The following is a 144,179-nucleotide window of genomic DNA, read 5'->3' as shown; positions in this document are numbered from 1 at the left end:
TTGAACCTTTATGAGAAGTTCTGGAGTGCAAAGTAATGCATCTCATGGTTTGAATGCATCTACACATCTTAAAAATGATCCTGAGGCAGTTTGATTCATGATCGATTATGAAAATCAATTTTAAATAATTGGTCATAATAGTGGAAATGCCAGTATTAATGGTTTACTTGTTTAATGTAGTTATGGAGCACATCCTACGGCAAGTCCTTGTTACAGAATGCAATAAATTATATGGTAAAATTAGGAGTAAACTGGCAGCCGCATAAGTTGAAAGATTAGTGCAGAGGGGAGTAATATATATATATATATATATATATATATATATATATATATATATATATATATATATATATGCAAACAAATAAGATCTTGTTTCCTTTTAATTGTTACTGGGAGATGTACTGCTGATTGTTCAGCTTTCAGGAAATGAGGGCGAGGGCAGGAAGCAAGCTTCAGCCTCACAGTTAGTCAAACCATGAAAAAAGATTCAGAAATGGCCAATTTATCAGCCATTACATTTTAAAGGCATATTGTAAACCTCCCAGCTTCCTGCTTGCATTTCCTATGCAATATGCATTTATTTATGTATTTATTTATTTTTATTCTCTACTTTACTGGGTTTGTCTCTTGAGATTGATGATCTCATTTTTGAGAGAGACCTGACCAAAGATAAATAAATAAATATATCACATGCAAACCCCCTTATTTTAGTTCTTACTTAGTTTATTAAGGCACGCATTGCATTACACTGAGGTTGTGTTTACTCCAGGTGTCTAAAGTTTTTCCTCTATTTGTGTGCATTTGGGTAGGTGCATTTCTTTTCAGCTTATTTTTGCTGTCGAAGCTTGCAGTTTCCCAATGATTGCCCGGATATAAGACATTTCTTTTAGGCTCGGGACACCATAAGAAAGAACATTCCTTGCATTTTCTGGTCGCATTATAACAATAGATATCTCTAATTGATAGACAGTTTAATTGAGAGTAGGAAATGTAGGACATTATGCTGGCAAAGCAGTTGCAAAGAAAAAATGACATAATTTTAATGCTGATTACAAAGTTGCCTGTAAAAATATAATGGGCAAAATGTGTAAAGAGCTTGTCTGAGTGACTCATAATAGTTATTGATTTTTGAGAGATAATTAGAAGCTTCAAAACTCTGCATCTTCAGAAATCACAAATTTTCATAAATGAAAATTCTCAAAAATGCCAAAGCATCAAAGAAACATATACGCTGCTTTAATGTTACTCAAAGTATGCTTTCTTTCTTTAGGCCATGAACCCCTGAATGCCATTTATCTTCCATTGCAAAGCCAGCAGGTAGAAACATTAAATATAAAATATAAATAAAAAATCCTTCATCCCACACAAAACCTGTCTGGGCCAAACAAAAGCCCTACATATAATATCAAATGTGTATATCATATGTGTACATCAATAAATAAATATATACATAAATAAATAAAATTAAGAGGCCATTACAATTTTCAGATTTTTGTTTTAATCTATCTTCCATGCATATGGTGTGGTCCAGAAATTTTGATTCCTTTGGTCTGGCATGCATGCTACAGGCAGTTCTGGAAGAAATGAAAAACAGGTAAACAAGGAAGAGTCCTATATCCCGAGACATATTTCATAAAAAAATTCCTTGTATTCTAAATCTTGACATTAGAAACACCTTCAATTTGTTCTTATTGCTGGGATCAGATATAGCTTTCTCCAGCTTTAATTCAAGATTACAAACTTTGAAAACTTTTTAATGATAAGAGGAGAAAAGCAAACTTCAACAACTAATCATGAAAGTAAACTTCATCTCATCTCCCTGGTTTCATTGTTGCACTCATTGTCATTTGCAAGCCCCTTGTTAATAGTAAAGTAATACAAATCCACTATGTTACAGAATGTCTTATTCTCACAAAACAGAAAACAAAAAGTCTGCTTGATGAGTGACCACTCTTCAAAATAGCATTTATTTTATACTGACTGGCATTAATAGTACAGTAGTATTAATAGTTATGATTTTCTTTTGTTTTATACTTAATGAAAACCGTCTTAATTTTATTTCTGTCATATATCCCTCAACTAACCTACAAGATAGATTAAGAAGTATATTTTTGTTAACTGAATCTAATATTACAAAAACAAGGATATTAGGACACCTTTGCTCAGTTGGCAAGGACACTACCATGAGCACTGGCTGGGCCCTTTAGTTTAGACAGTTATAAGCCATAATTATATCATTAGCTGATTATATAAAAGAATATGTAACAACAGAACTCACCTGGATTTGCCCAAGTAGATGTAGGTTTACATAGGCTATTGTAGTAAGCGGAATCACCATGAACAGTCAGCACAAACTCTCATGTAGTCCTGTATAGAAAGTGGTGTGGGAAAACAAAAAAAATATCTAAATTATTGCGCTCAGATTTAAAGATTGGAGTGCAAATGCCAAAAAAGTAATGAATAAAAGAAGAAATAAGGCTTCGCACACCAAAAGATGCCTTAAACACGCTTGAAGCGTAAAGTTTTAATAGAAGACGAAGAAAAACGTCTCAGCGTTAGCTTTCTTTGGTGTAAATGGGGTGTAGTGAGGAAAACATTTTCGGGCAAACCTGTTAGTAAGTCACAGGGGTGCATATTTTTCAACCGCAATACTCCTTGTTTTCAACAGTGACTCAAAAGGCACCATTTAGCTATTACAAACAACAGAGCAAAGGAAAACAATTATATAATGTTTTTATACGTTAATATATGTAATTATACGTTTATAAGTTTACATGATTATATGGTCACATGACTATAATGAAGGAAAGTGAATCTGTTGCTCTTTTACTGAGCTATCAAGGTGCATGGAATGGAACAGTAGCAACAAGGGGAAAAAATCCAGAAAAGGGAATTTCTTTTATAATTTAAAACCAACTATTGCAGAAAAATGTTGGTTTTAAACAATAAAATAGCTTCTGTCTGCCTCTGCACTTCAAACACAACTGGAATTTTCCCTTGTTGCACATGAATACAAATACATACATTTTGTACAACTGAATGCCAAATTGAAGGTTGAGCCTTCAGTTTAATCTCATGATTTTTTATTATTATTATGGCTTATTACCTCACATCTACTGTGAATGACCAATCTAAATGGGTAGGTTTACATGTGTTTCTTTGCCAAGATATACTGCAGTGAAGCATAGCATAGTGGTATATTAATTGTATTTGAGTAAAGTCAACAGAACTTTTTTTTTCCCCGAGAAACAGTCTTTTTAATTTGCGTAACTTCAGTTAAACTTTCTAGTCTTCACTCATCACTAACTGTGCAGATATTTCACGGTTCACATAAAGTGAGTTATTCACATCGACGTTGCTTAAAAAAATGTCCACACATATTTAAAGTTGAAATGTAGCCCAGATGCAAAGAAAGTGCTTCCGTGATCTCGCAGCCTAAAAACAGTAAACAAATGAAACCTTTTCTGTCAAAACACAATCATTTCCTCATTATTCCTTCCATTTGTTTCTTTCTCGACGTTAGGCCTTGCAGTGAGCGCGGAGTTTATTTTGATCCTCTTAATTACAAGAGAGGGAACGACTTTCCCTTTGGAAATGAATCTGTGCCGTCTTTTCCTGAAGGGCAGAAATAAGCCGTGCAGAGAACAGAGTGTGATTGTGTTTTTGTGCAAGATTAATGAACTTAGCGAGACACTGACCCGATCAATTGGACCCCTCTTTTCACCTTCAGCTACAGTGCTCTAATGAAGCCATTAAATTGTGTCTCTTTGTGGACTCCAAGTAAAGTAAGGCAGTTTTATTAAACCATTAGGGGGCATACTCCTCACCTATTTGTTAAGCTAAACTGAGTTTTGGAATTATAAGATAAAGCCTGGAGGTTGCACACTGAACAGTGATAAATTGCATCTCCGAGGCTGATATACTGTGTAACAAAATTTAGTTGTGCTGCTGTTCCCTGGAGTACTGTTTCCCATTGGCCATTCTTGTTTCTGTTTTCTTGAACGTACTTTTAGTGACTGACATAGGATTTCTCAACCTAGGCCTTAAACAAAGCCTTTTTAAATTGTCCGTATAAAGGTCTATTAGTGAGGTCTACACATGGGATGTAATGGGATTCTGCTTGAGAATGTCCATTAACTAATTCAATGTCCACAAGGTCAAATATAACCAACTGTACGTTGTTAACGCACTTGGTTACCACGGTATTTCCACTGTATTTGCAACTATTATAATTTTTGCCACATAGATTGTGTATGTGACCATCCAGATGTCAAACTGTTTACGCCTTTGGTCTTTGTAGCATGGAAGGAATGCCGATTATTTTTATGCCCCTTTACACCCTGAAGTTAGAAGTTAACTTTGTCATTATGATTCCCCTCCACTGCTGAGCTGAAACACCTCACAAAATGTGACAGTTATTATATTGTATCATGTTTAACCAGTTGACATTCTCTTACAAATTCATCAAAATGAGTACATTTTTTCATGTTATGCATTGGGATTAACATGAATAAGATGTACAGTGTTTCTTTTTGTCTGCCACTGAGGTGCAGTCATTCATAAATTTAAACCGGTAGCTAATAGAGCACAAGTGAAACAATGTTTGTTTCTTGTCAAAACATACCCCAACACAACCACAGGTCCTTGTATGCATAAAAAAATTGAGGCTAAGTTTTCAGTTATAATGTAAAATGACTTGTTGAGTATCACTGAAATCTTCACTGCTCTCCAGTTCCCTATTAGTTTAGGGAGGATGCCGCTGAAATTTGAATAATTTAATTTGTTAGGAGAACATAAATTAAAGCATTATACCAAAGGTCTCTGGTGGAAAGGAAACTGCACAGAGTTTACTGTCATGAACAGGTTGTGTGAGAGATAAACCCCTCATGACAAAGACAAATTTGAGTGTTACATGTGAGGGATATGGTCAGATGAGTCATCCTTCACCATATTCTAAGTGGGCGAATGCATACACCAATAGAATGGTAGAGGCTGAAATGCTCAACCTCTACAGTGAGGGGGTCCGATGGCTCTGTTATGCTGTGCTGGGCATTTTTTTTGACATGGCTTGTGTTCATTTGTGCTCTTAGAGAGAAGAGTCACTGCAAATCAACAAAGTTATTCTGAGTGATCACCTTTATCCTATGATGAAACATTTCTATCCTGATTGGAGAGGTCTCTTCCAGGATGACAATGCCCTCATCCACAATACACAAGAGTTCACTGAATGGTTTGATGAGTATGAAAATGATGTGAATCATATGCCACGGCCTTTGCAGTCACCAGATCTCAACTCAATTGGACACCTATGGGAGATTTTGGTCCAACGTGTTAGTGCTCTCCGCCACCATCATCAAAACACCAAATGAGGGAATATATTTTGGAAGAATAGTGTTCCAAACCTCCAGTAGAGATCCATTACTTGTAGAATCTATGGCAAGACACACCTCGTGGTGGTCCAACACCTTACTAAGACACTTTATGTTTGTTTTTCCTTTAATTTGTCACCCGTGTGTGTGTGCATATATATATAACGCCGCCAAGGATCAATAACAAAATGCAGTACACAAGGGAAATGGTACCCGAAGTTCATTAGGGAATTTGAGCACTATTTTTATTTTAGTGGCTTTTATTTGTAGCTGATGTAGTGCAGTCCCTAACTGCACTAGTAAGATAACTAACTAGTTAGTAGTCAAATTTTGCTGGTAACACTTTAAATTGCACAAATTAATGCTTAACTAACTAATTAATTTTTTACATTGGATCATTAGCATATCTATTAAAGGAGTTGATATAATTTTTTATGTGAAATGGCCACAGTTTGGTGAAATTAAGTAGCCTAAGTCACAAAAGGCAAACAATTGGAAAAATAGGATTAAGTAAAACCAACAGCAGGATCATCCTGGATCACCGTTAGCAAATCTATCCAGGATCAACATAGTAATGATAGTTCTGAATCAACATTAGCAAATCCATCAGAATCAACATTGAAATGACGGTCCTGACTCCTGAATCAACATCAACAAATCTGTCCTGGATAATGGTGAATGAAATGACACGGAATAACCTTCTGCTTTTTAAAGATCTCAGAAGGCCGATTACTGTACAGTCAGAAATTTTAGTTGCATCTTCCTCCAATCTATCTGGAGCATGAGACTGGCAGTTTCTAGTGCAGAGAAATGCCAGCTAATGCCCTCGATAGCCTGATCGTCCACTGAAGACGTTGGTGGTTGCGGTAAATTTGAGTGGTGAGGGGATTTCCCTTGACCAGACCTGGTTCTCTGGCTGCAGTGTGAAATGGATTCAGTGTTACACCAAAAACTGTGACCGTAAAATTCTGTGACCACAGAATAGTATGTGAGCTAATTAAAACTACGGGAAAAAGGATGAGAGATATTGTCAGGTGAAGTCATCACTGTTGTCAGAAAGGATTTTTCACAGGGCTGAATACACAGACCTAAACACAAGGGGACACCAATTATGGTAACAAAATATGTGACCTGGTAGTGAATTAGCTCAATTTGCGATTGAATTTGCAATTCAACATCCTGTTGGGTCACAGAATCTGAAAGTCACACTTTTTGGTGTAACACCGGCAAGTTGTTGGTTGCTTTATTGAGGAGTATGGAAAGATTAATTAACAGATATAGATATTAATTAGTTTATGAAAATGAGCTTGTCTTTCAGAGGGATCCATTTTTTCCTGGAGTAACGTTGGCAGGAGAAACTTGTGTGGCCGGGCTGGTTGCAGCGTCAATGGAAGGATTCAGCTCAATGGGCTACTTGACCTAGAAGGAAAAAATCATTGTATAATGGACTGAGGGATATTTTTAAAATCTAAAGATTGAACTGAATTGAAAGTAGCTAGATATGTTAAAACCGTGTTGCATGTAAACAAGAATAGAGGAGAACAAACAGGTGTGGTGGGCGGGAAAGCTTATATTCGGAAGTAAACCGAAGGGAAGTCTTTGAGGCGTAGTCCTGCTCCTGAACCTCAGCTAGCATAGCTCCAAAATAGAGATGCTAAATGCGAACATTATCCGTTGACTTCAAAGCTGCAAATAGACTGACTCCAATCTGTCTACACCGGTCACCCATAAAGAGGCTTTCTTCCAGATAACATTTCAAACAAATTTGGCCCAGCTGTTACATTATGGTACACCCACATGTAATAACTTCATTGTGCACCAATCCGCTGCTACATGGGTAATGCTACTATTGATGATGTAAGAGGATGGCATTCGCTGTGCTCACTGACTGCACAATGTGTAGGAGGACAATGTGGAATGCATCGATTCCATTCGCAGCCATTAAAAGGAAAAGAATGCTTGCATGTGCAAACTGTAAATGAGGACTGTCACTGGCATGATGTATGACAGCTTATAACTCCTCATTATGATTAATAATGCTGCGAATGTTTCTTGTGGAAAAGGAAAATATAATTACCCACAACCGTTGGCTAGGAAACGACGCCTCAGAACCGCTCAAGAGACAAAAAAAAAAAAAAGATATAAAAAATTTGCGTATCCAAGGCATGCTCCTTGCCCGCACGGGGGGAACACACACACCGGTAATACATTCTGTTTCCTGACACCAAATTGTGTTTGTTCCAGATTTCCGCTGCTTTTAAGTTTTATTAAAAGCCCCCTATTGACCTGATTAATATTGTGAAACAACAGATGCCCTTTCGCTCTCACCAGCCGCGGTGGATGTCAGAGACGGGTTTTACAATGTCCGCCTGCCAAATCCTTGGAAACAGGGCGGCGTTTTTCATCTTTCACACTGCTGCGTGGCCCACCTTTGATGGATACTGCCAATCGCAAATGCGGTTGCAGAAACATTGTCATTCTGGCCTGGTCGCTGGGGGCTATTCATCACTGTAATGCGCGTTTCATTTTCTGTTCTTTCTCCTCCTGGAAGAGGGCAATAAACAATGACACTCACACGAGTAAAAAGGTCCTTTAATTAGAAATAACAATAAATAATGAAATAGAATTTGCAGATGATTTACAGGCATTTCACTTATCTCAAAAAAGGAAAGGAGTAGATTAAAAAACGTTCTCCTCTGACATGTACTGCTTTTGCATAAGGAACAGATCCTATTGCTTGCAAGTTAAAGGTTTGATTGCTATGATGGTGGTTGGGCTTTGAAACACTTAGGTGCACACTTGAGTACAATATTACACTAACATTAATATGAAACATTAATGGGCAACATGGAAATGCTCTAATGCTACAACAGCTACAACTACGACTACTACTATTCATACTACTACTACTAATATGAATAATAATAATCATCATCATCATCATAAGAATGATGAATATAGGACCAGTAAAATAAGTTGATAAATACAAGCAATTTTCTGAGATGATGACCAAAAAAATGATCTTAGTTAAAGAGCTAAGTCAGCTTAGAGTCGCTTAGTTTAAGAAACTACCACACATTAATAAATGTATAATTAATGGTTACCCCGTTGTGTATCAGCAGTAGACTGCTAAAGGCAATCATTAACCTACTCCATGATCTGAGGTAGGGGTAAAGCATGACTGTATGTATAGTATACACAGTATAATTTAAAAAATGGACACCTAAGGAGGAGATCCAAGGGGGCTGTTTGGTTTTCAAAATGGCCCTCATTTTGTTGATCAGTAATATGTATCTTGCCAGCCCTATCCTCTCTGTCGTAATACTGTACAGGGTGGAGGCGGTGACAAGGAGGGAGAAGCTGGATGCCGTAATAAATATGTGCCCTTGGGCTAAGCAGTCAGTCATCCAGTCATGCTCCACCCACTTTCTCTCTTCTACAGCTCCTTTGCTCCCTGAATATCTCTCGCTCTCTCTTGCTCTTTCTCTCTATATCTCTCTCTTTCTTCCTCTCCATCAAGTATACCTTACACACGTACACACATGTGCGTGCACACACGCACACACACACACACACACAGGGACATATATGTACAAATGTCTGGACGTACACACACATTTAGTCTGCATCCCTCTCCAGACTTTTCTCTAGGGCCTTAGGGTAACATGCTGAATGGTATGCAGAGGGTCTGTCTTTGCTTACTTCTTATCGTAGCTGTCTGCCACCCACCATTCTATCTCTACAGATGGGAGGAAAGCTTCCTTGTTTTTGTGTTGCTAGGGGCTGTCAACTTCCACCATTTAATGCAGACACAACGCCACTGATTCAATAGACCCTTTTACAGCCTACGTCATCAAAAACATGCTCACACATTTTTGCAAAGGAAGTATAGCTTTGTTATTACGTCATTTTTTCTACTACTTAAATATAGGAAGTGTCAGACTGTTGCATTTATGGCAGTACATGTATATGGCAGGTTTCTCAACCAAATGCTTGTGTATATCAGCCCATTAATCAGGGAACCATTTGGTGTTATCTCAAACCAGGGGTGTTGCTAAACTAAAAGCTCTACTGGGGCACAGGGCCCCAGCACTCATATCCCTGAAAATCAAGTTTAAATCTATACAAAGTCTAACAGTGACAGCATCTTCTTTAGAAATACCATTTCTTGTGGAGGGAACTACAAACATGTAGGTGCAATCAGCACTGCCAAAGTAACTAAGCTTATAAAAACCGCCCTAGGTCATTCTGCCCAGGTCTACAATTGTTAAATTTCCCCTCTGTCAGTGATTGCCAACTCAGCTTATGTTTCCTGGTCTTTTCTTTATGTACGATAGTTTGTGTTCAAATATGATGAAGTCTCAATGTGATATTGCTGTACTTTCCATGTGGCAATGCGGTCTAGCATTGATGCCCGTCAAGCGGCAGTTAGCTTTAAAAATCTGTATCAAATTGTCATTGCAGAATCTGAAATGTATGATAAAAAACACTGGTTTTACATTGAATATCTTAGCTAGCTCAGGGTTGATGTATCTAAGAAGTTGTGTGTATATATGTGCCATATGTATCCAAATTTACAAATGCCCAGGAAGTAGACTATGATCCCGTCTCATCTAGGCACATCAGTATCCGTCGTGTCCCAGTAAATGTGATATGGCAAAGCCCCAGTCGGTTGTACCATAGGGATCATGAATATTTGCAAGGGTAAGTTTATTATCCTAGAAGTTTAGCTCCTTCGCATAGTCACTCAGTTCAGCTTGCTGTCCAACATTGTTCTGTTGCCAAAATGCACATACATCTTTGTGACATCATAGCTGCCTGCAAACATCGAAGGGGTCTATAACTCCAACTTGTCCACTTGCCATGTTTCCTACTGCTCCAACACCCCTACATATCATTTAATCAATCTACTACCACTGAAGAGTTTCCTGTAGCCTGGTCCTCCTTGTAATACTTGTCTATACTAGTAGCCTGCTGTTTTTGTTATCCGTCTGAGTACCCCACAGACAACCCTGTCTTGAGACATGGTGCTTCTAAGGTAGAGACTATATTAGTTTCAATTTTGAAAATGATCTCTTTGTAGAGGCCACAGTCACAAGAATTATTAAAAAAACGTTTAAATGCCATGGCAACATCAGGTAAACTGGGCAGAAGGGAGTGGACCACAGTTCAGCAAGATCTTTAAGTGAGCCTGTCTTATTCTCCATAATTTCCGATCAGAGTGTGCTACAGAAAGAAATTAGCCTATAACTGGGAAACTCTGACGACAGCTATCTTGCTGCAGCAGAGATATAGCTACATGCATTTGGGTTTTGTCAGTCTTTGCTGCCATAATGGTCAAATAATTTGTGGTGTTTTAGCTCAAGCTCGAGAGCCTTTTTGATCGTGATCTTGCCACATACTCTCTCTCCAACCTCATTTAGTGAGTGATAATTTCGGTAGCTTTAGTTTTATTCAGCTCCGCATTTTGTTTTAGTTGTTTTTCTTGAGCACTGCTCAGATATTTTCTCTACATCTTAAAAGAAGCCCAGTCTGGTAAAAGAAAGTAACAGCCTTTAGGCTATATGTTTTAAATGTGTAACCCACCCATTCAGACCCAGAGAGGTAGAGTCTTCTTGGGTTAAATAAGGCATGATTTGATGGTAGCATGATAGACGGGTAGAGAGCCACGCAAATATGTAGAATATTAGCTACTCAGGATGGTAAGGGATGTGGTCTATTTGCCTTGTAGCCATTAAAAGCCCTCTCTCTGTCGATCAACATTACAGTCAATTCTTGCCTTGAAATGTTGATCCGATTTTTAAGTAAAAGTCATCTTTTTGTGTTATAGAAGATAGAATCTGGTATTCTATATATTTGCATATATTAACAGAATTGTTCTCTACCTAAGTTTTTGTTTAAAAACTACAGGTAACCTAATACTTTTTACTAACTGTCTTAGTAAGGTGTTGAGCCACCCCACGCTGTAAGAACAGCTTCAATGCACCTTGGCATAGATTTAACAAGTCTCTGGAACTCTCCTGGAGGGATGGAACACCATTCTTCCAAAAGACATTGCCTCATTTGATGTTTTGATGATGGCGGTGGAGATCGATGTCTAACGCATCAGTCCAAAATCTCCCATAGGTGTTCAACTGGATTGAGATCTGGTGACTACAAAGCCCATAGCATATGATGCACATCATTTTCACACTCACAATGTGATCATGTCCTGAATTGACATTCTCAGTCACCTGAGGAAGTGTTGTTCCTCTGTTTTTCCTTTCATATCACACTAATGCACGAGCATCACAGTCAAGGAATGTACACTTTAAACCACAATTTCCATCCAAATTTACTGATGTCTTTCCCATAGACCTAAATGCAGATGTCACTTTTGTTACTGTTCTTATTGAAACACTAGCCTGTTGAACAGTCTTTGTTACTGAAACTCATTCCATCCATGCCCCAATAAGGAAACCTCTTTCCAAGTCACTTAGATCTTTTCTCTTGCCATCTGGATTTAAAATCAAGGTCAACTGGGCCTGCTCAGAATTTTTATACATACCACAGAGCATGATAGGAATGTTAATTTCTAAATCATATCAAGCAGTACACCTGTATGGAAGTATCTGCAACTTGTCACCCATCTGTATATCCACGCAACCATGCACTGTCCACCCATACAACACTCCTGGCAAGGAATGTACAACAAACTATCCCTCTTTATAGGCTGTCGAATTCCACCTTCCCCTTCCCTGTGCTTCCTAGGTGACTTATCCACAATCCCTGTTCCTAACCATCTCAGCAGAATCACTCATCATCCTTCTGAACTGGAAAACAAGTTTTAAAAAAAAACTTAGCATTATGCAGTGGACCGACCAATCTATGGAAAAAAATTACCGCTTCTACCAACAACCAAATGCAACATTTTGAGAAAACATGGCACCCAATCATCAATTCCCTACTTTCTTAAACTTCTCAAACATTTAAACCAATACACCCTGACACACTCTTTCCTCTCCTTCCTCTTTCTCCCTCCCTCATGGTTGCACACACCCACATACACACACCTACACCAACATACACACACAGCACATACTGGTTATGCTTTTCTCTTTTTACTTACCGTTTCTTATTATTTTATTCATTTATTTCTTTTTTCCACCTCTCCCCTATCAATCTGTGTCCTGTCTGTCTGCCCATGTTTGTCTAGGTCTGTCCCTTTCATCTGTTTTGTCTATCTATATCTGTCTATGATTGACCCAATCACCAATACCAGTCGCTGCGTTTTTTACATATTGCTAATCTTCTTGTTTCATCACAGTTTATTTGCCTAATTTGGTTTTTGTCTTTATTATACCCTTCCATCTTAGATGCTTCAGCCCATAATTTTTGTCAATTATATTTGTGAATAAAAATAAAGTTGAAAATAAAGATGGGGAGTGGTGGCGGGAAGAAAAAAAAATTAAGACAAGTGAGCCAGTATCTGTGGCAGCCACACATGCCCAAACCATAACACTCCCAGCACCATATTTCACAAATAAGCAGGGCTGCTTTGGATCGTGGGCAGTTCTTTTTAGCCTCCACTTATTGTTTTTGCCATCATTCTCACACTTGTGAATCTTGGTCTCACATGTCCAAAAGGTCTTTTTCCAGAACTTTTTCCAGGCCCTTTTAGGTAATTATTTGCAAACTGTAACCTGGCCTGTTCTTGCATCTTCCAGTGCAGTTTCTGTTGCGCTGTTCCTGAAGTCTTCTGTGGACAGTAGTCACTGACACATTTGCGCCTGCCTCCTGAAGAGTGTTTCTGATCTGTCAGTCAGATGTTTGGTTTTTTCTTTTCTGCATTATGGTGAGAATACTTCGGTCTTCAACTGTAGAGGTGTCCCATGGCCTACCAGGCCCTTTGCGATTACTGAGCTCACCAGTGCTGTCTTTCTTCTTAATGTTGTTCCAAATAGTTGATTTTAGTAGGCCTAAGGTTTGGCATATGTATCTGATTCCTTTTTTTGCTGGACTGCAACAGCGGGGCCAGCCGTACAAACGCGAGTGACTGAGTGATGAAGTTACATCATTGGTCGGCCGAGTTATGAAGTTACACCATTGGTCGGCCAGATCACGTGGTTAGGTCCAGCCATATACTAGGTTCTAACCTGGTTTAGTTTTAGCTACCATTTAAACTGACTATGTTGGGAAGATATCTAAATGAAGAGGAATAAACTAGTAGTTTAAATTGAATTGAGAAACACATGAAAGAAGCTCAACGTAAGTCGTTTGGTACTACCCCCATAAACAGCTTTTCTTTTGTGAGAAATAGATGGCAAGTTAGCCAGCTAACCAAATTTAACGACAAACATATTATCGCTAACGTTAGCCTTTATCGAGATCACACATCGTTAGATCTCAGGTAAAAGTAGAGTGGGTAATTTGCAGTCTTTTTGTCCGGCTAACGTTTATTTATCTGTTTTCCCGTTGTGACTGATTCATTTTCGTGGCTTGCTAGCAAACTCTGCTCCGACTGCTACTGATGGGTGTGAAGCCAGGGTTACATAAAGTTAACGTTAGTCTACAGGTCCCAAAGTAACGTTTAATTATTGCGAACTATTTCGAACTCGAATTTTGTGTTTTGTAAAGTGTTAGTCTAACTGGTTGGCTAGGTGGTGTAGTTAGTTGTCTGACACTTTCGTTAAGAGGGCAAGAGGTCTAATTTACTGTTCAGATTAGCAGAGTTTAATTTAGCAGACGTTAACCTAATAGTTGCAAGCAAGTGAACTAATCATCCAGATTATGACGTTAGCTGTATTGCGCCACTGTACAACCATGTCTGTGCTATCGCTGTTTGCTTTGTATTAGTCATGATTTAGCTGGGCACTTTAATCCGAAGTTAGTCTACAGTAGACGAGTTTACAAATTAAGTTGCCAATAATTCCACGATCCGCTTTACTCAAGTGTATAGCTTGGACGGCTGATCTATTTATTTATGTAGACAATTTATTATATTGGAATGTGCGGAGACATGTGCGGAGGAGAGATGCTGGGTATATTGGGAGAAGGATGCTGAACATGGAGCTGCCAGGCAGGAGGAAAAGAGGAAGGCCAAAGAGGAGGTTTATGGACATGGTGAGGGAGGACATGCAGGTGGTTGGTGCGACAGAGGAAGATGTGGAAATGGATGGAAATGGATGATCCGCTGTGGTAACCCCTAACTGGAACAGCCGAAAGAAGAAGACTATTTATTATATTGGAAAAGTATTTGCAATGAACTTTTCTTTGGCTCTACTGCAACAGCGGGGCCAGCCCTACACATGCAAATGGGACTGACTGAGTGACTGAGTGATGAAGTTACACCATTGGTCAGCCGAGTTATGAAGTTACACCATTGGCCGGCCGGTCCAGCCATATACTGGTTTTGACCTGATTATTTCTCAGACTCATACTGGCTTCCTTAACTTTCATTGGTGCAACTCTGGTCCTCATGTTGAAAAATGCCAGTAACAGATTCCAAAGGCAATAAAAACCCTACATTCCAGACTAGATACTGAAGGTTCCCTTATGTCTGCACAAAGGAAGCAGGTGAACACACCTGACTAATCAGAAACACCTGTGAAGCCATTTGTCCAAAACCTTATGCTGTCCTACAATTTGGGTACTATGTATAAAAGGTGCTGGATTTCTGATATGGTAAAACAAAAATGTGTAAAAAAATTCTCTGTAAATCTAAACTGTCTGAGTACAGATCATGAAAAATACAGCTTTGTCCCAAATATTATGGAGCTCAATGTATATATATATATATATATATATATATATATATATGTATACACTCACCGGCCACTTCATTAGGTCTACCTGTTCAACTGCAAACTGCACCCGTTAACACAAATATCTAATCAGCCAATCACGTGGCAGCAACTCAATGCATTTTGGCATGTAGACATGGTCAAGATGATCTGCTGAAGTTCAAAACAAGCATCAGGATGGGGAAGAAAGGTGATTTAAGTGACTTTGAACGTGGCATGGTTGTTGGTGCCAGATGGGCTGGTTTGACTATTTCAGAAACTGCTGATCTACTGGGATTTTCACACACAACCATCTCTAGGGTTTACAGAGAATGGTCCGAAAAAAAGAAAATATCCAATGAGCGGCAGTTCTCTGGGCGAAAATGCCTTGTTGATGGCAGAGGTCAGAGGAGAATGGCCAGACTGGTTTGAGCTGATAGAAAGGCAACAGTAACTCAAATAACCACTCGTTACAACCGAGGTATGCAGAAGAGCATCTCTGAATTTACACCACATCAAACCTTGAAGCAGATGGGCTACAGCAGCAGAAGACCACACCGGGTGCCACTCCTGTCACCTAATGAAGTGGCCGGTGAGTGTATATATATATATATATATATACAATGCTATGAAAAAATATATTTGCCCCCTTCCTGATTTCTTCTATTATTGCATATGTGTTACACTAAATGGTTACAGATCTTTCCACAAAATTCAATATTAGACAATGGGAACCTGAGTGAGCACAAAACACATTTTGTCAAACACTGTAAGTGTAAATGTACAATTTGATTTGTATTAAATTTAGTGGCTGAAGAGCTATTGCAATAAGAAAAATAAATACATGTTTGCTTATATCTATTTCTACAAAAAGAATACTGTCTAAAACACTTTAATACAGATACTATTTACATAAATAACATTTTAAAAAAATATAAAAATTACACGTGTTACATATTCAATTTTAGGCACCATATAACAAATGAAGTTTGGCCTTTTAGTCAACCTTGCTATAGTTTTTCTGATGGGTCACAGGAGTGCTATTATAGGGTCTCTGGTTAGAAGCTGGTGAACCTTGACATCCACCTTGCCCACAGACACACATAGACATTTGTGCATGTCTCAGCACCGTTAACCATGTCACTGCCTATTCTCTGCTACAGCCACAATGTATGAATAGTAATACCTGACTAGATAGTTAGGGTGAATCACAGGCACCAATATGAAATAATTAAATGTTCCACAGGAAAGACCTTGATGAACACTGCTGATGTCTAGTGCATTTGGTCTTTTTTCATATAGTCACAGCTATATATCCATATCAATCGTTATATGAGCTCCCTTCCTTTTCCTTGCATATGTGTGTGTGTGTTTGTGAGTGTGTGTAGGCTACATATATATGTATATATATTTAACCTATATAAAGTATATATTATAATCTCATATCAAGCACTGTCCACTTAGGCCTCTGCCTAGTATCATAGCAAGTGGCCTCTGTAATGAGAAGCACTGCTTTGTTATGACGTATCATGTTGATACTGATTTGGTGCAGGTGCCATGCCCTGGAGCTTGCCCGTGGACCCCACTGAGAGGGTGGCAGAAGGTCCCTTTTCCGCAAATGCCCCGGGCCACAGGACAGAGACACATGGTGGCGAATTGACAGCCGGCTGGTGGCGGATCAGTGCGGACGAGGAAATTTAATTAGTGCTCGCGCTGTTCACTATGTAAACAACACAAAGCCAATGATACGCTTAATTACATATTATAGCTTAAGTGCAGTGCGCGTTTACAACTAAAGTGTGTCAGTAAAACGAATGACATAACGCCTCTTTATATAACAAAAGATGGACACAAAACCCACTGTCAGAAATGACAGTTCATTTGGTGAGGATGGAAATGTTTGCCTGATTATGCAGCGGAGATATCACGCGTTTTAGTTGCGACAATAAAAATAGAATGCTGCTATAGGCTTAAAACAAAGGCTAATAAATGACATTCATTTATGCAGTCATACAATTGTAAGTGGGCTATTTTTCCGAAAATGTAAAGATGAATTATATGCCTAATGTGTACCAATACCCTACACTCGCCCATAGCTCGTTTTAGGCGTCGAAAAGAATTTCCCTATTCTTGTATTTTACAAATTATTATGAGCCTATTGTTATTTATCATTTTATCGGGTAACCTGAAGTTCCTTTCCACAACGCCCTCCTCTTGAATATTTTGCACTACACTACAAAACCAATAAACGTAGTCATGTGGGGAAGATATTTTATTACAGTTCTTTCACTGGGAAAGTTTCATACAAATGCAAAAAGTTTGTTAGATTCCCGATAAATAGCATTAAAGGAAAGCACCTTTATCTTTATGCTTTGCAGCCAACGCCAGTTAGATGACGTCATCACGAGGTCAGCCTGCCCTGCTTGCCACAAAATAGATTTAAAACTGTGTATACAAACTCTTGAAGAACGTACCCATAGTTCATAGAACAAAACGCCTCCTGTCAATACAATCAATACAACAATGTATGTGTGTGTCCCTGAGACCTACATTTCCGTCTTATATTCAGGAAAATGAAAATGTGTGAGGTGGCGCACGTGCAGTCGTCAACTCTGTATTAGTAAAAGCCAAACTTAAAAATGCATGCGACTACTTGGCTGTTACAGTAAAATACATGACAAACTGAAGACATGGCTCTGTTAGCCAGCTATTTGTCGTATTGCAACGACTCAAGAAGCGCAAATTCGGCTACAAGTACAGCTGTGGAAGAGCTTGCACTGTACAGGTATCTTTTCTTCTACAAATGGGTGCTTGTCTGGGTACCCTTGTTGAAAATCAACCAATAAATGCTGCCAGAGATTATTTTCCTTATAATATAGCAGTTACAACCTTTAATATAAAGTAATATATAAAACGAAACACAAAAACAAACAAACAAACAAAATGCAAGTAAAAGATGATAATCCATTAAATTACCTTCATCTTTACAGTATAGAATAGCACCTATTTTTTTCTTCGTAGGCAAGTGAACAGTAAACTCGATAAAGGTTCGCCAATTGTGCGCTTATAGTCAAAGTCCTTTATCAGCAAGCACTGACACTATTCTGAATCCAAATCTCCTTGCGGAAAACCGTAGTTCAATAGCTAATAATTATGAAGACATCTTTGTTCATGAATGAATACCTTAAATACATCCATCATCATTGCTAAATAATACTAATAATTACCTTTTTTTGCTCTTTAAGAAAACATTTCATTAGTATTTTTTCATAATCGTAGCAATAACAGAATGGTGTTGAGAAGAGCCTGCAAGGACAAGCAAACTCGGTTTTGGCTGCAGCGAGGACATAAGAACACAATAGCTTGTAGAAAACGATTTATTCTTTGAATTTCCCTGTCGGAATAGTAGCAATAGTCTGTCGATTATTTTACAATCCATTATGTGTTGCCCACAGACACAACTCAGGAAAACTTCTCGTAGTTTTCTCCAAGAAGGTTGTGAAATGAATTAAATTTTGCTCTAGTGTTATTGCTTCTCACCCGTTAAAGGCGGAAGAATGCAACTAACTTTTAACTTTTAACTTTAATGCGTTTTAAGATTGCATATATTGTAACAACTGACCAACAAAAATATAATGCAAAAAAAAAAAAAAAAACTTTAAATGTGGTGTTTGTAAAAATGTTTTTTTTAAATTAATGTTTACTTTTTTGTTTGCTATTTTTTAAAATCAATTTAATTATTTTAAATCATTTAATCTATTAGGGCCCAACACATTTTAAAGCATCATAAACAACCATATATCATATATAGTATAGTATAGTATAGTATAGTGTAGTAGCCTATAGTATTCCTTACGAAAAGATCACATGAGGAATTTTCGTTTCACATGTGAAAATCTCAATTTCTCATGTGAATTTAACATTCTCATATGTGAATTAAAATATTCACGGGTGAAAATAAAATGACACTGGTGAACTGGACATTGTGATTGGCCTTTGTCCAGAGAAAAGAAAATCAGATACATTCACATTTTCACATGCCACTGACTTTTAAAAAATGTGAACTACAATTTTCACAACAAAACATGTGATTTGAAATAACATTGGTTACCTTTTTCTGCCCCCTTTGTATAAATGTATATAGTTCACATTTGCACATCAAGTTGGGTGTTCACATAAAGTTTTTGAACAGGTGTAGTATAGTATGGTATGATTTGGTATAGTAAATAAATGTACAGGACAGTATAGTGTAGTGTAGTATAGTACAGCATAGTACTTGTATGCTCGACTGTAGCACTGATAACTTTCTACTCTTCATAATTCCACATTGTGTCGACTGGGGATGCAATTATTATTATACTGATTTAATACTAGGCTATATTATCTAACATAATTGTTGGCCTATTTGTTTATAACAAATACAATTATCGTTTGCTCTTTTTAAAAATCAAAAAAATACTCGCCAAGGGTGTATTTCCCTTTCATCATCATAGATTCTTATTTGCTTTTACGTATTCTTTCTCAGAGAAATACTGAACCCAACATCACTGAGAAATATAATCATACCTTTCAACATCCCTGTTTGTTTAAAACATTTCAAATCATCTTCAATATGCCAAATAGCTGCGTATTCCAAAACCTTTTTAAGCAATCAACTGCAGCTTTTTATAGGAAAATAAGAGGATTGACAAAAGTCAGTCAGCTTCGTGTTCTATGGTGTGTCTGCTCCAAGGAGACTTTCCACTTCAGTGTGTGGTGATTATGGTGACGAACGTGTCATTTCTGCCCATTTTTATTCACAAGCAGTTCTGCATGTTGTTCTTTCTGCAGTAATTAGGTTGAATTCAGCCCAGATAGAATTACATTATTCTGCATTTCGAGCAGCAGTCCTTGACTTCTCCGCTCCCCAGGGATAACCTGGCGCCTCCTGCTTCTATCAGACGGCTTAAACTGAACGAAGTACTCGGAAAACGCTGAGCAGCAGACCTGGGAGCCGTGAGTCCTCATTTGGGATTAAAAGATTGGACACTGGAAGAATAAGTAGTGCAAGGAGGGAACATGTCAACCTTAATTCCCTCTCGCAACTTGTATTTGGTATACACATATCTATCTATCTATCTATCTATCTATCTATCTATCTATCTATCTATCTATCTATCTATCTATCTATCTATCTATCTATCTATCTATCTATCTATCTATCTATCTATCTATCTATCTATCTATCTATCTATCTAACTATCTATCTATTTATCTATCTATCTATCTACCTATCCATATTTGTCTGTCTGTCTGTCTGTATGTCTGCCTGTCTGTCTGTCTGTTAGTGTATACCTTGTCCCTCCATTTTCTATATTGTTTTTGGTTTTGTCAATATACAGAGTCTCAACATGTAACTACATTTGATGCTGACTAAAATCTCTGTCTGATATCATTCGCGTATGCGGAATTGTAAACTACCCCATTCCACTCTTACCATCTTTTTTCCCCACCATTGTTATTAGTAGGAATAGTAGTAGTGTCGTTATCATTGGGAATGTAATTGGGGGGCAAACAACGCCTGTCTCAAAAAACATTTTACTGGGCTGAGGGTGACCCGAAAGTATGTTATATAATTTGGTTTTGCTTTTTCAAATAGAATGAACCAATTTAATCTGTGTAACTATATGTCATTACTTAAGTATTCGCGAATTATTTTGAACGCCCACAATATTAGACATGGTCTTCGCATTTAAACTATAATATAGGCTATTTAAATACGAAAAATAAATTTTGTGGTGACAATTTGTCCTTTTCTGAATTTTCATTGCCGGTGGTTTAATAATGTAGCCTTTATTATATTTCGAACAACAGCATCGCAACAGTATTTTCAAATTCCAGTATTCCAAAGCAGTGATGAAATCTGCTTAGCTTTGATGATCACTGACTGTCCTTTCTATGCAACTTCATTGCTCTTTTTGTGCAAACATAAGCTGGTTGCGTCCTAATCCCCCAACACTGAACGTGCACGAGGGCGGCAGGTCGCAAATAACCTGAGGAAAAAAAACTGTGACAAATTCCTATTGTCTCTGCTTTGGCCGTACTTTATTACCCAGAAGAGCAGCACCGCCGGAAGGTACCGATTCATCACGGGCTTCGATAAACGCTGGAACCCAACCTAGACAGCGCCTCCGGGCAACCAGCTGAAGGCTTTCATATTACGAATTAACAAGAGCGATTGAGGACGGTAACAGCTTGCAAAATGCTGTTCAAATTTATGGTAAAGGGAAATAAATGAAACTCGCGTAAATCTTCATTGGCGCGTAGCTCTTGTCAGAGCTGAACATAAATACCGGCAACATGTATTTGAAGCGTATGAATTTGATGTAAATATCACCCTACAGCGTGAGGATGAAATACATTGTGAGTAGCAACAGTTTTATGAAGGGAACACATTTTTTATAGTCGAGTGGCATATGGTTTTGGAAACTTTAGGGCTGTCATTGGATCAACTACCCTGTGCACCCCTTTATGTTATGGTTGTTTGCAGTTGTGATAATGTATATGATACAGCTAGCTATAGACTAGTGAGGCAGGCCTACCTTCTAAGTCCTGCATTATTCCAATTTATTAAAATGATGGTTGCTAATAAACTAACTTCATTCCCCTGAGCCAACCATTGTTGGAGATGCTGCATTACAATATTTTATAACTATGCTTTGACTTTATATTAATTAGTTTAATTTTAACAGGGACGGTTAAACGCATGTAATTAAATGAAACACGGGTTAGGTAGGTGCGAGCTGCCAGGTGCAATTACAATACTCTTTCTTAGTGCTCGAAATAATTAAAATATAAACTAATTAGTATATAACGTTTTGCCTCTTGGTTGAATCGGATTAGTGTTTAGCATTCGCTGTTGACTAAAATAACTCGTTAGACGCTGAAATGTCAGAAAACACGTGAAGGATCGTTTCGCTCTTTTGAAATGTAATTTAATAGAGGCCAATATCGGAGTCCGAGAAAAATACAATTAAGGACGGCCGTATCAGATCCTCAGATTCCTCATCATATATTGGACACATCATTTATCAGAAAGATGATTATTGCATTATGTAAAAAAGACACGGGGAAGATAACAAAATGAAAAGTGCGAAATAAGAGAAAATATTATTTAAGTTAAGCTAAATACAATAGTGGTAACTAGAGTTTTCCCATTAACGGAGAATAAATCAATAAAAAAGCAAAACAGTGCTTCTTTTCATGATGTTTGATGCATCCTTATTTTATGTTGCCCTGATCATTGAATTCATTCTTATTTCTCAAGACCACAACCTGTTCCTGCGCACACGTGTTCGAACTTATAGCTTCTCCATTCTGTTCTCACAGCATTCTGGCCTCCACAGAGAGCAGAAAAATGCATTTAAACTGAGGAAATATTACAAGTTATTGTATTTTACAGATCGAGCCTTATGTCATGCAGAAAAGGCTCGACCGAACACTTTTCAACGGTCACCGTTTAATAGCCTACTTCAAAACCAATAATAATGCCAATAATTTCCGACCATTTCCATATATCTGATGCTATATTTGTTTCTCATAACGATGAGAGGTATTAATTGTAATACAATGTCAAACAGGAGCATGCATTTTTTTAAAATTAAATAAACAACTTCAGTTAAACAGACCGCATTATTTTTCTCAGCGCAACGTTAATGTTCCTTATATTCGATCACATTTAAGACCCGACACTTATTTTGGAAACACAATACCCTCATCTCATCCCCAACCCGACTGAAATGTGTATCAACGTTCATTATTAATATAGATTCGAATACCCACAATTGATTTTTATTCTTCCCCCTAGCCACCTTGAACGCCTGAGAAATATTTTCATTCGTGCGAAAGCTGAAATAAGTGTGTAATAAAACGATGATATATTAAATTCGTTTTCCCCGTGTTGCAGTTTTATTATAAGCCATTTTTCATTTTTATTGAATTGAAACCGAGCCATCCTTCGTCTCGCTCCAGGCGGAGAAAGGTTAAATTATTTGCGCCAATCAGCGCCGCTGTTAGCCATTCACCGAAGCTGTCCAAGTTCTCTCCCTTTCAGTCCCAGTCTTGTTGTTGAAGGTTTAAGCCAAACTGCAATATGATTTTTAAAAATTTATTATGGGTTATTGAGGTCATATAAACCATTGAGGGCTCAATTGATTTCATTAGTCAAATCCATACAACCTACGATATAAATAGCCTAAATAAAGAACGTTGATTGCTATGTGACATTGCACACAATTAGGGACGCTTTGGAAAACAATCCAATTTCGCTTCATTTTTCTTTGGTGCTACAGGTGGATTTCTAAGTAGGCCTATGCATACTCAACATGTAATTCAGCTGTAATATCGAAATCAATGGATTATTTACAGGCACACATTTGTGATCATGTGAGCTCATGATAAAAATCTACTACTTTAAAAACTACTTGGAATATGTAGGTTATTCCATAATAACCGAGAACAAACAAAATGAAGATCAATCAAATTATTATTATTATTATTATTATTATTATTATTATTATTATTATTATTGGAAGTAGTATTAGTTTAGTAGAAACATTCGCTGTTGAAGCCTAATATTTGCTAAATATTTATTCCGATATGTAAATATTAGCCTGGAAGTTATCATTAAAAGCGGAATCTAAACGTGAAAGAACAAGCGTTTAAATGAATAGGTTAAAATATGCATTGACATAGTCTAAAATATGTGTTGTCTTAATGTTATAATCCATATAATTCGCACTGTCGTAAAGCCCCAACGCATTACGTTTATAATTTAAGCGCAAAATGTACGGCTGATTTTCACTCGTGGAATTTATATTAGCTAGTATAAACATATATGTAAATATGCAGGCCTATGTATATACCACATTCCATTTCATAAAACATAAAAACAAAGAGAAAGTGAAACGCGAACCACAGCTGCAGAAATCATACATTCTTCCTTCCTTTCATCCATATAGTAGCCTACTCAAAGAGTATGGAGAACAGCTTGACTTGGTCCTCTATTTTCTTCTCTGTCAATTCCGACAGTTTGACAGCAATTTACGCTGGATATTCGTATGTTTTGATAATTTAAAGCTGCAGAAATACGAAAATGAGTATGTTTCTTTAAGGACACTGAGAAGGTTTTCGCAACTCCCACCCCTTCCCGGAAATCTAATAGCCAATCGAAACGTGAATTTCAGGGTTTTAGCAGAAGGAGCGCCTCACCTGCTCAAAATCTCATCGGAAAGCACTAACACTGAGCAGTCTCTGCTTTCTCTATTAATATTAATGGTTCAAATTATTATAGATTATTTAGTATTTTAGCATGATTTCATATAGTTACGCGGAAAAGACTTTGGCTGGAGTTCTTGTAATTATCGCAAAATAAATTAAAAAAATCAACAGACATTTACACGTCAAGTTGGAAACTTGGAAACATTCTTTTTCGGATTTGCCAGAAGAACGCCGTGTTCGAACGTGTACCGTCGGTTAGGCTACTGTTGTACATTTGTAACTACGATTTTTCTTTCATGCTGTCATCTAAAATATTCTTCAATAAGTCGAAATAATAGAATCTACTAAAATGCATGCAGATAATGGATGTTTGTCCTCATTGTCCACAACTCTTGAATTCATCAAGACGGATTATTTTCTGTGAATTGCGTAATTATTATTATTATTTGCACATTTTATGGCATCTCAAGAGAACTTGGTCGCTCACGTTTTACGCGAAATATATAGCCTTACATTTCCAACCCTTATGAAGCTGATGTAAAATGCTTTCTGGTTTTTATTGTGCATCGAGAAATCAAGTCAGTTTGAAAACATTAATGAGGTAATTTAGCACGCGAACATGAACACAACAATGGAGCACACTGGGGTCGAAGAAGTCAACCAGACTCATCAACAACACGAGCCTATTAGCTTTGGGATTGATCAGATTTTGAATAGCACGGACCAGGCCACCAGCTGCATGCTGCCGAACCGGACCAGCGACGCGGATTACCAGCTGGCCTCCAACGTCTATTCTAATGGCTACAATAGTGTGTACAACCCCGCTTGCTCTATGGCTGCCGGACTCGCGGGTTCTTACAATGTCAACATGAACATGAATGTGAGCATGAATATGAACGTAAATGTAAACTCTGGTAATGCTGGTGGGGTTATTCGGGTTCCTGCCCACAGACCGATGCCTCCAACCCCTCACCCAGCTCCTTCCACTCATCCAGCGGGCATCTCGGCTGGCATGCCCACCGTGCCAACAGTGTCAACCATGGGGAACTTTACTTTTCCCTGGATGGAAAGCAGTAGGCGATTTGCAAAAGACAGACTGACAGGTAAGGTGCTTTTGACTTCAGTAGGCTACTTTTCGCCAGTTGGATTTAAAAAAAGTATCTGTCCCGTGTTCAGTAATAAGTCTATTGCCTAGCTAAATCCGTACGGCTGTAAAATGGTTTTCTAATGAAGTATTCCTACGTAGCTGAATTAATACCAATTTAGTGCAAATATAGAACTCATGCCAATATCGTAGATCAGTACGCCTAAACATATTAAATGCACAGAAAATGTGCACATTTTCCGTTAACTGTCATTTTCTAGGGACAGTGTGTACCGACTGCACACATCTGGAAATATCAAGAGCAATAAAAAGAGTATATTTCTCCAATTCCGCTGTTATACATTATCGCAAATTCCAAAAATAAATAGGCCTAATAAAATAGGTCTGTTTTAGTAGTGTGCAGAAATGTTCTTCTTTTGGACCTCTCAGTAAAGGTATAGCCTATATGCTGATAAAACACTTAATTCCAGTATTAATAAACACGTGTTATGAACTTACGAAAATAACGTATTATTGTAAAATGTACAACATTCAATGTATTATTATTATTATTATTATTATTATTATTATTATTATTATTATTATTATTATTATTATTATTATCATCATCATCATCATAGCAGACGCTTTTTTTAGGCCACTTCCAAACCATAGTGACACTATCAATGCCTATCGCAATGTGAAACGTGCAAATAGCTTGAATAAATTACTGTAATTTTATTGTAAGCGTGAAAAGACATATTGGATACAGTCCCGCATTGGGTATTAGAATGTATAGACCTTTTTCAAAGAATAAATATATCTTTCAATGTCAGGCGTGCAAATTCTCATATCTTGGTTTTCATTCTAAATAGAATGCTAAGCTTGAATTTATTATATTAGCCTACAGTAACTGATACATTTATCATGATATATAATTAAAATTTAACATTTAACATATAACTACAGTTTTAGAAAGGGTAACTTATTATTATTTTTCATTACACGCGCAGGTTATTTTATTTTGAGACTATGTATTCTTTAATTATTATTCACTTCATGATTCATTTTATTTGACGTGCTTATTAAAATGTCCCACATAGGCCTTTTGAGAGGCTAGTGGAATATGTATGAGCTTGTTTATGGTTGCCTGTCCAAAAGAAGGAGATTTGTTTTGAACTATTTGCTAACCGTGTTGGCTGACTCGATATGTGATTTTGATTTTCATTATGTGTAAAAGATACAGCATGCAAAAAAAAAAAAAAAAAAAAAAAAAAAAGAAAGAAGTTAATCAAACTCTAACCGAGTTTATATCATGCTGTGCACCCGGCAGAAAAAAATTTAAGTAGCCTATTTTATCTTTTTGAAATAATACAAGTTTGGATGGCAAATGTTTTTTATGGTTATTAGGTTTATTTTTATTGAATGTTCAGTAAGTTTCAGCATAGAATATATGGTGCTTTATTTCATAACTGTCCCCTACAGGGGACAAAATCGATTTGCCGGGTACGAGTTAATTTAACACTGAACATTTTGCTGTTTGGCTATACAGAATTTTGAAGAATTATATAGTCCACAGCACAATGCAACTGTAATGCTATTGTTGAATATGTTACTGATCTACCCATGTATTGACATTTACACAGTCAAAGAGCAAGTTATCCACAACTGTATTACACTAATGTAAGTTCACGGATCAAGCTTTAAAAAGGTCCAGTTGGTATCTAACATGCGTTTTCTGTCCCTGTAGAGTGGTGATGCAAGTTAAATCTGAGAATAAGTATGTGATGATATTATGTTATATGTAGGCCTATATTATGATATGCATATTACCTAGCCGAATATTTATTATTATTGTTGTTGTTGTTATTATTATTATTATTATTATTATTATTATCCTTCTGCTACTAGCACTAACACTACGTCTCTATTGTTGCTGCTCCTACCGTATTTCTGTTGTAAGGCTTCTCTGATAGCACTGCAACTACTACCACTACTACTGCTGCTGCTACTGCTGCTGCTGCTACTAGCTAGCTAGCTACTACTGCTGCTACTGTTACTACTACTAGCCTCTGCTACTACTAATGCAACTACTACTAAGCCTATTACTGCTACTGCTGCTGCTGCTATTAGTTCGTTTTAAGTTAATCGCCCGTGTCAGATAATGATTAGGCTACTTCAATCACCACAGAGAGCCTTTTTTATTAAATGTAGGCTATATGCGCTCATTCAATATGGCAGCATTGAATGGTGCTTGTGGAATCACCCAGAGAACAAACGCATCATTGCGCGCCAAACAATCGCTATTAAAGTATACCGGGCACTCGGGTAGGCTATCTCATATAGGCTAATTTTTTTCCAAAGGCTATTTTAGAGTCATAACGTGGTTTTCTGGAAATTGTAGCCATTATACTTTCAAAAAATACCAAGACCGTTCTAATGTTTTCACTCACATGGTAAACCTAAAAAGAGGCCGCGTCTTCGTTGCACTGTAGTCCTCGATTCTACAGAGTAGTCTAGTATTGTTAACAATGAAATCCGTTTTCGGCAATAATAATAAGTGCCAGGTATCCTTCCTCTCGTGTTTGCTAGTGCGCCTAAGGTAAACTTCGTCATCTGTAGTAATTAAAGGAAATGACTTCGGTGGTGGTGCCCATGAGAGGGAGAGTCAGGCACCTGCTTCGGATGTGATTTGAACATACTTAAGTAACTAAACGAATTAATACAAATTAATTGCTGTGATCAAGCTTTCATTTTCATCCCACGTAGCCCATGTGGATGCGATATTGTTGTTACTGTTGTCTTCTGTTATTTGTCATTTGCAAAAGCTTTGGCTTTTGGGGTCTAAACTCGTCTGTGTATCTTCTTTCAAATTAGAATGTGATTGTCATGTTATTGCTAGCACCGTTTCCCGCCTCAGGACACACAAGCAATAGCGTCAGCTCTCCATGTTCACCACCTGGCACTGTCAGAACCCTCGCTCGGACACGCCTTATGCATTTACAAATAGAATCTGTATAACTTGTACGTTTTTTACATAACAATTAGCATCGGCACCACCATCATCAACACTACCACCACCACCACCACCACCAATAATAATACTAATAATAATAATAATAATAATAATAATAATAATAATACATGTTTTATTCTAACAATCTGACAGATAAAACAAGCAACTTTAAACAATGAAACAATTAGCAATTAGAAATAGGAACAGAAGCAAAGTCCGAATGTATATGCCTGCTCATTTAAACATCACAGGATAAATGGCAGTGATTGATAAACCCAGTGATTGCAAAATTAAATAAGCTTTGTGTGGGCTTTCCAGTTTTCTAGTTTTCTTCACATTTGCCAGATGTTGCTTAGGTGGTGATGCATGCATGCATATACATAACCTTTTATTGTGCGGCCTTCTTGGCCATGTATACTGTAGTGATACAGTACAATTGTGCTTAAAATGTACTTTCTAACCCTAAACAGTGAAGGTATATAGGCCGTAAGTCACAGGGCAAACCATGAAGTCTTGCCCAAGATCTACAGCTATTGAGCCCACATGGTGCCAGGGCTCAAGAGTCAAGTAGAGGCCTGCAGTCTATAGAAAAAAAAAAAGAAAAAAAAAGACGTGTCATGGAGACAAGGTAATGTGTTATTGGCAGGTACACAGAGACCACGGTGTAATCCGGGGCCAAGGGACATAAACTGTCAGCATAAAGACAACAGCCACCACCTCTCATCCAATTTCTGTGCATGACACTGACGCCATCTGCGCTTTCCATCACCTAAAAATACTTCACGCTGAACTGGCAACCTCGTGTGTAACCTATCAGGTATTTCCCCTTTTCCACAGAGGTGGCAGTGATGGCAGTGATGGTCAATGGGAATCTTTATGATTCGGTGGCATATAAAGCCTGGACTGACTAGCATTTTTGAAACGGTGACACAACAGTGCTGACGTTGATTGAGTGAAAAAATTGTCTCAAGAGCTGAGATGTTTCACTGTCACCTTGATGGTTGTGAGCACATGAATGTGTGGAAAGGGCTAATGGGGTCTACAGCACCCAAAAATGTGATATTTCTACATCTCCATTAAAAGAATGCCTGCACACCCACAACTATAACTAGTCACACAGCTAGATGTATGCTACACAATGAATTTCATTGCTGAATAAATCTAGTGCTGTTGAAAACATATCACAGCAACTATCTTCATGGGTGCAAAAATTAGGACAATCCTGCCGAAACTAAATAGTTTTTACGTTAAGAAATATCCTCTTAAAAATAATATTTTATTCATACATTCTTTGATAACAGGATATTAAATCTTAGAATTCAGTCAACATGATAAACATGAGGCATGGGTGTATCTCCATAAAAATAAAAAATAAACATTTATAAATGCGAGTCATATCATCCATTAATTCAGTTAAAATAAGTGTAATTATTATTTAAACATACATTGCCGTTACTGGTTGATTGGTATTGGTAAATGCATACTTCCAAATAGCCTCTATTATATATCATAGGGATGCGTAGAAATGCCATCTACCAGAAGCAGGATGTAGCCGGCATGTTATTGGAAAAGATCCTTCCTCTTCTTGGGTGTGTGCAATATTTGCACTTCAGAATATGTCCATCCTGTATGCAGCAATTTCTGATCATTTCCCTCCTGCTATTTAATAAATATGTGTTTGTATACGTATATACAGTATATTCTGTGTACTGTGTATTTTCTCATATTATTTATTTGTAAGACATTCGAATTATTTATGTGTGTGTGTGTGTTGTGTAAAAAATTAAAAGGGCAATACTACTACTAGCACTAACATTACGTCTCTACTGTTGCTGCTCCTACCGTATTTCTGTTGTAAGGCTTCTCTGCAATTACTACTTCTACTACTACTACAAATAATAATAATAATAATAATAATAATAATAATAATAATGGCGTGTCATTCTCATTACAAGCCGCAACGTCTGCGGTTAGAATCTCTCCCTCTCTCTTCCCCTGTTCTTCCTGTCTCTCTACACTGTCCTGTACAATAGCCGAAAAGCCCATGAAATAATAAATAATAATAACAACAACAACAACTACGGAAGTATAATAGTAAACCGTACAATGTATGGCCTGTTGGTTTCGTTCTCACCAATACAATGGAGAATGATTTTTTTTTAAAAACGAGCAGGTTCGGCTCTCACTGAATTTTGTTCTCAGCCGAAGTTGTTTTTTTCTAGTACTACATTTAGGCAGTACATTTAAGAGTTAAATTGATACAAGTAATATACCCAGTTAAGTTAGTAATATAAATAAATAAATATATAAATAAATAAATAATAAATGCGCGCAAGCCATCCGTGACGAAGAATACAGCAAATAGTGGAACAATCCACAAGCCTGAAACACCTTTTCACAGTTTGCACATTGTAAAAATGACATAGGCAAATTCGTATCGCCTAAAGTTGTTGCATCTTGGCTGTGAAGCAAAGGGCCCACGTGAAATGCAAACTTTAAGAAAGTTTTTTAAAAAAAATATGCAACCTTTGTAGGCTAACTGAGACCGATCCAGCGCGAAGAAATAGTTCACCAGCACAAATATTAAACAATTTATTAGTTAATGGTAAATAATGAGTGTGCAGTCTGTTTGGAATTGAAACGTGTTTGTTTCCATCTTCAGAATAATATTTACTTCTTTTTAGTCTGAGCAATATGAGTTAGCCACTGTTCTGACGTGGCACATATTTAACTGGATAAAAATGAGGGACAGTATGGATTCCTGCACATTAAATATTCACAATGCTGGGCTTTCCTCGTTAATTATTCAGGATAGGGATTGATATGTCAACTGAAAAAGCTATGATGTAAATATTCTTATCAACCCTATTCATAGTCACCGAGGGCCAGTCGTTTAACAGGGTTCATCTTCAGTTAATTTTTGAGAGCTTAGTGCATCATGCGTTGCACAAAAGCTGTACAGAATTTCGACCACACTTCATCCTATATATAGCCAAAACAGCACGAGTTCACATACTCCAGGCATTGGTACGATAGTGTTCAAATAAAAACCATCCTATGTTGAATTTATTTATTTATTTTACATTTTATACCGAAATAGTTAGGCCAATTTAGTCCTGTTTACAATTCACAGTGTTCGCTACACGTGCATATGTAGGCTAGACGATATTTTGCTATCCATTGCCTTGGAGTAGCCTAGTTCCTGAACGGAACATGTTCAACTGAGATAATTTTTACTGGGCCATCGGAAGGTCTCGTCAGGTGCGTCCCCATTGATATTAAATCGCGTGCGCAGGAGCTCACCGCAATTGTCACATCATAAAAATAACAGCCGGCAGATCGGGCACGAGGCAAAGATTTGATGTTTGGAAGAATTTCAACATATTTGATCCGAGATGTGCAGACATATAACACCTCTGGTATTATATTGTGAATCGACTTCGTGGCAGTTTATGAAGCTGAGATCTTAAACAGCCATGTCCTTCAAGTCAACAAATACTGTTAGTACATGTTTTGTAGTCCCTGGAAGACGGGGCCTTTATCTGGCTGATTCTGAATTGTAAATTAACGCGTTAAAAGTAATAACGTAGGGGCTACATTCACTTGCATATATCAGCTGTAGGTTCGTTGTATAGTGTCTTCGGTAGGCCTATGTGAAAATAGGCCTAAGAAAAAAAAAACCCTAAGAAAATTATTTTTACATTTAAAAAAAAATGTATTTCAAGGGACGACATTTCCTGCTGGTGCGTAATTCCTATCTGTCAAGTTTACCAAATTAGTTTTACACAAGTGCTTTGTTAAATAATTTGAAATGCGCAAGTTCAGTATGAAAATTTTTTCCGATGATCTTACAATTTGGATATGAAAATGAGTAGCCTAGTACTGGCTAACAAAATATGGATGAGATTGAATAATCTTAAAGCAACAATACATATCATAATATCTGATTCAACAATTTAACATCCCTGCAGTTTTAATGTGATTTTTTTGTAGTTGTGCATTTAGGCCTTCTGTGCAGGATATGGCTCATTTTGGCTCTAGCATCAAAGGTAAAAGCTATGGAGGTAATTGTCCACTCCATTGAGAAAACGTGCACACAATGTTGCAGGCCTTTGCAGCGTATGCAGTTTTCCGCTGGTGCTGGCAGGGATGATGTTGACTCAGGCCCACAGGAGATTTCTTCTCTCTCTCTCTCTCTCGGCCATTAATTGGAGCCAAAGGCCTTGCCATGGACTTTTCAGAATGAGAGAAAGAGAAAGAACGAGTGAGCACCAGCAGGCCACAGCCATTTGCCAGTGACAGAACACTCAGCGAAAAAAACAGGAGAGAATCAGGTCATGTTGGGTTTTTTTTTTCTTACAACAACTGAGCTGATCACATAGACACATTGCCACGTGAGGCCCATTCTGTGTATTTGGCGGTTATATTACTCTACGAAGTAGCGGGCAATGGCAGTTGCTTTAGAGAGAGAGAATTTTTGGGATGATTGAGGAATTTCATTGTGCAGTGGGGGTTCTCATTTTACAGAGACAATAATGACTTCCCCAACAAATAAATATGAATTGATAGGAGGCAAGATGCATGTGATGGTGGGTATGATGACTCTGACATCTGGGAAAAATAACAGTTGCTAGCTCAGGAAAAGTAAAGACGATTTACTGTTTGTCGTGGAGGCTGTTTATTTTTCTGAAGAGCTCTTTGGTGGTTCAATTCCCAGTCTAAAGGCAAAACCTAATGACAGCCGCATAAAACCACATTTCGCACAGCAGTTTAATAAATAGCAATAGATGTTGCTGGTATATTTCAATATCCCCCTTTGAATCTTTTACAGATATATTTATTAGATTGCAACAAAGGTAATTTTCACAATGGGAAAGAGAGACCTTGTCGCAAGAAAGTGTTATTAAGTAGAAATGATTCCGTTACGGCCCGCTATTTCTCCACGGCAGCATTTACTGTGATATGCTGATAGTAAATTTTATTACGAGTGCAGATGATCTCTGGGCAGAGCCCCTGAGTGATTTGAAAAAAGGGCTTTATTTCCTGTTTAACGTGGTTCTGCAGTGTTAACGATCGTTTGGGCTCCAGATAATGACGTGCTAATGAGAGATACACCTTCAAGTGAATATCTGTAACCCCCACTGAGCTGTTTCATACACTCCGATGCGATGGTCACCTTAGGAAAAAAAGTGTAGCAATGTCATGGGTGGAGTTAACTCAGGCTCCCTTTCTCTGTTTTGAGCCGTCAGACCTCGTGTTTTTTTTGTGTGAAAATAGCTCCCTTTTTATTTATAAAGTACATATAAAAAAATAAAATAAATTTAAAAAAAAAAAAAACAATTTTATGTCATTTTTGCTGGTTTAAAATATGTGATTTTTTTCTGGCTTAAGAGTGTCGAAAAATTATTAAAGACAAAATATGGTAATTAACAACCAATTTTCCCCATTGCACTGCTTTTTTAATCAGCGCAATATAACAATGATTGTTCCCATTTAATGATAATGCACATATGGTTCGGTAGCTTAGTTAAAGATCGTTCACAGAGCAGCAATAGCAGAGGACAGGTGTCCTGTTCTTTTTATCTCGCTGTTTTTAAGTGCTAGGATGGCAGGTTGAAGGAAATCTTGAAGATGCAAGGGTCATATTGCCTGGAGCCATCATCCTTAAAGATAAAACACATTTAAACTGATCTTGCCGCTAGAGCTGTTTGAAAACCAATCACGTGGAAACAGGCAATATTAAGTTGACATTTGGTAACTGAAATCTGGAGCACCACAAAATTATGTTGACAATGGGATTATCAATTTTAATACCACTTCGGATTTGTCTGTCAAGACACAGTTATTACATCAGGCGTCAAAGGCAAATAAGAGACATGATTGGTAATCCCTTTTGGAAATGCGCAGATAATAATTTTCTCTGATGGCTATAATCGTACAGAACATGGATGGTGAAAAACTATTTACTAGCCTGCAATTTAAAATACCTGAAGTAGACTCTAATTTTGTTATGTGGGTTAGAAGCTAATTTGAACAACCTATCAGGGTTTTGTGTGATGAGATCTGGTAATGATTAATTTGTCACTGTACAGTACTGTATTGTAATGCAGACGACTGCTACCATTGTGCAATTATTCGGATAATTTCAGTTTTTGAAGGGAACACTGATGCAAAACATATTTATCATGTGGAAAAAATCTGATACAGTGTATTTGTAATGCTGCTTTTGTTCACTATATGGGGTAACATTACAAATAGATTAAGTTTTTCTTTTTTGTTGATTATTTCCGTAGTTCATTGAAATTCAGAAGTCATGTTCTCGAAGATCATTTTAATGCCAAAAGGCTGTTTTAGCCATTTTACCAGATGAAATTGAACTCAAATGAAATAGCCACAATAAATTCAATGTGCTTTCCACATACATTCACAGTTAAAAATATCATCAAAAAAACTAGTGTAAAAACTACGAAAGGAAGGACCTCTCTCTTGTAGCATTTGACTGCATTGTTGAGTTATGCATGATGGCATTCAACTTCAGTTGCATGTGAGCATGTCGGCATGGAGATTTTTCTTGACTGTATTTTAGGCCATAGCTATTCTAGAGGCCCAAAATAAACTACCACTGTGTTGCAGTTTTTCCACTGGCCTAAAACTATTTATAAACATTAAATCGCGACCTCTCCACTTGTATGCTTGGGCTAACAACGCCAAATCCTCCTGTAGATTTTTGAAGCTTGTCCACAATATTTTTTTTCCCTCTTTCTCTGGGGCAATATAATAGAGAGCCTTGCTTTATTGCTTAAACACTCAAAATGTCAATGAACTAAAACCTTTCTATAACACAGCACGCTGTAATACACGTGCATCAGTTGATTTTGAAAATGCCACTTTGCTTTTGCGATTATTGATATTTTCCTCCTTTTTTTAATTAATGGTTAATTTTAGCGCATCCATTTTCACGCTGGCCACGGGAGATTAATATCGCGATGTCAGGGATCACTTCAAGTACTGTTCATCTAAGTGCCAATGGAGCGGCTCACTTCTCGTCAACCCCTAAAGCATCTTTAGTGCGGATGAATTTTGATTGCTCTCGCTGAATGCGGATCATCAATCTCTCAACACAGCGCTCCCGTTCCCGTGGGACGCCATCGCAGATGTTTTCATATGCGCCGCGGTTCCCGGTGCTATATCTGACAGCGAAAATACATTGTTTATCCTGCAATACGATCACCTGCCAGGATTACAGTGAGGCGTGCTCGTCACTTCCACAGGCACAATCTAGGCTCCCAGACAATGCGAGTCAAGACGAGCCCTAAGCACGTACATGTGTATTGTTTGCAAATGCGCAAATGCAAATGTATTTGCATATCAATAGAGGAAAGCAGTGCTCCACCTGCTACCCCACAGTTATTTCTTACACAAAGAACACACAAGGCAGGCGCTTACCTGTGAAAAAAATTAAAGGATCCATCCTGAGTGTCTGTTCTGCTCAGTTAAGAAAATCATTCAAACATTTCTTTTTACAAGACATGTTCCACAAGGTAGAACGCCATTTGGGTTTTTGGTGAATTGTCTTAAACACAAAATTTAATTTACTTTGGGCAACACAACTAAATTTCACTTTCACACGTGCTCTCACAAATGCAGTAATTGTCTTGACAAAGTGTTATGGTGCAAGGTCTACAGAGTGTCATAAAGCTTGCAATTCTTTGATTTTGCATACTAAAATGAAAAAAATGAAAGCCTCTTAACATACTTGATAGTATCATATCTTGCCATTAAGTATATTGATAAGATTAATTTTTAAGAATCAAAAATATCTGACCGCGTCAGTTTTATCGATATAACAAATGTGAATAATACAAAACTACAGTAAAAATGTATTTATTTTAAACATTCTGCATAATTCATCGGTTTAATCCTTCACAAGAGAAATGGCTGAGCATCCACGTCAACTTATAAAACACAATAATTGAAAATAGTAATATGACAAAATAACAATGGAAATATATTAGAATAGAAGTGGCAGAATTGCAGATAACAAACAGTAGACATAATAGGGGAGTTAGAATGAAAGCAGAAGGCTTTGCCCAACGCTGACGTCAGGCGAATGTACGTGGTGACTCCTCACTCAGAGTATTGTTGTGCCCCCACAGCCCACCGCGGCAGCTGCCACGGGACGGGGACCCTGACTATATCACCCTCTGTTGTTCTGTAGCGGAGCAGGCAGTGGACGGACCAGTGGGAGGCCCGTGCGGCAGGGCGGGACACCCCTCCCTGGCCGCCCTCCGCCCTGTTCCAGAGGGGGAGATCAGCGGGGCCCCCGTCTGGAGCTCCGTGGAAGCGCTAGCCAAACACTGTTACCCCGATCTCGCCCTGCTGCGAGAGGCTAGTCCGCTCCTGGACTACCCATTTCTCAAGGGCGCTTGCCCAGGTGAGTTTGAGGGCAGGGCCCCTATGGTTCTGCGGAGTCCCCAGCTCTTGCTGGGAGAGATGTTGGCAGTCTTCCACTGACGAAAACACAGTGTGTTAGCGTGAACACGTGCACTTCCTATTCGCTTAATCCACTGGCCGTTAGAAACAAATCTAATGACAGACAGCTTCAGGTAGTTTACCAGCAATATAGCCCAATTAATTAAAAAATCAATCAAATAGTCATGGCATGTAACTGCACTGCACACTACACTTTGAATGTGTAACATTGAATAATTCTGAGAAAAGAGTAAATACTCCTGAAATTAAGTGCAAATAAAATAAATATTCATGCCTATAGAAAATGCCGTCGTTGGTTTTACATATATAGTATATATGATAAACAGTGGCAACATCAATCAAATACTCAATCAAATTTCAGTCACAAAGGAAAAAAAATAGTATGTAGGGATTACTTACAAAGTGATTAGTTCTGTTGTATAACGTTGCGTGTTTCAATGGCAAATTACTAAACCATACATTTTACTAAACTAAACATTATTTTTATTGAATGTTTTTGAACACACAAAAACTATGATATAGCATTGGAACATGGGATGGCACACCAAGACCTTGAACAGAACAGCACCATAATTATCCCACCCATGAACAGAACATCCGGCTCAGTCATGTGATATAATAACAGAGGATTTGTCATCTTATGCACTGACAAAACATCTATTTTAATTGAGTGAAACAATATCAGAAGACCTGACTTAACATTAATTATTTGGCGGAACACTGGCATCTGACACACTGACAGAACATCTGGTTAAGAAACGGTGATGATACATTGACAAAACATCTGTCTCTGTCATGCTGCAACAGGTTGACAGAACATCTGACTTATCCACGTGATACACAAAGCATCTGTTCTAGTCGCGTCAGACCGACTGAAAGTCAGGATTGGTCACCTGACACCCTGACAGACACGTTTGCCCTCTTCCCTCGGCAGCGGCCTTGTCTCCATTCTCGGTGACCCGGCGGATCGGACACCCTTATCAGAACCGGACGCCCCCAAAGAGGAAAAAGCCCCGTACCTCCTTCAGTCGAGTGCAGATCTGCGAGCTGGAAAAGCGCTTCCATCGGCAAAAGTACCTGGCGTCGGCCGAACGTGCCACCCTGGCCAAGACACTGAAGATGACCGATGCCCAGGTCAAAACCTGGTTCCAGAACAGGAGAACGAAATGGAGGTAGGTTTTCCCATTTGTCATTTGCATTTATTCCTGGAATTTATTTAGGCATAAATGCAAGTAATAATCTATACTATAATTTAAGTAAGTGTTTTTTTTTGTTTTTTTTTTTGTATTTACAGGACATAGGTTATTAAATGGTTTTGGCAGGGATATGCACAGTCACCCAATGGGTTTATTGTCTCTCAGTTATAGTACAGTTATACCTCAAAAACTGATCATGTTTAAGTAAAATTTCAGCCCTGTTTCAAATTAACGGTACATACACCTTCATGTGGTGGATGATTTAACAGAAAAAAATCATAATTAAAAAAAAAAACTGAACTTAACTTAAACCTAAATTGACCTATATAATATATCATGTCTTTGTATACTGTCAGTACAGTGCTCTCCAAAATTATTCACACCCTTCATAAAGATGCAATAAAATAAACACAACAGCAATGAATTAGATTGTGTGCTCAAAAACTGGAAACAATCTTATTCTTTTATACAATACAGTTGCTCCAAGAAAAATATTCCATTGAAGTAATTTTCAAAAAAGATGCGTGTAATACTTTTTTCACACGCATATAATTATTTTAAATAAAATCCAACAAAACTGCTCTGTATTAACATGCATGTTATGTTAATCTCTATTTTAGGAACTATGGCCTCCCATGAGTTTCTGTTTCACTGTGGTATGAAAATAAGGTAGAAACATATGTCTTCTATCCTCATAGGGAAAGGCAACTACTTGAAAAAACAACAATGGGTTGTTGACCCTCACAAGTCAGGAGATAGTTACAAAATAAATAAAAAATTAAAAAATAAAATAAAATAAATTAACAATGACACTTTCAGCTATTATGTCAATAATTAGAAGTTTAAAATCAATGGAACCTTAGTGCATGTTAGAGGACCCACATGCAACAAGTTCCCACACAGAGTGAGGCAAATCGTTTGCGAGGAAAAGAAAGGGGGCCCCCACAAATTCTGCAAATCTACAATCTGATACCACCTCCATGCCAATAGGCTTTTTAGAAGGGTTGCCAGAAAAAAAACCTTTGGGGTTTTATTGCCTAATGAGACCAAATTTGGCCATGCTCAACAGCAGTTGGATTGGTGGCGCAAGATATTGAAATTCTATTGAAAAGGATATCATGCCTATGGCAAAATATGGAAGTGGATCTTTTAAGTTATGGGCTTTATGCATCAACTGAGCTTGGAGGTCTTGTTGAAGTCAATGGAATAATGAACTTCAGCAAGCACCAAGACAATCCTGATGCTCTCTGCCAGGAAGTTCAAACTGCATTGACTTTCTGCAAGACAATTATCTCAGGCATACCTCAAAATCAACAATGAAATGGTTAACTGACCACAAACATATTGTTTTGCAATAGATATCTCAGTTTCCAGACTTTTTTGAAAAAGAAAAAAAATATTATTGGTCATATTTTACTTATAATAAATAAATAACTCTATTTTGTTTAATTCAATTGAATCATGAAAGTTGTATTGTTTATTGTACCCCTCCCTTTTTTGTTAAATTTGTATCAAGGCTATGAATAATTTTGACGGGCAGTGTATTAAAGCTGTTAATCAATTAAAAAAAATATATAATTGATTCATTTTCCCTATTCTTTGAATTACTTGAATACTAATTGGATGCTATCATTTTATCAACATTATTGGTCTGGGCTCTGTTGCCCAACACATTTAATGAGAATGACAAAGGTCTTGTTGCTCAGAACACAGTATGCTTTTCTTGATATTTGAAACTGACAAAATAAGTTGTTCTTTTCAATCAATTTGCTTGCAATGGCTAGATGATAACTGAAACTTGTCAGATTGCTGTGATATGAAATTAAGATCTTCTTTCAATCCAGATAGGACACGTGTTGTCATGCTGCCTATTGTTTCAACCATATAACCGAAGTCAGTGTGTAAATTCACCAGAGAAAGAGGTCTGTGCTCTGCAGAACTCTTACTCATATGGGCTGGCAGCAACTGAATCATGGCATCAGTAATTTATGATTTTATTATAGACTGTTGAGGTGACAAAACATTTTAAGATACCAAATGAGAGATGAAATGCCAATATGATTAAATACTAGTCCTAGTGTTAGGGCCAACATACAAACACATTTTGAAAAATAAATGCAGGAAACCACAGCTGGCATAGCTGGTTCAGTCACATGGTGCAGTGGCCCAAATCATCAAACTTTAAATGTACTGATTGTGGTAATGTTACAGAGGGTGATGTTTGTACGCGGAGATTACAATTGCCAATTCAGGTTTATCATATGTTTGCATTTGTATAATATGTAAAGGCAGCTATTTTCAAGTGGGTTTCAGTTGAACAGTAAGCCACCATTCTTGTGGTAAATCTCCACATAGCTAACAGTGCTAATATCTGTTGGTGGTTTATACTGAGGCATTTTTTAAAATTATGATAATTATACATTTGTCACATGAAATGCAGAAAACTCAGCACTGTAGTTTTCATGGAAATGCATGAGATTGTTGGACCTAAATGTGTGAATGTGAGATTGCCATTCAACGTGTGAGTCATGGAAAATGTGTGAGCGAGTCAGCTGTGTGCATAAAACAGGGCAGACATGGTTTGAACTGTATTCCATGTAATGGTAATTCAAATTAACATGCAACTTTTTAAGACGCTGCTACTTTATTTATTATTAGTAGGAATAAGAAGCTATCCTTCCTATTGTAAATCCACTAACAGATTTCAAAATCTAAACACAACAATATCACTTTCTGGCTATCATTTATTGGTAGGTAGAGGAAACAGCTACCAGTAGATAGTTAACTTGCAAACTGTAACTCTACATTTATGTCACTAGAAAGCTACTGTAACTAACTAGCTACTGTTAATGAAATACCAGGCGTAGGAAATAACAAGTACTAACCATGCAGCCAGGGAATGATATCATAGAATATTATTAAGTTTTAGTAAGCTATCTAGCCTACTAGACAAAATGTTTTGATGAAATGTTATGTATATAGGTAACTAGCCAGCTCAGATTTGGGTTTCCTTCTGGATACACCAATGTCTTTTTGAACCCCTGAAAAGTATGAAACTGTCAGTGCTGTATAAGTATGGGGTATGGCTCTCCAAGGCATAACATGGCGGATTGAATACCTGCCACTCAAATTTGTTTAATTATACTGAACAAATCATTTCACATAATTTTCCCAAAGCATTATTACATGTTGACCAGGTCTGGTCCCCTTGACTTTTAGTTCATTTACACTTCTGTGATTAAGCTTTGAGTTACTGCCTTATTGAACCATTATTGTCACTTCCCTCACACTAAGAGATTTCAAAAAGTGCTTGAAAACCTGGGCAGCACCTCACCCCACCAACCACCACTCACCACACCCCCTCCCTGCTCTGACCCCTTCCAATTGATCGCTGGGACCAATCCCTGCCTTATCTGAAAAAGTGCAAAGACTATCTTTCGTGTACATTTGTCATCTTTGGAGAATAAGGGGTGGCTCAGCAGACTGCGGATGCACCAACTACTCACAAACCACTGCTAACAAAAACAGAAAAGTCGGATTAGATTATTCCACTGAAATTGTCCCATAGTCTCTCTGACGATGACAAAAATATACAGTTTTTGCTTAGCTCAGCTCCTTGTTTTATCTACCTTTTTAAGAAACAAATTCACTTGACAAAGCAAAAACACTCCTCCTTTTAAAAGGCAGCCTGTGCGCTGCTGTCCAAAGGAATATTGACCGGTCTGTATAATGGAAAACAGTGTTCCCTAAAGAAACACTACCCTAATTTACTCAAATTTATGTGGTCCTTTTAAAAGGAGTACTAATTTGAATTATAATGCTTTTGTACCTCTGGTTTTATAAACAAGTTTCAGGAGGGAAAGTGGGTGGTTGTTAGCATTGATTTGACTATATGATGGGGCGTGTTATTAGGACCCAAATTACATAGGACAGGGGTGTCCAATCTTATCCAGAAAGGGCCGGTGTGGGTGCAGGTTTTTGTTTTAGCCCAGTACTATGACACCTGATTTAATTAACCGATTATGGTCTTCAACCAAGATAACGTTAAGTAAAATCAAGTGCCTTACTGCGGGTAAACACAAAATCCTCCACTCACACTGGCACTTTTCGGATAAGATTGGACACACCTGACATAGGGCTAAAGAATGGTTCCCACAAGAGAACAGTGAGTAATTGAGTTGTAGAGCTGACTGTCATGTATAAGACTATCTATGAAATACTACTATCATGCATTTTGGACACTCCACATGCATACGGCTATAATCCCATTCCCCTAGAATTTTACTTGAGTATTCCTTAATTATCACTCTAGAACATTTCGAAACTGCTCAATGGCTAAACGCACACACACACACACACACACACACACACACACACAACTGTGGCTAGGTCGGCAGAAAAACAAGGTGAAATATGAGCAGGCTGGACATACGTGGTTCAGGTTTGTAGCTTTTCCAGTGATTTATTACCTCTGCCCAGAAGTAGCACAGAGGCTCTGCATGACGGATATGTATGTGTCTGCCGCGTGTGTAATAAGGACATGATCAAATGAACAGATGAGAAATCGGATTAGTGTAATGAGCTTAGTGGTAACGTGTGGCTGATGGATGGTGCTTGGCGTGCATGAGTGAGTTTTTTTTGTAGGATTTATCCACGTCTACTGTCCAGGTTAGGCATATTACAGTCCATCCACATGTCCCCCCACCAACCAAATGAATGCATTAATAAAACAATAATAAATAAAATTAAATTATTGATTTGTTTGTTTATATTACCTGCTTATTATTACTGGTCACCACTTTTAAATGAATACTATAAATCATTTATTGACTTGTTTTTTTTTTTTTTGCATATGCCTAGAGCAATTTGCAAGGTTGGGCTTGAAGTGGATTTTTTTCAGGAAATGTAACTCTGGATCCTCATCTTGAATAGCTATATTCACTGCTTTATCACCATGCTTTATCAAACAATCATTAAGAAGAAGTCGTGTCAGGAGCTTTGGACTTGAGTTCAAATCACCATGCTTGTCTATAAGCAAGTCATAACTCTAGGGAATCAAGCTGTATAAGTCTTCCACGGTTTTTAATGTACTGCAGAGCATACATTAAGTGGTATACTATACTATGAATGGTATACTATACTATACTATGTATAGTTAATGCAATTTGGGTGTCTCTTCAGCTATCTGTTGGAATGGATCATGAAACAACTCTGCTTAAGTGTGCGTTCTTAATATAGTTTGTCAAATGAAATAGGGGGAAATTATAATAGAAGAGCAAAGAGATTTCAGAGAATCAGGCTGCTGTACAGCTTTCTGGATGCTAATCTGTCATTTGTGTATATTACAATAAAGGTCTCACTGGGTTTCACACTGAATAAACCAAGAATAAGTACTTTACTGTAAGTGCTTCTATTCAGCACAGATACATTCTTAATAGATAAATACTGCTTCTCAGTTAGATCTTTACCTTTTTCAAAATAACATGTTTGCTTTTACACTTTAGGGTATCAAAAACCTGGTAAAGAACTGAATGTCTTAAAAACATATTGGATTATATTATATAATAATTATTAACTACGTTTATTACTCAAGTGCAATGTACAGAAAGACCTACTTGAGATTCTAATACAAAAGATTCTATAGGTTAAGAAATTTAAATATTTCTTCCAAAAACAAAGCAAACAAATGAAGTAACAAATGAGTTAACCGGTTTTGCATTATCTGGTACTGTAGGTGTCTGACAAATTAGAAAATCAATGCTGTGAGGAAGGCAGGTTGTACAATAGAAATGGATTAGCCATGATCAACATGCTGTCAATGTGAAGGGCTATGTTCAGCTCTGGTGGAAGCACTTGCCACCATGAAAAGATTTATATCCATGGTTCAATCAAGTTACTGTCATTTCCAATAAACACATCTGTTGTGACTTAACAGAGGTAGTGAGGTTCTGTGTTATGTCAGAGATTGGGAAATGCACCATGCATCTGTCAGCTTACAACAACAGCACCAGGCTGAAAATATACAGTTGGAAGAAGGCAGCCCGATGAACAGACAGAACCAAATACTCTTAAGGGGAATGTGATTTGCAGACAAAAATAAACACTTGTGTTTTTACCCTCCCACCACCAGGAGGCAGACGGCTGAGGAGCGGGAGGCAGAGAGACAACAGGCCAATCGTCTGATGCTACAGCTCCAGCAGGAGGCCTTCCAGAAGACTCTGAACCAGCCCCTGCAGCAGGATCCACTCTGTCTGCACAACTCCTCACTATATGCCCTCCAGAACCTGCAGCCCTGGGCAGAAGACAACAAGGTGACCTCTGTCACCTCTGTGGCATCTGTGGTCTGACCCAGGCAGCAGTGGGGAAGGGGCAAGGCATTCTCTGGGTGGGGGACCTAAAGGTGGGTGGGGGGTCCATTTGAGGAAATGGGTGGGGTATTGTGTAGTGGACAGTTTGCCATAACTTTGCCCCTTGTGCCTCAATTAGCATTGTGAGATGTGTGACTTTTGTGTAAAACTCAAAATAAGGGAGGGATATTTACCTGTCCTCATGCATTTTACGTGTGTGGGTGTTTGTGTGAGAGAGAGTGTGTGTAGGAGTGTTTTTACCTATATATTGCAGCTGTTTATGACTTGTAAGGGATTGAGTTGACATTTATAATAGAAAAACTACGAGGGAATTTAAAGAAAGAACCTGATATACCTGCTAATGTTTGTATATATCTTCCAATGCCAAGTAATACATTTTTTTGTGTGTGCACCCAAACATGGGTATTGAAAATACAGTTTGAGATCCATTAAAATGGACAAGGCAGACAAACTCTGTCTGCGTCATCATCGCTATTCAAATCTGCAATGCGCTGTCCTACATGAATCTGTTTAGTATTTCTTACCTTACATGAGATTTTCACTTTCCCTTCAGCTGTCTGTCTAACAGAAGGAGGAGCTAATCTGCAGATGTCTGTCTAACAGAGGGCGGAGCTAATCATCAGATGTCAGTCTAACAGAGGGTGGAACTAATCTTCAACTGTCTGTCTAACAGAGGGTGGAGCTAATCTTCAAAGATCTTTCAGAGGGTGGAGCATATGACAGGACCAGTCATGGATCCTGACTGTCAGTCATCGTTAGCCCACAGGCTACACTTCAGCTTCAATGTGGCTAAATATTCTTTTGTTTTCATATGCATATGACTTCACTTGAATGCATGTTCCAAATGTGTCTGTGTGTGCACTTTTGGGATTTCCCTCCGAGGCAGAGACTTTAAACCTCATTTTTTTTTTGTTGTCAGTTTGGTCTAGAGGCAGCTGTGTCCTTTTCTACCATGTCATGTCAGACTGACCACAACTTCCTATTTAATGTGCTTTATATTAAATGTCATTTTGACTTGACATTGCTTCAAGTGTTATCAAATAGCCTTGATTTTTTTGGCATTTATCATTTATACCCCTCATGTCTCACTGTAGACTCTGGTATTTACATGTGCCAACAGTTGAAAGGATATTGAGCAATGGTGGCTTGACGGGATAGGCCAGCTATGCATCAATATGTTGAGACGGGCTGGCCTGAAAGTAAGAGAGCCACACCAGGTGAGTTTAGTTAAAAAAAGGCCCCAGGAACTTCATGGATAGGAGCCACCCGTCGAACCGTTTACATGTCTCCACGTCATGGGTCATAAGCCCAAGTCAGATTTGTGGAAACACGGCCTTCGCTGATCTCAGGGCTCTTGGTGCAATGTGGAGAGACACGAGAGCTTGTCACTTTCCAGGTGAGCATGGGAAAAGAACAAAACTTGCCATTCGGGACATCCCAAAAACAGTGACGTCCAGCTAAATCTCTCCCGGGGAAGGGGAGGAGGCGTTGAGTCACGGAGTTGCGCCCCCCATGGTTCATGGATGCATAAATGAGGCATCAAACTCTAATCAAGGCAGTGGAGAAGGTGTGCGCGGATTGACTTGGATCTGAAAAATGTGGGCGGATGTGTGGGCGGAACAATGGCCAATGCCCTTTTCGGCTGGGCAACGCGTCAATTACGCTTCAAACGAGAGTTCGGTAAAGGTGCAGATGAGGGCATATCTGAAAAGTGACAAGATAAAGATCAGCAACGACAGCTTTTGAAATACAGAATTGTATGGCGCAAGACATTGAATCATGTCTTTTAAATGAATGCTTTTTTTTTCTTTTCTTTTTTTATATTACCACTTCCCTCCCTGCCAATTGTCTTGAACTTCCAGCAGTTAAGACGATGTCAATCCATCAAAGTACTGGAAGTTTTACAGTTTTGTCTGCCATCAAGTGAGATATGTGTCATGTTTCCATGTTTTGCACTTTTGGTTTTTGTTTTTTCGTTTTTCTGAATTGTTCATATGTAAAAAGGAACATATTCACTTTCAAATAAAACTTAATATATGGAAAGGTTTGCATTTTCTCATTGTATTAAGGGAGTATGCAGCTTTTAATTTTGTATTAGTATGTTTTCATGTTTGCTTAATAATCTGATGAGTTACCCATTGTTATTTTTATTTTTTAAAGCCCATTAATTAAACAAATATAGTTTAATTATAATATACTGATTGGGTTTTCTTTTTTTTAAACCCCGTTTAATTCTTGAAATATTTATCTTATTTTTTTACTTATGTGTTACCATTTAATACTGTGATGTTTGAGAACTGTGTTGTTTGACTGCACAGTTTCAAATGTCATCAGAACCTTAACACTGAATCCCTGGCTCCGAAACATTGGCACACATTAGCTTTCTCTTTTTAAAATGCCACATTTATCTTCAGGTTCTCCATGGTGCCTCGCGGCACAAAACCAAATGAGCACATCAGGTTGGTTTAATCTTAAACTTAATGCGAAATCTGCTAAAGGAAGAAACCAAACACCATAAAATAACTGCATAAAATGTGTTCTACACTGTGTCTTCCAGTTTGGAGTCTTCAGGGGCATAATTCTTTACTTGGTTACGGGACACCTTTATATATTTGTTAAATTATGCATATCATGTGCATGACATTTACATTTAACAGACACTCTTATGCAGAGCAACATACACAATTTATATTGTTTACATAGTATCCATTTAAATATATACCGAGGCTAAGATTAAGTAACCTGTCGAAGAGTACAGCGGCATTGTTCTACCTGGGAATCAAACCTGCAACCTTTGGGTTACAGGCACAGTTCCCCAAACATTACACTGCATTGCTGTTATGAATATAAACATATATTTCAGGATAATACAGACTAATTCATAATAATTCATAATACAGACCAACCAGCAGCATGGAAAAAGTAAAGGCAGTGTTTGCACGGTGTTTGGCGTATAATGGTACATATGAGAGTGCATCTGTGATTTTTCAGCATTTACAGTGTACTTATGCCCTTTGTATTCAGGTTTGCTGGCTGCCCAAACTGTGTATTCTTTGTGGCAGATATTGAAAAAAATATTCACAGTACATGAGGTCTGGAAGCTGCAATAATTGTATGAAACACAAACATTATTTCAGCCATTGATTCGGGGAAAGAACAAAATAGTTTTGATAGGACCAGGTGGGAACAGATACAAAAACCGTGTCTAGCCAAATTGTTAATTAATATGCATATTTTTGAAGCAGTCACCGCTGTGATTTTCTAAGCTTTTGTGCAAATGAATTGGTGAGCAGAGGTTTCAGCTTTGTTTCTACAGCATTAAGTTCATGATCACGGTAGATTATTTTTGACAGCGTCCCATTGTTTTATGGGGTATAATGCAATTATATATCATTCTAGTGATTGGAAGTCCAAGGTCATCGTAAAAGTTGTATTACCTGCTTTAATGCCTTACAAAAATGATATGAGCAATGTATATTGGGTAAAAGAAAGATGTTATCAATGTATTATCAGGAAGGGCTAGACAGGATGTGGAAATGCTGTTCCACGGAAATGACCAATGCACACTCAGTGGGTAAAGCTACATGCTACATGTGGTACTGCATATCATGCACTTATGCAATGTGGTCTTTTTCAGTAGGTACATAGGATATCTGCAATTCTTCACCAGAATACAGAGGGCTGCCAAAATACCTGAAATACTGTATATTAATTGTGTGGATGACTGTAGTTCATAACTTTTTTTGATAAATTATGTTTTTAGCCATTGAAATAGCTTTTACTCTGAAAGCTCGATATTGACTTATCAAAAATTGTAGCCCTCTTATTCATTGTTACACATTCATGTCTTCCTAATTTAATTAATTTAAAAAATAATAATAATTCTTGGAACTTCCTGATTTGTATTAAAACATTTGAGATGTTAGGTTGGCGTCACATGAGCAGACTCTTCACACTCACTTGGGTCCTGCCTCCAGTATAGGCATCATAATAATCAAGCTACATCTTTTCCTGTTTCTTACAATCAATCAATTTCTTAGATTATCAGTCATTAAGAGAAGAAGGAAAAACCTTGTAAGAATAAGGGAGATCATTGGATGATTCGATCCAAAAAATTAAATCTTGTCTGACTGAACTGTATATGCCCTTAAAGTGTCAAAGTGTATGACACAACTACTGTAAAACTACTGTAAAACATTAAGTGATTGAATATTGTGGCAGGAAGGCTACTTAATCGTGAGCCTTCAAAAACTTATACAACTCAAAGTTATATGGCGCATTGTGCCAAACGTTTGGACCACAAAATTGAAGTGACAGTCAATTGAGACTATAATAAAAACATGAAATAAGATGAAAATAAAATAAAAACATGACAATTCGCTATTAAGCATAGTAGCCTAAGTTTATACATAGTGTGTATTCTCTTTAAAGTATCCTACATTTAACTGATATTGTATTTTCTGCCATTTTGAAAATATCATCATGTATGGACTAGAAAACATAAAATCTGATAAAATCAGACATTCTGCTTTCAGCATTTCCATGTAACAAGTTGTGTCTTATGAACAGTGTTGGGGAAGCTGCTTTGAAAGCATAGCGTTGCAAGCTACCAGCTACTTCACACCGGAAGAAGTTGAACTACAGCAAAGCTACCCTAGGGAGAACTCTAGTTTGGTTAACTAAATCTACTCAGAAAAAGTAGTTCAAACTACTTCGTAAAAAAAATGATCAAATTGACAATGTACATGTGATACGAAATTATAACAAAATATAATACAAAAAAAAGTCACCAGCAAAAAATGCTACTCAATTGAGTTTATTGCAAAAAGTTCCCACTTGTTTGCAGTTCATACATAGACCAAAAAAATAAAATACCCCACTATTCATGGGAAAGTGCAAGGAATGTCAGGTTTGGTTTTGTATAGAATGTCCATCAGTCAGACACCTGCCTTCCAGAAACTAGAGTCCAGGTGGGGGTATTGCACCAAGCAGGATTACTCAGTTAGCCAGGTAACTTCTAATATAGAATAGCATGACATTTATAATGGTCCATAGAATTACCCTCTATATCAATAGATCAACTTTAAATAAAATTGTATGCTGTTACAATATTAACCTTAGGTGTCAAAAGAACAGCAAGCCAACCTCAGCCTAGCCAGACCTTCATTTGAATGATTCTGGCTAAGCTATTCATAGTATTGGATCGATTGCAGACACCTTGGTCAGCAAACACAGGTGATTGTAATCACATAGTAGGTGATTATCATGAAAGACCGGTCCCATGCACTGCGCCATATTGTATGGCCGGCAAAATACATTATGAGAATAGTATAACTAGGTCAGCTAACGTTAGCTAATGTTTGCTTTATGTCAGCAAACCTGACATTAGCTGGTTAGCGACATGTTCGTTTTTGATTATTGTTGTCAGACAAATTAACGCTACAGACTTTAATTAGACTAACGTTAACGTTCACTGAATTAAATCACTTGCCTGTATGTAACATTACAATGTCGCTAACTTATCTAAACTTTGCTAAATTGGCTAGCAAAGTCAATGTTAATACACTCACCTTTATATGTGTTCTTAGATTTGTGTTTGACGTCTTTGCAGTAGAGAGTGTATTTACTCTCGGCTTGCATAGCGCACAAGTAAAAACGTAGGTTTTGTCGGTGGAGCTAGTCAGTGTCATGTATTTGCTTAAGGAAGGCCATGGTGATTCTTCCACAGGCTGAGATTTGGGAGGTTTATCCATGATGACGCTGTCGCTGTGTGAACACTGAGCACCGCCCGCCGTTTTGCATATGCACTACACAAAGGTCAAGTGTGTGGTGGTGGCTGTCTGAGGAATGCATTGCCTGGGCATGCCTTCACAGTGGTCAAGATGAGAGAAAAAAGGGGCGGGGCTGGTCAAAGGGGGTTCAATTGCAGTTGATCATGGTAAATGCTTGGTATGGTAAAATAAAAAATAAAAAAAAATCATTCCTTTCCTTTTATAGCCCAAAATTGTTTGTAGTTTCAGTAGTTAACTACACAAAAAATGGCGAAAAAGTAATTTAACTACTTGAATCACTATGCAAATATGAATGCCGTTGAACTACCAGCAATCAACTGCAAAATGTAATTGAACTTGAAGTTTAATTTGAGCCAGTTGTTTTGCTCAAATGATCATTTTTTGGGTCAGTTGTTCTCAATCTTGGTGTATAGATGCTGTGGACTATACTGCTACACTAGATGCTACAAGCTAAAGAAAATCCTAAAGAGAATAAAAAACACCTCCCCATGAACAGGGACACCGGTGCACATGACATTTTCCAAAGCACTTGAACATAACTTAATGGCATTTTTTCATTAGGTGTATGTTGGTAATATGGTCTAATTAACAAAATATATCAAACTGCTCCGCCCCAATACCCCAACCTAGCTAGACATTGCTGATCAGACACTTTGAGGTGCTTCAGCAACTATAAAAATGACTGGTGCATTGCGGAAGTCCCTGAATTGCTACAGAGGTACTACTGCTACTTTCCCATTCTCATTCACCATCCCAGACACATAGCACTGATAAAACACTTGATGGCATTATGAGAGTGAGTGTAAATCTCGTTGTTCAAAGAGTCTTTAAGAAATCACCATTATATCTCAAATTTGCGGCAAAGATTAGTCTCTTAACAGCACTTCTGACTCAAGGACCAATAAAGTCTATCATGGTGGCAATTTTGTGCTCTGCCCAATCACAACAACAAATTTATTGTTTTACAAGCCAGTTACACAGAACATCTCAAATACTGAAAACATTTTCTTGATACAGCCGTTTCAAAGTGATCATATTCACTTTTATTGAGGAAAATGTTCAAAGAAGAACAACTAAGTTTGTTTTCGGTATTCAAAGGCTCAGCCAACTGAGACTCAAGGGAATACTTTGATGTTTTTACTTTTTTTAAAGGGGATTTAAAATGTGAGCTACAAAAGATAACCGAAATTGAGTTTTGCCAGCAGAATACAACAGCATATTGCTGGCAACGTTTTCCACTCAGTATTTAGGTATAATGAGAAACTTTTCATGCTATAATAAAACATTTTCACAAAAGATAACAAAATTGTTTCTCATTGTAACAAGATCCTTTTCTTGTTAAGGCACCCTTGCAACTAGAATAATAACTGTAACAATAACTAATAATATAAGCAATACATTTGTCTCAATAAACAAAATGCATATGCATATGTTCACACCACAATGAATAAATAAATGCAGCCAAAACGATGGGTCTAAATATAATTATAATTTGGATCACTCCCACAGTCCGGCAGTCTGCAGTTTATAGTGCTCACCCTTATTTTCCGATGTATGAATAAAGAAAAATGGAAAATATATAGGAAATATACTGTACATAAATAATAACAATTAATTTAGATGCTTAGAAGGGGCAAGTGATGCAAGAACAGAGTTTTAAGCCAGGGACTATCATGCATTGCATCAGCACTCTTCAGCCTCTGGAACACATTTTATAAGCTTTATCATTGGTTATTTTAAATTAAAGATGGAGCACCTTGTAAATAGAATTCCAGTGTCAATGTTTCTAGCTTTCCAGCTAGAGGTGTTAAAACAATATGTGAGCCCATGACAGGACTGATTTCAAATGGCTCATTCTATTTCAATAAAACAAACACAGCAGGAGTGAAGCAAGGCACTCACCCAACACGATTTTGTAAATGTCAAGCTGTGTAAATGAATAGTACATAACATGTTATCTCAAGCTATACAAGTCATTCTGGATAGGAGTGCTACAAAACAATAAATAAATAAATAAATAAATAAATAAATAAATAAATAAATGTTAGGCTATAATGCTGTGTATCTGCAAGGAAGATCCCATTCAGTTCTGTTAAAGTCTCACAGCAATTTAAGTGTTGGAATAAATCTGAAAATAAGGGCAAACAATTAATAGCAAATTCTTTGTTATTGGCAATATACCACAGGTAATAAATGGGAAGGAAAGAAAGCCCAAAGCCTTGAGCTTCTTTCTGTTACTGGTTATATTGAACTGATACTGTGCTATGCTACGAAAAAAGGCTTTTCATCTATATATGCTGTTCAGGGTCAGACTCAGGTCAGACAAGGAAAGACGTGTTTAATAACTTAAACTCCCAATGGAAGACTTTTGTCTGCTTTTTTTTATTTATTTATTTATTTTTTTAGAAAAGAAGGTACACCTATCAGATTCTTTAATTAAAGTGAGATTGCAAGCATTAATCTTTTTATACGGCTGAAGATTGGCTTCACAGTATTGTTGAAAGTAAATGACATGCATTCTTCTCCTATGATACTGTGCTTGCCCCAGTATGTAACATTTTAAATATATATAATATTCATTACAGATAAATATTAATCACTGTCTTGTTGAGGCACTCACTGTTAACAGCATAATAAACTGCTATAAATTTTAATGCACAATGCAATTAAATGTAAGAAAAACTGAAAGAAAAAGAAAAGCCTGCTTTGACACCCATCGCATTAACAAATGATTTCTTTTTTCTCACTGAGCAAACATTACAGTTGTCATGCCACTGTTCTGGTTTGATAACTTTGTTTGTGTTAGCAGCGGCATCAATCTACAGATACCTGAAGATCTGGTCAGGAATGTATGTCTGGTCTTCCACAGGCCACGCCCCCCAGCCCCTATCCAACTACAGTGTTTTGTCATTTGGGAGAGCATCACGGATGACTGGAATCCTGTCAGTGGTACGCAGTCCTCCGTGGCAGCCTTCTCGGCCCCTATTTCCTTTGGCACACCTCTGGTATCCCCCCCCCCCCCCCCATGCACCCCCTCCCTCAAACCACCCATCTCAGCCTCTGTGCAGACGTGACTTGGCCCTTATCTTAGACATTCCTGCTTAATTGTGTTTATGAGACCGTGCATTGTGTTTTGCTACAGGTGCTTAAAAACTTTTTTCTTTTTTAGGCATGCAATATTTTTGTGGGTTGTTGTTTTGGGCCTCATCGTTATCGAGCATATTGTCACCCACCCAAGAAGAAGGAGAACTACAGCTTCAAGGTATATCAGACTTCCGATCACACTGTTTTGGATCAAGCCTTTTTGTGTACAACAGCCATTCTCATGACAAGTCTTCCTTTGTGCTGCTTATAACAGACTTAGCATGATAACAGCACTGTACAATATGTCAAAATGAAAATTTTGCCCTTGTTTTACTTCGGAAGTTAGGCACTTTCCATTACCAGAGAATTACAGGACATAGTGAGGAATTAATTTCAGGGAATTAATTTCAGTTAAAAATCTGGGCTAACTTCACTAAATTGTTTGGGGTGGGGGTCTGGGAGGGGTTTCAGATTGCCTGGCTTTGCTGGTTTGCTTATTAAAGCAAGCATAAACATTTCAAACAATACTAAAATTAAGACAGTGAAGGAATGAATATGAATGTGATTAGATACAGTTGTAGGGGAAACTGAGAAAAATAAGATTATGATTTTACCTGTTAGTCATTTCCAATGGTACAACCCACCTAAGGTTTCCAGCTTCCTGTTCCTAGTGCAGTTCAAAAGAATCAACTAGGCTACTTACGAATAGCAGGTTTATATTAAATAACGTCATATACAATACAAATACAACACATAGGCTAGTAGCATGGTCAGACTCACTAGCCATATATCATTATAAGTAAAGATCACCTTTTATAACATCATATTACACGTACATTACAATTACATGATTTGGAACAAATGTATGACTTTGTAAGCCACCTGTCAGACAAGTTCAGGCTATATAAACATCTTGCACTAAATATGCCCTGTGATATTTCTCTGGACTGCCACACAAAGAACATGTTATGATTTCTTAACTAGATCCATAGAGCATTATAAATGTTTGTTCATTTGCTAATGATAACTCCATTACTTGTTGCCAGTTCCGCTTTCTCCTTGTCTTTTAGAGATGGCAGTTACGTAAAAAATAACAGAAGAAACAATCCTTGAGAGACTGTTGTTGACAGACTGCTTAAAAATAACCAAGTGCAATCAGATCTTGGCTGTTTGGCTGTCTGCTCACCGTTGATGCTTGAGGTCATGTGGCTTTCTGCAATGCTACTGTGCTCAAATTAGTGGTTGTTGCAATAGGAAGTTGAACATTTGTTTGTTTGTTTTTCAGCAATGGGTGTGTGCGCACATTGGCATAACATCTGTTTCAAAACATTTCAGTGGCCTATAAAAAGATAACACATTTTTTTATGAACCATAACTATGAAGGATAAATTAGTTTGGTTTCTGTTGCATTCCTTTACCATTTAGCTGTTTTCTACCAACCAGTTTGTACCATCCCATTATTTCAGTTTTGATCTTGGCAACACCTCTTCTTAATCTTTTGTCTTTTGAAATCCCTTTTCCTTTTATTGTGTGGGCTGAAGCTCTCAGCAGCTGCATTTGATCAAATGAAACTTTACAGAATGACTTGATATAATATACTATATGTATATATATATATCCAATGGTGTTTTGTACTGTACGTGATAAACAGCTCCTTGGGCAAGTGTAGGCCTATGAATAAAATGTGAAATAAGTTTGTCTGATGGAAAGATTGTGCCATTGTTTGGCAGCAGGCAGCTTCAGAAGAAGCAACCCACACAGTGTTGAGATTGGCAGTGATAGAAAAAATGTCAACATGAGTAGGAAGTGATAAACAATAAGGGCTGCTCTGTTGAGAAGCATTCGCAATTGGTTCTTCAGACAACATCTGCCATGTGTAAGTCTCCCCACACACACACACACACACACACACACACACACACAGAGAGACATGCAGACACACACATGTAGAGATATGTTCTGATCAAATATCCCATGCATTCTCTTAAAAAAGAAATGTACTTGCTTTGGAATGTCTTTTAGTTCTAAGTCAAATGATAAAGTACTAGCACTATGGGAGATAACCTTACAAAGTGATCTTATCACTTTCTTTGCAGCCTCTTGAGAACCACACTTCCATGGTACATCCGTATTTATTAAAAAACATGCAGAATGTGACATCATGTCTTCGCATATCCATGCTAGTCCAGAAGTAGCTCAGTTGAACTAAATAGAGGTAGATCAGTGCTCAGCCATAAGAGGATGCTTCACTTGAGCTTATTATAAAAACCACAGGATCCACTGTCCCTTGGCTTTTTCTGTTAATTTGTTAATACATGCATGTGTCAAATGCTTTAGTTCATGTTTATTAATGCAACCTTATTTCAAAGTTTTTCTTTATGTTATTGTGTATGTGTTTGTAAATGCAAATGTATTACTGACACAGGCTTTTTGAAGTTAAAATAATTCTTTAAGCTTGCAATTTAGAAAATCCTAGTGGGAGTAAGGTGTTTTATTCTATCTGCTTTTTAAATTGATGAAAGATCCTTTAAAGTTAAATCATGAATGATTAAATACTACATGCAGTGAGCAGATTTCTGTAAAATCTGTCTATATAGACATGCAACACACACACACACAAACAATAAATAAATAAATAAATAAATAAATAAATAAATAAATAAATAAATAAATAAATAAATAAATAAATAAACAAATAAAAGCAATGTGATGATGACCATATACATCCAGTAGGTACAGTATCACAGCGACTATTTTGTATAATGTAACCCAAACGATAGCTCCAGACAGGGGAGGGGGAGTAGGGATTTGATCAACATGAAAGGCATAGGAGATTCACGTGTTGCGGTACCCCAAGCGAGAGAAATATTAACTGAACGCAAACTTCATGAGCGTTTACATGAAAATGCCTTCTACTTTCGGGTGGATCATAATAGGCAACCACCATTTCCTTGTATTAAGCTATGCGATGGATAATAACAATCAATCGTCTGTAGAGTGCCACCCGGTTTAATTATGTTACATTTCCAAGAGAGACAGTAGAGATAAATGCTGTGTGAAGATGATTGCTTCTGTCGCTCTGGACAAAGTAATATCTATTCTTACCTAACCCTGTTGTCAACATGGAAAACTGTACGTCAAACATTTTGGCAGCACACCACACGCAACAACAATGGAAGTGAAAGTGGTATTTTGTGGCAAGTAACTGCGTGAATAGCTTGACAACTGAATCTTGCTTTGGTTTAGTAGGTGGCATAAGCATTACAAGTATGATTAATTGTCCAAATAGATCAGGCCACTATAGTACTGCATGTTTTTGATAAGAATCTTGCAACTTCATATCACAACATTTGTTTGCTGGAGGAATAAAGACAAACTAACAGGCTAATGGCAGGATATCTCATGGATTGTGAATAAAATATAGGTTAAAGATGCAGTCTATGATAGCACAGTGCAAATGAAACAATGACAGACTTAAATTGAGCTCACTTTGACATGTGTCACCTATGTCAACATGTATTTTTACTGGTATGGTGTTGATCTACTTTGCATTGAAAAGTACCCTCATAGCAAAGTCATAAAGTCATAGCACAAAAAAAGTGTCTTTATGGTAGGCATCCCCCAGGGAGCAATATTAAATATGTGACATATGTGTAGTTGGCTTAGACAATATTTTAACCATATAGAATTAGACTGTAAAAAATATAAGCTAGAACAACTTCTTCTGTATAAACAGTGCTTAGTCTCTCATAAAACCTGGTCAGCAGCTTTAGTGTCCTATAGGGGCCATTTGAAGCACACTGCTGTAGAATGCCAAACTGGTCAGAATCATAGATTCTTGATGTGTTAATTACATGTTGTTGTTTTTATTTATTTATTTTATTGATATTTATTGATTGCATACATGCAAACATAACATACAATTAAAAACATCACATCGATTTTCATATGAGTTCAGACTACCTCAGAACCACTGTGTTGCAGTTCAGTAGTAATAATAATCTTCAATCATCAATCATAATAATAATAATAATCATCATCATCATCATCAATAATAATAATAATGCTAATAATTGTGAATAATAAGTGATAACCGTAATAACAAATAATAATAATAATAATAATAATAATAATGACAGCAGATGAATGTGGTAATGGATAACAAAAACAAAGAAAAAAAAAGGAAGGAAAGAAAGAAAGGAATGCCGGGGGGATCAATTTTTCTGCAAGTTGAGACTTACGAGGATGGGTTCCCAGGTATCACTGAATTGTTTGGATTGTTCATTGTTTTTAGCTGTGATTCGTTCCATTGAGAGATAGTCTATTAACAAATTAAGCCATTGCAACATTGAGAATTTGTGCCTGTATTTCCAGTTAAGGAGTATTGTTTTTTTTGGCTATGGTCAAGGTGATAAGTATGGTTTTGTGATATTTGTGAAGATGACTGATGGGTGTGAGATCTCCTAGAAGGCAAAGAGATGGGGACAGTGAAATGCTGTGACCCAGAAATTTGTAGAGTTCAACTGTTACAGTTTGCCAGAAATTTTGGGTTGGTGTGTATTGCCAAAAAGAGTGATAATAACAATCTATTGTGTTGAGGGTGCATTGTGGACAGATATCGGTATCGGTGAAGCCCATGAGGTGCATTCTGCGATTGGCGATGTGTGTTCGGTGCATAATCTTATACTGGATTAGCTGTAGTCGGGAGTTGTTCGTCATGGAGTTGATGTTGCTACAAATTTGTTTCCAGAAATTGAGATCAGTCTTGATTGTTAAATCTTTTTCCCAGTGTGTTATTGGGAAGGATAGTGTTTTTTCTATTGGTGATGATATGAGTATATATTGTTTAGATAAAGGTTTCTTAGATGTTGAAATGGATGCTATGTTTCCTATTAATATCAATTCATTACATGTTGTTAACACAAGAAGCACTAAGGAGCAGCAAACCAGTCATAATTGACTTGGTAATGGATGTCTAGTCCAATAAAATACTGCATTTTTGGTTGGCTATTCAATAAACAACTGCACTTCAAATACCTTTGACCATGCAAATATGCTGCTTTTTCCACTGCAGTAGCAGACACTGGGCCAAAAATAGAAGCTTTTTCATGCTACTGATAATAATAATAATAATAATAATAATAATAATAATAATAATAATACAAATTAAAGCCATTTTAAAAGTCCAGTTATGTTAAGACAGTGCTTTAGTGCTTTATATGCGTGATGTGGTGTAGTTGATGCTAAGCCCAGAAAATGTGTCATTTTAAAAGCCATCCTGCTTCACTAATCACAATGTTTTGTCTTTTAATAAGTTCAAGCTCTTAAAAGTACCTTATTGGCCTTATTAGGAACAAACATATTATAGCTTTTTAACCACTGAACCCGGCTTTACAGGGTTTTGCAAACCAACGTTGGTGCATACCGCCACCTGCTGGATTGGAGAATGATGTGCATGAATGTGAAAACGCCATTTAACCCTTAAAAACAGGATTAACAAAGCAAAGAACAAAAGTGGTGAAGGTGAGTTCCATCAGAACAGGATGGAAAAGGAGGACATTAGTTTAAGTTAAATTCCACACGTGTATTGGGAAGCATTTCTCACACATTGTTGTCAACGATGTTGACAGTTTGACATGTTTGACAGCCTCATGTAGAAGATTCAGATGCCCCTGGGGTGTTCAAGTTCAGGCTTGACACATTGCTGGATACATTCTATCAGAATATTCACTATCAACTGAAAGTGAAACATCTAGGAGGGTTTCCATCCTTGGATATTTTAATGTGCAGTTTCACTTAAGAGTTTAGTCACAGCCTCTGCTGTATCAATGACATGTCTCTCTGCCTTTAATTCAGGGGAGTATTCCACAGTTTTATGTCCTCAGCTTCACCTTTAAAATGCTATAGTCCTGGTGGGACCAAAAACTAAATACTAGCACTTATTGGGCAACATTCTCATACAGTATAGATTTGAGTAAACACGAATATTGATAAATCATCAGATAATCCCACAGATCAGTGTATCCTTCATTAAAACTAAGAGACACAGAAGACTGCCAGAGGATGTTAATGAGCCATCTCTCCGAAGGGTTAATATTTAAAGTTTACTCTCAGAGCAGTAGAGTAATAATAATGAGAAACATCACAGACATCACATTATGAGAAATGGCACATATATACAATTATACAAATAAGAAACGTCACAGCCTTCATATTTTGATTAATGTCACAAACATCATATAACAGAAAATATAGAAATACATAATGGTGCAGACCACAAATTAAATCATTAAAATATTATAGAAATACGGGGTTTGTAAATTATGCTATATTTATGCTGTATTATGTTCTGCCTGGGATGGCAGGCATGCCATCCACCAAGTTTCAGGTTGCAGGGTGTACCTCATGCCTATACAATACCCATAGTTAGACACTTTTCAAGAATTTCTACAGAAATAATTACGATGGTAAAAGACTCGCTCCTTACAAACATTAACTTGTCTGCCTTCTGACATCATGTGAACACAGAATTCAGAGATAACAAAATGTAACTTCACACAGCCACACAATAATTCTCCAAACCTGTGTTACTTTGTCTTTCTTCCTTCTCTCCTTATTCTTCTAATTAATTTTCTTCTTCTTTGTTTTCTTGCTGATTAATTTATCAGAAATTCTGGCCCACAATAAGTAAGTCCGAAACAGATTTTTTACATGAAGATTTACATAGCCTTTGTGATGCAATTTCAGCCAATATTTTTGGGTGCCAGATTTGGTTTGACATTTTTTAAAACTTACTTGTTTTGTTATTATTGCTGTCTTGCTCAGTAACAATAACCACAAGATTTATACTATTGTTTATAGAGACAGCTGTAATATACCCACATTGAAGGCTCAAATAGCAATTCCACACATCCTACAACATAGGTTTTTTATATAAACGTGAATTGTATATGTTTTGCCACATTATATATTAAAATTCCTTATCCCCTAACATTTTCCCTAGCTGTTGTTTGCATAGTATTGGGAGGAAATTCATAAATATTAATATTTTAATTGATTGAGGCCACATCAAAATAAGTAAATTCTGCGGTTATTCATGAAAGTTGGACAGCGCCACCTGAAGGAAAATATAGTGAAAATTACATATAAATTCCGACTGACCTTTTCGTTCCCCGCCCATGCGCTGTTACTATTGGGCAATATTGGCCGAAGACTGCAAATTATATTATCCTATTCGTTAGATCATCTGTCAGTTACGTCCGACCTAAGTACTTTTTCCTTTCACGAATTGCACTTTCTAGAATCCTTGAAATTAGCCGTAAAGAACGATATGGCGGAAGACTGCAGCCCAGATTTTAGCAGACCACAGATGTATTTATTTGGTGAGCATGTTAGACCCATGTGCCCTGTATAGCTAGCTAATTTCGCAGTTGGGTTTTGCAACGCCAACACGCATTTCGATAAACAGCCATAGCCTGTTAGCAAGTTAGATGGAAGCAGTCTAGCTTGCAAGACATGTGTGGGGTTTGGAGCTGCTCGTAGGACAACAGTTAGCTTAGCTGGCTAACTTCGTTAGCTAACAAAGAGGGGAAAACAGCACTAGTGCAATTTGCGATATTTATATGTAATTGAATCTGTATTCAGTTTCGTACTGTTAGTCATCTCTTTAGCTAGCGGCACACCTGAAATGCAAGGAACACGAAGCAGAACTTCAATAAACACTGAAATACTACGCGGCGCGTATAATCTGTCGAGATGGCTAGGATTCTCTGTCCCACTCGTTCTGCTCAGAGTCTGCCGTTCCTAACGTTACGTGCACACATTGTGATAGCCAGTGCGTTCACACACTCAGTAAACGCACAAGCTACGTGTTCATTCACATTTATAGCATTTGCGTTGCTTTAAAAAAAATGTTAGCTCACTACAACACTTGGCATCGGTGTCAGTGAGCTCTACTTAGCTAGCTTACTAGCTAACTTTGCTAACGTTCCTCTGCTCCATTGCTGGGTAACGTTAGACTATGCGGATACAGGTTAGGTCAGTAGACATGGCCTTCTCTGCGTTTTAGAAGGGAATGTGCTGACCAAACGGGTTATTACAAGACATGTTGCTAACTACGCATCTCCTTAACCAGCTAGCTAGTGCTTTGTTATAGCTAGTGGAATCTGGCTTGATAGTGTTGCTGGACTATATGATATTACGGGATTTATGGTTTTGTGCGCAACACTGGAGGGAGTGGAATGAGCCATTTGAGTTATCACCGTTTTAGCTTTTGTTAACCATGAATCATGTACCATCATACTTTTTAAAATAGCAACACTGCAATGCGTTCTAAACAGTGAAGACCCTGGTATGCAATGTAATGTCTCACCTGTTTCACCTGTCCCTAAACCAGATATTGACCGTCCCTGGTAGCTCTACCGATTATAGAGTTCATGAAACTTCATTGTCTCAGTGCCGTTTTATAGTAGGCCATGCAAATTCAGCATCTGGTTCATTTTTGTATGAACAAAGCCAATATTAGCCAAGGGATACATTATGATGATGGATAATGACAAACTTATAAAAAGCTCCTTGACTAATACATTTTATCTCCTCTACTTGTGATGTCCAGTGTAGTTGTAGTTGCATCGGTGTGTGTGTGTGTGGGTTGGGGGTTGGAGTTGGGGTTGGGAGTTGTCGCGAAGCAACTCCTACAAATGTTTTTGCATTGGACAATTCTGTTTTAACAACGATGCATCATTTCTGTCAGGCTGTGAGCTGAAGCCAGACAAGAAGGAATACAAAGTCGAAGTGGACGACGATGAAGCGGAGCACCAGCTGTCACTCAAAGCGGTAAGGCCAGCCTGCAGAATACACTGGCACAAGGTACTCGGAAAATCGTCATTGAGCGAGTGAGATTTCATCAATATTTATTTCCTTTTTTAGCTGGATTTGTAAATATGGTTTCATTTTGCAATGTTAGTTTAGTGATTTTTCTTTCTATTGCTTTCCTGTTTTTCCTCATCTCTTAGAATGAATCCTCGTTAGTGGCCTTAGGAAAGATTACAAACTTATTCAGAATGCTGCTGCCTGGCTTGCCTGCAATTTAGCAACATACTCGCATCTCATCTATGCTCACCTCCCTCCCTTGGTTACCTACCTATTATGCCTCATCTTAGATCAAAATTGTGCTGCTGGCCTTTTGAACATGAAAAGGGACAGCCCCCCTTTATTGGAAAGCTATCAACAAACAAACACTATAGCCCTGTCTGACCTCTGTGACCTCTGATGACCAAGCAAGTTTATCTTCAGGGATGTGAATTCTGGTCATGATTCTTTCCCCCCCCCAGTGGTGGAATGAGCTATCTACAACAGTCAGAAAACCAAATCAGCTCTTATTTAGGCTCCCTGAACCAATATTGTATCTCAGAGCTGGCAACGAGGGCAGTATTAAGGTTTTCATGCCAGCTTCAGACCTTAATTACTTAATTAGCACTAACGTTTATACCATCTGTCATTTTACTGACATTTTTCTGACAAATGCGTGAATGACTGGCAATGACTGTTCTTGTGTCCCTATATGAAACGGTTTATTGTGATCTTATGTACAAGTGAACCAGTGTTGGTCTGTACAGCCAGGTAGCTCATTTAGACAGGGTAATTGGTGGAAACAAAAACCTGCACGCATACCGGCCCTCCAGGACTGGAATCTGCTGTACCTCCTGCTATCCCAGAGGACTTACTGAGCTTCAGCCCATTCTGGTTATCGGAGTTCATCACTTTTATTTTGGGCTTGTTGCAGTTCATTCTCTTTTCTTCAAATGACAATATATTTATTTCACTAATGTTTTAAGTATTTGTACTGATTTGTTTGTGTTGCAAGTACTTTTTGTATAGAAGCTTATTGTTGAATTGCTTGGTCATATGGTCTAATCTGTATGCCAAGTGAATAATTTATTTAATGTAATGTATAAAGCTTAAGGGTTGCTGTTCAACATTAAATACTGATGGCCTATTTACAATATTGCAGTAGTATGTCACTTATATTTTGCCTGCTCCAACACTCAGTCAGAAAGCAGTGGGCTTGTTGCTTTTCTCTGGAAGCAACTCACACTCGTTTGCGATTGGCTCAGGCATGCCACATGGGTGAACCTGGGCCAACTGGCTGTTGATATATGGAATGGGAAGTGGGAAAGCAGTGGCTACATCTGCACAGATGATCATCCCCAAAGCTATTATAGCCTGCTGAAGAGTATTGATGGTAGCTTAGTTTTGAGAGTTTAGCTTTGCGTTTCAGCTCTGTTGTCTGTGTCCCGCAGGTGTGCTTGGGGGCGGAGGCCGAAGACAAGTTTCACACGGTGGAGATTGAGGGCATGACTTACGACGGCAAGATGTCCAAAGTCCAGCTGGCCGTGCTGAAGCCATCTGTACTCCCCTCTGTGAGTGCTCTTCCACCCTACGACTGTAATTTCCTTGTGTCACGTAGTGCGTGGAATGGTCCAGATAGCCAGGAGACTGAAGATTAGATTATTAGATATAGCATCTATTGAAGATATATTGCCAGTGAACTCGTGACCACGCGTATAACTTCAGTCTCGTACTTTGTGTGTGCGTGTGTGTATGTGGGCGTTGGGGGGATGGGGGATTTAATTTGTGAAATTTGGAGCCATAGAATATTTGAACGATAATTGGCATCCACATTTTTGTGATTGGGTATTAAACAGTATATGAAATAATGGTTGCTGATGATTAGGGTACTTGATTAAGTGGAACTGTTTGCTAAGAGCTAGTGTAAGGTTGCACACTTGTTCAGATTGTTCTGTTATAGTTGTTTTGTTTTTTTTGCTAAACATCTTTGCCCTCTTGTCATATCTGTGATAGTTATGAATAGTAATGCTAGTTATACATCTGACTGTTAGCACTGGAAGCTGTTCAGGGCCAGCTTACAGTTTGTACGTATTTGAAGGGATTAATAGGGCTAGCTAAACAATTTTCCAAGGAGAAGCTTGGAGAGTGCGCGACACTATCGTTGATTATGCCGTACCGGCCACAGTGGGCACTGACACGGTTGGAATTTGATCCCGGACTGCGGAGCCCATCGATGTAGAAGAATATGGAAAAAAAAAAAGAAGAAGCTGTAAACGGATTAGCCCCCATTTCTGTGGATGTTATTTTGTCATATATCACTGTCCTTTCTAAACGTTGTTCATGAAAGGATGGCACATTTTTTTCAAACCACCGGTCAACCCTGCGAGCGAACATCAGCGCTATGCGATATGCTCCGCACCAGCACCAGCGTAAGTAAGGCTGTCCACCCAGATTGAGTTTCTGGCATATTCCTAGGAAAATATTTCAGATGTGATCTGCCAGAAAACCGCTCCGGCAGTTTTACTCTTCTGCTTTTGAAATTTGGCGTTGACGCGTGGATGGGGGGCACGTCGGTGCGTCTTACAGTGCTGGTAATGGGGCTTCTGCTCATGCTTGAAATCCCATCTGAAGGACTGAGGTAATGGAACCTGCGACTCCTGAAGCATTATGCGTCCGTGGTCCTGCGCGTCTAAGAGGACTTTCACTGTCCACAAAGTAGCACGTTGCGCTAAATGTCACCCTCTGGCAGGCTTTGGAAAAGGATCAAGGCTGTTGTACACCGCTGATCGCGTGTAGTTTTTGGACGAAGGCTGAAGGCAGGTTCTCCAGTCTTTCTGACACCCTGTGAGCTATCGCATCGCTGAGAGCCATTGGTGCATGTGGTCATTTAGCACGCAGATGTACACGCGCATTAGGATCACCACTGGCCTCTGGTGCTGTAAGACCACCTGTGTGTTACACACTCAGTTATGTGCAGATGGCCACTGTCACAAGTTTTAAACTCATTTGTTGCTGCTGTGTTGCTGCTATGTGTTAGTCTGTTTAATAGATGTAGAAATCCTTTTAACTCCGATGTAAACGTCCTATTGGATGTTTATGTCTCTGAGTTAGGGGATAAATACCAATGTCAATGTAAATTGTAATGTGTATGGGGAGAAATGTTTGCTTGTGTTGAGGTAGTCAGTTGAGCCATGTTGTTAGACTGCTAGTTAATTGGAACGGATGCATGTGTGTGGTATGAAATGCATACCCAGCCAATGCAGGTACGCTTTGAGTCGCATTGCGACTGAATGGTAGCATAAGACCACTGGACTCTGAGAGTGAAGTTCTTTCTAGAGGTGGTTAATCTTGGTGGTATTTTTTTTAAACAAATTTGATGGCTTAAAATGTGAAATTCTTTGTTCTTATCATGAGTGAAATGTGTTGAGTAGTCGTGGGCATTTGGCTGGCATTCACAACGACGTTTCTTCCCCAGTGTCAAAAACAACCGTTCTCTTGTCCTGCAGCCACTGTCCGTTTTTCACTCATTGAATTTACATTTTCTTCCTAATTCAAGTCGATCTGTGTGCACCATTAGCTGCAGCTGTAATAAAAGACTTGCTGTCTTATTGAGCTCATGAATTATTCAGTAGTCTTTTGTTAGTCTCGTGCAAGACTTCTGAGCAATGAGAGGAATCTGTGGTGTGCTAAATTAAATGGTTTAACTTAATTTGTACAGAATATCTGCCAAAGTGGCGGGGAAAGTTTGCCTGGTACAAGCCAATTTACCTGCATTTGGCTGCTGGGCTGGTGTTCAGTTCAGTCTCACAGTAAACAATTGCCTTCGGCACGAGTTAAGCCCTTTTACCCTGGAAATATAAAATATATATTTTTTATTCTATGAAAAATCTCTGCTATGGGAGAAATTATGATACTGTTGACCACGTGTCAAGGAAATGAAATGCCAGAGCCTAGTCTTTGAACAATGTCTTGATAGAGCATCAGGGTTTTTCCCGGCTAAAAATGAGGCAGAGGTGGTCATCATGTGACTTTGTGATCACATGATCATGTTATCAAATTTACCACATCTCATTATTAATGTAATCTATACTTTTTTAACAGCCAGTAATGATCACATGATAACTTTACAGTCTTCACCTGCTCCTCCTCTTGAACTCTCTTCTAAAAATAATTGCTTGGCCAATTTTTGGGGTATATTTACAAAGTTGAAAACATTAAACTGATGGGATGTAATTTAGGAAACTTTTTTGAAAATATTGAACGTGCAGTGGTCATGCTAGCCCATGGAATATGGAGGTTTTGGAATGCAGGCGTTGCAGAATGCACTTGCGTTCTGGTAACAATAACTATATTTGGTAGCTATTTTTTCCCCATAATGTGCCAACTCAGAAAAATAACACAGTAAATGTATATCATCCACTATTTTATTATGACCCTTGTAACAGAAGTGGGATGGATTAGTGGTTTGAAAGCTACAAATAATGTTTTGTCATTCTGATCAGAACAAATTTTTTGCCACAAAGGCTAATGATATGAAGAAACACTGGAGAGCAATTTCTGTTTTTACTCATGTTGAGCAAGCTAGCTAGAATGAAACATCTCGTTTTCGACTTTTTATTGAAGCGTTTATTCTGAATCTTGCAGTGCTACCAATGGCTATGTAAATATTTTGATCAATAAACAACACAAATGTCAGACGCCGAAGATGATTGGCTCAAAGAAACGGGGAGTTTGTTGTGGTTCAAGTCTGGGTCATTGCCCATTGTAAATCGTTAAAAAAAGGCCATGGTATATTTGCATTTATAGAAAGTGGTGTATTTATTTATACAGCCTTTTGTCTCTGTGTTAAAAATGTAGAATCCTGTGTTAAAATGACCGCTGATGTGCTTAGGTGGCAAAGAAAGCAATATTTGCCTGTTCTTACACAGTGAACTCAGAGCGACGTCTGATCATGCATTCAATACGTACAGTGCTGTAGCTTAGTGTTTTTTGGTAGCGCGTTTTATGGTGCATTGTTCTGATTATGATACAAGCGCCACATCGGAGTAATGTTACAATTGCAGCTACAAGTGATAGAAATCCAATTCACTATGCTAGAAAAGCCCTGAGTACCTTTGCTTGGAGTACCTTTTGCTAGAGTAGCTTTGCAAGTGAAGATATTGTAATTCTTTTTCCCCAGATGAGTTTGGGAGGCTTCGAGATCACACCACCAATCACATTCCGTCTCAAGTCTGGATCCGGTCCGGTCTTCATCAGCGGCCAACATTTTGTCAGTAAGTGAAGTCTGGTGAACCTTGTTACAGATCTTCATGCATGCGTGTACCTTTACTGCAGAGCCACCCGGGACGTTTCCCCAGAGATGAACATGGGTTGGACAAAGAGTTTTGGGAAATGTCAGAGATCCCTATGTGTTTTTTTTTCTTCAAACAACCCTAAATGGTATTCCTCGCCATTTTGATATGCTATGTTGAACCTTAAGCGATACCGAATGAATGTTTCTGAGAACGTGTTGAGGGTAGCCCTCAGCGGACAGATTCACCAAAAAATGTGAAACTTTTTTTTTTTGCATGTGAAATGAACACTGAGAACACAGTTCGTGTGAGGCCATGCACTCCTTTTAGTGAGAAAAAATGTGCAATGTTTTTGAAAATAACCCTACTCCTGTTTAATATGAAAAACTATATTTACGTCTTGCTCTTGGTGATGTTTCAATCTCAAAATTAGTCACACACACTTGAACGAGTACTTGTTCTCGTATTTTGCAAACTTTATCCTACTTTTTTCCTTGATGTATCTTTTTAGATTTTCCACTGTACAAAGGCGGTATCAGAACCTTACCTGGAAATGCACGGATAATGCATTGTATAATTATGTCTTCTGTCGGTACAACATAATTATGTTGTCTTCTGTCATGATTCGCTATGCACAATAAGACTCATTTCAACACATTTCTTGACGCATTCATAGATGCATGTGTTAACAGTGCGCCTCGGCAAGAATTTGTCTGCATCCCCCTTACCAAAAATCCAAAAATAATTTTGTTTGTTGAACAGATACAGATAGTGTTGTCCCTGCATGCCCTTACAATGCACTGCACTTTCAGTCACCACCAGGGGGAGTTAGAGAGGTTTCTGGGAAGAGCCTGGGTCACAGCCCAGTGAAATTGCTGCTTCTCATCATCTCTGAAGAAAACACGCTTTCGCATTGCGGCATAGCTCGCGCCGCCTTTGAATGTGGGATGCCAGCTAAAACCTGGCGCGACGCTGCTATTAGCCGCCGTGCTCATAGAGCAGGTGATGGGAAAGCGATGACGGGGGGATGGCAGAATTACAGGCCCGGCTTCCTCCTCCTGCTCGCGGCTTCTTCAAAGGCTTCGCGTCGGTCAAAGGCTGTGCAGGAACAGGACCGTGCCCTTTGAAACTGAAGCTGGCACAGTGCTCCATGCCTTGCCCAGCTACGGCTGTCCATGCGTGCGATACACCTTATCTAATAACGCACACCACAAAATGTTTGTATGCTTTTTGGATCTGTATTAATGTCCTCGCTGCTTGCTAAAACTGGCCAACGCCCAAGTGAATTGGTTTTTCGTGTAAATGTAATATTTAAACATCCAGGTATGGATGAGGCAGGAATTAGCAATGGATAATGATGCCTGATCTACCTCTATTGCAACCTATCTTGCCATTTCTAGTGGTAGATCAGTAGATTGTTTATGGGCTCCTTTTTATTTTTAATGTATATTCAAATGGAGAGCAGAGAGAGGGTTACAGATAGAGATGGAGTCACAGCACAGAGCGTCATGGAGAGCAGTTGAACCTGTGATCACTCGTTATATGCTGGTTGCCCTATGAAAATAGGCTGTGAACATTGTTCATGTCCCCCCCCCCCCCCCTTCCCTTTGTGCATATGTTCATGCAATGTCTTCCCATCCGTCTGCAGGCGTGAAGGATTCTGATGACGAAGAGGAGGATGAGGAGGAAGAAAACAACACATCACCCTTGAAGAGGCCATCAAACTCAACCTCGGGGAAGGCTCCCTTGCCGGTATGCGCTTCGTCGCCCATTCCGGGGGCGTGGCCTAGCGTAGCGATTCCCTGTGATTGGATCATTTGGCTGCCCATTGGTTATTGCATACCCCAGTGGTTTCTTATCAGTAACTTTCTCCCTGTCTGGTCGCTGTCCCCATGCAGAAGAAACTGAAAATGGTAAAGTCGGATGAAGAAGAAGACGATGATGATGATGACGACGATGATGATGAGGAGTATGAGTTTTCTTCACCTTTTGCATCTTGCCAGTAGCTGCACCCCGAGTAAACTGTTTAAGTGGCTTATGGCAAATGAATAGCTCCGAATATATCTTGAGTCAGAGTTTGTTTTAATCACTTGGTGTTAGTGGAAGATGTGAACTGGTATGAAAGTTCAGTTGTAGTAACCACACTTCCTACATTTTAATGTGTGTAAATGCAATTGTCACCTTTAAAATAAGCTTTTGAAATTTATTGGAAATCCGGACTCTCTTCCCAGTGATGACGACGATGATGAAGATGATGAAGATGACGACGAAGAAGAAGAATCTGGGAAAACGCCAAAAACCACCTTGGTCAAAATTCAAAAAAAGGTATGTGTTCACTGTATTTGGCTTTTAGTAGAAACAAGACTAAATATAACCCGAGTCGAAAAGAACCCCGACTTAATCGGAATTCGTATGCAATTGCCAGTAGTTACAGAATGGCACAATGACCGAAGATTTTGCGTGTTTATGGATTCATTTTTAGAAAACGTGCACCTCTGACCTACTCACCGTTTACAAACTTTTGAGATGACTGGACAAAACAAACATCTTTGACTGTCCTGGTTTTTATTTGACCTCTGCCTTCTGGGATGATGAATCTAGAGGCAGCAAGGTCACTTACCTAGCACTAAAGTTGAAAAGTGTCTTCATAGCCTGTGATGGACAATTTTCTTTGCTGTATCTAAACAATTCTGCCATTTTCCCAACACATAAAAAAGAGCAAATGGCATAATGTGAATCTTTTCAGAGAAAATGCAAAGGAAGCATATGCATAGCATAAACTGCAGCAACATGAATATAATACCAATGTATATGATGCCGTAACTCGACTATACAAACAGTGGGTCGCTGTGAAGGAGCCAAGTGTGCAGTTTAGGATCCGGGAAGATTGTGGGGTGCGCTTTCCCTAGCTGCAGACGTAGAAATGATCATCGTTGTTTGGCTTGAAAGTGATTGGTTGTTGTACAGAAAGGGCTTCAACACCTGCTTCCTTCTCATGGGATAAATCCTCTATCTGTGTTTTTTTTTTTTTTATTTCAGCTAGTTATATTGGAATCTATAAGAATTCTATTTATTCATGGGATATAGAGTGTGTGTTGAATTTAATTTGATCTGAATTCACTTGACTTTTCGATGTGGTCTATTTTGATGGACTGCCTAAAATGTCCACTAGGTGTCATCCGCTGATGTTTTAGTTGGGAACGTTTACCTAGTTTTAAGTTCAATGACGGCAAGCGATTACGGAGATTCGTTAGACACACATTGACAGCGTACCTCTATTAAAGTCCAGAATTCTGTTCAACGGCCACTGTTAAGCGCATTTGGGGGCAATTCGATACATTTGTCAGTGGCCTGATTGTCATGCCAAATTCATAAAGCAGGCTTTGATTTCACCAGATTTAATGGGGTGGGGAGGGGAATAAAACGTTGTTTGGTTTCTTCTTTTAAAACATTTCTCAACTGTACAGTCTAGTACCGTAACCCCAAGCGAGGAGCTTCGAATGCGGGTGTGTAGGGTTGACTTTTCATCTTTTTCTGGCTCGCGCATCTGGTTTCCGCGCAGTTAAAACACAGGGTCTCAAGAGTAATGACGGGACGTCTGCTCTGTAATCTCCCTCTAAGCTTGCTATTTCCCTGGCTACACACCGACGGAGAAAATGCGCACCCAGAGTCCCTGCACCCTGTTCAAAAACATGGCACAGAACAAGCACTGGGAATTCCCACTCCCTCCCTCCCTCTCCTCCTCTTGGTCTCCCGTTTCTCCGTCTCTCTTTCCCACCCTCTTTTCCCCAACCTTTTTTTCTTCCATTTTTCTTTACCTATTTTGTTTCTCTTTATCTGAACTACAACCCCCCCCCCCCCCCCCCCCCCCCCATCACCTTTTCTCTCATTTTGACCTGGTCCCTACGTGCGCCTGGTTTGTTTGTGCATCCTGCTGTGTACATACAGTATGTGTGTGTATGTGTGTATATGTGTGTGTGTGTGTGTGTGTGTGTGTGTGGACCCATGCCAGGCAGACACCAAAGCAGGCTGGTGCACATATGCACGTATTTAAAAAAAAATATATATTTTTTTAATTTTTAAAAAAGTATTATATTTTTTTGAGCACTTGTTCTCACTTGCTGCTGAGACTTTCTGTTATGTTTGTCCTCAGTTCATTAATTTTTTTTACTACTCCATCTCTCCCCTCCTGCCTTCCGTCTCCTTAGTCTCACTCCGTCGTGCTCCGCTCGCTGTGCACGAGCCGCTTCCCTTGCTGACAAAAACGGGGATCAGCCGCTTCTGGATCGAGACCAGCGTCTCGCTCGCGCACGGTTTCTGAAACCGCATCACAGCTAAATGCGCGTGTGCGCGCGCGCCAAACATCCTTCCTGATTTAAAGAACGTTCGTGGACCCCGTCCCAAAAGAGGCAGCCCAAAAATGTCGGAACCAGCCAAGAGATCGACCTTCAAATTATATATGTGTTAAGGTGCAGTTTTCCAAAATGGACCGGACGTCAATACCTCCCTCTGAACTTCTCACAGTCATTTTGCTTTGCTGTTCTGGTTATGCAGTGTGGCGTAACTAGCAGTTGGTTACGGGAAGCTGACCCGCAGCTTACTACTGTAAAACCACGAACGATGTGTGTATCGTGCTCCCTGTGTGACGGCACCACGCTGTTTTCCTTTTTCTTCTATACAGAGCGACAGTACCCCAGAGAAGAAGTCTAAAGGCCCGTCCCGGGAGAACGGCTCGCCAGGGAAATCGGGCGTCCCGACAGGAAAGCCCCAGGCTAAGGTAGGCCCGGCGCCGGAAATCATTCAGCCCGAAAAAGGAATCTTTTGAATTTGGCGGTTCCAGACAGATTCCCTTGCGCGGACGGCCTGACCTTAGCCATCTCACGAGTACGGTTGAGTGCCAAAACCTGGCGCCACTATGGACACGACCGATACCTACTGGACCGAATCGCAACACAGATTTCGGTGGCTCGTTTCGGTGCCGCGCGCCTTCACTAGCTAGCGTTAAACTCGCTGTCAACTCGGTCAGTGACAGCTGGTCCCTTTAGCAAACTAGATAACCTTGAACTCGGTCAGAATGCCAAAAATGAAAACGGTGTAAATTGTGAGTGTTAAGTATCATTTAAACAGTTAAATAAAACAGTTCAATTATTTATCTTTGCCTTCACAAAAAAAAAAACAATGTTTTAGTTTGTCGTTTGTTCTGTATTTTAAAGACGGTATCGGTTCAGACACCGTTTATACACTGGCATCGTTTTGGAAGTATTGTTTTAGCCTCGGTATCGGCAAAATTTAAACAATACTCATTCCTACTCAAGAGTAACAGTGCGTTTAATTTTTCTGTCTTGCGATAGACCTGAAACGAAGTGCTGTGAAATTTTGGGTTTGACCAGAGCAGGGTCTGAAAGATAACTTTCTGTTAAACCAGCCACTGGGTCTGGTTTATATTGAAATATACATAACATTTTTAAAAGCTGAATTACATGCCAGAATTTGACTATCCTTCGGGCTGTGTTAATTGCGTGTTATGTCCACAAGATGGCAAACCAATACAACAAAGACGTAACTAGTGTAGGTACATTTTATTTGAACATGAACGCTGTCAAGTTGGGGGGGGGGAAGTGTTAACATTAACATTGAAAATGCCTTTTAAGATAAAGTACACTTATCGTGATTTTCTTAAAATTAAAGCAAACAATTTCGAGAAATGACTGAAGAATTTTGATCTTGATGGGTAATTTACAATAAAGCTATTAAAAACTGAAACGTACTTTCTTTGACGTTTTTGGAGCGGGACCTAAGGTCGGTTTTTAATTTATCCTGCCAGAATGCTAGAACTCCTGAAATGCTAGCATGGAAAAAGGAAAGGGTTAAAATAACTGGTTAAGCATGCAGGTTATTTACCAAAAACACCAGATGGTCCACTTGCAAAGAGGCCATTGTGAATCTCTTTATTCTCAATATATTCCCGGTGGAGGAAAGGACACTTTTGCCGATCGCTCCAACGAACCTGCGATGAAATTAAAATGCCGTGTCCGTCAAATAACAGCATTGCAGCAACCCCGAATGACCCAGCGACTTACGTTTTCAACAGAGGAGGCTCAAAAATGCAAGATTAATTTTTTTTAACGCGACTCCGGTTGAAAGGAAGAGGGCTGCAATAAAGACAGGGTGGATTTTTTTTTTCTTTCGCGTTCAAATGTAAATTTTCACGCTCAAGTGTTTTTTTTTTTAATTTATAAATTAACACTCCTGGTGCTCATGCGTGTTGGTATGTTTGCACGTTTTGACATGTTTTGCTGTTGATGTGTCTCGTTTTTATGTTTTTGAATGTTTTTGTTCTACTGCTCCTTGAGTTTATAAACTCCCAATTTCTTAGCTCGGATGTCAGTGACGTAATGAAATGAATCAGCTACTGAATCAAAATCCGTGTATTGTGATGCTTTTTCACATGGGAGAAAAGCATCCCTGAACAAGGAAATCCAGCAGCGAAAAAAGAAAATGGAGTACCCCCAAAAAAGAAACTGGTTTCTCTGTCGGCGAAGGGCATCTTGGTTCCATGGCGTTGCGGTCACAGACGCACGCCGTGCATTCAGAAGCCAGGGCAGCCAGCAAGCATCGCTCGCGTCGGTCCGACAAACGGCAGCCAGCGGAACGCGGTCACACGAACCCCGACGTCACCGCAGGTCGCTCCCAAAACCGCAGCCATAAATCACAATCATCACCTCGTTAGCGCTTTGGAAGCTCTGGGGACCCGGTTTTTCCTTCTTCTTCTTTTACGAGCAGCGCTAAAACGGCCCGTTCGCAGTCCGTTTTTCTCCTCTTCTTCCCTTCTGCCCGTCTCCATAATCATCGCATCGGTCGCTGTTGTTACGGGAACCCATTTCGGTTGTGCCGACCGCACCCTGGAGAGAAGAATACAAACGCTGTTCTGGCTCCCATCGGTCGGTCGGAAAGATATCGTCAGCGTTATCGATCGACGTTTGCCTCGCCCGTAAATGTAAGCGCTGGGGAAGACGACGCGAGTCTAGCGGACTAGACGAGTCGCTGGCGGCCCGACGATTCTCAAACACTCAGTTTGAGGATTTAATTTGCTGTCTGGGTTTCAATGCGGGCTGCTCGGAAAACATGCGTTCTTTGCCAGTTTTAAATGTTGCTCTGTACAGAAATAGTCTGCAGTCTTGGTGTTTGTGTGTGTGTGTGTGTTTTATGTACACGTCCTACCATGTCCTCGCTATTCCACAACTGGATTTTTCTTAAAAATATTTTTGAGAACTGTATATGTGAATGAATGAGGAGACTATTTTAAGCCCCTGTTGTTGGCAGGGTGGTCAAATTTCATTGAGCGAATAGCCGCCTTTTCGACTGCCACACTTGGGAGTTTCCGGCTATTTTTGCGGCTCTCGTCAAGCAGCTGACCGGCAAGCACGCCGTTTCAGAGAAGAGTTAAACCGGCAGGGAGTTAAACCAGCAGCAATTAGCTGCAATTAGCGCCGATTAGCCCTCCTGCGCAACCTGTAGTTTGAGCTAAATAAACAGATCTGACCTTTGTCACCCTGTCCCCCCAGGGCCTGGTTTGAACCTCCGCCCACCCCCGCTCCACGACGTGCAGCAGCTCACCTCTCGACAGCGCGCCCAGAATCACAGCCGTTCCCCCGGATCTTAGGATCGCACGCCTCCTTTGATACCAGAACAGCCGCGGAACTCCCCCGCGAATTCCTCCTCTCTCTCCCCCCCGTCGCTCACGAGCGCATAATCACCTGGCGACGCTCCCCCGCCCGCCAGGCCTCGTCCCCGTTGCGACGCTCGGCGAGACTCAATTGAGCCGCGTGAGAAAGCGCGTCATTAAAAGCGAGAGCGGGGGCTCCGGCTCATTGAGCGGATACGACCCCCCCCGCCCCCCCCTCCCCCTCGAGGCTGGCTTTCAGGGCGGCCGGGGCCCGTAATGACCACGTGGAGGTGCGGGCCCCGGGGCCGTTAAAGCCGGGTGGAGGATTATCGGCTCATTGACGGCCGACGAGCCTCCTGCGGGTTTAGCCCGCCACTCGCCAACCCCCCCCCCAACCCCCCCCCAACCGCCCCGCCATCCTCAGCGTACACCGCTCATTCACGTTAGCGCTCATTACCGCACTACGCTTTTTTTTTTTATGTCGGTACAGGTTGCGGGCTAATCCAGCGGTCGCAGGGCCTTCAGTGGAGGGGTGGGGGGGGGGGGGTGGGGGGTGACGCTAGGGCGCCGCGTGAGAGCATTCCTCCCTCTACGCGCCCCCCAGCGGGGGGGGGGGACGCCCGCCAGAAGCCGGCGTCACGCCATCCGCACATTCTGAAAGGCTCCTCGGGCTGCCCCCGCGCGACAATTAGCGGAGGAGAGAGAGCCTCAAGGAGCCGGGGCGAGCGGCCGCTAATCCGCCTCGGAATGCCCGCCGCGCCTTTTGGCTCGCGCCCAGGGGCGAGGGGAAAACGAGCGCCGGCGTACGGCGAGCTCTCCCGGCGATCCGTCAGAGAGCGAGCTCTCGGTGTCTCAGACGCGACTCGGAGTGTGGCACAGTGGGTAAGGAACTGCGCTTGTAACCGAAAGGTCGCAGGTTCGATTCCCGGATAGGACACTGCCGTTGTACCCTTGAGCAAGGTACTGAACCTGCATTGCTTCAGTATATATCCTGCTGTATAAATGGATACAATGTAAAATGCTATGTAAAAGTTGTGTAAGTCGCTCTGGATAAGAGCGTCTGCTAAATGCCTGTAATGTAATGTAATGTAATGTAGATGAAGGACAGGAAGCCGACGGAGGGCTCGGAGGCGCTAATGACAGCTCTACCGCGTCAGGAGGGATGACAGGGCCGCGAAGGCCGTCAGTAGCAGCCGCCGTCACACCTGGGGTCCATTAGAGACGGCGTGACTCGTAGTTGATGATAATCGATTAATCGCCGTCCAATTACACCCGCGCCGCTCTTCAGCGGCTGACGCTTTGATGTGGGTGGCGGGGTCATTTGAAAGTGGCTAGTAATTACAAATGACAAGTTTGGCACGACTTCCCAAACGAAATTGCATTTGTCACGTTAACGACCGTGAAATACATCGTTTTCATACGAGAGCGAGCCTCCAGCTCTCTGCCTGTAGCTACGCAGTGCGACCCGTCGCGTTTCGTACATCGCGATTCAGTGATTCAGGTCTCGTGTACCACTGATTCATCTAAGCTGTAAGTATAGATACAATTATTAGTTCATCAAGGTCAGTTCATTATTTCATGATTCGTTCTGCATGTAGCGATTCTTAAGTTCGCTCGATGTGTCCACGAGTTATCCAAAATACATTCCTACCTCCCCCACCCCCCCCCCCCCCCGCCGCCACCGCCGGGAAAAACTGTTTGGTGATGACCGTGACCGCTGCTGCCACGGCTGACGTGGCCCGGAGAGGTGCCAGTATCCTAACCGGGGTGATTCGGGGCAAGGGTAATTGCATTAAATGATAGCGTGCCATCGGAATAAAGTCACGGGTCGCCGCGGTACCTGTAATCAGCAGTCTGCCGCAGATCAAAAAGGGAGGCCCGCCCTGGGGTGTCTGTTTCTCAGCTGTTTTGGGTTCCGCAGCTGTCCCGTCGGGAGAGTTCAGCGGGACAGGCCTTGCTGGAGCGGGGCCAGCGGCGTGTGCGCGAGCGTGACTATTCTTTTTCTTTTTTTTCTTTTCTTTCCTCTCTCGTCGTTCCTCCTCCCCTTCGCGGAGGTGTGGGAGCATGTCCTCTAATTTTGATGTCTTTTGATCTGCCCCGGCACATGTCAATCTCTAAAAGAGGAAAGAGCAGATTGCTGCACTCAGTGCGAAGAGAAGGAGAGTGGAGTGGAGCAGTGGTTCGTTCTCCCCCCCCCCCCCGGCCCTTTTTGACTTTGTTCTTCAGTTTTGGCGGACCGTATGGACCCAGGCGGCCATACGCGAACAGCAGGTCGAGTTCAGCTGTTCAGAGAAAGTCTGGTTGGTCTGGTCGCTTACGGCTTGCTCCTGTATTTCGTTTTTTTGGCTGGTGATGTTACGCAGGATGCAGTGTACAGTCTTCCTCTACCTCAGGCCAGAACCTTCACGATTCATTTCTGAAGTGCATGATCCCTGCACTTGTGCCCGTGTGAACCTGTACCCCTCCACCACTGTCAGTCTCAGGTCTAGTCTGTTTTGTCATCTTTCGAAAATATCACCCTCCCCACCTGCATCCCCCACACCCTTACAAGCCCTTATTTCTATGACAAAGATGCTGAGCAGCTAATGCAAGTTGCTTCACACAATTAACTTAAGCAATGTATGAATGTTAACAACTGCATTTTTTTTTTGGTTTGAAGATAAAAATTTATGCCTCTACCTTTTTGGTTAGTTTAAGGTAAAATGTACTGAGGTTTGAATACACAGATATCCATTTCTAGGAAGTGGTTGTAAGAAGAGCACACTATCTGAAAAGCAGTATAGCCCTGGGTACCAAACCAAATTCACCGGAACCTGATGGCATGTGTCTGGTTCTGGCCAGGTCACATTTTCGCAAGCCCCGAAATTGGAAAATGTTTGGTATTTAAAAAAAAAAAAGAATTAAATAAATTAATTCCATAACAGCTCAGGAATTCAGTGTACACGTGTATTTTAACCCATGGTTTTGCAGTAACCATGTTGGTATCCAGCTGACGTGGGGCTGAGGTGGGGGCGACATAGCTCAGGAGGTAAGACCGATTGTCTGGCAGTCGTAGGGTTGCTGGTTCAAACCCCGCCCTGGGCGTGTCGAAGTGTCCTTGAGCAAGGCACCTAACCCCTAACTGCTCTGGCGAATGAGAGGCATCAATTGTAAAGCGCTTTGGATAAAAGCGCTATGTAAATGCAGTCCATTTACCATTTACGTATTTGAGAGAGCAGTGGTCCAGAAGCGGTATTGAGGAGGAGCACGGTTAAACTAACGCGTGTAGACTCGGTGCGTAAGGGAAGGGCGAGTTCACGCTTGTGCAGGCCTCAGACTAGCCCCGTCGCGGTACGGTTCACTCTGTGGGGTGTGAACCCAGTTTCAGGTTCCCGGTTCAGGTTCTCTCTCCAATTGAGAGCCGTTCCGGCCCGGTTTTTTTTTTTTTTTTAAACCCTGCAATCGCTAGCGGATTCCGAGGCCCGTGCGCGAGCGGGAACAGGTCACCGCTCGAGCGACAGGGGCTTCGTACGCACGCGCGCGCGAGGGTGTGTGCGTTTGTGTCGGCCTCCCGCCCTTTCCCGCTGTTGCTCGTCTTCCAAGTCTCTCCCGAACGTAGTCGACCGCCGATAAAGTGTTAGCGTAGCGTCGCGGCGATGAATTGCTACCTCCCCCTCCCGCCATGCCAGGATCTTTCAGCTTCAGTCCAAGTCTTTAGATCGGTCATCTTTCGTAGCCTCGTTAGAATAACAAAAAGCTCTGAGAATATTTGGGTCAATAAATGTGCAACCCGTACTGTGGTGAAGCGGTCCGGTACAGTGGCATTCAAGAAAAGTCACGAAAACAGTGGTGCTCATCTGAAAGGATTATATACGTAGAAAACAAAACTGTGAGATAAGAACATTTAAGGTATATATACAAAACGGGAACAGGCAAATGACACCTGATTTTACTTACGGCATACGTCGTGGGGTGTGGGAATGGGTTACATAGGGGGTTGAGTTGAACAATTTCACATATGATATATTCACAAATGAAGTATCTGAAATGTATATAAATATAACAGCTGGTTTGTTTGTGTCGTGGCGCACGTGAACCGGTGCGCATAACGTCGTCCGCACCCTGGCCCACAGCACGTTAGCTCGATGCTAGGCCCAGACGTGTCCACTCCTGCTCGGAAGGCAGCTAAATTATCATTTGTACCCCAGCAAGATGGAGTGAGCGAGAGAGTAATTGTCCTTGGCGTCCCCGAGCTTTAATCCCTCCTCAGCCCTCCGCACGAAACTAGCCAGTCAGAACGCGGGAGTCGGTACGAACACAGCGGCTTTATCCCGGGAGCAATGTGAATGGCTTTAACCCCCATTGTCCACCGCTGCTACCCTAATGGGAAGACATATTTCTTCCAACAGGGATACGGTCTGGTACGCTGTTAAGGCAACATCACAGTTCGATCATTTGGAAAAAGGGCTTTGAAACGTTGAAAGCCCAGTTTTGAAAGGTTGAAACAGGTTTTGAGTCTCGGTGGGCATGGATTTTGTACATTGTTTTTCAGTTTTGAACTCTATTTACTTTTAAAAGATGAAATATTTAAAAAAAAAACAATTTTAGCTCAAATTAGTGTAAGGAAATGTTGAATACTTAGGAAGCCAACCAATGGTTGCCACAAGTTCAAACAGAATTCAGAAAATATTTTTGTTTCCACTGCATCACCTATTTTACAAAGATTTGCCACTACATCTGCAAAGCTATGAATCATGGGATTTCTACTGTTCTCTCAGGGGAGGAGTTGGTTCTCCAGGTCTGAAACTCTGCAAATGACTGTCTGAAAAAAGTTTTGAAAGGTGAAAGGTGGGTCTTCAAACAGTGTTTAATTTTTTTGCGAACTGAAATTAGATGTCTTTACAGAAAAGCTACTTTTCTTGTTTAACTTTTAAATCATTTTTTGCGAACTTCAAGGACAATTTTATTTTTTTGGCTGCAGGATGTGTTGTGCATTTACAAACAATTTTGAGGGCTTTTCCATTTGTGTGTGTTAAGTACTTAACACTGCCCTCAACACTACCACTGGTTTTTAGTCTTCTTCAAGAAAAGTATTCATTCATTTCGTACAACTGGTAGGTTCCCTGGAAATCAGTCTGTCAGCTATTACTCAGTGTATTTCTGTGAGGTCAGGTCATCTGGTGATGCCTTTTGTCCATCTGTCTTAAATGTATTTTTCTTGAATGTAAGCTTTCTTGTGTTTATCCATTTATGTATAGTGTCTAAAAGTGCTATTATTTATAACCCTTTGTTGTCATACTTTGAGAACCAAAACACCCTTCCTCCAAGTTTTCTTTACTCTCTACAGCTGTTACCTCTGAACTGTTTTCCCTGCCTGATCAAGTACAAAATATTGCCCACCTCTGTTTATGCCTCAACTCGAACATGAATTGTGTACTCTTATCCACATATTTGTATAATTGTAATGTCTTAGAAATTATTATATACATATATATATATATTTTTATTTTTATTTTTTATTGTTTTATTTTCTGTCTGTATATTTTACTTAATTCTTTTTATCCATTATTTAAGATTTTTGTTTTCAGTTATTATTGTTTCTATATAATTTCTATTTTTCTTTATCCTTGTTATGTTGACAGTATCGGGACTGTTCTGGGGGGAAAAATGCGGGGGGGGGGGGGGGGCAGAAAAAAAAAACTACGCTCTTGAATTGTATGCTGATGCTATACCTTTCTTTTGAATAAAAGTATGCTTTAGAAAAAGTGCTATTATTTTCCTGTTCAAAGGCTCTCATAGTCTTCAGTGCGTTTTTTTTCCCCCAGTAGTGGTTGTCTTTCATTCCCTGTGGAAAAGCGTTTTGTCAGAGCTGGTGGAGAGTCAGATTGTGTTGTATTAAACAGCGATTAATGGATCTCTTTTATTACTGTTCCCAGGTAGCAGGAGGGGGCAAAGACAAGTCTGGAGCTGGTACATTCCCTAAACCACTTACAGTGAGCGACTTCAAGAGCAAACTAAGCACCCTTGCCAAGGAGGTGAGTCAAGCCACCCTTTTCTGTTCTTGTTCAAATTGGCACCGTAACACCAGCTCAGCTTTGAAAAAGGAAAAAGTAAAATGTGGCTGCGAGCAGCAATGACAGGGTACCTCAGCTGTGCAGATCTTGCCATACGACCCTGTCCATGATCGCAGTAGTTCAAAGTATCTGTGTGGAACTGTTTGTAAGCAGTCGAGTTTGGCACCAGTCCTGCTCGTCTCTGCTCACAGTCTGCGGTTACTCGCTATTGAAATACATATTTAACTAGACAGGACAGACTCCTTCAGGCAACCTAAACTGTGTAGCCCCGGAAGGTAAGCCATGTTGTGTATGTTGAGCGCAAAACATTGGAGTTCCCCATGAGAGTGAATGGGGAATATCGGACCAAATTAAATTAAGGCTAAATAAAACTTCCTCGATGGTATTTTTAGACCTGATTAATGATCATGCCTGGGACAAAAATAAATTTGAGTAATCGTTAAATCGGGATGAAATTATCGGTGAATATGAATAATTTCATTATTTTAACTGAGAACAGTATTGCCTATGCATTCAACAGTTCAGTATTAAAATAAGTCACATCCTGTTTTTGTTTGTGCCAGTGGGGAACTACAAATGTCACAACACCTTAAAACAATATCCTGTTAAGTTAAAATATTTTAAATTATTAAATGCTGCGAAAACTACCGGCATGTAAAAATGGAACTGATGCAACTGAAAACTAGGAATAAGTCTCCTTAAAATAACGTGTTTAGTTGAAGTGTGGTAGTGGAAGGTTGTGGGAGGTACTTAAGAGGTTTAGCCATACAATTTTAAATATAGTAATAAAGTCAATGATGTCTCAAAATTCATGTCACAGAACCTTTTTTTATATTTAAATGTGGTGACTACTACCTCCATGTAAAGCTGTTTTAGAACGTTAGAGAGTGCACATATATTAACTTCGGTAGATTAGGTTCATTGCTTGTGATCGGTCTGCTGACAGAACAGCCTGGCGGAATTTAACAATTCTTCACTGTATGAGCAAACTAAATTTGTTGAATCATTTCCTGGTCATTACGATTAGCCAGCTTGGAAGCCTTGTTCCGTTAGTGTTCAAAGTTGCATAGTGGTAAGAGACGGAGCCGTACAGTTTCAACTGTAGTAACGTCTACAACGCTGTGCTACCCTAATTCCTGAATTCTGTGGAATATATTCACTCACTTGATAATCACCCTGTCGAATTACACTTGCGCTGACACACACCCAGGGAAGAGCGCTTTCACACCCATACACTCGTATGTGACATTAGTCACATTAGTGCTAAGCTTTCAGCCTCAATCTGGTGCCTAGTTACTACAGTGAGGATGTCCAGATGATGCTGAGTATTCAGTATTTTGGTGTGCCTCCTCTTCAAATTCACTGTACAATTTCCACCGGTTGTGTTTGCGATGAGTGAAAATTTCTCAGGCCAAAAAGCTTTATTTAACATTATATTTTGCAGCATGTTTTGTTCACTTCAAACCAGCCAACAATTTCAGAAATGCCTTGCATCCTAAATGATAACGATCCTAAAATTGATTAAAAAAATGATCCTAAAATGATCATAAACCTAATTCTTTTCTTTTCCACCAGGGAAAAGCTCTTCCAAAAACGGAACAGAAGTTTGAGAATTTCGCCAGAAATTGTTTCAAGATCCCGGATAAAAACGTAAGTATCGTGAGCGGCGTTCCTCGCACCGGTAAGACGTTGCATAGGAAGCACACATTTCAGCTGTTTTATACATCAGTACTTAATGGACAGCCACTGAAGCAAGCACATTTGTTCGTTCATTCATAGTATTAAAAAAAAAAAATTATTTCTTCTTTTAATGGTTCAGGAAACTGGGTTGTGTTTATATCCCCATAAGTGACAATTGATTGTCTTCTTAAAATTTCTTTCAAGTTTTAAACCCAATTATAACCATTAAATTGTAAAAAACACTATTGGATTATCAAGCAGATAAGGACAGGGTGGGTGTCTACCTGACAACACGAAAGAAAGCAACATAAGCTAGGCTTTACCATCATACATTTGAACCTGCAGGTCATTCAATGTGTAATAACATTGTAACACTGAGCTAATGTACACTAGCATTAGACACAACAGCAGCCTTAAACTGCACATTACACCCAAATAAAGAAAGATTTCACACATCTAAGCTTGACAGCTGTCACTAGCTAACGGTAGGCCTACTTTCCGATCCATCATGCGTCTGTTCTGCGACCACCAGGAGACTAGCGTCACTAGCAGCAGCAGTTGGGAGGGAGGGAAGGCACTGCACTAGCAAAACTAGCACTTTTTTAGCAAAGCCACATTGTTTTTGTAGATAGTTGAAGTTCTCCTTGTGAGATTGGGCACTACAAATATTAACTATTGCCGTTATTGCAATATTACAGTGCTCCTGAGCCTTCAGAGATAAAAACCCATTTCTTGTTTGAAAAAAAAATAAAAGTATTTTTGTTTTTCTGCAACCATAGAAGGCACAACGCTTGCGCATTTACAATTGAGCTTACCTGCACGAAAGTGGCAAGAGTGTCATTTACATATTACAGTAGAAAGGATTTCATTGCTCGTAGCGTTTCAGTGACGTATCCAGTTAACCCCGCCTACTGAAAACTTGGTGTTTGGCCAAGGGAGACAGCAAGACTATTTCAGCGTCTACCATTTAAAAAAAATTTTAAGTATATTTTATTTCATGCCACTATTTTTATGCCGCAGTCTTTTCCGGCATCTGCTCTCACAGAGACGTGTTCTGTAGCCTAATGAAATGGCTGGAGGTATGTGAAGCGTACCTGGCTCTCGCTCTGCTTCGAGGCCGTTTGCCAATTGGGAGGGGAGGGCTGGCGCTGCATAGAGCATTTTCTATTGTGCCTAAATGCACTCAGTTTTCACTCAGACTTTGATCCTCTCCCATGGAAAAGTCACATGTTTTGATGCGTCATGGGATGATGATGGTGACATGCCCCCTTGTTTTCAACCTTTCCGTTGCTGTTAAATACATCTCTGTATTGAAATTAAATTTGCATCCTTTCAGTATAAAGGCATGCTTTTTTTTGGGATTTGTCCATTTCCAGTATGCATATTTTTGGCATTAATGAATAAAGGCAAATAAAGGTTCATTTCCCTTCTGGAGTTCTAGAACACCGAATTAAGAAAACATTCCTACACATCTGCTATTCAAAGGGTTAATAGGTAAACGCCTAGCTGTAGCCTAGCCACTCTGGTTTGCCTGAATGGCAGAGTTACTGTACTTTTACAGGATTAGGTTTAAGGGAAGAAAAAAAGTGAATTGTCAGAAACCTTAAACCTTTTAACGAGGCAGCCATTCAGGGTGAATCATGCAGCGTGTTATGTACAAAAAACCCAATTTAGGAGAGCAGTGTCATCATATAGGTGGGGGGGGGGTGAGGGAAACCGCTTTGAGAGATGAAAGCGCTGGTTCGAGCACACGCAAACGCCCGCAGACCGCGTTTGTTTGCGAGCCAGCCGCGAGATCCTTTTTCTGTCGAGGCTCCGGTCATGTACACTCACTGTGTTGTTCTGCCAGCGTGTGGCAATCCTCTCAGCATTAAAGCTCGGTAAACGATTTGCCGCAGTGGAACAGGTCTTCAAGATTTGCTTCATAATTACTTTTCCCCTCCTCCTCCTCTCCCTTTCTTCTCTTTCAGGTCATCAAACAACTTTGGACCTTTGTGCAGACCTTGAGAAAAAGTAACTAACTGGAGAGTTTACGGTCAAAATGTAATTTTAAATCCTGTTTCATTTAAATTTTTTATTTTATTATTTTTTTAAATTCTGTACCTGCTTCCTGCTGTGTCCCCTCTGAGTTGTGTTTTGATAGAGTTCTGGACTATGGTGACGCTGGATTCCAGGTTGAATGCCTTGACCATCTCTCCTTCCACCTTTTTACTTACTGTGCGCTCAGCGAAACGGACGACGTTAGGCTAATTGCTTCTCACCGCTCAAAAGATTTCCCGTCCTGAGGTTTAACGGTAAACGGTTTAAACTTAACGTTCAGTCATGCGAAAGTGCCGTGAAGCACCGGCCACTTAAGGATACGAAATAAGTGTTCTGTGCAGCTCGCCTTTCAAATCCCAAGCTTTGCAAGTCAGTCTGGTGGTCAAATGAACCAGTTATCATTTAGTTATCATTTAATCTAGTATAAATGAATCCACCGTTGCCATACATAACTTGATTATAGTTTTGTAGATTGGGGTAACCTGCACACCGAAGCTGTGATAAAACATCACAGGAGCGTGATCGTTTTTTTTAAAAAAGCAGAGGTATGTCCACGCATGCCTTCAGAGCTGCGTTTTCTCGTTTTGGTTTGATTTTCTCGTGGTTTGCGATCGAAATCTCGTCGGCCGCGGTGTAGTTCTTCGGTCCGGAGCGGGTCGTAATCTTGCACTATCTTCGCCGAGGCTTCCGCGCGACCTTCGGAAGGCAGAGACGTTTGTGTAAATTGTAAATAATGTGTCAACGCTGAATGTGTATATTTCTGAGCGTTGTCCGTGCTCCGCAAAGGCAGCTTTAGCGTGGAGAAAGGGGATGAACCCGAGTAATTGTCCGATACCTGAGGCGGTTATGTGGAAATAGATCCCCCCCCCCCCCCCCCCCCCCCCGTATTTCTTCTGTAGTCCTTCACTGACAGCTGCGAAGGAGGCCGTGCTCATTCTGTCAGGTTTTCACATTATCGTATCGTTTGAAACTTTCAGTCAGCGCACACTTTAATACTTTATAGGACACGAGAACCGTTTTCAAAAGAATTTAAAAAAAAAGGAAAGAGAGTCGATGTGTGAACAGGCATCGAGTGCGTTGGTTAATTGAAAAGCGAGTGTTTTCCTTTAAGTCTTAATGTCAAAGAGACATGTTAATTTCACATGAGGCCGATTGATTTCTATCTGATGTCGAAAGCCAACGGCATGGCACTTTCCCCACCTTTCATACATTACGGTCCTTTTTTTTTTCTTATCCTGTTTTTCCTGTGTTAATATTGCTATTCTCATATTGTTATAATGTTAACTTTGTGTTGTGCGCCATACAAAAAGGCAAATGGTAGATGCTTTTTAGTTGCTTTTACTTTTCGGAAGCTCTAAATTTGAAATTAAGTAAATTTCTTTTGAAATTAGATTTTGTCGCTTAATTTGTGTGATCATTTGGGGGCTAGCCACGTGATTTATGGCATTATTAGTTGAAGAACGTGAATGTGAATGCAGAATAGTTGTCGTTTATTTCCTACGCATTGAAAAGCATTTAGCATAAACGACGCTGCTTGCGCACTGCTCGCATTGTGTACACTGAGAACAGAATGTGTCCGTCTCCAGATTTACGTCCATTGATTCGGGGGTTCAACAGGGTTTGACGAGCCGTCAGCGATCCAGCATGGAGCAGGTTTGTCCTGGTAAATCCACAATCCGCTTTAAAGCGCTCACGTTGTCGACCCGTTTGCATATCATCGTGAATTAAGAAAATCCGATCCTTCTCAAACCGTCCGTGTTGTACACGATTCGGCACTTACACCATTTTTTTTTAACGTTTTGGTATTATCGAGTGCGTGCCTAACGCTGTAACTTCGGCTTCAAAGTTTTGCCACCGGTCTCGTTTAATGTATGACTGATGCCTGACGCAGTACATGTGCAAAGGGGGAGGTAGGGTCGTTAAGGTACACGACGTCGGCCTCTGCACTGACGAGAGGAGACCTCGTACCCTCTGGGCGTCTCTAAAAACCGCAGGAGGTGAACTCTCACTGCGCGTCGGTCAGGTCAGCGGGAAGCTATAAAACCGCCCCCCTAATACGCGTTCGCCCAATAGGGATGAACGTACCACTTTCCACTGTCGAGGTGAAACCAGGTTGACCCGTTTGCAGCCTCTATTTGGTGGTGTACAGGCCGGTCCATTATGACCCCTGGAACAGAGCTGTACAGTGAGGGAGGGCTATAACAGGTCAGCCTGGTTTCTGTTCTGTAGTGGAAAAAGGGCCATAATTATCCAGGACGGTTCCAGGTTTGCAGTAGAGGGGGCCATAATCGAAGTGCAAGGCCACGTTCTTAACAGGAAAAGGTGAAAACCGCTGACTCATACCATTTTTCACCTACCATACTGTTTTCAAAGAAATTCTTGTGTTCTGAATATATTGGTGGACCATGGTTCAAATTATCAGTCTTGTTCTTTTCTTGACTTTTTCCCGAATTAAAAAGGAAAGTTGTCGAAACCTGTGAGCGTTTGTCGTTTTATTTTCGGCAGTAGCGTCATGCCCCGTTCCTCCAGAGAGCCTCGCGTTACTCACAAACCTGTGTTCAACTGCGACAAAACCTCAACGGTCAAAAGCAGAGCTCTTATGTAAAATCAGGGCCTTCAAGGTATATGGTGCCCACAACCAGCAAGCACCCTTTACAACCAGCACATCTTAATTTAGGCTTGATTATAATGGATTTTAATTGAGCTGCAGATTGCCGTCATTTATTATGCAGAGTATTCTGGGGCTATGCGCATACAATGTAACCATTCATACTTGCATACTTAAGGGTTTGTATTTTATTCATAAGTCATGCTGCTTTAGCCTGACTGTAATCTCTGCTTCAATTGCCACATATCTCATTGTGTGTTCATTTAGTTGAGAACAGCAGTGGGAGGGAGGTGGTCCCAATATCATTTACAACATCTGTTCATAAAACAATTAATCATTGTGTAATGTTAGATGTTGCGTCTGCTACAACACCCCACCGCTTTAGATGCATAGCTACATTTGTTTTTTGTTTTTTTGTTTTGTTTTTTGTTACAGCTGTGCAACTTCATTTTAACCCTTTAAGATGTAAGATCACAAATATAAATATGTAATTAGAATGTTCTGAACATTCTGATGCTGATGGTAACACTCGCTACTGGTAATTGACAGCAATGGAGTTCTAGAACACTGACATTTGGGGGGAAAATTAAAAAAAACATTCCAAAAACCTACTCTCCAAAGGATTAGGGGTCTAACTTATCCCTAGGGTCCTAGGAAATGTAAAACTTCTTTACCTGATGCCTTTGACAATATCGTTATTTGTATATCAATTATCAAGCATATACAGCCTTTACTGAGGTAAAAACATTTTAATATAAAAAATGAAACAGACATTTGTGTAAAACAAAATGCTGAATATAAGTACCATATATATAATAGGCATTCATGAAGGCAGCCATATAAAGGTGAGTTTTAAGATGTGATTTAAAAGAAGACACTGATTTATTTGTGTGATTCCTACTGACAAAGAAAGTAAACCTGGTGTGAGCATGCATTACTTCAAATGAGCAGTACCTTGGGTGAGGGGGCTTTATTGTCCAAATAGCTTGATGCCTCATGACTGCATTCATAGTCCATCAATCAATTTTCTGACCCCTTGGTTAGTCAGGGTCTGGGTGGCAACAGGACGAGCAGAGCAGCCCAGACATCCCTCTCCTATGTATTCATATTCATAATTTTTCTAATTTAGCTCTGAAATTGTGCAACTTGTTTGGTTTCACCCTCTCCGATGACTTCATTTATTTTTGGATTGCGGCCCACGGAAGACCACTGACGTCGGGTCAGGTGGAAAATATTCAAAGGTAAAGAAAGTTTTGTTTTTTTGGGACTAACTAACTTTGAACAGACATGGAGTTTGGAGGAACAGGATTATAAGGGTGTTTATGAGGTGAGATGAGAATTTCTGATGGGCCAACATGCTGACATCCACAGAGATGGCTCATCTGTGGAGAAATGGTGGAAGAAACAGGGCATTACCAGGATAATGCAGGGAAACTGCAATGAGCGAATGGAGAATTCTGTGAAGTTCAAAAATGTCTGTAGTCAGATGAAAATCAAGCTGTTGAAATCAATACAATTTGAAATCCTATAAGAGATTAAATATGCCATGGAAATTGAAACAACTGCTAACGGAGTAACAAGTCATCATATTCTTTAGTGTAATCCACAAAAAAAGAGCACAGGGAGCAGTACCATCATATTTAAGTTAGTAGCAAAATTGCTGTGAGCAGTACCTATTAGACAGTACTTTCAGGATGTGCTTGCAAATGCACTGGAGTGAAGTATGGTAATGCACTGAAAGCACTTGTTCTCCAAAGTTTGTAGTGAAAATACACTTTATAAGTGCACCACACGGTGGCAGTAATGGTCAACTCTTACTTCGATAAGCAATAAAGCCATCATGTTGTGCAGATGTATTTCCTATTAAATGACCAACCTGTCACTCAAAATAAATAAAACCCTGAACATTTCAAAAGGATAGCTGTATCTCACCACACTCATGATATATTTTCCCACAAGGGAGCGAGGGGCGATGCCAGGGCCGTATCCAAGTCAGTGCACTTGCCTACTATTGAGTATACAAGTTACATGCAAGTTGTATACAACTTGAATACTCAATAGGGACCAATTGTGCTGATTTGCACACGGCCCAGGAAATTGTCTCTTCCCAGGGTCGCCATTTCCATGTCCCCCTATAGGATATATGCGGACATACTGCTGGAGTAAAGGGGATTTGTCTGCTTTGAGTTGCATCACATTTAAATGTCTTAAATTTGTTAATATAGAGTTGTCATTTACCCAGTTTGTCTAACAAGGACCATAATCACCCTGTAACTTTCTCGTGAAAATGTGGAATCTAAGCAGGCAAACTATATGACAAAACGTATCTGGACAACCCTTGAACTGGAGCTGTTTTTCTTGGTTTGGGCTAGGCCCCTTAGTTCCAGTGAAGGCTTATCCTAATGCTACAGCATACAATCACTTTATATATGATTCTGTGCTTCCCCAACAGTTTGGGGAAGGCCCTTTCCTGTTTCAGCATGACAATTGTTCTGGGGCACACAGCGAGGTCCATGTAGAAATGGTTTTGCCAAGAATGGTGTGGAAGAACTTGACTGGCCTGCACAGAACCCTGACCTCAACCTCATCCAACAGCTTTGGGATCAATTGGAAAGCCAACCGTGAGCCAGGCCTATTTGCCTGAACACTGTCTGACCTTACTATTGCTCTTCTGGTTGAATGGAAGCAAATCCCTGCAGAAATGTATTTAAATATTTATTTTTTAATTATTTAATTTATTATTTTTATTGCTGTGTGTATTATCTTCTGCTTAGATAAAGTGGGTGTGTCCATTTAACTGTAGGTACACCAGGCTAGTCTTGAGAGTCAAAATGTGTCACTTAATTTGATCAATCAGAAGAGCTCACTATTTTTGTCGAGAACTTGCATCAAGGACATCAGAATTGTGCACTTATATTCACAAAGCTTGATTCACAAGTAAACAATGAGAAAATAAGGAAAATGAGAAAGCTAGCCAGTTCAGAGTATTTTCATTTTCGTTGTTATTCAAATGTTTGGGTACCCATGGTCCAGTTACATATTTTGTTTAATCTGTAAGTGAAAAGGACGTTAACAATACCTTTGCAGAATAAAGATTTAAGCATGACACGTTTCTGCTCAATTTAATGCTGAATTTCACAGTATGGGGAAAGAATAGAGCACTAAATATGGCATGTGCATAAGTTTGGGCACCCTGACAGTCAGTACTTAGTAACACCTCCTTTGGCAGAAATCACTTCTAAACTTCTAAACATTTCTTGTAGCCAGCTTACAGTCTTTCTGTTCTTGCTTTAGGATTCCACCCACCCTTGCTTCAGAAATATTTTTGGGTCTTCTTGCATGTATGGCATGCTTGAGATCCCAACAGGTTTTCAGTAATATTCAAGTCTTGGGACTGCAAAGGCCACTGCAAGTCCGTTATCTTTAGGTCTTTTAACCCTTGTGTTGTCTTCATATCATGCATGCCCCTAAACCAATGTTTCATGTAGAAACAACCTGTCACCCCGTTACATTGGTCAATAACTGTTTTCCTACTTCACAGTCCAGAGAGGCTGTATTTATTCAGTCTACAGTACATGTTTTTACTACAACCACACGTCATAAATTATTATTATTATTATTTTTGCTTAGAGGTTGGGTAGTGTTTAACTTTGATTATGACTTCTGATTTCAGGGTTTTGCAAGACTCATAAGACAATCTTTGAACTTTAGTGGTGTACCACTTTTATAAAAATAGAATAGTAGGAATACTCACCAAAAATAGTCGTCAATATTTCATGCTAAAGACATAAATTCTGAGTGCTTTCACTGCTGTTAAATCCAGGCTAGCAGCATTTTTCACACTAAGGACAAGAAGATTTTGAGGTATCTTTTGGATTAATGTCTTCTTGACTCTTGGAAGTCTTTGGCTTCCATTTCTTCACTAATTATAGGACCTTAGCATCTAGGATTTGTTGATATTCAGTTGAATCCATTCCACCTTCCACCTGCACAATATTTCCTGTGCCACTGGATGCCACGTGAATCCAAAGCGTTAGAAATTCACCCCATGCTTAATGGTTGGAAAGGTGCTTTTCTCAAAGGCTTCCTGTTTTTCTCCAAATGTATCTTTGGTGGTTGTGGCCCGAGAGTTCAATTTTTGTATCATTGGTCTACAGCACTTTATACCAAAACATCTCTGGCATATTGAACTGTTGTCTTGAATACTTTAGATCTTGACTTTTGTGATGAGATCACAGGAAATGTTTCCTCTCAACAACTCTTTCATGCATATTATATTTGTGTAAGCAACCCTGCACATTGGCCAGGTGAACCACTGCACTGTTGTCACGGTGCAATTCTTGACTTTGACAGCTCCCACTAACTTCCATTTCTTCGTGTTGTTTCTGACAGAGGACATTGCAAGCTGGAAGCATTTAGATATCTTCTTATGGCCTTCCCCATGCTTCGTAATAGTAATGCTGCTTAGAGGAGCCCATGGTTGTTGAGAGTAAGCATAACACCCTGAGAGATTATATGGGTCACGCTATGTGTTAAGCTCTGGAATTGTTTTCACCTGTCTTAATTAAGACCTAACCAGTCAGGCTTTTGAGACATTTAAAAAATAAAAAAAGGTGTTAATGGATCAGCTGGAAGCGTGCCTAAGCTTTTGTACATATCACATTCGGGTTTTTCTTCAGACAGTTACATTTTGCAAGTTTGTACCCTTTTTCAAAATCAACATTTGACCAGGGGTGCCAAAACCTTTGCATACTACTGCAGCTGTATCCTGCAAGAAAATAACTTCAGAGCTTCTGGTAAACTTGCAGTCAGTATATCCAGAGATGAGTATTAACGGCATGTGCCTACCAGAGTTTTGAAGGAAACCCATTCACTTTTTCCATAAGAAATTATTTAGGAATGTATTTATTCATCCTTGAATTTATTTACTTATTTCCATTTATTTACTTAATTATTTGTTTTGACAGGGAAAACGCTCCATGTCTAACAACCCCATACTGTAACAGACAACTAATACATAGTACTTGAGTGGCCTCCATCCAGTCTAATTGATGGAGAGCTCAGCTGGAAATAAAAGAATGAGACACATACGCACTGTACCCTCACTTCCTGTTTAGTGCTGAGCTTCAAACACTCACCTGTATAACTTGACCCAGCCTGTCAGTCTAGATTTAAAGGACCCGGAAGTCTATTGCCAGAGGCAAGCAGTAATAAGATTCCCTACCCTACAGAGCATCATAATTTAGCAAATTTCTAAAGGTAAATGCATTTTATGCCACATTTTAAGCTTAATTTCACAACTAAATAATTCTCAATATAAGAAGGAATCCTGGGTTATTGAAATACCAGGAAGGAAATATGTATTCGGCCAATTATTTCCTGTACCAGGCTGTTCTGGGAACAGTTTTTAAAACGAGCGATTTGACAGTTAACACACCTGGTTTGGTTCTATGTGCTGTTGATTTTGAATGAATAAATAACAGCAGATTCTCCAGGACAAGATCCCACCCAAATGGGCCCACAAATGAAGCTGTCCAATGGCACCTGTGGGGCTGTTGTGTCTGCATGCTCTGTGTATTGACTTGCAGCCACATGATTAATTGTTGGAGTAGAAGGCTATCAGCGTTAATGAGCAGGTAAACCTAATAACGTGGCTGCTGAGGGCTATAAGGACATTCACAAATGAATGTTAAGTCTCCTAAGTAACTTTTTGTACTGTCATAACTGTTCATCGATTAAGCTGTTTGGCACATTTTTATTTTTGATTTTATAAGCCAGGCTATAATTTTCCTCTGCTAGTGTGCACTTGAATGTAGTAGTAACAAAACAATTGATAAAATTGTTTGTAATTGAGCTGTGAGTCTCAACTCCTAGGGGAAAATATCACTGTAAACTCTCTTTGGCTCGGTGCTAGGGTTTGGAATCTCTCAGTGCTGATATACCCTTTATTATAGGCTGCTTCATGTGTGAACATGGATTTTCACACAGCAGTGACAGTTATGAATCTGGTTTGTAATATATGCTGTCTGTTTAGCAGTGTGTTACATAATGTTAATAAATGTGGAATACGTTAGCCACTAAAATTTGGAGTGGTAGGAGGCGTAAAATACAAATGAAAATTCAAAGGATTCAAAATGGTGACATCACAATTACACAGATGTTGATTGTGCAGACATATTTCTTGATGATGAATCTCTCCCAGAGTGGTTTACAGCATTCGGTTCCTGGCTATATTTCTGTCATCTTCGCTACCTTTACCCAACCCGCCGTCCAGTCGAAGATGTCATCCAGGCTTCTGCATCTCTGCAGGTCATGTAAATGCTGCCTCACACACACACCGATATTTGTATAATCACTATTTCAGTCACATACTTGAGATATTCTTTTTTTCTGCACTCAAAAGAGGTGTTATGCAACCTTTCTCCTCCATGGCCTACATGGAAACAGAGATCAGGGGATGTGGGGGGTGGGGGGAGGAGGAGTGAACAAATAACGTTCTTACAATGTTGCTTGAAACTCACTGCGTTGCAGAACGCCACTGCAACATCATGCAAATGTTTGTGTTGTTTTGCCGCGTGTGTTGCATGCATTGTGCTCTTGTGAGTGGAGGCATTAATTTCCTCAAGTACAATTAAAGAGTATCCTGACCCTTGTTTCCATAAAGAGCTCCATGTAGAGCAATTAGTAACTGTTATTGGCCTTAACTTAAAGGACACCCAGGGCTGTTCTCACAGTTATCATACCGAGTTTTATTGTCTATGCCACACCAAGATGTGCAATTCATTTTATGATTGAAAAAGACAAAAGGAGCAATATTGGAAAAAAGAACCAGTATACCATTTAGTTGGAAAAAACCAAGCCCAATGAAAGTCAATGGCCTTTAAAGGCAGATTTATAGATGTACAAACAAACACCTTCACTGCTTTGTAAAAAGATAGATATAGATCCACACTGTTTGTCTTAAAACGTGTCTTTCACCACTGGAATGTAAGGGAGACTTTATCAGTCATTCAGTGAACGATGAGATGACTGACAGTTGGATAAATGGCATACAATGTTCCAGGAACACAAAAACACATTGCCTAGCTACAGCCAAATCCCAAAAATCAAGGAAACATTTCAAGCATTTTACGAAAAGCTTACAAAATGGAACTGGAACAATAAGTTAGCCGGAGGGGAAAGAAAGTGATCACACTGGTATGTATATTATGCATAGAGGAAGCCAACATCATTGTTAAGAAATGTTTCACAGGTAACACGCACTACTTCTCTTAACATCCCACTGACCTTTTTTTTTCAGATTCACAAGGTGGACTGTACAAGTTAAATGCATGCCTCGACTGTGTGTGTGTGTGTGTGTGTGTGTGTCTGTATCTGGGTGGCTGGGGAGAGACAGAATATATTTAATAGCCTTGCAAAGTAGATGTTTGATGTTTGTTTACATGAGAAAGGTGTTAGTCATCTCTTTCTGAGGAAGTGTTTGCGAGGCCTATAAATATGGCGTTTCAGTTATTAGTTTGAGACGTGGTGCACCTCTGCCCGGCGTGCGCCAACACGAATGCGCATTACCTCTGCGGCTGGCTATGGCAGGACTGCGTGCTGCATACCTCTTCCTACGCAACGTATGCAAGAGCGCAGGACCTCCGGACCAGGTCAGGTTGGTTCACGTGAACGCAGGAGGAAGCGAGGACATTCTGAAGAGAAAGAAACTGTACTTCACTATTATTACTGGTTCTTTTTATTATGCCTTTTAAATATAAATTTGCTTTTAACCACGATAAGTAGTCTTTAACGCCAAAGGTTTGTTTTCTCATTCTTGACTTTTAAATGCAGTTCATCTTTAAGGGTAGATTTTGGAGGAACTGCACAAACTAGTGAGGTGTGGAGTATCTGTCACATTCTCAACGTGGTTAAATTATTTTGAAATGTGGCACCCACCTTTAGTACTTTCGCACATGCTATTGGTCGGACCACCGGTTTGTCTGTATCACCTGACCTGCAGAAATTAAACTTGCATTGCATTTGTTTTCCGCCAGGGGTCCCTATAGGCACTCAAACCACATAGTTAAGCGACTAATTATGCAACTGAGTGGTTAATTGTGTTAATTGTGTTAATTGTGACAAAAAACAACGCATTGGGCTAATACAGGGAGACTGTAAGAAAGGAAAGTGAACATGAATTGACTGTCAAATGCACATAGTCCAAACAGCACTTCTTTGGTAAATTAGTCTAATGGCATCCGCCTGGTACAATGCACACAGATAGATTTCATTCATTTTGCACAACTTGCAATTTAACAATGAAGACAAAAAAGATAACAGACCAAATACAATCTAAATTTTTTTTTTAATTGATGAAAGCAATTGACAGCATATCTGTGGGAACAGATGGATTGACAGATGGGACAGACAATTATGTTTTGCATATTTTGTTTGTTCTTCAGGGATGAAAATTACTTACAAATGAATTTCACGCTTGGCTCAGCAGATGCTCAGTAGAATTCAATGAACCATCAATGTGACAAATCATTCAAAGACGTTTCTCGCAACAAGCTCAAAAATGACTTAAGGCTGTTGGTATTTTTGATTCCAAACAAGACTTGACAACCTTCCCACTAGACTCCAGGTTGCATCAAAGAAGTGTTGATCCAAGCTGGACCTTTACAAACTATTTGCACAAGAATATGGCGCCACAATATCACAAGGTGAATTCTGGGATTTTTGCTGATTTCTAGGTTAATTTGTTCATATAGAGTAAATACACACACCACTGCCTCTGCTGTTAACTGCTATATTTAATTATTAGTAGCACAATTTATTTTTTCCACAAATCCTGTGCAAGTTAAATCATATATGATTTTTTGACTGCTGTCATTTTTAATTTCACCAAACTACCATCATCTGTATACAATATATCAAAATAATGCTGTTTGTCCATGATCCTGAAATAGACTGAATTGAACACATATCCCCTGTAAACAGTCATTGTCTGTGCTTAATTAGTGGCAAATGCTTTATCAATGTATTGATTGTTGTGGTGCAATCAGGATAATTGTTTTACACTGGGCTTGACGCAAAGGCAATCAACCTGGTTGGCACTGGACAGAAGTGCATGTGGAAAACAAATGGAGAAGAAATGGTGGCTCTCGCTATTGGATACCTGTCAGCTGTAAACCACATTCATACTTCACTACTGAGAACATACAGGACCAAACAATGCTTCCTAATTGATAGAGCGATAAATAAGTACGTTATTTATCCCCCAGGGAAAATGAAGTTAGCCAGCAGTAAAACACACACAAAAAAGTGCATTAGACAAGTGCTCAGGGACAGCATGAACAAAATAAATAAATAAATAAAACATGCAACACAGAAAATCATCAGCAGATGGACAGGTTGAAACTATCTGCAGTTGTGACTTCTTGTCCAGCTGTGCAGAGGACAACAGTAATACAAAGCACTAATAAACTTAACAGAAGACAGATTGATACTGGCAGAATTCAGTGAAGGACTGGCATATAAAAAACAACAATTGCCGAGACACAAGCTACAGCTGACGTGTTGCTAAGGTTGACATTAGAGAAAATTGATAGAAGTCAGAAGAGTACCTGGCCTGTGTTTTAGCAGGTGAACCATTCACATCAGTCCTGCGATTTATAGTCCGCCAGATATGGTGCCTGTGTTGTAGAAAACGCTATAGCTATAGTCAATTTGCTGAGTTAGGGCTGTGTCCACCATATGTTCCCCCTATCTGCATAAGGTCAATCGTTTTTCCTGTACTGCCCCCTGCTGTTGTCAGGCAGATTTCTCTCTAAGCTACAGTCAGTAGCCCAGCTTCTTTGGCTTCTGTTGCATTGCTTTTTGATTTCTTATCTTGCCAGGGCGGAGCTGGCCAGGTCCTTCCTGGATTCCGAGGCTGTTCCGCAGTTTGGACGCGGAGCGTTAAATGTGCATTTTCACGCTAATGGCGACGCTGATGTTAGCTCATTAAGTGCGATGGTTTTGTAGGAGCAGTAACAACGTGGGACGTTTTTGTTTCGTGATGACGCGTAATTGGGACGCTGCAGTGGAGGGCGTCCTTCACTTGTCTCTGAACGTTTCCCTGCGGCTTCCTCTCCAAGAACCGCCGCGTGCCTCAGGCCGTACGTTGAGGAGACATCTTATTCGCTTATCCCTGTACTTTAAAGGGGTGGCAAGACTGTTTGACCTGTCCCCCCCCCCCCCCCCCCCCCCCCTCCCCAGATGGCTGGGGGCTGAAATCTCAAGTGAGCACTGCCTCTCTCTTTCAGTTATATGAAGGTGACTGTAGGACTCTCCCATTGACTGCTGTTCAAATCCATGTCTAGGGAGTGTACTTCTATAACATTCGCTCTGGCTCTCTTGAGCCCCTTGGCAAATTGGCACAGTTCTTTGTGACCCCTCCCACATGCACCCAAACAAGCTTTCACATCTTGCGTTTGCCTATTTTGTTATCTGTGTCCCTAAACAAACTGTGGTAACAGTTTTGTTTGGTTTAATTTGATGATGTGGCACGCTTGAAAGAAAGGCATATCAAGACTGATTGAGATTTTTTTTGATAAATGGACCGCAACAGGTAGTGTTTTTACTTTGCTTCTCATTGTATGTGTGATTTATTTTGCTTATTATCAGACTTTTGGAAAGAGCTGTAAATCATATTTTAAAAAATTGGTCAAGCATTTATGTTGAAATTTATTCACAGGTTATAAAATATGAAGTTACAAAAAAAAAAAAAAAACTAAGTACAGTAGAACTGAAATTTGAATAAAGCAGAAATGGCAGTAATTTGAATCTCTAAATATATGTAACTTTGAAAGTTTTGTGAAAATATACTTTTTTTCTTTATTAATTTGCAGTCGTATACTTCACTATATGCAGCTAATCAAATGTAGCATCAAACTATTGGTAATCGGGTGATCTTAGAACATTATTTACTTTCCCATCCTACTTTCCCTGATTGTATTTTTTTTTTTTTGTAATAGTGTTAAGACACGCATTTCAAGCGTGATACTGATACTGAAATTGTGATTAAATGCTTAGGTTTTTTGCACTGGTGCTAATAAAGAACTTGGCATGGTGCAAAACTATACTAGCAGCAATTTATATTTATCATTGTAGGCAACTGAGTCAATACCCCTGAGGTTTATATTTCTGAAGTTATATCATAATGCAGTGCTTAATTCAAGTACTTTTCAAATAAAATTGTAAAAAGATATAATTCCTTCTTATTCTGTATACTCAAAGGAAGACTATGAAAGTGTTCCTTTATGAATGAACATTTTTTTAACAACTGTGAAAGGCTGCATGTGCTCAGACTCTACAATGATAGCATAAATAATAACTTTCCTTGTGTCTTAGCACACCTCCTATCACCAATAAAACAATTATACCTCCATGACTGATTTACTGTTTGCAGTGTGCGGTATTCTGAGTCACCCCCCCCCCCCCCCCCCCCACTAGTGCTTTCTCTGTACAGAGGGAAATGGACAGCCTGATATTAGTTTTGGCATTTCCTTACACACTATCTATCTATCATCTATCTATCTATCTACAGTTTATGTCTGTCTGTCTGTCTATCTATCTATCTATTTATATTTCTGTATGTCTATTTGTCTGTCTGTCTGTCTATTGATCACTTGATTGATCAGTCTGAAACTCTATCCAAAGCCACTTCGACGTAGCATAACGTTTATGCATATCTGAAGAACAACAGAAACACGGGACACACACTCGCACGTTAAATAAGTACAAACTGTATTAGCACACATGCGCTGCATATTCCTGTCAAACAGGCTATGGCAGGAACAGGGCCAATTGGGCCACGGTGCTTAGAGACCCTTTTGTTACGCTAACGTATCGATGTGTTTGATTGCACACGTACGGGCTGCACTGTCTGCATTCTGCATTGTGTACCCTTCATCTCAGTGTACGTGGAGTAGCTGTTAGTCCAAATACCGCATAACACTTGAATAATTAACAATAGAAATAACACAACTTAATAGCTTCTGTTTGCTGATCTTTCCACTGTGCAACCCCCCCCCCCCCCCCCCCCCCCGCCCAAAACACAGATGCACATACATACACAAAAACTGTTTTAGAATAAGGAATAGCCCACACGAAACAAACATCCCAAAGTTAAACTGTGTGTGCAGGCAACATTTTACAACATGAGGTGTGGTACCATGGTGTTCTCTTTTTTTATTTTGGACTCCATCTGGAATCAGCACAGCAACTTTACAAAAAAAAAAAAAACATCTGCAGCTAAAAAAGCCAGACAGGTAGTTAGGGAGCAGATTGGTCATGGATGGATTTTTCTCTCTCTCTCTTTTTTCCCTTTTTCTCAGAAAGCCTAGGGGCTAGTATTTCACTGATTACAGGGTCCCCATGTGAACGGTCGTTTGTGTATTGTCAGAACAAAGGGGCAAGCTTCCTCTAAAGAGGTGTTAGACAAGGGAACGGATTGGGCTCAGCCATTAGGCTGAGTGGAGCTACAGGTTGAGGCTAGCTTCAGGGGCATGCAAAACATATGGGGGGGGGGGGGGGTGAAACAGCACTTGGCCCATCTTTGCTGAATGTGTGTGTGTGTGTGTGTTTGAGAGAGAGACAATGTGAAAGAGAGAGAGAGAGAGAGAGAGCAGCTGTGTGAGCGTGCATGTGTATGCTTTTGTATGGGGGGGGGTTTCAATCCAGCTCCCGTCAAAGAAAGATTTCATGCCACCCCCTGGTGATATGTATGTACAATATATGAGTATATGTACATGAATATAAAAGCATAAAAAAGTCCTGTAACTTTTCCAAAACATCTTCTGTCAGATAAATCAACTGTATAATATTTTTTATGGAGAGTTCAGTCCTTTGAGAAACATTAAGAAGCTTACAAATTTGACAGCTTACTCATAATTTCATGCCACATTAAAAAAGAACCTGCCTCTTAATAGGCTAATTACAGCAATCAAACGAACGGCAATTAGGGAATGTCTGTTAAAAGCGGTGTTATCTCAAACTGACAGTGAACCACTCACATGGCCTCAGATACCTTACCACAAATTGACCTGATACGCTCTGCCTCCCAAAATGCACAGCCTGTGACTTCAGCGTAGCCTTAAAGAGGCAATTTAGCCTCAGCGATTTTCCTTTTGCGGTCCAGGCCACTGTCAGCCCTCTGCCAAAAACACGAACCGTGCCAAGAATCCCAGAAGTCCTGCAGCCCCTGCAGCCCATCGTATGAATTTCATCTGAATTCTGCTTCGCCGATGGTTGCTGGAAGCTGGGCTGTTTCTTTCTGTTCACGTCTAATAACCTCGAGTGTCCGTGAAAACTACAAAGTCATCTAAAAGAGAAGATGGCAGCCAAGCGAGTGAATAGTTGCATGAAATTTAAACAACCATAAAAAATTTAAACGTGTTTAGAACGAGGTGCAAGGGACCCGGTATTATAGAGACTCAAATGTACTCATCTGAGCGACCTGTTTGCAACTCATGGAGAGATAGCATGACTGCCCCTCGGGATAGGCATATATTGTACGGTGTTGGGTCTTGATTTGTGAGTGAAGGGTGGCTTCATTAGCTTTTCCGTCTTCGTGGGTGGAACGTGGGGGGGGGGGATTCACGGCAAACTGCTGTGGCTGAACAAAGCATCTTCTTGCGATGGTTACAAATTACAGTTGCTCCCAGTACGAGGGTCACGCCAAACGCCTGCCTGACACACCTCTGCACACTCTCCCTGTCACCCTCTTCCGAACCACAAAGTCATGACCTTAGAGCGACCTGGTGTGAACCATCCCGCCAGGGTTTCTACACCAGCGGGGGATTTTCACTGGCTTTAAAAAGACGTTTAAATCCATCATGGTCAAAGTTGTCTTCCACACCACCTACTGTTGCAGCCCAACTTGATTTCCACGATTTCTGCGAGTCCATCAGTGGCCGTAGTGAAACCCATGGTGGCCTCACTCCCTTGCTTCAATGAGACCGGCAGTTGGTTATTTTGTGAGACTACTGATTAATTCCTAACCAGGCAGATTAGAAAATGTGAAGTGTCAGGACAGTCATTTACCCCAAGCAGGATGAATGTTTACCAGGCAACAAATATTTGTGGCTGAGGAGTTTAGATCCCCAAAATTGACTGAAATTGAAGAAGACTGTTTTTGTAGAAACTAGATGAAATCCCTCATTTGAGTTGAAGACATATCAAGGGCTAAGCACAGTTTTTGCCATTTGCTTGAAGACCCATTAAAAATGGAGCATAGTTGATTATTGTGATCAGAGGCAGTTCTCTTCGCCTCTTCACATGATTATTCTATGAGCCCCGACTTGTGAAGGGCCTGGCCGCTTACAAGCTGACAGCACCTTCCTACTTCCCACCCCACCCCACCCCACACCTCGCAGACTGAATGGGCTGGGCTGAATGCCACCCCCCCCCCCCCCTTAACAATATGACCCTGTTGAAGATGAAAGTGGAAAATGCAGTGGAGTTTCTGACACTCGGGTAATGGGAGGGGGAATTTTACTTACCAAACTGCTAAGTTCTTTTGTCAGGTCTAAAAGCCTTTGAACACCTGTGTGACTGCCTCTGGATGGAATGACATGAGGGGAGGGGGGGCGGGGGGGGGGGGGGCTGCGTGTCCCACCCTGGTTGGTGATGGTGGTAAAGGGAAGGGGGGGGGGGTTGTTGTTAAGCACTGGAAATGAGGTTCTCTTCCCACCACTTAAGCCAGTCTCACCTCCTCCCTAAGCACTGCTCTTTCACATTCTGACCCAAATGGACCTGCAGAATTCACATTGCGAAATGTTTGGTGTTGTTTAAAATCTAGCATTGTTGATGTAAGCTCAGCAGGGACTGAGTTTACTCTGTGAGACTGAAATCTACTCTGAAACCTTAGTGCGAGTCAATGCCCTGGCAATGGGCCGACAGGGCGTCCATCGTTACGTGGCCTGTTGCAAAGTCCCACCTAGGGAACTCCCCTAATCAACCGGCCACACGCCTCCCTCCCCACCGTAAACTTTAGAGACAACTTTACGCGTTCTGTATGGACTGGACTGAGCAGCACTGCTCCCCCACAGAGATGATTATTGTGGTGTCACAATGTGAGCTTGGACTTCAAGGCTACGGCAGTCATTTCACACGGATATCCTCACACACCTTACCAGCTGCAGTGTCCATTGGGCAGTGTCCAGGACAATGCCGACTCATTTCACCCACTCACCCAGTCCTTCCCTCTCGCTCCGATACAGAGTTAACGGGAGGCGTAATGTGATTGTGTGGAGAGCAGGAAGCATAGTTTTTGGTTTCATGCCATAAAATGTTTGTAACGGGCTACTCTCCCTTTTCTGAAGGTACATCCTGAAATAGCTCGGGACTCCAGCATCCAGAAGCCCTCTGCTGGCTCAACCAGTGTTCCATGTCTGTTGATGATTTGACACCAGGCTGGCCAAGACTCACCCCTTTCGAAAACACACTTGAGAAAAATCAGAGCTCAGCACTTATCAAAGCATATGTGAATCCATTTCTGCTTTTGGCCAAAAATTAAAAAAAAAAAAAAGGCAGGGGGTTGGGAATTTGGTACATGATGTTGTACTGCTCTGTCTCCTGTATGTTGGCTTTCAACTTGCCAAAAGCACTGCATGGCTGGACACATCAAAGCAATTTCATCTCCTCCTGTGTCACCATCCCAAACACTTTAACCATTGCCACAGAAGTGCAAAAGTGATGACTGACACAATTCTTGGACTCTGGTGCAATATAATAATTGTTATTTACAATTCATATCTGTTAAAAAAAAAACATTTCTTTCACTGTCAATTTAGCACTCCAGACAAAGCTTTAAACATATTTCTATTTTTTGCTATTAACAGGTTTTCTTTAATCAACTTAAAATCTGAACCACAGGCTCTAATCTGACGATAACCAATAAGCACATAATTGAAATCCAAGCATACATTCAAGCGTTTATGTAAACCACAGTAACATAAGTGGTAAGATGCTGTTATTTCTGGAAAAGTGTTACAATCTGGAATTGAGTTTTCAGACGTGAAAAACGCCACAGCTCTTAAATTTGTATCTTATAATTTATCTATATAATGGATTATGCATTTATAATAAATAACCAGGAATTATGTGACACGTTGGGTTATGTTGAGTAATTACTTTAAAGGAAAAAATAAAATAATGAATCTTAAAGTTCAATTTTAATTTAGGTCACGTTTCGATATTTTTTTAATTTAGGTTATACATTTGCTTCTACCCTCGTTAACTCTCATCAAAAAAGAGCAGAAATCACTACATGAACTCGGCAATAAACTTAAATCACACAAAGGACTTAAGTGTTGGGCGGTGTGCTTGGTCGATTCATTCCGAGTTCAGAGGGCACTCTCAGCGCATTCGCACCTCTCTTTTATTTAAATGCAGAATCAGTTATAGCACATTATTGAAAAATCAAGGTAGACAACAAGCTGCATTTCAATACTGTCTGGAAGGGTTGCGCTGAATCCACAAACGCAAAGGCCTCGGACTGGACTCGACTCAAAAGCTTTGGATACCAGCAGTGGCTTACCGCAAAACTACGACAGACAAAAACCAGGGAAAATAGACTCAATTTGCCATTAAATGCAGGTCTATATAGCACACTGTGTTTATGTGTAAGTGTTATCATTTATTACTGATAAACAAATAGTAAAATAATAATAATAATAATAATTGGCTACGCTATTCTACTATAAAAAAGATGAAAGATAAAATACGAGTATTGCGGAATGCACAATAATAATAATAATCTGAGAATATGGCATAACAGTTCTCCAGATCATCCAACTGATGGATGTGCGGCCAACAATATATTTCTCCGTCTGTGTCGTCTGCCAATATACACCTGCAGAAATATCTTCAGTATTCGCCAAGGTTCAAGCTCTTAATGAATAACCAATGGGAAAAGTTAACTAAAGAGCAAATGAGAAGACGGCAAAACAAGTCCCTCAATCTGCTTCCTCCCAAGTATAATCACTCCGACAAGGGGCGAAAAAAATCTTCAAAACTGATGGTCTTTCATAGATTACCCTATCAGGTGCAAAGCGCTGACAAGTTTCCACCCACCAACAACAAAAAACCCTCTCTGTGCCCAAATCCAAAGCCGCAGATACTTCACTGTCAGCATTACAACATCTCCCTGTTACAAGGACCGGCTGCAGCTTTTTGATTCACGTTTTATCTTCACATTTCTTGGATAACTATCAAGTTTTTTTCTATACAACGCAACGCAACTTAATTTATTTAGTAAGACGTGTTCAGTTTTATAAATAATATTTTTGTGTCTTCAAAACAGTAGACTCTGAAGATTAAAATGATACACGCAAGGTGTATATGTAGACGTCCCCCGCAGGTACTCTCTGGATTGAAGTTCCTCTGATCTTTGGAGCAGCACACTTAAAGCGGGTATAGTGGTGCACACACTGGATTTTTTAAACAAGGGAAACCTGCAAGGCAGAGGGGTTGCAAATTAATTCCTTTCACATTGTGCAAATATTGCCTGTTCCAATTTACGGAGATCGTGGATGTTGACTTGAAAAAGAAAGAGAAAAAAATTACAGAATTTCTGATATTTTTCAAAAACACGGAAACACCTAATGCGGCAGACGCGGACTCCGTTTTACTTCGTAAATTTGTCGTGGAGCTGGGATTCCACGGCTCCTCCGGGATATTTCGCCTAAGGACAATCGGCGGGGTTGTCCTCCACCTTTCCTGTACAGGGCTTTTAAAAACGTTGGAAACAGGTGTATTTGAGAAACTCAAGATGTCTCTTCTTCCTTCAAGATTCATCTACGTGTAAGGATTCCATTTTTATTCCTTTCGATTTAGCGAGCGCGTGCATTCTTGCCAATAGAAGTCGCTAAAAGCTAGGTTTTAGCAAGTTGTCCAGGTATACATATTAATTCCGTGTAATTACCTGTGATTTATATTCTTCCTTTCCCCGTGTCCCCAGGTGTTTACATTTCCTGGTCTTCTATTTCCAGCTACAGGTAAGATTATTAATCTTGTTTCTCTTCCACTTGTTCATTTGTATTGTTATGTTTTTGATTTTCTTTTAAATGAAACCCCACGGATCATAAGGATATTGTATCTGGAGACTTGCTGTATCTGTGCTACGTAGATACTGCGTTTTTAAGGGTCGATTAAAACACAGATAGCCTATTTCAAGCTCAGCACTTAGTAAAGATTTAAACTGTATGAGTGTCGAAGACATATGTGGTGATTATTTCCATGGTCATTCATTGCTACTTTAAATTCTGAGAATGATAGGACAGAATTAGGTGGCTTTGCATGTTGGTATTTATGGTTTTAGCAGAAGAAATATCCTTAGTTGCACTTAAACCACAACCTATTTAGCAATTTGCTTAGCCTGAATTGTCCTTTATGTTAAACGTCATTTAAGTGGAACTTGGATATGATTTATGTATAGGCTACTTATAACGTCATGTTCTTTTGACAGTAAAATGTATATTGTGTGGCGTACTAGCCAGCTAATGTTCTTTCAATGGGCTAGCCTATCATTGTGAAATGATGCTGAAAACAACTTGCCACAGAGACCAAATAATAACATTTATAGGAGATACTCCGGAAGTAGCCTATTAAACAACGATGCGTAGCATATATAAAGGGCTTATTATTATTATTATTATTATTATTATTTCGGTTCTATTCCACTATTAATTATAATACTTTTGGAGGATATGTTTTGTTCAAGGACAGCTATTATTCAGTAGCCTAGTTTTCGAGAGGCTATTCCTCCCGAAAATGGAATTCTGAGTTGGATTTGTTTCATTGCAACCTTATTGTCAGCACACATAGCTGCTAATTTAGTATGTAATGAATGCAGTTGTGTCTTAGCCCATTAATAAGTAATTTAGTCACCACACACCTATATACGAATTATGTTATTCACACGAGAGCTCCGTTGAGATGGGGGAGGGGCTGCGCGGGGCAGGTAAATACACAGAGAACAGTATTTGTAATTGTAAACAATTACTTCGTTGGGATGAATGGGAAATCGTCATTTTTTAAATACAACTGATTAGCCTAATTTTATTTTCAAAAATAAATAAATAACGAAATAAATAAAAAGTTTAGCGGAACCTTTTCCATAAAACTAAATCTAAATGTTGAACAAATATGAAGAAGAGCATCTAACTGCCTCCCATTTTTTCTTGCCGTTTCGCGTCGGATAGATTCTGGACTTCTTGGCATTTCGAGGTTTTTTCCATTAAAATTATTGAAGATTAGTTCTTATTGCGCAATGCACAGTTATTATTATTTTTTTTTACCACATCTTTAACACCTAGGCTACTACACCACTGATTTATGTGGAATCTTACAAGCTCGGATCGTGTAACAAAATAAGATAGGCTAGTTCAGTTTTTATTGTCGTGAAAACCTACTCCTTCTCTTTGATCCTTTTAAAAATACGACCGAAGACTAAGAGTCCGACTCAAATCTCAGCCAGAAATGATCATTTCAGAAACACAACAAACGCTAGACACGTTTCCCTTCGTGCAATTAGCCTATGTTAACACCTCCTTGCAGTTTCAACTGAACTGCAATTCTATTCGGAGGTACAGACCATAATTGTGAGTGTCGTGGAAAATTCAATTAGGCCAACAATGGATGTATAATCTAAGTTATTTATACCAAAACTGTAATGTTAATATGGCAGACACTACCCTATTCCAGTCTGGAGTTGACAGTGCAGAAGACACTAAAACACTTGTATGCATGTTCGCAGCCTCTTTACATGTTTCAGTTGCAGAACGGGGTAAATATGGGTCAGAGTTCAAAAGTTATCTCCATCGATAGATTGTAAGATTCTGCGCGAGAAAGAGATGGATTACAACCAAACATTGAATGCCCTTTTACCAAGTAACGTGTTATGTAAATGTGGAAAAAATAGTTTGAAACAATTATCATTTAAAGAAGATTTGTGAAGCCGTTAAATTTACGGAAGCCAGCCGACTATTTTTTGAGCGAGATACTATTTTCTCAGGCAAAGTGACACTCCTCATTAGACTTAAACGTCTAAGTAGACACATAGGTCACTGCCCAATTTTGATAAAATAGTTCGATATCTCGATAGTTCGATAATAAAAAAAAGTATTTCATTTTATATTTTTTTCGCCGAAAAATCCCTCCCAAGGTTGGTCATTTAAAAAAAAAAAAAAAAGAATAGAAAAAATACACATAATGGTCTTATATAACTATGTCCTCTGTTCCAAAGGAATTGGCAAAAACAATGGGATAGTGTACATAAGCAGTCACATTTTTTCTCTTTTGTGTAAGTAATTATACTACTTTGGCATTTGCCACTTTAATTGCGCCTTCGAGAGGATTTCACATTGGCCACATGATACGGTGTTGCTTTCTTTGTCTAATTGGCATTCCTTGGAATATGATATTATTTATTACATGAGAAATAATTTAATGTTGTTGAAATACTGAATATATACAAGAATAACCCATTCTGAAATGCATATTATTAGGCCGTTAAGTTGCCTGCTACTTCAGAATGCAGTGACTGCTTCTTTAGAATATCTCTGAGCTAGCATATTTCATAATTTGCACAAAGATGTGATCTACCATCCATGGATGACTCTAGCTTCCAAGTAGAGATGGCACCAGTATTTTGAACTGTTCTACACATTTTGACCTTCTTATTTTGGTATGAAGCCAGATATCCAGAGATATCTTAATATACACAGTAAAATGTCCAGGTTTTAACTTAAGGTCCCCTGTATGTACGCCTGATTCCTCTCCATTTATGGTGGATTAGGGCCGTACCAGAGCATTTTGTGAAGTTCCTAGCTATAACTGTCAGGAGAAACACAATGAGTGGCCGGGGAAGTCGTGTTTTGGATAATGTTCCATGTTCTCCTTTGCCCTACGTCTGCAGTTTCTTATTTATGAAATACATGAACTTGCATTACCCACTGGTTGAGTTGGTTGAGATTACAGTAGGAGTTCACTGATGAGCTCTGTACCAAAGAGAGTAGTTTTCATAACACTGCAAAAGTGGATTTAAGATTTACATCAAAAGGCATTGAAAAGGCACCTCTGAAAGTTCACTTATGCAATTTGTTCATGCGTATTACACCGATAAAGTTATCATTACATAACTGCATTTTTTTCAGATCCCAATCTGAGCAGTTAGAAAACAGCTGTTTGCACCTCAGTGCAATTTCTCAATTTAAGGACTGACAGATTTACTTTCAACGCTTAGATGTGATGGTGGCTAAAGTATTTTTTCTGATAATAATCTAATGTAATAATCTAATACTGCATTTATAAGAATGCTAATTTCTTAACCTTTATTTGTGCTTTTTGGCTCTCCGTTTATTTTCATTTGAATTTTAGTTCATCGTTTATTTATGTTTTTAATCCATTTGCATTCCAGCCCATGTAAAGTCAATGGAATATATATGAGAATGGAAGCTTACTCCATCCCAATGTTCAACATTTTTAATAGCATGAAGCATTTTCACCTGGGATGTGTCATTGTTTCTTGTATTTGCTGGTTTACCCCCAGCATTAGACACTGTAAGCTGAATCTGTCTATGAAAGCATTGCATTGTACTGTAGTTGTCCGACTTTGTTTTGGGTCCTGGGAAACAATGGGCTCCAAGCAGCCTAGAGAACCTGGGTGGACTGCGAATCAGTCGGACATGGATTATTTTCTTCTTAGCTTTAAAGATTTGTTCTAGCAGGAGCATATTTCCTCTCTGATTTGGTAAATGTCATTAATTTGCTGAGGTTAAAATAACAAGGAGTCTGAGTATGTAATGTGTATATAATTAGCCACCTGAGAACATCCACATGAAAGGCCATTACCGTGTAATTACCACACGATACAGCTGGGGAACTGAATCTTGGCCTGGATCGAAATTCCTGGAGTTGAAAAACATACATTTTCTTTCTCATTCACACAGGGATAGGTAGGCAGAAGCAGCTAAGTGTAGATACGGGTTAGAAAAATTTAGTGGACATGTTTGCAGGACAGGTCCACATATTTTGTATATGGCTACTTTCTGACTAAATTAAAAAAGATATATGAGTTATAGGAGCAAAGATATATGAACTCAGAATTGTATGGAAAGAAGAGCACCTCCCCCCCCCGAGGCAAAGTTGTTCTCACTGCATACCATTTCCGACTTCTGCGTATCTGCGGAGTGTGCAGTTGATTTATGGCACTTACTGAGCTGTGCATGCTTGATTGCGACCTTCAGCAGATACTTGTTTGATGACAGCGTTATAAGACTAGATGCTTCAGGTGTGTAATTGCCAGTGAGCCAGCAGTGGGAATGTGATCCTGCTTCCACAACATGGCTTCAGGTGCAGATTAATCAGCTGCTCCTGCAAAAACAATATACACAAATGTCACATTGTGCATTATGAATTACCATCCATTTTATGACATAGGAGAGTTGCTTCTGCATCTCAAAATTGTGTTGCCATTACTGTATGTAACTGTTGCCAAGTCACTGTGTGAGTTCAGAGTTAAAAAGCACTCTGCATGCACTCTGCAATTTCATCATGTACACATACATCCTCAAATTGCGCATACTGGTTCATGCATTTGTACATTATGTGTAAATGCCGTATGTTCTCTCGTAGGAATCTCAGCAGAGCTCGGCCGATTTCCGGTTTTACATAGAGAACCACACACGGAACCCGGACGACCTGAGCCGAAAGCAGATCCGGATCTACCAGCTGTACAGCCGCACCACCGGGAAGCACGTGCAGATCCTCGGAAAGAAGATCAACGCCAACGGGGACGATGGGGGCAAGTATGGTACGGGCGTGTTCCTGTGCAGCGGCGGGCAGAGGGAACATAGCAAGGGCGTTTACCCGCAGGTCATCTGCAGTTTAACTGCAGAAATGCTCATCCTCAGCTTTCAAACAATGAACGTATGCTGCCATGACCCCTTTGAAGCTATCGCTCAAGATTTAGCATTGATTGCATTTTACCAGCAAACCCGTGACCATGTGTCTGAATTTAAAAATAATCTAAGCCTTACCTAAAGTCATCACACAAGGTTAAAGGCAAAGGCCACCCCTCCCTGACCCCTCCCTATGCCCATCCAGACTGTACAGGTCAAACCAAATTAAGAGGGCGCTTATTAATATAATCATACCAATGTCTTCTTGAATCGTGGGGACAGGCAATCATGTGTAGCCCACAGTAATAAAGACATTGCTGCAGTCTGTGATGTCACATGCATTTGCTTGGAGGAAGTCGTAGCTGACTGGCTGTACCCATTTGTCCATTTTATATTTGCAGCATTTACAAGGCTTGACATATGATATAACCATGATATAACCCCAGTGATGACTCTATAAAATTACACCATTCAGCCCCTCTCAGAGCACTGATGAATTGTGAGTGTCACTGAAAGCGCTGTTCATTATTGTAGGAAATTGAACCGTTTAAGCATTACAGTAATTTTTTGGAACTGGTTCTCAACCCTGTCCATCATAAAATACACGTAACTCTGTTGTCAATAAGGACAAAGCATATCTGTTTAATATACAGTGCTGTAAAGTATAATTAACTCTGCTTCAGTCATTAGCAATGCAAGACAGTTGTCTCACGGCAGCAGTGTCAAGACAGAGTAATTGAAAACTTCTGGAGAAATGTAGTACAATTTGAGAGGGGAAATCAATTAAATTTAAATTCCATGGCTAAGCAGGCGGCCAAACGGCCTAACAAAATCTGTATCTTTTCAAACTTTACTGACGACAATACTCCTAACATAATCCTGAGAGCGCACAAAAAATCATTTTCTGCAGTCTGACAATGTTTGGAGATGACCATTAGGAGAACAGTCTTCAGAGCCAGCGCAGCTGAAGTGGCAATGTTGAGTATCGTGTGAAAATACTTCGAATGTGCTTCACTGTGTACAAATCATACGGGAGATGAAACAACTGGAATCTAATCAGTTGACATGTTCCAAATTTACAGTAGACTTCTCGCCCTTTTTTCCAGCTCAAGCATTTGCAGATAAAGTTCATTTCTGTTTGCCACGGTGGGTGGGCACACATCAAGAGTTTTGCAAATTTTGAAAAAAGAAACCTGCTTTTCCCCCGTAGATTAAAACATTTGGCAATTTTTCCTTTTTCACCATTCAAGCCATGCATCAAACTCCTGGACTGCAGCTTGGGATAACCTCTGTGAAACTTTTATATGTTAAACAACGCTTACAAAAGGTGCATACATGCTCACATGAGTTCAGTGGTGTTCAGCAGTATAGATCATGTCCTGCTGTTGTCTGCTAGGCTTGTGTTCACCAAAGCTGAGTGGAATAGTGGTTTGTAGGATAATTGGGCTTATGTTGACTGGTTGTTGGCTTGTGAGTCACAATGATTTTTGGCACTATTTGCATGTTAATGTTTGGCAATGGGTCATACTGTGGTATACAAAAGAGTGAGCATCCCTGGTTAAATTGTATGTTTTGTTGTCATTAAGTGAAAACAAGTTATCACAACCTCTGGACAGTATAAACATAAACATGACATATATCTAGAAATGCACAATTACTATTTATTTACTGTATTTAACTGAATGTGTCATTTACGAAAATTTAGGCACCCATCCAATTGATCAATTAATACTTTTTTTAAGGTCTCAAATAATGATTGACTCATTAGGCCAAGTAAGCTAGGGTAAGACAATTTCACCACTTAATAAATACTCTTCTAACCTCTCAGGGTATTGCTCTTGCTCTCAATAACTATAGGCTGCACTAAGTAGCTGACTGACTTGGAAATAAAGACAATTGACTCTTACAAAGTAGACTAAGGCTATAAGAAGATATTGAAACACTTCCAGCTTGGAATTTCCATTTCCAGAAGCAATCGTTGAGAAATGGAAGATCAGCTGAACTATAACATCAAGGAAAGATCTAGAAAATCTCTGATAGGACAGCTTGCAGGCTGGTCATGTATGCAAAGCAAAACCCACATATAATTGCAAAAGACCTGCAGAGAGGTTGACACCATAGCAGTAGTGCACTGATCCACTGTGCAGCATTGCTTTCACAAAAATTATCTGCATGGAAGAGTTGTCAAAAGGAAACCTTCCTGCGATCTCATCACAGAAGTCAACATCTGAAGTATGTAACATAACACTTCAATAAGCCGAATACTTTTTGGAACAGTACTGTGGATTGATGAAACAATAACTGAAGTCTTTGGCCACAACCACCAAAAGATGCATTTGGAAGCATTTAAAAAAAAGAAGAACAAGCATGGTGGATCTATTATAATTTGGGGTTGTGTGGCAGCCAGTGACACAGGAAATATTGTACTGGTGGAAGAAAGAACGGATTCAACAATATAGCAACAAATCCTAGAAGCTAATTTCTCAGAGTCAGTGAAGAATTTGAACCTGAAAAAAATGATAATGATGAGTCAAATGATTCAAAACACCTCAAAATCAGCCATGAGCTACTTAACGGAACAGAATATTAATGTTTTGGAATGGCCTTCAGAGTCCCTAGACTTGAATATTATTGAAAATCTGTGGGGAGATCTCAAACATGCAGCACATGCAAGAAAACCTAAGAATATTTTTCAGCTGGCAGGGAGAGGGGGAAACAAGTCCTAAAGAAGAATAGAAAGAGCATTAGCTGCTACAAGAAATGTTTGGAAGCTGTGATTTCTGCCAAAGGAGTTGTACTGTACAAATCTATAATAGTGCTGGCTAGTATAGACAAATTACGCAAATTAATAGCTTGTGGCACATGAAATCAGGCCTGTCTTCAGCAATGTTGTTGGTTGTTGGTCTGTGTTCAGAGACATGCTGATGTTCAGTAAGGCTGTATTGCACTGGCATGCTGAATACTGGTGTTTAGTGATAGAGACAAGGTTGTGTTCAGTGATGCTGACTGTTACAGACCTGGTCTGTTTTCATAGATAGAGACATGCTGGAGTTAAGTGATACTGGGTTGTACAGACCTGTTGGTTGTTGCTGTTCGGAATTCATAGAGGAGGACGTTGTGGTGTTGAACATTATCTGACACAATTCAGGCACAGTACAGTGTACAGGGAGGGCAGGTCTCTTCTCCCAGAATACCTGTAACACTCCGTTTACACTGAGGAACTAGAAGTAGGTTAGCATCAAAGACTATCAACATATTGGTTGAAAATGATAAAATTTGCCATAACTACTAACTCCAGTGTTTTGTTCAAGTGAAAATTGAAAATACTTGGAAATGAAGAACTCTTCCACTGTGTTCATCAAGTTTAAAATGGATTTGCTTTACGATGTGAGTTGTGAGTTTCAAAAACTAGTACTCAGAGCCCAAAAAACCCAACTCAGTGAGCCAGAGCTTCTTATTAGAGAGAACAGAGAAACCTAGACCTGTATAAAAAATAACATTGATATCTCATAGATAAGATAATTTTTAAAGATAACAGCTGTCATGCAGCACAACAAAAACACAGTGAGCATGGATATTTTTCCAATAATTGGAAATCTAAATAAAATGAAATAATGCAATTAGTACTCAAACAAAAACTGGACCTGACATTAAGACATTAAGTTCTTCTGTCTGATGATGACTTTCTGAAAGAGCATGCATTGCCTTTCCCTTTGAAACCATCGTCATCGGCGTTGTGGAGAGTCAGCCGCAGTGTTTAGGAGTGGCCTTCTTAGGTCGGCCTTCGTTCAGCACCCTCACATGATGAACATTTCCACTGACGTCAAAGCAGAAATGAGGTTTTAAAACATGATATCATCCTGGCATGAGAAAATGCAGCAGTCCTCCCCTGCTCTCATAGGGATTTGCTGCATTTGACAATGCTAGGCCCACCTTGCCTTAAGAAGAATCTGGTTGAGTCCAGTTCAGTTGTACCACCAAATAGACTTTGGTTGCTGTAAGTAGGAAGTGTGTGTGTGTGTGTGTGTGTGTGTGTGTGTGTTTGGTGGGTAGTATGCTATTTTCATTTCTCCTCTATGAATTGTTCCTGTTAAAAAAATTCTAGCCACTGCTTACATTTTATAAAGGCCTCCTTCTAGTCCTTTAGTTCAGGTGACCCCCCCCACCCTCCCCGCCTTAGCTCCACCACCCCTCTCTCTCTGAACTGACAATCTAATGCTCCAGTGTGTTAAACAGACAGACCATCTTTAACCTTTTAATTGAGTGAACACGGACTACAGAGACCTTGAAACATAATCCCCCAAGCATCTGAACTGCTCCTGAAAGCTGATGTAGATCTCTCTTCCATCAAGAGAGGTGGGGTAGGGGGTGTTCTGTGGGCCCTGAGGCTTACTTTACACAAACAGTTAGTGACAGAGTAAAAGCAAGGTTGCCATCATCTCTCGACACTACCTGCCTTTGTCTTATTGCCTAGTGAAATATTCCATCGGAGGTGCTTGTCAATAAGATTATTTTATTCAACGCTGCTGTACCTTCACTGTTCTGAAGTACAAATGTGCATTCCACTTTATGTTGGAAGCCAACGCAAAAATCAATTGTCAATGAAAATATATGTTAAGCGATTAGAGGGATAAACAGTCAGAAAACCTGGAGCCGTCTGAGCTAACTAAGCAATTATTAATAAATTTATTCAGGATCAATTTGTTTGACTCAGCTTGTGGAGAAGGACCCAACAGCACAAGCCTGTGCCACATGCATCATAATGCTGAGAAGACAATGTGAATTTGTGCTGGCGATGAACAAATATTCTATCAGAAATGGCTTGTTTATAGAAGGATTTGGTTAATTTATTGAATGATACTTAAGCCTATGATCTTATAGGCTTAAATATCATCAAATAATTTAATTTAAGGGGTGTTACTGCATTGTAAAATTCATTCTGCTGTTCTTTTGCCTTGAATTGGTGAAGTTAATGTCTACTACTCTTGCCTTGCAGCTCTCCTCGTGGTTGAGACGGAAACCTTTGGGAGTCACATTCGAATAAAAGGGAAGGAGAGTGGCTACTACATCTGCATGAAGAAGAATGGAAAAATCATTGGAAAGGTAAATTCCTCCCAGAGCCTTATACACACTACTTGTCAGGGTGAAATATATTATGGCGTCAGGCAATGTCTCACCAGCCTGTGGGTATTTAGAGATGGCTTGAGTTGTAGTTTCGGTTTTTTCCAGTGTCTCATGTCCGTGACAAACACCGGCTACACGCATGCAATTTGTTCCTCTGTAAACATTTTTATGTGGCTTTCTTCTAGAAAAAGTGCAGATGGACAATAAACATACTAAAAAAACAATAAAGAGGCACTTGGATGTTTCAGAACTGAGAGAACAGTATCGCTGTATAAAACACTGATAGCATCAGAATGTTATTATTCTAACTTTTTGTGGTGCTCTAAATGGTCCTCGAAAACTAAAACAGTGACCATTTGATGTAAAGTGGTTTTTGGGCAAGACCCCAAATACCTTTTCGAAGTTTAGTGGACACCGTTCAGAAATTCCACACAAAGTTTTGCTGAATATTGAAGATTTTCAATTCAAGATGTTTAACCTTCATTCTACAATTATAGAGGCACAATATTCTCAGAAAAAAAATAAAATCAGTGCGCTCATTCTCTGGTTTTTATCTAACATCGGCAAATTACTTTTCATGTACCACAAAGGCAGTGGTCTGAGACTTGTGGAATGTCCTTGTTTATAATGGCTGTCATATTTTTCATTGCTGGAAAATGGGATGCTCCCCAGACTAATTTTTATCATGTGTGAAACCACAAATATATGATTATGCAATGTCAGACCAGTCAATTTTTTTTTCAGTTATTTATTTATTTATTTATTTTAAAAAAATATATAGATACTAGTGACCTAATGAGGACTGGAGCAATTTAATTAGGACACTTTCTAATGCAGTTTATTAAGTACAGAATGAGCTAGCATTTTTATTTTTCTGGGAGGCCTGTGGCAAATAGAGGAACAACTATACTCATTGTTCACAAGGTAGCAACATGCAAAGATGTTCTATGTAGTTACAAGTGTATGTTATTTTATACCTCTGGTGTAATGTAGAAGACATAGGAAGTATATAATTGGGACAGTAGCTCCTAATTTTACAACGAGGACACAGTTACTGTGTCGGTGGGCTCATTTAAAGAGACACACTCGAGTATGCGTGTGCGTTTCATGTTTTTACTCCTGATCATTGGTGCTGGAGTACAGAGTAAAAACACGAAACGCACACGCATACTCGAGTGTGTCTCTTTAAATGAGCCCACCGACACAGTAACCGTGTCCTCGTTGTAAAATTAGGAGCTACTGTCCCAGCCAGACAGTTCCAAGGTGGAATTGTTTTGCTTAGTTCCTGTCTCCTTACGCAAACCAGGCCACAAACCCATTTTGGATGGGGAAGAATAACAGTCCTTTATGTAGCTGTGAATAGTACATTGCAACCTTTTCTGGCTTGTTTGATATTGACTAAAATGGCAGGAAGTGCTTCATTTTATTAAAGCTTTGGTAGTGTGTGGCAGATCCTTAATTGATTCACTGTATATACACATTAAAGAACTAATGCCCTCTTTGGCTTCTTCTACGTGAGGAATTGTTTTCAAGTTGAAAGCAGGAACGGACCTGAAACTTTGGGCAAAAGTTGACATGTTTAGTAATAACTAACTCCTTAGTTTTCACTGTATGTATCCTTTGTAGAGTGGCTAGAAAAATGGCCAGTTTTGACATCATGGGTTACGTTTATAGCTCTTCAGTATTTTTATTTTGTTAGATTTGAGAGCATTTGTGATGCCATTCTGGGTTAACAGATGGTTACTGTTTGATTCACATGATGTGTCCCTCTCCTGCCCACAGCTCAATGGGAGGAACCAGGAATGTGTCTTCATTGAAGAGTTTCTGGAAAACAACTACACAGCACTGGTGTCTGCCAAGTACAAAGGCTGGTACTTGGGCTTCAACCGGAAGGGAAAGCCCAAGAAAGGCTCACGAACGACGCAGACACAGCAAGAAGTTCATTTCATGAAACGGCAACCTAAGGGAAAAGTGGACCCGCTGGAGGAGTTCCGTTTTACCACAGTAACCAAACGGACACGTAGGGCGCGACGCTTAAAACCTAACCCCAAAACGAACTGAGGGACAGGTGAATGGACAGGGAGCGACGACGCCCATGGAGACCTCAACAGCCTTTTTGCCTTAAACAATTAAGACGATTGTTGAAAAGACAACAACAAAAGCAACAATAGAGGAAAAAAATAAATTTTAAAAAGATGTTTATTTTTATACTTGAGGAGCATTAAATATCTCCCAACTGCTGAATGATTCTGGGTTCTTATAATAATTATTTGTCAGCGACTTTATTTATACTGGATAGCTTATGGATTTAAGAAAAAAACTCAAACCAACACCTTTCAACAGCAACTACAACTTAAAAACAGGAGTTATGTATCTTTTTTAGAAAGAGGGGTTGATTATCAGAAACATCTTGTGGAAATCCTGAGAGGTTCACAAAGAAACGGATCCCACTGAGATCAGACACCACTGAGACCAAAAGGGACAGAGATACTACCACATATGACACAGACTCTTTAGGTATCTGCTTAGCTTGAAGTGCAATATTTTATTTGAAAACAAACTTTAAAGAATCACCCTTTTCCTTTGGTGGAGACATTGTGTCATGGTTTTCATGATCACCCCCAACTTCAGCTTGACCAGTGAGCTATACTGGCTGGAATGCTCTGAACTCACTGTGTACTGTATTACTTTTTTTATTGGAATTTTTGTGCAACCTATGATTCCGCTTGAAGGACAAGCTTGGACTTGCCCAGTGTCAGCAAGTGACAGTAGTCTCTCATGTAAACAGAAAGCTGGAGTGACTGAGAAAGCCCAGAGTATTGCTACGCTTTGGAACAGTAGACCTGCTTTAACACTTTTGTTATGGGTGGCACGGTTAAGCAGAAACATAAAAAGTTCTCAACCATCTCATTGCCTTTTCACCCAATCGGACTGGATGCATCGATTGCTTTATGATATCCAACACACAATATTAAATTTATTTGGTAGTTTTATACCTCCATATGGCTTTATTTCCTCTTGATAGGGGAGCATCCATGGAACTATCGTATTACAAGAAGAAGCTTCCCTCTTATCCTCACCTCTCTGTTCAGTGAAATGACTTGCAAATCTATAGCAGTTACATAAACCATAAATATTACGCATTACATAAATATGTCTGCTGGAGTACCTTCATGGAAGGCTATATGTTTTCATATTTTCATGATGCATTTTCATGGTGCATGGTGCATTTTCCAAGCTTGAGTTCACAGACAAGGGATTTTGCTCTGACCCTGACAAGTAATTTAAACACATGTTCCCAAAGGCCGGATATATCAGTTGTCTCCAGTGGTTGCCTTGGTTACTCCCTAACAATTGTCTTCATTTCTGACATCGAGGCACACTGTCAATTTGCCGTGCTCTGAGAATGTCTTAGTTACAACTGACATGTTCATATGCTGAGAACATTGGGGTACAAAGAAGTATGTTTGTACTTAGCCAGATATGTTTACAGAATGACACCCCCACCCACACAAATGGAAATGCATAATCTGTGAGCACGCTGACTGAAACATTTCCCTACAGAGCAGGTGGAGGCAACTTGACATTGACAGTTTTGTACGTCCTCCAAGTATGAAGCAGACTCTGTGACATTCTTCTTGGTGAATGGTTCTAGAAAGATTTATCAGAGGACACAGTGATTTGGAGCACCAGAGATGGCTTGAGACATATGGGCAGCCACTTATTCACAAGGTTCAGCTTACGTAGGTGGGGCTGTGTTATATACTTACTTGCCATCAGGCAAACTTTTTTTGTTTGAATAAACTGTGTATGTGATGCTACTAACAACATGAACCATGTAAAATCTAAAAAATGTATGCGAAAATAATTTTTATGACTATTATAAAATATTTATTGCCTTTCATTGTAAATACAACCTGATGAATCTATTTGTCCTTTGTTAATAAAGCGGGCACTATATTTAAAAAAATAAGTAATTTGAGGTGTTTACTTTATCTGCCAGTATCTGCCAGTGATTTTACAAGGGAAAACTGTCAGTATTGATTTAAATTGAAAGAGTTTGTGCTAAGCAGGCATATTGAACCGAGAGTAGAGAAAAAACTATCACTTTAATTTCCGATACAAAACTCAGGGAATAACTCTTTTCATTACCATTTTTATGTTGCACAGCAGTGTGGTTTCAACCCTTCGTTGGCACAGCAGGTAATCAAAACTATCAATGGGAGAGTGAAGTGACATGCAATTCAAAGTGGGATTGATACTTTGTGTTATCAGTGATCCTGTGATTGAGTGTTTTACTTGGGAGAGGGAAGCCTTTGATTTGTCCATTTTGGTCAGTGATTGATACTAGCTGCACCTGTTATGGGTGGGGTCATACAACATCACTTAGGCTGTGAGTACACCTGCCCAATTATAGCCGCCCTTACCCACTCACTAGCAGGGTCAATTTATTAGCAATACAAGGAAAGGTTGTGGGCAAAAGCCATGTCCCACAAGGAAATTAACCACCTATAGGCCGCAACCTTTGTTACCTGACTCAGAGGCAAGTGACATCACATGACAACAGGAGTATTATTTTGGCAAGAACTTATGCAAATGCAAAAGTGCAAGAGATTCTATTGATCTGAGGGATCTACATAAGCCCGAATAGATCTACATCTTCTACCAACATTCCAGTCAATATGCAACCTAGACCCTTTAAGGTATGTACTTTTTGTATACAAATGGGAAAAGCCAGACATTTTCTGATGAAATGCCAGCAGATTCCCATCTCAAGAAATGTTGGCAAGCATTTGCAACATCATCTCAGGAAAGTATTTAAGAAATGGAAGTACTTTCATCACACAGATGTGTTTACTGAACCATGGCAAAAAATGATGAAGCAGTTGCTTCACAAAAGGACAAACATTACACAAAATGAATAGGCCTAATAAAATGGGAATAATAGAAGAAGTAAAGTGAAAACTTACCAAAAATGTAATCTGCCCTGGATACATGGATAACTACATGGCAATAAGAAACACTAAACATAATATTGGTGTGCAGTATGTACAGATGAATCCACATATATTTATAGGTTATCAAGTATAGACATCAATGACTGCAGGCTCTTAATTTGACAGTTGGGAACATGGCTTATGAAACAAGAGTCTTTAACTCGGTTAAACGTATTGTTTTATGTTCTAAGGATATCATAGAATCATCCAAGGAAAAAAAAAACAAAACATGTATTTTGTGAAATGTATCGCCGCCTACATTTGGTTTTAGTAAGTCAACGCAACAGTTTATGCACGAGTTAATCATTATACTATGGAAACATCTGAATAACTAAAGAACAAACAGCAGGTACCACTGTTACCAAAAGAATAACTAATTTGGACAGGTCTGTTATAACTAACTCATATTCCAGGAAGTTTTAAATCTTAAACTTATTTTTTTTCCCACGGCGAAAAAAGAATCCAAAAAAGTTTCTAAATTTATTTGAAATGAAAGATGAATGAACAAGGACACTGGTCCTCCATAATTACCACTTAAACAGTTGTATCCACGACAAGCAGTTGAAATGAGCTTAACTATCCTGAATTACAAATGAAACAGTTGTGCTAGATGAGATCACTCCAGTAAATTAAGAATTTACAATATTTAACATACTAATATTTTAGGATCCTGGGCTTGTTGAGTTAGCCGGTTCAAGACTCAAGATACTTGGGCCAAGCACTTAACCTGAAGTGTATCTGTAAATATCCATCTTAATTGGATTACTTGTAGAAATAAAATAACACTGTTACTGTATTACTGTAACAGTAATGCAAAGTAACCATTTTAAGACTGCTATTAAGATAGCACACTATAGACTAAATTTTATTCTGAGATCGGAAGTATTGGCATTATTCAGGTTTGTTAACGTACACAGAAAACATTACGATTCATTATCAGAAAAAAAAAAAAAACTGCCAACTTAGTTCATGTATTTATTGGCTATGGCATCACCCAGGAACTATTTCAGTTGGTAGGTTCCTCATTACTGAACAGCATCCGCCTTGGTCAACTGGCTGTCCGTCATCTACCTGCTCCAGCTGTGTCATTTGCAGGATGTGTCATTTGCATGCTTTACTCTGCACTCCATGCAGTGTGGAGTAAGGCATGCCAGGGGTTAGCCTTCTGAGCGGACACAGGATGCAGCAACAATTGGTTGGGGCTGCTGTTGTGACTGGGCACTTCAAATGGAGAGAACATGGTTGAAAAGCTAATGATCACATGTACACGTTTTGCCAGAAGCATCATGTTGAAAAGCCGACATTATGAACTGAGGTATAATCATGACTTAAAAATAAACTTTAAGGCTCTACTGTGGTCAGAACTCTTGAGAAGTATGTGCCATTTCATTGTTTGAAATGCTGGCCATGGAATCTTTGGAGGGACTATAAGGCCATGCACAGCAAATGAGGATTGGAAATGCAACATTGTTGGTGAATTATTTTAGTATCAGTGGGAATGTCCATTCATCCATGTATGCATAAAACATACACCCTACATTCATTCCCAATAAGGGCAAGTAAATGTGCAGAATGTTACTGACCATACAACGAGCATAGTTTGCTTACATATTTGCTCTAATTTCAGTTATTTCTTTTCATAACGTAATAAGCTGAACAAAATATGTATAGATAGAAATTGACTTATGAAATTCTAAATAGTAATGTCATATTAATTAACTTTTCTTAATTAATAAATTCAATATTTAATGTGTATTTGCAAATACACATTTAATGTGTATTTTTCACTAGTGCATTGAACGGGGGGAACCATTTAGTCCAAACTTTTGATGCATTTGCTCTCATTGAATTCATAAATGGGTGGGGTGGGGGGCTACATGGTGTGCTTTAGATTTGTTGTTCTTCCTAAATGCTTCTCAAAAAGATATCTTGACAAAATAAATTCATTAATTAAAATGAATGAATAAATAAAAACGGGCTAACATATCATGCACTTTTATTAGGGGCTCGAAGCATGCCCTTGGCACACACCAGCCACACCCCTTCTGTGACCCTGAACCCTGAACTATAGTTTGTATATACTTTGACACAAAGACCTGTAAGAAAGAGCAGACTCTAACTAAGGGGAAGGAAGTATTATTTTTCAGTGTCTATAGTAGGTGAAAAATAAGGGAATGTCCACAGAACTCACCCCCTAATGGCTCTCTGAACTGCTGTCCTTTGACTACTGTTCTTTGGCCTTTCGTAAGCTAAAATGAAAGCCTTGCACCTCTTTCTGTGAACCCCGCATGTTTGTGTTGCTTATATATGCTGGAAGAAAAGTTTTTTTTTTTTTTTTAAACGTCATGACGTTCCTATTTGCAAACACATATTTGGACAAAAAAATGGTCCTACTAAAATGGAGAGGGGAAAAGGTTGGGGGGGTGGGAGGGGGGGGCAAAGAATGTGCAAAGACATTCCGAGTCTGCAGTAACGGTCCTATAATGTTTTGTGCAGGGATAGTGTTTACAGTAACCGTCAAACTGAAAGATGGCGTTTTGAAGGGGAAAAAATACCTTTTGTTTAAGTTCCCACTGATGTTATCGGTCACCCTCCAGCACAACCACCTACATCAGGCAAAGATCCCGGCTTGTCATTGCACTTAGAAGTCTAATAATCTGACTGCATTTTTGGGTTAAAAAAATACGGTGTGACGTGTGACGGAAAGGTCACTGCTAACACCATGTCTGAGACCAAATTCTCATAACTCAAAACAGACAGAAGGAGTGAGAATCCTGTATTTGTTTTTTTTTTATTTTTAATTTTGTTTTGCAGCTGTTTGAGCGTGTTGTTTTCAAGGGATTGAGTCAAATTCTGTACCTTTTAACCTGCCATTATTTTCATGAACAAGATATTTTATAATCTGATTGGCTTCTGTTCAGTGCTTTAAACTGGTTATTCTAAAAAAAAGTTGATTTGGAACTGCCAGACAAAGCATGAGGATCATTATACTTTCACTAATGATTAAGGCTAATAATATTAAAAAAGTCTTTAATTTCTCACAGACAAAAATGGGGTGGCTATAAGCATTTACTTTCAATTTAATTGTTCACCCATTGTCTTTAAGGCATTGTTGTCTTTTGTGCATAGGATGGACAAATGACGATTTTTTTCTCTTTCGCTTCAGGACGCTATGTTAATATTTTAGGGGAAGTTGCTTTCCCATCTATATGGCACATTGTCGTTTGAATGATAAAGAACATAAATGCTGAGTTAGCAAACAAATTAGCTCAAGACAAGCCAGTCTAGACATTCCATGTCTACCATGCAAGCTGCAAAAAGGCTCAGAGTGGTTATAAATGGTCCATTTTGCCATTAGCAATATGACATGGGTCTGGTTAGTTTCACAGCTGTATTAATCTCCAATTTACCAAAGTAACAACTAGAGTCAGAAGACAAATGCTTGTCTAACCGAGCATTTTTGGCCACCATCAGCCTCTTTTAAGTTCACCACATGGTTGCCCTCTGCATAAACAGTTGAGTCAAATATATTATAGATATTGCTTCTGTTGTTCACGATTGCAAAGGCCACAGCGTCTTCTTTTATCAAATGCATACTGAGCCTTGAATTCATATTGTGCAAGTTTGAGACACAGAAGCTGATGACTTATATGCATGAGAACATAACTGGTTCACTGCTGGCTGTCTTCGTATCTGTTTTAACCCTGTGTTTACTGTCATATATTTGAAGTTGAACAAATATCACGTACTATGTACCTGCCCACTTACATTGTATGCTATGAGCAAAAGAACACTGTCAAATTTTTAACAAAACCTTTAATGAAAAATGGCAGTGCAGGTAACACAATGGTAACATCTGGGGCAAAATACATAAATAAATAAATAAATAAACAAATAAATGAATAAATAAATAAATAAATAAGTAGATGCCCACATTACACTGTATTATTCCTATGACATAGGAATTGTTGTAGAATTATTTACTTATTGTGGTAATTTATAGAAAATGGCTATTCGGGAAGACAAAATATTGCTACAGTTGACAAGCTGTGCAATATGGCCTAAAGTTCTTCTGACAAAATATATTTGCTTATTAGTTGGTGATGATAATTATCATGATGAACATGAAGTAATGCTCTGTGAAAAGTTTGAAAATGATTTACAGTCAATCAGCCATGACAGATGATGCCTGAAGAAATCGAAAGATTCTCGATGGCTTAAATGGATACAATTATGTATTACCTGAAGCTTACAAACTGACCTTCAAACAACATTATCCTAAATGTACTGTGCAAGTACAGTAGAACCTGAGACAGAACCATTTAGGAAATTTCAAATGTTAGTATCTTTGTAAGTGAAGTGAAAAAAAGCACATTTTTATTTGAACAAGGTCAGTTCTTTTATGCAAGCCTTAATAACACAACTGAAATAGTAATGTCTGTTGTTGACTGATAGCAATAAATAAATAAAAATGTAAAAGCTTGTAAAAAAGAAAAATAGCAAAAATGAAAACATTACGCAGTAAGTTAATGTTGTAAAAAACTTGGCAATGTTTGTTGATTACCGAGAAGCTGAAGGATGTTAACAAATAAAAGTGCTAGGACATATGGGGCAAGTTGTGAGTTCAAAGTAAGCTTAAGTACAGTAAGTTCAGTGGTTCCAGGAGTGGTTAGGGGAAACTTTCACATTTTATATGGACTGAAAATGCAGTCACAGAAGGAAAGGCATGTTTCCAATATTTAAAAAAAATATATATTATTTTTAAACAGTCATGGAACCTTTCTTGGCAACTTGTCTTTGGAAGCTATGCTCTCCTCACAGTCACTGTTGCTCTCAGCTTGTGGTCTCACTCAACAGGCATGGTCATACTGAGCAGTGTTGTATGTGTATGTCAACAACATACAAGCTGTTGGGTGAGCTTGTGAAAAGCAACAAAAATGGATGCAAAATGACTGTATTGAAATTGACTCTCAAAAGTTTTATGATATTTGTTTTTGTGGTGCGTTTTATCACAATAATTATTGAGGTTGTTTTATTGCCCAGCGCCTAGTTGTAACCATGTAGTAGACTTGATTATATGTCTTATATGGTTATTTCAGGAGATAATATTTTTTGCTGATTTTGTTTCACTTGGTACACAGCCCTCCATCTATTTAAAGCATTATTTTAAATTGTATTTCTTAAAGTTAAATAATGTATGTTTTATTATAGTGGACAGAACTTTAGGAAAAGCCCAGCTTTTCGTGTTGCTATTGCACATTTAAAATGTTGGAAATTCCTAATGTTTAAGCTTAGTAATTAGATTGAGAACATGAATAATTTTATCCTACATTTAGTACTTAGAGTGAACTGGGCTGTTTTCTGATTACTGGTTCATGTTACTGTTATCATTAGATGCACATTCCCACCCAACATGAAATTTAATTTGCTGCATCAGTCAGTATTTAGAAAAACAAACTGACTGGAAAGTGTTCAACTGGGGCTAATATACAAACAGACACACACACACACACACACACACACACAATGGCCCTTAGGAAGAGGACAGTTTAAAAGCATTGTGTGTCCAATCAAACATTTCCCCTCAGATTTTATTCTCATATAAAAGTATTCAAGAAAGGGGAAATATTTTCTTATAATACAAACAGTGTTGTATTGTTGCACAAAAACCATCCTCTGAGTTTTTGGCAGCAACAGAGAAAACTGATTTCACATTAGCCTCCCTCCAAACTGTTCTTCGGTCTTCACCTTTGATCACGGGCAGATCAGCCTGGACCCAAACCAATACCTTGCAGGTGAAACACTTTAAACCTTTCCCCCCCTTTTTTGTGTAAAATTATACATTCTTTAAAATATTTTCTCTCTTATGAAGTCTCTCCAGAGTCTCACTTTTACAGAAACCACAATGGTGTTGTTAAAAACACATATAGTCCCTGTATTATAAAGTGTAGTGTACAGACTGCTCTAGTCTCACTGCTTAAAGCGCCAGTGTTGAATCTGCCCTCTAAGATCTGCCAAACCCACGTGTTTTTCCCTTGACATTGCATTGATTTGGACAGTAAAGATTGCACTTTCTTGTGTGCTTTGACTTGGAGACATTCACACGGAGTCTTAAAAAAGCATCACTGTTTTGTGGACCAAAACAAACAATACTCTTAATCAAGTGAGAAGAAGAAGTTCTTTCTTGTCCAGCAGAAGTGTGGCATTTGTGGCAGAGCAATGTCAGACCCATGAAAAAGTCCTGTCAGTACACTAAACCAAAATGTCTTATAAAATGCACAAGTCAGCCACCACATACTTAATAAACAGCCATGTCAACAGAACTCTGGTAGCCTACTATATGAAATGTAGAACAACCTTTGTCTCTTTAAATAAAGTTTAACTCTGATTTTGTGTGGGGAACCAAAATCTCTGTCAAAGAGTATTTTCATACTAAATTGTTTGTTGAATTACTACTCGCCCTGCTATAATTAAGTATGGGAAAATGTGCAAAACCAAAATAATGGCTGAGTTTTAATATAAACAGTGCCTCCAACTATTATTCTAAAATAAGATGTCAGGCATTATGTTGGGCATGGCTTTTAACGTCTAATTTTACCAACCAGACACAAACTCTCCCCAGTCTTTGTTAAATGTGACACCACAGTGGGCTGTGTTTCTTTTACGAAAAACTGGGAGGTTTTCAGAGAGAATTGTCTTGACTCCTTGCACACAAGGGTCAGCTGTTTTTTTCCACAGGATCATTGTAACATAGATGTCCATTATGGAGAAAAAAAAAAAAAAACTATGAAATTTTAAGAGCAGTGATGGCACCCGCAAGATGTCTTTCGATGTTGAAGGGACACAAAGCAGGATTTTTTGCAGAATTACTGTATCATTAATGTGAGCTCTGTAGGGTTGTATGTATCTTAGCAAGGGTTCTATAATATGGAAATAATAGCTGTTGCTATATTTCTACTACTGGAAAAAAGTATGTACTCTGACAGTCAAATTTCAAATGAAATCTAGAACTGAATGTGAAAATGCTGTGATATCCCCCTTTATGCATTCCATGACTAGAGTGCATGTGCAAAAAAGTGTCCAATTCACTGCATATCCTTACTGTGCAGTCTGCACTTGGTCCAGACACAGTCCTCTGCAGATGCTCAGTCAAGCAGAGGACTTCCAGTTCCTGACCCGCTGGGCATTGTCGACCCCTCTGAGCTAGCAGGTACGTGAAGCCCAACTGCACCAGTGCACTCCTCTGATGCGATGGCTGCGCAGCTCAGCTGGTGCAAAAGGCTGCTGCTGGCTGCACAGCGTGCACACTATTCAGTGTGTGTTTGCTCATTTAAAAAAATCTAGATAAAAAAGAACAGGAACTGGTTTTGGAGGCAGCTACTACCATCCGCTGCTACCATCCAACTGCTAACTTTTGTCTTGAGTATTTACGTGAGCAGTACATCTACTGTTATTATTGGCTTTAGAAACATGAATCGCGGTACAGATTTTGATATGTATGCAGAGCAGAAATTGTACGGCGACACCATTTTCTGGTTGTAAGGGAGGTATCCTTTTTTGTGGAGCTTCAGGGGAACAATGAATAATTCAAGGATGGAAACAGTCGCTGCATGGTTCAAATTAACAGAATGTCTGCTCTCACTTTGCTAGCCAGAAAGCATGCGCTGTATATCAGCCTGGTTCTTTTCCCTCAATGCACAGTTAAAGGCTGCAGCAACTAATTTAAACTATTAAAATGCTACGATTGGTTCAGACAACTTTTCTGCTTGTTGCTCTAACTGCTGCAACTATATAAGAAAAGGATAACTAATGTCCCAATGTTAGATTGCACTGCTAAAATAATGCAACAACAAAGAATCAAATGAAATACATTGACTTCTTTACATTCTGTCCTGTAAATGCAAGGATCCATAAAGATCTCCATAAAAAATACATTAACAACATGAAGATGTCATAGCTTTGATTAAGCTTGTTAAAAGAACGAATGCATTGCTCTAATAAGACAGCTATTCTGTGTTTAACTGATATTGTGGATACAAGCATTCAAATGCAGTGGAAAACATCAAATATCACATGCTTTACAATGTAACTTTTTCAGAATCCCATTGACAGGCTGAAATATGTGTGTATTTTCATTCAAATTAATATTTGATACCCCATGATATATCATATTAATTTGTGATACTTAATTAATATAATAAATAAGCTATCATTTTCATTTAAAGTGTGCCTGCCTTTGAATGGTGACTCAATGCTCGACATTCCAAAGTTATAACACAAAGGCAGGCAAGATCTAGGATGCCTTGAAGTTGTGTGAGTTTCCATCCCATTTATAGCTTGGAGAAAGACAAATATTTTTTATTTATGTGTGAAGTTTGCCTCCAAGTATTTGTGTACTGATTTCATTAGCCTATCGATGGATCACTCACATTGCTTTTAATTGCCATGTAAATCAGTGTCTACGTAGTGGTGAAAAGTGAAAAAAAAGACCAATTTACTTGTTATAATTTTCATATTTCAATAGTGAATAGGGCCTTATGTTTTGACAATACTTGTGTGAAATAAAAAATCAGTAACTCTGGCATGGAATCAATCAACATTTTTCCTTTCCACTGCTTAGCTATCGCTTTTAAAACTCCCTTGAGGGCTGGCTATATTCCATCCAAAGAAAATACCAGACCACCACTGCCTCCTCTCCATGCCTTTTTTTCTCTTCACACACTTTGCAGCCCCCCCCCCCATCCTCCACTTACAGAGGCCTTCTCAGTACACACAGTATTAAAATGGGTACAGCAGTTCAATCTCACATCTCACACTGGTTAACAAGCTCCAGGGTGAAATGGTAATGTTACCAGATGATTTTCTATTTTTTTATTGTCATCAAACAGTTGAACAGATAATTTCTTACAAGTTACAGTACTTTCTAAATAGCTCATACATACACTTTATCCCTATTTTAAAGTTATTAAAAAATCTTATGATAAATTCATAATGCATTGCATTTTTGTTATTCAGTTCAGTATGTATAAAATGATGCAATGAATATCAATCCATCAAAAAATATTCCCAAATTTAGGCACTGTTGTGACAACATTTTTGCAACATGTTTTAGGTGAATGTCAGCAGCAGAGACTAGTGAACCGAAAATTGGTGGGACAGAAAACTTTCCTTTAAACTGATCACAGGTCTAAACCTGGTTTCATTGATTTTTCTTGATTAACAAGCACCCCAATTATCTGATTAATCAATTTTCAAGTAACACAGCTTCTTCACATCATGTTAGGAAGATGAAGTGATAACTTCAATGTTGAAAAACCCATGTTAATCGCTAAAAAAGACGAAACGAAAACAAAAAAAGACTACACTTTTAACTACCACGTTAGCTTTCATAATTGTTTCTTTTTTTTACTGCACATTGCATACCATTGCCATGAATACTCTGAGTGCATAGAAGGAAGAGGTCTATATTTCCCCAAATAGTGTTGATGAAATGTGCACAATTTTGCAATGAAAATAGAAATCATTTTATTTCTCTCCAAATGGGCTAATGGCATTGAGTGTTTTGTGAATTAATTTTTGCATTGATAATCAAGGAAAATGACTGAACACAGGCGGAGACCAATAATCCATCTAAGGGGAAGTTTTCTGCCCCGCTAATTTTCAGCTCACCAACCGCCACTGGATGTCAGTAATCCAAGAGTATAAGGAAGAAAGGCCAGGCTGTACCTGTTACTGGCAGTGAAGACAGTGAGAGCTGCAACTCAGATGATGAGGTCATATTATATTTTCCATTGGCACAGGCAGGCTGTAGTAATGGAAGGGGTGCACCATAACCTCAGAATGATGTCTAGCCAGGGACAGCAAGTCATGGGTTGTTAGGGATGATTCCTATTTGTACCCACTATCCAACCCCAGTATGGGAAGCACAACTTCTGTTGGTGGAAAAGATGCAATCCCCAAGCTATCTTAGCTAGTCCGCTGTTTATTATGTGTAAAACGATGTAAACTCACTACAAGATGATAGACTAGCACAGATGATTACGTCGTTCCATCTAGGCAAGAGCCACTTGGAACATTACAACCCCAGCAAACTCCATAAATTGGTTAATAAGGTGTACATGCTTTCTGACTCAAAGAGCTTGGCACATAACTTTGGGTTCCACATGGGTAGGATACTACCAGTGGATGGAATGCTTAACCTTGGTGCCAGCAAAAATGTGTGAGAGTGATATTCGTCATACCTCAAGGTCAAAATCACAAGTTGTACCATGATGATTGGGTTACAAACATTTCCCTTGAAATATAAATGATTTTGGAACAGTGAGAGTCAACAGATTAAAGGGGTGTTTGCTTACAAGTGACAATTAGCTGAAGAAAATGGGACGAGAACCTTTCCACAAAAAGAGAAGCCGCTTACAAAGATGGTCAAATCATTTCCCACAAGTAGCAGGACAACAATGCTGCTGGGAGCAACAACACTTCATCTGGAATCTATCCAGTTTCCACTGTGCAACTCCACTGTGTGTCAACCTCCGTCTTGACAAACAATAAGAGTATGAGATGGGGTTGATTTGATGACCTCATTGATAGTCCTGTACCACATAAATATCACATAATTAAGGCGTCACTTTTTCTTCCATTTTCTTTCATCTCATTGACATGCTGTGTGAAAACACACAGCTGCTTTACCAAGGACATCAAGAAGGCGAACAAAGCAAAGATGTACTGAAAACATTGGTGGCAGATCTGTTCTACAAACAACATACAGACAATAAAGTGAGACATGGCTGATCCAGCTCTGGGGAGTCTAACATGAAGACGCAACAAAAGAGCACATCAATGCCATATACACAAGTTAGGAAAGGTGACATTGCCCCCCTGGCCTTACTGTGCAGATTAATTAATTGATTAATTAAAGGTCACGGGGTCACCAAAACCAATAGGTTCCTTTCTATTATTGGGAACATGAATGTACACAGCAAATTAAAATGGCAATTTGGCCATTACTTTTCCAGATATCTGTCTGTCACAGACGGACAGACTGATGGATGGACAGATGGATGGACATTTTTACATGACCTCCTTGATTGAGTTAATAAAATCCCAGCAATACTCTGTTTCCATAAAGGTTTAAAAACCCATTTCAAAGACATATTAGAGATTTAATTTATGGATTAAACAAACAAACTCTGTCATCATTGTGAAAAGCAGCAGGTGGGTCCATAAATAGCCAAATAATTCAATCAGTTGGTTGTACAACACAAGTTTTGCAATACAGTCAATCATTCAATTAATAAACATAATTAATTTAGTGTATAACTGAATCAATTGCATTAATACCCACACCTATATGAAACCACTTCAAAATGGTTTTCAATTAAGCATATTTTTGTGTTGAACTATTCTATGTGACTAATAACCTCCAAAGTTAACATAGAAACCACAACCAATGAGACTGTTCAAATATGTGACATCAGCAAATCCAGAGATGTTTTAGTCCAAACTCCACATTGAATCCAATACAACAAATGTATTAGCTAATGGTAGGTGTATTGTGAAATATAACATTTTTGTCTGGACCGCAACAGCAGGGCCAGCCCTACAAACGTGAATGTCTGTGACTGAGTGATGAACTTACACCATTGGTAGACCCGAGTTATGAAGTTACACCATTGGTCGGCTGTATGAAGTGTTTTAGGTCCAGCCATATACTAGGGTTTGACGTAGTCTTGTTTCCCTTGCAGTTAGAGCTTACTGAAAATGTCCAATTTACACAATATCACGTTTATTTATCATGGTGCTGATTAAATCAGTGGTATCTTGTCATGCAATGATAACTGTATCATCATACATTGGGTCTGTACAGTAGGTAAACATAATTCAGTTATTTCAAATAATTAAACAAAGCTCAGTAAATATACCCACAACCCACAGGATTATCTATCGTACAGCTGAATAATTCAAACATCATACATTGATGACTGCTTCATTGGTTTTCACATTGAAAACTACATACACTGGTTCAGATAGCAGAGATAAAAACAAGACACCAGTTCCAAATCAGTATACTCAGTATGCATTTTCAATTGGGATTTCTTTATTGCTTTCCACTGCTTTTCAAGAGTTAACCTCGGAGGCCAGGCTCCCAGTGATAAACTATGCCAGGGATTTGAATGGGGTTACTGGACCCCACCATCACCGATTCACACAGAATTTTGATAAAGGCTGAGGGAGTTCAGCTTTTCTGATAGGCTGAAGCCTTTGATTAAAAAAAGAAAAAGGAAACAAAACAAGCTGTCAGTCACTAGCAGAGGAATACAGTGTCTTTCATTCAGATGCGTCTTGCCAAGAAAGCTCCAAATGGGGACTACTAAAAAATAAAAAATAAATAAATAAATAAATAAATAAAAAATAAATGTATGTACCTATAATAAAGTTTTCCATTCATGCACAGTTTCTGAACAATTTGACTGATCATTCCTTCCCCCTTGCCACCTCCTCCCCTCCCACCCTGATAAAATAACCCTGTGACATGTATAATGTTAGTTAAATGATAATGTGTGGATTTGAGAAATATTCAGATTTCACAAAGCAAACCATATTCTATACCATACCTGTAAGCAGTTTTTAGTATTCATAAATACGCTGCTGCTATTTTATTTGTTGCAGTTTCAGTGGATGTCAAATTACATTATACTTCTCCTGAATACATCATATAGGTGGTCTATTTGAAACAAACACAAGTCTTATCCTTCCAGTTTGTAACAATATATACACGACATTTGAAATTCATTAAATCAAAACGCTATATAGCTACACATACAAATATTCATGTTTATGTGCTGTTTTTCTGGACTTTGATTGGAAGGATATTTCTGATTTAACCCAATTATGAGTGCCACAAAAAACACAATAATGAGCAACCTCTCTTTATCTAATCTCTGATTTAAATATTTTCATTACAAAGGCAACAGAAAAGTGGTGGTGGGGGGGGGGGGGGGTTTGGGGGGAACCCCTTATGGTGATTGTTTCCAGAAGCGGCAAACAACACTTGACCACAGATCAAACAATGCTGGAATCCCATTTTTTTCCCGTGACCTGTCACACGACTGTGCTGTTGTTCACCAAGCAACTCCTGTGAGAGGTCTGCGCTACCTATTAGCCTTGAATTCACATCACACAACTGAAGACCCTGTCGGAGACCCTGTACATGAAGGCTTTTTTTGTGGCCCTGTCTAGTTGGTTCAAGACTGGAGGATCAAAGTGCAAGGACACAAAAGGAATAAGGGCCAAAGGTTAATGACACAATGCAACAGAAAGAGATTCACTCATTAGCACAATGCATATTATACTAATCAATGCAAGACATGCGGCACAGACATAATTTAAGTAAAAATAGACGGAGGGGTGTATTTTAGAGACGCAGATATTCTTAGAAGGAGAAATTAATTATCGAAATGGATTAGTTCTTAAAACACTATTCACCTCCAGTGGAACTCAATGCTTGGCTTATGCTCTAATGTTTGTGATGTTGAACAACCAGTATTTATTTATTTGTTTTGACTAATCATAAAAAAGTAATTATATTAAAAATAAATGAACCAAAAAAAAATATTTTGTGATTGAAAACAAATGCAGTTTCTTTGCCATGAAGAAAATATCCAGAAATGTGTTATCAGGTAGGTGAATAGCAGACTGTATTTCTGGGACATATACATGTTCCATTTATTTAAAAAAAAAAAAAAAATCTATATATAATTTAAGGTTCTTCTTGTTTATGGAGTTTCTGGGGAGCTGGGCTAGGTTTTGAAGGGGGTGGAGAAAGCGATCCGGCTTTGGGCTGCCATGCGTGTCTTTTCCTCACGGCCAAGGCAAGACCTGCTGCGCTCTCCCCTCACACAAACCTTACAGAGGGCATGTCTGCAAGCTCCCCCGACAAGCCACCGCTACCAGCTGGCAGGTGACACACCTCATTAATTCCCTTTCTCCCATTCTCTCTGGCCCTCATTGTCTTGGGATATGAGATAAGCCTTTGTTGAAAGTTTTGCCCTTTTTCTCTAGGCAGGGCCCATAATTAGTGCCCTGCACAGGGCGTATTTTCTCACAGGGCCACGACACAATTAATCAGCACTTTCCCACCAATGGTAAAAGCCCCTTGACTCTTTCAAGGCCAATTTTTTTTTCCCCCTTCAAAAGAAGCACTGGTGGTTGTGGAGGTCTTTAAAAAAGCATTGAGTCGTCACCACATTTTGCTGGGGGGTGGGGGGGTGGGGGGGTTCGCAAAATGGGGGCAGTACCCCCTCTGATTACTCTGTTGGAAACGGGGTGTAGTCAGTACCAAAGGCCCCAGCACCTAAACTGGTAACATTTACAAATGCAGTCTTTCATTGGAGTTTTTTTTTTTTCATTTGATTGGTTTCGCCTAAAGCAAGGAACCGAATGAATTAAACACAAACACACAAACACGCACACACACACCCACCCAGAGAGGAAGGTATTTACAAAGTTTAACACTACTGCAGACGGTAAACATATTTCAATTCTGATTCAGCCGCACATACTTTTTGGTGTTTTAACAGAATGGTAACATCCCAGCTTTATGTGGTCAAGTTAATTATTTAGTCGTATTAGAAGAACACGTTAAATTACAAAAAAAAAAAAAAAAAACTTTTTACGATATGACAGCCACTTTCAAGCTTGTAATTGTCACCTGAGCCCGATAAAACCCTACCAGAACCGGAGACTTTGGGTCGGGTCAGGTCATAAATCTATCAGTTTATATCGGACTCAATTTGCAAATTTTATATCTGGAAAAAACTTTTACGTGGTTTTTGATCAAGCTGTAAATGAAGTGGGAGGTTCGTAAAATGCAAATACTGTGATAGGATACCCAGTATTACCAACATTCAGAAAGGGGGGCGTTGAATGGATAAATTCATAGCGAAATTAAAACTAGCTTGTGTCCTAGAACAGTACTAACCAGGAATGTGAGAAAAACAGGCTGCTTGTTATATTTTAAGACAAATGACCCAATTTTTTAAAACAAGCCCAAAAAAACAGAACTTCACTTTTTTTCAAGAAACTCTCGGGGAAAAAAACAAGCCCAAAGTTGCATATTACAAGCAGATTTGGCAATTGTGGCGATACCCTGCTTAAGTAGTATGGTAGCTGTAACACAGGAACATCAACATAATGACGGTAGTCTATACTGCACTTGTCTACATGTTTGTGGATATTGTTATACATTTAGATTTGGGTGTGTAGATAATGACACTAATGTGGTTAGCATATGTCTTCATCCTGCTTGTCAGCGCAACTTGTATTTTCAATGCTGTATACTTTTTGGTTTGAGATATTCCAGAACGTTGAACACACATTATCTGGTGTGGACAAAGAGGAAGTTATTTAGCCAGTTATACTAGGATATGACTAAAAGTCAAATGTATGGTCAAGTATAAAGTGAATTTACCTAGCAGAATTTTCCGATAGGCTAGAGTGGATTGTTTCTAATTAAACCTATACTTTATTATGTATGCAATTTGTTTATTTTTTGTTAATTTGGTACAAAATATATTTATCTAAACACCTTGAAAATCATAACACCCTTTGGCCCTGCCAACAGAAAAACAGACATACCCCCATTGCTTCGCCACACACCTCGTTGTGAACACGCATCAACATTTCTAACTATGACTCCTCAGCAAGGAGGATGTCAGCTCTAAGAGTCCAGGCAAAACAAGTGAATCGTTTTGTTGTTTCACAGCTTAGTGATAAGGCAATAACACATTTAATCATCAAGTTCAGTAGCTAATGAAGTGATGGTTTTGCTAGCTAGTTCAATAGCTAGTCAAAAGCTATCTACCTGATGATTTGCAATAGCTAATGTTAATAAAATATTTTGTATACCTGTAAATTGTTGAACAAGGCTATCGTCCATCTAACAGTTACCTGATACACCTCGCCCCAATTCGGTACTCTGCCGAACATTATACAATAGGGCCTTTCTGACAGCAGATAACTGTTATGTGGCAGAGGATGTGTTGGGGCAGCCTTAGCCCTGATACACAATCCTTTGGGAGTCTGGTCGTACAGACGACAACAGCCAATACTGCCTACAGCTGGCAGGGAGAGTTCAAGTTCATTCTAAACTAACGTAATCTATCTGACAGGTAACGTTAGTTTACTTACCTGGCTTAGGTAAATGACCTAACTTCACCTAACACACAGATAACGTTAGCAAATGTTTCATTCTTCCAAGAACTAGTAATGAAGTAATGTTAACCAAATTAAGTAACGTTAACAGCAATAGCTTAACTACTGTGGAAAAATTATTTGAAGGTAACTCACTTAATTGGATGGCAAGGAGAAAGTCCAGGTAAATTAGTGCTGAAATTTAGATCTTCCTGTCCAGCAGAAATAATGCGAGCTCCACGTCCATCTTTAACTCCATCTGCTCCCAGAGCTTTTGCCACCTCCCAAATTGTGCACTGATGTTATTCTAGTTTCAGCTGATCTGTATCCATTTTTGTTTTCTTTGTTTTGCCACTGCAGTGCCAAAGCAGTTTGTTTGTCCACTGTTCTTGAAACTTGATCTCAACACTTCTAGCTATGTATACTGTTATGTGAAAATGCAAGGTCAATCTCATTATTGATTGGTTCATGACATGTTGACGTTGTAAACAACTTGGTTTTGTAAACAAAAATGTAGGTCAAATCCCTGGTTTTATTACGCAGCTGAGGGCATAAACACAGTGTAGGGTTCTGGATTTCTCTCACAGCATCTCTTTCTATGATTGCTACCAATTAAGCATGACCGTTCCCTGATATCTTTCTATAAAAGTTACCTACTGCAGCTTTAAAAACACAAATTTGCTCATCATTCATAAGTGTGTTTTACATAGCTTGTATGTATCACTTTTTACAAGCAGTGGCCTATGTGTCTAGGCCAGTGCAATGCTGCTCGGTCAATTAAAGCCTGATACTCCAGTGCAATGTTTTCTGTGTATCATGATGCCATGTGGGTGGCATAGTGGTGCAGTGAATTGCTTCATAGCAGGAAGGTGCTGAGTTTGAATCTTGACCAAGGGTCCTTTTTGTGTAGAGTTTGCATGTTCTCCCCATGTATGTGAGTCATTCCTTCAGGTACTCTGCTTTCTTCCCATAGTCCAAAGACATGCAGTAGACTAATTGAAGATTCTAAATTGCCCATAGGCATAAAGGTGTGCTTGAATGTTACGTGGGCCCTGCTATGGATTGGCAACCTGTCCAGAGTGTATTCCCACTGCATGCTGGGATAGGCTCCAGCACCTCCCTGCTGAGTGCTCTGCCCAGGAAAAAGTGGGTTAAAACCTTGATGGATGGATGGATAGATGTATGAATGGAAGGATGGATGGAAATTAGCTGTAAAATATGAGTATCGGTTAAGGAGGAATTTAATTTACTGAACTGTTTTAAATGTCACCTTTGGAAATGCAAAATATTAATATAGGATTATAATATTGTGTTCTTGCCAGGTTTTCAGATTTGAACATTGGCATGTTCATGGTCTTTGCATGTTTCAGAACCTTCCCAGGTTAGGTGGGTTCTATAACCAGTATTATAATATATTTTAACTTGTACATCTGTAAATGTATAACAAAACAAAGATCTTAAACAGAAATTGGTTCCAATGTTCTTTCCCAAATAATTTTGTTTCAAGATGTGAACACAGAGTTTGCACGGTTCTCTCTCTCGCTCTCTCACACCCCTTCTATCTTTCACAGATACGCGTGCGCACGCACACACACACCCCACACACACGTTCTCTGTCCCCAGTGTTGCTCTTGCATTTTCTCTGTCTCCTTCGCTCCCTTGCTCTGGTCTTTGTTAATGTTTGAGTGTATTCATCTGTAATAACTGAGCAAACAATTTTGGAACTAATGAGAAGAAAATGAAGCCAGGTTATTTATATTCTTGCGCCTTTAGTGTTAGTTTGCTTTTCCAGAGTCTTCTCTGCAATATTTTGGAGGTCTCACCACACAGCACATAATTAATCTATCTGGTTGTCCAGCATTTAACTATCGTTTACACAATGTTAGTGCAAATCTAAAAATTTGCCAGCACCGGAAGATGGCCACTACGAGAAATGAATTGCAATTACAAACATACAACATTATTTTTCACTTTTTTTGGTTTTGTTTTTACCTTTATTTTATGAGGAAGTCTCATTAAAGAACAAAGAATCTCTTTTCCCAGAAGATTCTGGCAGCAAAGATGGAAAAGCATGTTACAGTCCTGAGATAGCACACAAGTAACAAACACAGGCAGAAAACACACAAAAAAAATTAATATAGTAATGATACGGATAATGGAGAAGGGTATATCAACATGAATTATATACGAGAACACACACTGACATAAGTAAGCTGTCCTAAATTAATTTGATTAATTTGTGCTACATGTGCAAATATTTTACCGACAGGACTTACTCTTTTACTGAATCAGTTTTATCTTTCTAATGTAAAAAAAAGGTCCTATTTCTGTCCGATTGTGTATTTGATTGTTTGTGGCTTGTGTGTCTATGCATGTGTGTAAATGTGTTTGTGCGTGTGTGTATGTGTGTGTGTGCACGTTTGTGTGAGTGTGTGTGTGTGTGATTGCATGTGCATGCCCATCTGATATTTGACCTTTATGTAATCATCTGCCATCTGGATCAAGCCTGTTTCTACTGTACCTATGCACAGGCACCGTAGTACATTTTAGAGACAATAGAATGACCAAGGGACTAAGCAACATCACAGTGGGTCACAAGATAATTCACTCACGTCCACATTTCATTTTTTTTATGTCATCTATTTCTGTTGAGGTTTAATAAAGTCCAAGTAGATGATGCTGAGCTTTTAATAAGCTAAAAAACTACACTGAAAAACTAAAACTAAAAACAGACCTTTCAAATTCAGATAATTCAGAAGCTGTATTTTAATTATTCTGTTATGAATCTTGCTATTTAAATAAGTGACCACACAAAACTATGCAGGTCTACAAAGTGCAGTCCTGGCATTCAGACTGTTAATGTGTGAGACAGATGAAATCAAGTCAATGCCATCTTGCTAATTAGTCAGCTTTCACCTGGTGTGGGTTGTAAGGTCCCTCGTTGGTTTCTGAACTACATGTGCTCTGTTCCCCGGGAAACAAGGGGGCCCTATTGTTACCAAGCGGCCCTTGTTGTAGTCAGCCAATCAGCAAATATGGACACCTCCCAAGCTGTGCCTGAGCTAGGCCCGTAGATGGAATGCAGGCCTCGATTCCAGACCTTTCACCTGAGGTCGAGAGTGGGCCACAGGCACTGGTCCAACATATGTTTTCGTTAGCCAAGACAAGCCCTCTGTCATTGCTGCTGCTCTCGAAAACTAATGATGTCAAGTGATTTCCAAACCAAATCACCCTTTTTAGAAGACTGGAAGACCAAATGAGGAGGGTCAGGGGCTGGGGTGGGGGGTTAAGGGTTACACAAAAACCCCAAAACACAAAAAGGGGAAAACAACTTGATGTGACCTCCAAGACCCTTGCCATTTTTTTTTGTTGTTTTCTTAATCTGCCAAGTCCTACCCCTTGCCACTATCATATCATTGTACGTAGAGAAAAGGGCTCACTTTTTATTTAATCTGAGAGTTATTGCCAGAATATTGCTTTTAATTACTGTCCTGGTTCTTCCCTGCTGGGCGTAGAGGAGTCAGGGACGATTAATCAAAGTAATGGAGCATAATGATGTCTCGGAAAGGCCCTGCACCCTTGGGTCAGGGGTTTGACAATGTGAACATTCAGCTACTTAGCTTCCTTTGCAACTTTGTGACAAAATCTGTTTGCCCAACACCAATTAAGATGCCTCCCCATTTGCTCCACTGAATAGGTTTGACGAAGGGGGTCGTCCAACGAGTTGACATGTCCCTGAGCACAGACAAGCCGCCCAGTGTCCTCGCAGGGATAATTGGTGTCCCTTGCAATGTGCCGCTTCCCAGGGCTTGTCTTTGTGTCCCATTGGAAGCCCTAAACGAGGGGAATCAGGGCTTTAATGGGATTTCTGTGAGTTTTAAACAAACAGAGAGCAGACCCCCACTGTTCAGCATGTTGCAGGGAGCAGCGGGGGATCAGCGGGGGGGACCCCTACCCCCTTGGCCGCCACCAGCCACAGGGACAGCGCGCACTGTCCTTTGCCCCATTGTGTTGGCGGCCGGCCCTTTTAGGTGGTGCACCCATGACGGGGGGCGCTTGTCTCTACGATGCGGGAGATTTCTTTTGGGGTCTTTTCTTTTCTTTTTTTTTCTTTGCTGTGTGCGGGAGTGTTTAATTGGGGGCCTGGCTGTGTCTGAAATGGAAATCTCGCTGACCTTTGCGCTGTGGCGCGCACAGCCGTACCAGGGCACACCGCTAGGCCTGTGCGCCTACTCACCGCGCTGGATGTAAGGAAAGCTTGTGCGCGAGTGGGGGGGCAGCAGGCTAATGTGGCAGAGAGCAGCTTGCTGTTTGTCGGATCCGGGTGTAAAAGGAACAGGTGCGGAATGTTGGGCCAGTCTGACTGCAGCATTGGGCTGAATGTAGGGCACTTCAAACTTTTCAAACACTGGAAATGATGGTTTAAGCCCTTTGGATGCTATTCAAAACTAGTTTAACTAATTTAATTGGCATTATTACACAGTGCAGTAAATCACCTACCCAGGACCAGATTAGATTCCTCAGCCGTTTTTAAAAGAAAAAATGAAATGAAGCGCATTGATTAATTGATTCTACATCCAGGCATCACAACATCCTGTGCTACTGGATTTCGGGAATGAGAGTATCGCGCATTTCCCCCCTGCTGCACAGCTGCAACATTTCTGTGAACTTTGGAAAGCGCACGTCTCCTGAAATTCACACAGTCAGCAGGCTGCTTCTGTTTCACTCTGCAGTTCGGCTGACCCTCCGCAGTCACTGAACTGGATTGCTTGGGACTAGGCTCAGCTGGTGCAGACATCTCGTCAAGCAGAGAAGTCCCTGATGATGGCGGACACACTGAGCAGCTGTAGCTGCCTCTGTGATGCTACGGGCAATTGCACATCAGCACCCAGGCCTCACGGCAATGGTTAGCGTAGCACAACCAAGATCCAAGCAGAAGGACACACTGTATCATGCCTCGGTTTGTGGAGTATGCAATATGGTGTCAAATTCAGTGTTGCATAGTAGTCATTGTTAATAGTATGTGCTTCAGTTGTGGCAAGTAGGATTCCATTATGGCTATTAGTGGAATTTAATGTATTTCTTGTTTTCGTGTATAGATTTGTTTGTCCTGTCTGTAGTAAAACTATCACTGTGAGTGAAGTTTGCTGAGGAATAGAACAGCACATAGGATTATTTCTCAGAAGACCAGTTTCTGTGGTGCCAAGATTTTAAACACTGAAGGTGAGGGGCTGGGGGGTGGGGGGTATATGTAGCTGTTGTCGGAGATGTTGTAAACTATTGTTATTGATGTGTTTGCTTTGACCACGATTAACAGGATTAGACGCTTTTGAGGTGGGCTCTCAGATTCACAGACGACAGGACTTTGAGGAGGTCTTTGATTACTCTGTTCCTAACCAAACACATGCTCCGCAGAAGACACCGTTCTTGCATGGCTGAATCCCACTCCACTACTGTTTGCTGCTCCGATCGTGTTCGGCAGACCACTTATGATATTTGGACAAGGCAGAAGGTCAAGGTGAGAAGTTACACACACAGAATAAATCTTTCCTCAGGTGAACGTCAGCCAACTCCCCACAGGCCAGCCTCCCGGGGATTTTTGAAAGGCCCTGCCGATTGCTGTATTGAAAAACCTTCAGGAGATTAGATGAAAGGAACCACAGCTATCCCAAGTGTGTTTTTCACCTGATGTCTGCCACATTAGCACAGATAGCAAAAAGTTAGCCATGGTGAGATTTAAGACAGCCACCAACCTAAAGAGACGGACTGTTTTGGGAATGCTTCCTTCAAAATTTTACATGCATTTTTTTGCAGGCCAAGAAATGTAGCAGTCCGAAACCAACCATAGTCGTTAAGTTCCTAAAAACCCCCATGGTTGACAAAACCACAGTTGGCAAGATTAAAGCCTTATGGGAAATTTGGGTGGGGTCTCAACTGAAATGTGGCATATTATAAAATACAGTGTCTGTGTTATTGCACTAGACCTTCAGGGTCTTAAGGAAAGACTGGCCCACCAACACCACTCAGTAGAAACCTGCATTAGGTTTCTGCAGAGATGTTTCCTGCTCATGTTCTAAGCAAGCCGAACCATGCTCATATTTAGCCAGGAAGGAATCAATTACAAAATGGTACGTACATCTGCTTCCAACACCCCATCATTTGACCTGTGTTGATCCCGTATATTTGGTTCAAGATGTTCTATGTATACTATAATGATGGACGTAAGACTAATGCGACACTTTCTCATAGGGTTTGGGTCTGCCAAAGCTGTTATGACCCATTGAGAGCATCACAGTTCTAGGAAGACACATCTGAAGGGAACCCCTACAGAGCACTGCCTACAGTAAACACAACCAGGACTGTGCCTCAGTCCAGACTGGGGGCACCTCTCAAATGTTCTCCATCTCCATCAACCTTTTTCCTGCCACCAGGAGTGTGTGGTTACCCCTAAATAAAGAGATCAGTACGAATCAGATGAGGATAGCCATGGTTTCAGGTCACCTTATAGTCCCAGGGAACACATACCTACCTGCCTATATTGCCTGTGTTCCTTGGTCCAATGATGCTAGAGTGTCACTAAGTGAGGGAGTGAAGAGAAACTCCACCCACATCACTCACCTGCAGCTCTTCTGTGCAATCAGATTGAGTTAAGATGCCAGCTACAGCACCAGTGGACTGTGAAGTGATAAGAACCAGTTGATAACTGTACATGTTTCCGGGGAAATGAATTCTAGTGTACACCTTCCCAAATCGACAAAGGATGTTGCAGCAAAGGAACAGGAAGTCCAGAATCTTTCAGTGATCCAAGCCATAAAACTTCAGTTAATTTGAAAAATCTTCTCATTGTAATGTAGTCTCAAATCTAACTAAAAGGTATGCCTTATTGGCAATCATGATGCACGTGTTCTCACACAACCCAGTAACCCTGCCTGGGGATTTCCTACTCTAGCTATTGGCAGCCCTTTATGACACGTGCGGCTTGTGTCTCCACGTCTGCTGCACATCTACAAGGCTTATCAGAACAAATTCATCTGTAGTTTTATCCACCACCTCCTGGAAACAAGCCAACTTTGCTCTCTAGTTTAGATTCGAGTGAAACGATATTTGATGAGGTGCATCCGGGGAATCCCCTCTGAGTGGTTGACGGCCCCTCTGATGTTCACGTCGCTTCAGTCTTGTTAGCAGTCACGGCGAGTGCACCAATCTGCTTACAAAACACTTGAAATGAGCCATCAAAATGTATCCCAAAGTCGTCCAACTGAGCCAAAGAGCCGTTCCTTTCTCTTGCCGTGGAATTCCTGCCGGAAACACTGAAGAGATCATAACA

At 39.5% G+C, this 144,179-nt stretch overlaps 3 protein-coding genes across 6 annotated transcripts; all 3 read left to right on the top strand.

Annotated features, from left to right (window-relative positions):
• The first annotated feature begins 24,404 nt into the window (after window positions 1–24,404).
• tlx2 (T cell leukemia homeobox 2) lies at window positions 24,405–46,467 on the top strand. Of its 3 annotated transcripts, XM_035425348.1 has the most exons (5): window positions 24,405–25,491; window positions 36,707–36,922; window positions 37,916–38,153; window positions 44,308–44,488; window positions 45,099–46,467. In XM_035425348.1, the coding sequence occupies exons 1-5, from the start codon at window positions 25,008–25,010 to the stop codon at window positions 45,108–45,110; spliced, it is 1,131 nt and encodes a 376-aa protein (XP_035281239.1). In that variant the 5' UTR covers window positions 24,405–25,007; the 3' UTR covers window positions 45,111–46,467. The 3 variants fall into 3 exon arrangements, with proteins under 3 accessions (XP_035281239.1, XP_035281238.1, XP_035281240.1); XM_035425347.1 differs by lacking the exon at window positions 45,099–46,467 and having other exon boundaries at window positions 44,308–44,524; XM_035425349.1 differs by lacking the exons at window positions 36,707–36,922; window positions 45,099–46,467 and having other exon boundaries at window positions 44,308–44,524.
• A 14,184-nt stretch (window positions 46,468–60,651) lies between these two features.
• npm1b (nucleophosmin 1b) lies at window positions 60,652–87,474 on the top strand. The gene is made up of 11 exons (XM_035426747.1): window positions 60,652–60,803; window positions 62,174–62,256; window positions 63,723–63,842; window positions 67,451–67,544; window positions 69,211–69,314; window positions 69,461–69,531; window positions 69,794–69,887; window positions 72,244–72,339; window positions 81,144–81,242; window positions 82,857–82,931; window positions 84,932–87,474. Exons 1-11 carry the CDS (start codon window positions 60,752–60,754, stop codon window positions 84,980–84,982), a joined length of 939 nt encoding a protein of 312 aa, XP_035282638.1. The 5' UTR covers window positions 60,652–60,751; the 3' UTR covers window positions 84,983–87,474.
• A 17,299-nt stretch (window positions 87,475–104,773) lies between these two features.
• On the top strand, window positions 104,774–119,614 carry fgf24 (fibroblast growth factor 24). 2 transcript variants are annotated; one of them, XM_035424913.1, is made up of 5 exons: window positions 104,774–105,441; window positions 105,599–105,635; window positions 110,275–110,443; window positions 115,537–115,643; window positions 117,447–119,614. In XM_035424913.1, the coding sequence occupies exons 1-5, from the start codon at window positions 105,410–105,412 to the stop codon at window positions 117,723–117,725; spliced, it is 624 nt and encodes a 207-aa protein (XP_035280804.1). In that variant the 5' UTR covers window positions 104,774–105,409; the 3' UTR covers window positions 117,726–119,614. The 2 variants fall into 2 exon arrangements, with proteins under 2 accessions (XP_035280804.1, XP_035280803.1); XM_035424912.1 differs by having other exon boundaries at window positions 110,275–110,452.
• The last annotated feature ends 24,565 nt before the right edge of the window (window positions 119,615–144,179 follow it).

Source organism: Anguilla anguilla, chromosome 7 (genome assembly GCF_013347855.1).
Source record: "Anguilla anguilla isolate fAngAng1 chromosome 7, fAngAng1.pri, whole genome shotgun sequence".
In the NCBI taxonomy this organism is placed as follows: Eukaryota; Metazoa; Chordata; class Actinopteri; order Anguilliformes; family Anguillidae; genus Anguilla; species Anguilla anguilla.
The sequence above is the reverse complement of the archived record's forward strand: the minus strand, read 5'-3'. Positions and strand labels throughout refer to the sequence as shown.

Bases quoted from the DNA above. Each gene is read 5' to 3' on its own strand.
- tlx2 (XM_035425347.1), top strand. From the start codon at position 25,008: ATGAACACAACAATGGAGCACACTGGGGTCGAAGAAGTCAACCAGACT. The intron at 25,492-36,706 runs GTAAGGTGCTTT...GTTGTTCTGTAG, and splicing joins TGCAAAAGACAGACTGACAG to CGGAGCAGGCAGTGGACGGA. The intron at 36,923-37,915 runs GTGAGTTTGAGG...TTCCCTCGGCAG, and splicing joins TCTCAAGGGCGCTTGCCCAG to CGGCCTTGTCTCCATTCTCG.
- fgf24 (XM_035424912.1), top strand. From the start codon at position 105,410: ATGTCTCTTCTTCCTTCAAGATTCATCTACGT. The intron at 105,442-105,598 runs GTAAGGATTCCA...CCGTGTCCCCAG, and splicing joins CCTTCAAGATTCATCTACGT to GTGTTTACATTTCCTGGTCT. The intron at 115,644-117,446 runs GTAAATTCCTCC...TCCTGCCCACAG, and splicing joins ATGGAAAAATCATTGGAAAG to CTCAATGGGAGGAACCAGGA.
- npm1b (XM_035426747.1), top strand. From the start codon at position 60,752: ATGGCGGAAGACTGCAGCCCAGATTTTAGCAGACCACAGATGTATTTA. The intron at 72,340-81,143 runs GTAGGCCCGGCG...TACTGTTCCCAG, and splicing joins CAGGAAAGCCCCAGGCTAAG to GTAGCAGGAGGGGGCAAAGA. The intron at 82,932-84,931 runs GTAAGTATCGTG...CTTCTCTTTCAG, and splicing joins TCAAGATCCCGGATAAAAAC to GTCATCAAACAACTTTGGAC.